Below are 144,179 nucleotides of genomic sequence, written 5' to 3' on the forward strand. Positions count from 1 at the left end.
TATTATGTTTTTGTTTTTGTGTGAAAATCATGTTTTGATGATTTTGTTCTTTGAACACACGGTGTTGATGTTGATGCACGGTTCATTTTGTGCACCAGTAAAATATATACCTATGTTTTGAATTTGAAAAAAATCATATTTATTTTTCCAATTAAGAAGGGTTCGGTGAATGCGCATATGAAACTGGTGGGGTTCAGTACCTCCAACAAGGTTAAGAACCACTGTACTAGAGAGAATGATTTATTTCAGCTTTTATTTCTTTCATCACATTCCCATTGGGTCAGAAGTTTACATACACTCAATTAGTACTAGGTAGCATTGCCTTCATAATTGTTTAACTTAGGTCAAACGTTTCAGGTAGCCTTCCACAAGCTTCCCACAATAAGTTGGGTGAATGTTGTCCCATTCCTCCTGACGGAGCTGGTGTAACTGAGTCGGGTTTGTAGGCCTCCTTGCTCGCACACGCTTTTTCAGTTCTGCCCACAAATGTTCTATAGGATTGAGGTCAGGGCTTTGTGATGGCCACTCCAATACCTTGACTTTGTTGTCCTTAAGCCATTTTGCAATACCTTTGGAAGTATGCTTGGGGTCATTGTCAAGTTGGAAGACCCATTTGCGACCAAGCTTTAACTTCCTGACTGATGTCTTTAGATGTTGCTTCAATATTTCCACATAATTTTTGTTCCTCATGATGCCATCTATTTTGTGAAGTGCACCAGTCCCTCCTGCAGCAAAGCACACCCACAACATGATGCTGCCACCCCTGTGCTTCACTGTTGGGATGGTGTTCTTCGGCTTGCAAGCATAACCCTTTTTCCTCCAAGCATAACGATGTTCATTATGGCCAAACAGTTATATTTTTGTTTCATCAGACCAGAGGACATTTCTCCAAAAAGTACGATCTTTGTCCCCATGTGCAATTGCAAACTCTAGTCTGTGTTTTTTATGGCTGTTTTGTAGCAGTGGCTTCTTCCTTGCTGAACGGCTTTTCAGGTTATGTCCATATAGGACTCGTTTTACTGTGGATATAGATACTTTTGTACCTGTTTCCTCCAGCATCTTCACAAGGTCCTTTGCTGTTGTTCTGGGATTGAGTTGTACCTTTCGCACCAAAGTACGTTAATTTCTAGGAGACAGAACGCGTCGTCCTCCTGAGCGGTATGATGGCTGCGTGGTCCCATGGTGTTTATACTTGCGTACGCTGGTACCACGATGAACGTGGTACCTTCAGGCATTTGGAAATTGCTCCCAAGGATGAACCAGACTTGTGGAGGTCTACAATTATTTTTCTGAGGTCTTGGCAGATTTCTTTTGATTTTCCCATGATGTCAAGCAAAGAGCCACTGAGTTTGAAGGTAGGCCTTGAAATACATCCACAGGTACACCTCCTATTGACCTAATTATGTCAGTTAGCCAATCAGAAGCTTCTAAAGCCATGACATAATTTTCTGGAATTTTCCAAGCTGTTTAAAGGCACAGTCAACTAAGTGTATGTAAACTTCCGACTTCAACTGTAAGTTATCAGGGCCCTGGACGTTCCGCCATCCTAGGCGAGACCAAAATCTTTCATAAATGCATGGTGGGCCTCGTTTCGTTGGAGCTGTGTAAAATAAGCGTTCTGTCAATGACCCAGCCTTAACGAATTTTATTTATTTAAATATCAAATTTGATTGTCCAATATACATTTCAGCATTTCTTCATTTTGTGGCACGCCTAGAGTGACCTCTTTCCTCTGCTGTTGTGCTGCATTACAGTCATCGATGTTTTCTCTCAGTAGCTGTCCATGGTCCTGAAATCAAATCAAAGATACCCAGCATTTCCACAAACTTCAGAATGTTCCCATTATTTGTCTCGTTCAGCCTGTCAGTGGTCCCACGTAGTGCAATGTTCTGGGTGGCCATTACGCGTATCAGGGCTATGAGCCTCTGCAGCACCTGCTGCCAATGGAGAGTCTCTCCGTCACTAGCCCGTTGGGCTTGGGCATCGATAGTTTGCTTGGACACCAGCCTGATCTCCAGCTCCTTCCACCTCTGGAAACTTTCTAGATGGTCATGCGACTTCTCATGAGAGCTGAGGACGTGGGACAGATTCTTCCAGTTCCTGGTTCCATCCCTGACCAGCGCAGATTTGCACTCATGTGAAAAAAAGTTTGCAGCAAAAACAGAAGGCTGTATCGTTTTGCTTGGAATAAACGAGCCATGGTCTCTCCCTGTTCGCCATCCTCCTATTGTAGTGGGCCACCGAAAATATTTGTTACCCCTCATCTCTTGGGAAATTCCCCTCCTTATCCTGATATGGCCCAGCCTGCACTAAAATATATCGTAAAGATCCATTCATATATTTTGGCCACTCACCGAGATCTTTTATGTTTTTTTTATGTCATCGGGGACAGGGAGCGACGGGTCTGAGGTAGTAGGGTCCAGATAGGTCCAGATAGTAGGGTCTCCGCCGGCATTATTTGGAGGTGTGGTTAGGCCTGGTGCGACCACCTGTTCTTGTCCACCCAGAGAGCTGTCATCATCGGTGGAAGTGGATGGCTCGGACTGCTCCGGTTCGCCCTCTTCGCTGCTAGAACCAGCGAACAGGGGCTCGTCCGTCTCTCCGAATGAACGTCCTTGGAGGCTTGTTCTCCACACTGGCTGATGGACATTGCTGCAGGCTGATAGATTTCAGCAGCGAATCTCTTTGGCTTAGAGATTGTGCCTCTTTTCTCATTAGTTAAAAAAAATATATATATTCGCTTCCTGATAGTTTTTGTCTCTTTGACGTGGTAGCAAATTTGGTTGCAAATCTCTGTAGCTTACTTTTAGCTAAAATGATTTCCACTCACCCCCGGCGGTCTAGTAGCCGATCAGGGGCGCCGGAGGGCGGCACCCAATTTCCAAAATGTCGCCCCAAATTCCGATGTTACAGGTGTCAAGCTTAAGGGCATGTGACAGTAGTGTGTAGGAGGCAGGTTCCTACGTGTGAGAAGTGGTCAGAAGGGCATGAGACAAAGGATTGTGTAGTGTTGGGGGAAGTAGTGGTACGTGTTAATTGGGAAAGGGGGATACCTAGTCAGTTGTCCAACTGAATGTATTCAACTGAAACGTGTCTTCCGCATTTAACCCAACCCCTCTGAATCAGAGATGTGCGGGGGCTGCCTTAATCGACATCCACGTCTCCGGCGCACGGGGAACAGTGTGTTAACTGCCTTGCTCAGAGGCAGAACGACAGATTTTTCCTTGTCAGCTCAGGAATTCAATCCCGCAACCTTCCAGTTACTGGCCCAAAACTCTAACCACTAGGCTACCTGCCATCCCATGGGCGGGGTGCCCATGGGGCTGGGGATCAGAAATATTCCGTGCAAGAGAGGCAGGTTGAGGTTTTCAGGGTTAGACTAGTGCAGAAGTTGTCATGCTGAGCCAGGGAAGAAAGTATAGGAATATGGATCAAGTGGGAGGGATCCTGAGAGGAGTGGTGTGAATAGTTGATCTATACCAGTACAGAGGGATAAACCAACAAGTGATATATGTTTCAGTAAGATTGGATTTTTGGCATTTATAGCAATGGTTATCAACTGTACTGCAGGGAACGTAAGTCACAGAAAATAGAGGTTGTGGTGGGAGCTGCAAAGAGGTATTTGAGTGTGCAAGACTTGACATCATAAGAGTTACAGGGTGTGTTAAGTATTAAGTGTTAAGACACCACGTCTCTTCCTTTCAGGCTGTTGGCCTGAAGTAGGACTAAATATATTTAAGTAGTAGAGTATGGTATATTTTGATATTTTGTCATTTTTTTTGTGAGTGTAGTGTTTGGTAAGGTATTGTTGTTTTTTCAAGCAAAGCATAAGGGAGTTATACTCCAGTCGAGTAGGTGGGCTAATGCAACATTTATTAGACCTCATCGAAGAAGAAGACCTTGTCGTTTCCAACGGGAGCAAATTAATCACAGCGCGCAGAACAAGCAAGGAGGTGGGCAGAGCCAAGCACGAGCTAGTGAGATCCTATTGGCGCGTTCTAGCATTATTTGTATATTTCCGTTAGGGAACGCCTACTCTATGAAGTGCGCGTGTGCAATAACTAAATTCCCACTTGCACTTAAAAAGAAAAAACTTTGGCAAAGGGTAAAGTCTACAACACGCAGTCCAATCTGTTTGTTACAGATTATAGTTTTGGAAATAGAAAACTGTATGGAGATTAAATGTTTAATCGAAGAGAAAATTTGCAGAATTTCGCGCCATCTTCTCCTAATGCCGGCCATTGGGCTTTCTCTCATCACCATATTTGGTAGTGAGTGGAATCGACGCCAACCGGATGCTTCACATTTATACATCCGCTGAAATATCTGGCTCATTGTTTTATGTGTGGCTTGGCAGTGCAAGGCCCGAAGATGGCTGCAGGATCAGGCGCGTCAAGCGGCCAAAGTCGTGGTTTGCCTGTGGCTCTAGAGTCAACTTTGGACCGACGGTTTCAAGGAGTGTCGAACACAATGGAATCAATTCAAGGACTATCAAATTGGTGCATTGAGAACAAGAAATACCACAGCCTTATCGTGCGTTACTGGATTAAATGGTTGAGGAAATGTGAGTTGCTAATGTTAGCTAGCTAACGATAGCTGATTTGCCTGGCTAGCTTAGCGCTCGTTATATTGCTAGGTTAGCTAACTTTAGCTAGGTAACTGTTGGCTGCATACTTTAACGTAAGTAACTAGCTATGTTTAGCGAATGTTAACAGTATCTAGTTAGTGACATTGGTGCACAACACAGGAATGTCATGTGAAATTAAATAATGTAATGTATCTTATAGTTAGCTTCTTGGGTAACGTTAAGTAACGCGGGAGTGCGCATATGTGGAGCTAGTTAGTTAAAAAGTTAGCTAATGTTGACTTGCAGTGTCAGCCAGATAATGCTATCACTACTAACGTTACTAGTTGTGATGTCTTGCAAATGTTTGTTATAACGTGTCTGGTCAGTTGTTGACAAACAATGGCTTTAGTGAGCAAGTATTCTACGCATAGAATTAACGTTAGTGTAAATTTGTTAGCTAACGTTAGCTATTCTCCTGTTAAGACTGTCAAATTTCTTGAAGCCTTTGCCATCCTTGGTTTAACACCCTAAATCAGTTGGACTTAGATGTGTCAAACAGTAACAATCAAAATACATGTTAACTAGCTAGATAAATAGTTAAGTAATTAGCCAACACGTTTATAAAATATACTATGTTATTGAGTTTACTGTAACTTCCTGTTAACTACACAGTAGTTATTGCACAATAAAAATAGGAACGTTTTGAGGAGCAGACTAGCCTACCTCAGGAAATGACCAACCATTTTGGGAGCTTCAGTTGTTGTAGGCCTATAGGGAGTGCTTGTGTACGATAATTGAAGATGCCTGAATGTATTGTTGTTCAGGTCTCCCGGAGACTGGAAACATGCTGTGCTGCTTTTGCCAGATGCTTTCCTCTGCTTTTTTGTTAGTGACAGTGAAGCTTTGGTAGTCCATATTTATGTCATTGTGTGTTGTTTTAGAAACTGTATGTTATTTATTTTTTAAGAGTGTAGTTACTAGTAAAGTATGCCTAACATGCAGACCAGACAGCTCGCAGGCATTTTGATTTTGTCCTCCAACTCCAATCAGGACTAGCAGGTTGAAATATCACAACAAAGTCTGAGCCAACTATATTAATTTGGGGACAGGTTGATAAGTGAACATTTATGGTAATAGCTAGCTTGCTGTTGCTAGATCATTTGTTAATAGGATATGAACATTGGGTTGTTTATCTGAAATGCACAAGGACCTCTACTCTGACAATTAATACACAGATAAAAGGGTAAACCGATTTTAGTTGCTAGTAATTGCTCCTCCTTCGGGCTTCTTCTTTGGACTTTATATGGCGTTTGGCAACCAACCTTAAGGTGCATTACCATCGCTGACTGGCGTGAGGACCTCAGTTCATTTTACCATCACCCACGTGGGTATATGTGCCTAAAAACCAATGAGGAGATGCGAGAGGCGGGACTTAATAACGTAACTGACCTCACCGCTCACGTTGCAAAATAAATGTACACATATATGTTATTCAATCATTGCACCCACACTGCTCACGTGCGTCAACGAGCATCTGCGTAGCCTGGTGCTAAAATAGAACTTGATTCTATTTGCGATGCGCTGCAAGTCCCGTCTCTCCCATCTCCTCATTGGTTTTTAGGAGCGTATACCCATGTGGGTGATTTGAAAGATGAACTGAGGTCCACACTCCAGCCCAGTTGGTAGTGGTAATGCATCTTAAAGTTGGTTGCGAACCGCCATATAAAGTCAGAGGAAGAGAGATTACTAGAAACTAACTCGGTTTCACCCTTTTATGGATTAATTGTCGGAGTAGAGGACCTTGTCCATTTCAGGTAAAATAACAACCCAATGTATTTATCCCATGACAAATTAGTTAGCAACAGCAAGCTAGCTAGCTAAATTGCCATAAATGTTTAATGCTTTTCGACCTGTCCCCAAATGAATATAATTGGTTCAGATTTCGTTGACACTTTTCAACCTGAGTGTCCTGATTGTGGGTGGACAAAATCAACATGCTCACGTGACTGGTCTGGTCAGCATGTAACTCGAAATGACTGTAGTTTTTAAAGCCGCAATAAGCAGTTGAAACAATAACAAGAATTGTCCCGGCCAATGTTTCGGTAAAAATATGATGGATATGGCTGGGTAAATGTAACCACTGTCAAATTCAGAGACAAAGCTATGGATGAAAGTACTGACCATCCATCATAACATTAGTTTTGAAGAGTTATAGTTTGTTTACATTTACAAACATGGGAGCTTATATTTTGGGTTCTAATGGGGTATGACTATTGAACTAAGCCCATTGGGGCATTTTTATAGGTATTCAAGAATCAATGGGTAGGTCTACATATCATATATTTATAAGTCCCCAAATGGATGTAGCAACCTGCACCTTTTTTTAAGGTAATTTTCTTTGAGTTAAAAATAATGTGATTGTGTTGCAAGAGGGGATTGTGAGAGTGAAGAAGGTACTGCTTGTGAAAGCCTGGGGGGGGGGAAACTATTAAACACCTCATATTTAAATATGTTGGTGGTTGTGAAGGATCCAATGGATGGATTGGTTCATTGTGCTTTATATTCGGCCACATTACTGTACCTTGGTCAATGCTGTTGTGCTTTTTATGAATTCACAGCACTACACATGCACTAGATTCAAGCATCACTCAAATTCAACGATTGAATATTCAGTCAGGCGGCAGGCCCTGTGTTTGCAATGCCAGGTGTGAACAGCAGCCCCTCCCTGACGTTCATTGCGGTGTTAAAGCTTAATTAGGCTAGGCTTATTCTGTGTGCATTGTTCTAAGACAAATGCTGATAGAACCTGAATCAACGGTGATGGGCTTTTATTACGCTGAGCGATCATTCATAGGCTACACTGAAGGGCCAAGCCACAGCCGATATGTGCTAAAGGTGTATTGCCGTGCAACTTGGTGAAGGGGTCTTTGTAGGATTCCTTCATGGACCTAGTTTAGGAACAAGTGATAGTTCACTCACTCCAAAATGCATAGCCTGCTAATTACTCCTGTTAGTTTATACCTATTGGCTGAGGAAGAGTACAATGTTATGTTGGTATGCCTGGTCTTGTTACTACAGCAGGGAATTAAGTATTTTCACCCGGGCTTAGATAAGTATCAGGATGTTGCTGTGACTGCCTTGGAGGCGGAGCTCTGAGTTTTTCAGTCACCATGACTGTTTGCTGGTGTTCCTGCCTTTTCAGCAACAGAAGCTGATGTTGGCAATGCTTAAAAATGTTATGATGTAGGCTTAAAGGGCAAGTTTGTTTTGCATTACCTGGTGCCCCGGCTGGTGGAGATTTCACTTAAGGACCTATGTTGGCCTGAAACCTTCTTAGAGGTTCTTCCATTGGCACTTTGAAACCAACCCAGGTTGGGCTGGACTTGGTGGCCTAGCTCAAGATGTTTCCACTGCTTCCAGATAATTAGAAATTATGTCATGTTGCTAGGTAGACAAAATGTGACTAGCTGGCTTCACTAATGTTGCTAGCAAGCAAGATGTTGAAGAATTTAATTCACCCTCACCATACTGTAACTAACATTACCCCATACTCCTGCCAGTAAAAGCCAGACTCAGAGCGATGTATTTAGCTTGCTGAAGTTAGCTAAACGATTAGCGTAACATGCTAGCTAACTTAATTCCTACCTTGCTTGCCATGACATTGGCTATTAGCTAGCTAACCAAGCAAACCAGACAGGTTTGATATGATGTAGCTAGCTAGCTTTCAATACGACTTGGCAAGCTACAATTCCTACTAGCTAGCTTGTTTTAACTCTGATTTGCTAGCTAATGTTTTTGGTCACTAGCATTTGAGTCACTAAGCTTTCTCAAAAGTTTATTGTGTAGTGCAAAAATGTAATGAAGGATCCAGCTATGGTGGTAATTAGTGTCATTTCTGACTACTGCAGTATTTGCTTGTCAATGTGCTAGCTAACAGAAACAAGTCCAGACAAGCTAGCTAAATGTTGTCAGCATCCAGCAGTGATCAGCTTGGTGGTTGCATAGGAACGGCATCACCAGCCCGACTTTTAATCGAGCTGGCACCAGTTGTGAAACTTGGCTGCGCTGTCCCAGGTTTCCCTCGACCTAGCTCGAATTTTAAGTGCTTTAGTGTCTGCTAGGGCTGGGTGATTAGACCTAAAAATAATATATATTTTTCAAAATTATGGTCGATTCACATATAAAACATTTAAAATGTTTTCTCTAAATCAGCGTTGTACAATTTAATGGTCACTGCATTTCAAACAGTCAGAAATAGTCTAATGAATTCACAGCTTGTGAAGTTATACCATGGATAAATATAAGCCTTCCACAACCATAAGACCCACTAATAATTACATTATTTTATCAAATTAGTTTTACCTGCTTTTTTTTGGCGATAATCACATCTGGCTTTCAAGTGTAAGAAAATGCCCTTTTTTGTTACAGATTTAACTAGACGAATAAAAAAACATGAGCTGGCGCTCACCCAGAGAGAGTGATTTTATGTAGAGGTGCTGACTAACTGCGAATAAGCTATAAAAATATGTTGCACACTATATAAACTCCCAGTTATTTAACTAGAACCATGCATAATGCACGTTCACTAATGACTAACTTCTTGTAGCAGGCATAAGGCTATAGAAAATGAACACAGGTCTCATCCACAATCTCCCAAGTGGCACAGCGGTCTAAGGCACTGCATCTCAGTGCTAGAGGCATCACTACAGACCCTTGTTCGATTCCAGGCAGTATCACAACCCGGCCATGATTGGGAGTCCAATAGGGCGGCGCACAATTGACCCAGGGGTAGGCCGTCATTGTAAATAAGAATTTGTTCTTAACTGACTTGCCTAGTTAAATAAAAATCTCAAGCCCACGTGCTACTGATAAGCCAGCTAATCTTTATTTCATGTTCAGCCAACTTGGATCTATTTGCTAACTAACAAGGTTGAACAGTTTAATTGTTATGAACACACCCTTCTGTCTGTTTGCAAAGCATGTTAGCCTGTCCAGCCTGTCCACTTTGTTCAGAATGAAAACGAGTTGCCAATTCTTTATAATTGTGTTTTATGGTCAGTGCACATTTAATGAAAGACTAGACAGCTAGTATAAGTGTTTGGCTAAAATGCTGCTAGCGGTACCCCAATGCAGTGCGCGATAAACTGAGCATACATTTTTTCAATGTTCATTGATACACTCGTTTTAGTAGTCTGCTCTGTGCACAATTTGAGTAGTTGAGACATAAAAAGGGTGTTGTGAAGTTAACTTATCCTCTATTACAGTCAAATAATGTCTCAATGTGTTTTGGTATCCATATGACAGATTCTGTTGGACCAAATTCAAATAGTGAGTTGAAAACGCTTGTCAGAGTAGAATATGTGATCTCAACTTTGTTGGCGTGAGAGGCAGGGGAGAGGCTTGTGTGTGTGTAAACCATAGAGGAAGAGGCGACGCGAGAGGTTTCACTCTCGCTAAAAACGTTCCAAAATAAGTCATGCGTTTATAAGGGCTTATATTGGACCTAAGCTTGTCGCCTGCCTTCCCGACTTTGGGACAACAACTGTCTCCCATTTGTTAGGGCGGAGATGTGCATCTCGTCATTATATACAGATCTCTGGCGTAAATGGGATGGTGCACGAAGGAGAAGAGACCAAAAATACAACAAGCGAGCAAGCGGACATAAACACTCCTAATAACGATTAAATGCAGATACAGGCATTTGGAATATTGCCAAAAAACATAAATTAATTAGATATAGTGTCTGACTTTTATGGTGTGACAGAATAAACCTGTTGACGTAGGGTAATAGTGGCTAACTGCCTCCCTCTTTAGCGTATATGACTTCAGAACACTTGTGTTGATGATCTTATCGTGGCTAAGTGCCTTGCCTGGCAGTATGTGACGTCTGAATCACAGTGTTGATGTCATAGTGGCAAATAGGGCTGGTAATTTCCAGGGACCTCACAATACGATATCATGATACTTAGGTGCAACTCAATATTCATGTTTTGTACACTCGGTGCATGTCTGCTGCAGAGGGACGAGAGAGACCAGCTTTCACACCAGCTTTCAAAGTGTGTTACATTATGGGTATAAAAATGGTCCTTCTTGCGACATGTTGACTGCAGGAGCTTTACAAAAACCTTGTGGTTTAAGGTCATGCAGTTTTTGATGAAGTCACCTTCAAGTCGCTTCAGTTGCTTCTCGCCAATTACACTATGCAGCCATGACCTGCATTGTGGTTGACAAATAGTGCCTCCCAATCATTTGTGTGTTTTTGTTTGACCAATGCGAACGTGGCCAAAGACATGACTGAAACAGGAACCAACTTCCACAATTCTAAACAGTCCCTCCAGGATTTCGTAGGGATATTTTTGTGATATGTGCGGGCAAAAATGCTTGGTTATTGCAGAGTCAATTCTGATATTTTGCATGGCAATGATTTTGTCACATGCGTTGAGGGAATAAGTTTGTTGACGTGTGGCTTGATTGAACCATATTGTGCAGAATAAATGTGCAGTGTTTGGTTAAAACATTTTATACTGCAGAGATGGGTCTTTAAAAAAAAAAAATGTATCAAATAATGCTGGAATATTGCTTTTTTACTTCTTTTTTATGTGGAAATAATGCAGTGATTGGTCAAATGTGCAGGCACTCACATAATATGCAGGGAAGTATTGATTTAGCCCCAAAAAATTGATCGGAATACTGGAGGAACTGTCAATTCCCCTGACTGTTTACAGTGCCTTCAGAAAGTATTCATACCCTTGACCTTTATCAAATTTTGTTACAGCCTGAATTTAAAATTGATTACTTAAGTTGCATGGACTCTGTGTGCAATAATAGTGTTTTAAAGTGGAACTGACAGTTTTAACAACTTTGCAGGTATGAAACAGACAATCATATCAGCCAAAAATAATCCCAGTTTATGCTTCAAAACCAACATAAGAGGTTTTAAAATGTGTTCTATTTGACTCAAAATTCCATGACGTACTGTCAGGCATTGTGGGAAGTATAGATGGATGCAGTTCAATGTATGATTAATATAATTCACCAATACATTTCTTGGTAGTCCAAAAAATATGGCTATCAGATTGTAAAATCACAGCTGGCCTGGTACATTGTTTGCTGCCACAACTCATTCGAGATGCACTGTTTTCAATTTCAATTATTCAATATTTTGAACAAAAGCGGACTGTAACTAAGGCTGGGAATGGTTGGCAAAACATTTTTAATCATGTTTTCAGTTGACATGTTACTACATAGCTACGTATTTATTTGGAGTTAAATACTTTTTGATTAGGGTCCACAGCATGTTATGCACATCTGCAAGCATAGCAGCAAAGGCTGGACATATTATTCATCTTTTATTTTAATATTTTAAAATGCTATAAAGAGCATCATAAGTGGACATTATAAAGTGCCATATTTTTCTGATAAAACAACGTTCAGTTGGGGTCGTAGTTGCATGTGTTTTTGTGAAAACAAATAGGCTATGGCTGGCCTGCAAATTCAGTGTTTTTAAAATATTGTCCGTGCGCAGATTGAATTTGACACCCCTGGGCTAGCGTAGCTATTTATTTAGCAAGCTAAGAACACTGAGCCTAATGCTAGCTACTGGGAGAATGTTATGTCATTGGAGGAGTGGGTGAGTGACCAACTTTTTCCCCTCATCATTTTTTTGTTGGCTACAGCAAGAGATGCTGCAGGTGTCGTTTGGTTAGGTAGCAAGAAATGTACATTGTTTTGCTAGCTAACTAGCGAGCTATGCTGAACTTGAACAACTTATCCACAGTTAGCATATATCTTAGTTGTCAATCAAATGTATTTGGCATCGATCAAATGGGTGGGCAGGCAAGTTCCCATTGTCAACTTTGGTTGGGACAAGCATGCATTGGCGAGCAGGCTGCAGAAGGACTAGCAGGCTACTATTTCCCCCTTTTTTTTTTTTTTTTTTTTTTTAATCAATTTTGACAGCCAACTAGTTGAAAAAGTTTGAGAGGGTGTAACTAATCTTCCCTCGTTTAGATTTTAGCTCATCTCACTCTGGCTAGCATTAGTTGTTGATCGTATTAATGTGCATCGGCAGCTGATGGAGAGAGAGCCTACTTTTTTTTTTATCAATAGGATTGTGACTTTCTCAAATGTAAGGCTCCCGTGGTGTTTACATATTTGCATAAATCCTTTCAGCTGTATTTTGCAGCTTTTGGCAAATCAAATTTGATTTCTCACATGTGCCGAATACAACAGGTATAGTGAAATGCTTACTTACAAGCCCTTAACCAACAATGCAGTTTTAATAAAAATAAGTGTTAAGTAGAAAATGGATGAGTAAAAAATAAAAGTAACAAATAATTAAAGAGCAGCAGTAAAATGACAGTAGGGAGGCTATATACAGGGTGTACTGGTACAGAGTAAATGTGCAGGGGCACCGGTTAAATGAGGTAATATGTACATGTAGGTAGAGGTCAAGTGACTATGCATAGATTAATAAACAGTAGCAGCAGTGTAAGGGGGGGGGGGGGGGGGGGCAATGCAAATATTCTGGGTATACATTTGATTAGCTGTCCAGGAGTCTTATGGGTGGGGGTATATGCTGTTTAGAAGCCTCTTGGACCTAGACTTAGCGCTCCGGTACCACTTGCCAATGCAGTAGCAGAGAGGTCTATGACTAGGGTGGCTGGAGTCTTTGATAATTTTTAGGGCCTTCCTCTGACACCGTCTAGTATAGAGGTCCTGGATGGCAGGAAGCTTGGCCCCAGTGATGTACTGGGCCGTACGTACTACCCTCTGTAGTGCCTTGCGGTCGGAGGCCAAGCAGTTGCCATACCATGCAGTGATGCAACCAGTCAGGATGCTCTCGATGGTGCAGCTGTAGAACCTTTTGAGGATTTGAGGACCCATGCCACATCTTTTCAGTCTCCTGAGGGGGAATAAGCGCTGTCGTGTCCTTTTCACGACTGTCTTGGTGTGCTTGGACCATGTTAGTTGGTTGGTGATGTGGACACCAAGGAACTTGAAATTGAACCTGCTCAACTACAACCCCGTTGATGAGAATGGGGGCATGCTGTGTCTTTTACCTATTTGTCCATAACCTTCTCCTTTGTCTTGATCAAATTGAGGGAGAGGTTGTTGTCCTGGCACTACACTGCCAGGTCTCTGACCGCCCTATAGACTGTCTCATTGTTGTCGGTGATCAGGCCTACCGTTGTAGTCATTGGCAAACTTAATGATGGTGTTGGAGTCGTGCCTGGCCATGCAGTCATGAGTGAACGGAGTACAGGAGGGGACTGAGCATGCACCCCTGAGGCCCCCCGTGTTGAGGATCAGCGTGGCGGATGTGTTGTTGCCTAACCTTACCACCTGGGGGCGGCCGTCCAGGATCCAGTTGCAGAGGGAGGTGTTTAGGCCCAGGGTCCTTTAGCTTAGTGATGAGCTTTGAGGGCACTATGGTGTTGAACGCTGAGCTGTAGTCAATGAATAGCATTCTCACATAGGTGTTCCTTTTGTACAGGTGGGAAAGGGCAGTGTGGAGTGCAATAGAGATCTGTGGATTTGTTAGGGCGGTATGCAAATTGGAGTGGGTCTAGGGTTTCCAGGATGAGGCTGTTGATGTAAGCCATGACCAGCCTTTCGAAACACTTAATCTCTGCCGGTAGTCATTTAGGCAGGTTACCTTCGCTTTCTTGGGCACAGGGACTATGGTGGTCTGCTTGAAACATGTTGTTATTACAGACTCGGTCAGGTTGAAAATGTCAGTTGGTCAGCGCATGCTCGGAGTACACGTCCTGGTTATCCGTCTGGCCCTATGGCCTTGTGAGTAAGATTTTTAAAGGTCAATATTCACATCTACTCCCTTCACAGAACAGCGCAAACTAGCTCTAACCAGAATAGAAGGAGGAGTGGGAGGCCCCGGTGCATAACTGAACAAGAGGACAAGTACATTAGTGTCTAGTTTGAGAAACAGATGCCTCACTAGTCCTCAACTGGCAGCTTCATTAAATAGTACCTGCAAAACACCAGTCTCAACTTCGAGAGTGAAGAGGTGACTCCGGGATGCTGGCCTTCTAGGCAGAGGTCCAGTGTCTGTTTTGTCCAGCTTAATCTTTCATTGGCCAGTCGGAGAGATGGCTTTTTCTTTGCAACTCTGCCTAGCATCCCGGTTTGCGCTGTTCTGTGAAGGGAGTAGTACACAGCGTTGTACGAGATCTTCAGTTTCTTGCCAATTTCTCGCATGGAATAAATAGCCTTAATTTCTCAGAACAAGAACAGACTGACGAGTTTCAGAAGAAAGTCTTTGTTTCTGGGCATTTTGAGCCTGTAATTGAACCCACAAATGCTGATGCTCCAGATACTCAACTAGTCTGAAGAATGATGTGCTAACATAATTAAAAAAGTTTTTTTTTTTTTTCTTTTTCTTTTTTAAAATAATTTTTATCCCATTTTCTCCCCAATTTTCGTGGTATCCAATCGCTAGTAATTACTATCTTGTCTCATCGCTACAACTCCCGTACGGGCTCGGGAGAGACGAAGGTCGAAAGCCATGCGTCCTCCGAAGCACAACCCAACCAAGCCGCACTGCTTCTTAACACAGCGCGCCTCCAACCAGGAAGCCAGCCGCACCAATGTGTCGGAGGAAACACCGTGTACCTGGCCCCCTTGGTTAGCGCGCACTGCGCCCGGCCCGCCACAGGAGTCGCTGGAGCGCGATGAGACAAGGATATCCCTACCGGCCAAACCCTCCCTAACCCGGACGACGCTATGCCAATTGTGCGTCGCCCCACGGACCTCCCGGTCGCGGCCGGCTGCGACAGAGCCTGGGCGCGGACCCAGAGACTCTGGTGGCGCAGTTAGCACTGCGATGCAGTGCCCTAGACCACTGCGCCACCCGGGAGGCCCTAAAAAAGGGTTTTCTAATGATTAATTAGCCTTTTAAAATGATACAATTTGATTAGCTAACACAACGTGCCTTCGGAACACAGGAGTGACGGTTGCTGATAATGGGCCTCTGTACGCCAATGTAGATATTCCATTAAAAATCTGCCGTTTCCAGCTACAGTAGTCATTTACAACATTAACATGTCTACACTGTATTTCTGATCAATTTGATATTTTATTGGACAAAAAATGTGCTTTTCTTTCAAAAACAAGGAAATTTCTAAGTGACCCCAAACGTTTGAACGGTAGTGTATGTACTGTCACTATGGGGATGACGTCATTGATGCACTTATTGATAAAGCCAGTGACTGATGTGGTGTACTCCTCAATGCCATCGGAGAATCCCGTAACATATTCCTGTCTGTGCTAGCAAAATAGTCCTGTAGCTTAGCATTTGCTACATCTGACTACTTTTTTAATTGATGCTTCCTGCTTTAGTTTTTGCTCATAAGCAGGACTCAGGCTAGAATTATGGTGACATTTGCCAAATGGAGGGCAAGGGAGAATGCGTTCTCATGATCAAATGTCGAGCTGTTGCTACTGCCTGTAAACATACAGTCCAGTTCAAAGTGAAAGATGGCACCCCCGTGTGGCAAATGGCTTTTTAGCATATCCCTACTGTTGCTCTGATTGGTGCACCTGTCTGGGTAGAATGCAGTCCTGGACAGTGTGTATTAATTGTCCAAACGCACAGCTGCTTTCCCGCTATATTGCTATAGAACTTTCACAAATGCCTGACTACGTAATTCCCAGACGTTCTATGAATTTATGAAAACGTGAAAATGACCATGTCCAAGTGCGCGCTTGTCAGAAAATGTAAAAAAGGTGTTTGTTCTTTCTGTGGGTTTATGTGAACAGATTTTAAGATTTTGTGTTGATAAAATGCTGTCGGTTCCACTTGAACATGATTTTTGAACGACTACCTCATCTCTGTACCCCACACAAGGTCCCTCAGTTGAGCAGTGAATTTGAAACAGATTCAACCACAAAGACGAGTGAGGTTTTCTAATGCCTTACATAGAAGGGCACCTATTGGTAGAGGTCAAAATAAAATAAAAAGTAGACACTGCATATCCTTTTGAGCATGTTGAAGTTATTACTTACACTTTGGATGGTGTATCAATACACCCAGTCATTACAAAGATACAGGCGTCCTTCCTAACTCAGTTGCCTGAGAGGAAGGAAATCGCTCAGGAATTTCACCATGAGGCCAATGGTGACTTTGAAACAGTCAGAGTTTAATGGCTGTAATAGGAGAAAACTGAGGATGGATCAACAACATTGTAGTTACTCCACAATCCTAACCTAACTGACAGAGTGAAAAGGAAGCCTGTACAGAATAAAAATATTCCAAAACATGCATCCTGTTTACAACAAGGCACTAAAGTAATACTGCAAAGAATGTGGGAAAGCAATTCACTTTTTGTCCTGAAATACATAGTGTTGGTGGATTTGCCCCAAACATATTACGGAGTACCACTCCATATTTTCAATCATAGTAGTGGCTGCATCATGTTATGGGTATGCATGAAAAGAAAAATGGGCAAATGTTGTACAATCCAGGTGTGGAAACCTCTTAGAGACGTACCCAGAAAGACTCAGTTGTAATAGCTGCCAAAGGTACTTCTACAAATACTTATCATTATGGGGTATTGTGTGAAGATAAGTGAGAAAACAAATCAATGTAATTATTTTTAATTCGGGCTGTAACCACAATGTGGAATAACTCAAGGGTCATAAATACTTTCTGAAGGCACTGTAGCTTTAATTTAGGTTATTGTTCATTCTTAGATTGTTATTAAAAAATATATAGGTCCATTATCTTTTTCTACATACATACTTTAGATTTGGTTTCAGTCATTCGAAGTTTAACAGTGCTTTTCCCATCCTGAAAATTAAATATATTTAGGAAAATAAATCTTTGAATGCTAATGAGACCCTTGAACAAATGTAATCTTGGTTCTTGTGTAAAAAAAAAATGTGGCATTGGCATCATAGACCATTTGGTTTGGATTTGTCCTGTATTTGCAATGCTTTGTCTTGGTGTACAACCATAACAGTATCGGTGACAATGATGCCGTCATCACCTGCTAAATGTATTGGGATGTTGGGATTAGTTTTTACGAGGGGAAAGCAGGGAAAATAAGCATTGTTTTGTCGTTTTTATATATTCAGGTCTGTTTTATGCTTTTCTAAATTTTTCATGTTTTGGAGTGGCTCCAATGACCCTTTGAGGTGTCTGCCCAGAGCCTACTTGGCCTTGGGAAAAACTTTGTCACTGCCTTTTAGACTGGGGTTCCACTTTCAATCGCCCTAGGCCAGGGTATCTTGGACCCGGTACAAGGTAAGGCTTCAGGCCTGCATCTGAGTTAAACCTCCCAAAACATGGCGTCAATCCATGCAGGACAGGATGAAGAGTATCCTAGTTTGTACGAAACACAGGAAAGTTACCCTTCGGTTACAAGAAGGCAATGAACAGGTAACTGACAAAATTAAGGAAAGACTTCAGTATATTAAGTAAATTGAGATCAGGTGGGGAGCATTGTCCTGGCAAGGTTTAGGTCCGCTCAGCCCCTTAGAGGGCAAGGTAAACGCCAGTAAATACGCAGCCATTCTGAGTGATCACCTTCAACTTCTGGTGAAGCATTTCTACCCTGATGGGAGTGATCTCTTCCAGGATGACAATGCCCACATCCACAGTGCACGAGGGGTCACTGAATGGTTTGATAAGCATGAAAACAATGTAAACCATATGCCATGGCTGTCTGTCAGCAGATCTCAACCCAATTGAACACTTATGGGAGATTGAGGAGTGGTGCCTGAGACGGCGTTTTCCACCAACATCAATGAAACTCCTATTATGGAATTTCTTATGGAAGAATGGTGTCGCATCCATCCAATAGAGGTCCAGACCATTTTATTTTTTATTTATGTTTTTTGTTCTTGTGCTTTTACCCCTTTTTTCTCCCCAATTTCATAATATCCAATTGGTAGTTAGTCTGGTCCCATCGCTGCAACTCTCCTACGGACTTGGGAGAGGCAACGATCTAGAGCCATGCGTCCTCCGAAACACAACCCTGCCAAGCCGCACTGCTTGAGTTCCAGACACTTGTAGAAATGATGGCGAGGCTCATTGAAGCTGTTCTGGCGGCTCGTGGTGGCCCACTGCCCTATTAAGAGACTTTGTTGGTTTTGTCTTTTTTGGCAGTTACCGGTATAAGCCTAATGCTGTAGTAGTGGCAGTGTCGGGTACTGAAAGGCTAGACATATGAAATTGTATGGTATTTTGTTTGTGTAACACTTGTCATGCTGGCAATTTTTACAGTCCCACCACTGTGGTTTACAATTCAACTATTTTCTCTCTCCCTCCCCCTTTTTCCTGCTATTTTCTCCTGGCAGCTGAGGCTTCTCATCGGCTCAATTTGTTCTACCTCGCCAACGATGTCATTCAGAACTGTAAGAGGAGAAATGCCATCGTCTACCGTACTGCCTTCGCCGACGTGCTCCCTGAGGCCTTCCAGCTGGTCAAGTGAGTAAACCACACACTGTTAGTTGAAGTGGCCCCTAGATGCTGATCATGGGTCGGTTATGCACTAATGGGTAAGGTTAGTATTGAGGGAGAGGGAGCAGATCATAGATCTGTACCAGTGTTTCTTCTAGGGGGAACAAATGTAGCAGTGTGGGGGAAAAGATCTCTTGGGAGTACTGTTTCCAGAAAACTTGCATAAACACAGTGTTATAATGTATGCCTACCTGTAAGGGTAACTTGGGGTACTTCTCACAGAAAGCGCTTCATGTCCCAAAAAATTCCCCCAAAACAATAACTTGCCCGTACTTCTCACAGAAAGCGCTTCATGTCCAAAAAAATTCCCCAAAAACTTTCCCTGTTTGCCACTAGTCTTGCTCTTCTAAAAATGTAATCTGTCTCATTTAAGTCACTCCCCCAAAAATGATTTAGGAGTAGGGTGGTGGTTTACCCCAAGTTACTCTACAATAGGCGTGTTACATTTAGCCCCCCTCTCCCCTATGCACTCGAAATGAATTGCAGAGCGACAATGTGCTTAACCATGCTGTTGCTATAAACTCCAGGTTTACAATAGTGCAGTTCGAGGATATTTAGCGGTTGAGAAAAAAGTAGGAATGAAAAGCTGTTTTCCCTGCGACAGCAAGAATTGTTGTGCATTGACTGCTTGTTAGAATGCCTGTTTCCCTCCCTATGGCAGTCGTAACTTGAATGTGCCTCAAATAATTTTTAATTACTGCAATAAAAACACTGATCCTGTACCTATGGGAAAACTTCAGCCCGGAAGCCACGCGGTCAGAGCTAACGTCTACAATGTTTTTGTTTGTCCACCATACAAGTCAATGACTGTGTCCCAAATGGCTTCATATTCCCTTTTATATAGTGCACTACTAAACCAGGGCCCATTGAGCTCTGATCAAAAGTAGAGCACTATACACGCAGTTTATTAGGTACACCATCCCGTTCACAAAAATGAATCGCTCCTTCAGACCGTGAGTCACGTGGCCGTGGCTTGCTATATAAAGCAGGCAGACAAGTATTGACAGTGTCTAGGGCAGGCCTAAGCAAGTATTTTCCATGGAGAACCACATTAGAATATATTTTTGCCGTTGCGGGCCGGAATCATATTACAGGAATTTACATGTGTATGACTGTTGACAGACATATCTACTGTAAATCACATCCAGATATGCTACTTATTTTACTTTTTTAACATGCACAGAAATAAACCACATCCGTGTTCTCCTTTTTGGTAGCTTTTTCATTATTATACATGCAATGAACTACACGGAGGGAAAAGTACACTGCATTCAGCACCACGGACAGAACTCTTGTTAATGGGTATGCACAAAAACAAAGAGCGCTCAACATTCCATTTAAACTACTCAATCAGTGTGAGGAGTGAAGTCTTTGATGGGCATTGACGAGAGCAGTGAAGTCCGGTATAGTTTCTGACGTCGCTATGCGCAGGATTGCTGAAAGGTGAGAGTCAGTAAGAGATGATCTGTGACTTGTTATATTTCATCACTGAAAATGTCTGTTCACATACATGGGTTGACCCAAATAGTACAAACATCCACTGAGCATGACTTCTAATCTTTGGAAGTTTTGTTCGAGAGATGCATAGAACCTCGTCAGCGACATTGTTTTGAATAGTTCTCCAATCACTGCATCAGACTGAAGATTGATAAGCTCAAGTTGCAGGTCAGTGGGAGTGTTATCCACATTGAAGGTGAAGGGAGAGGAAACCAACAGCATGTCATTTTCCAACACTTTCAAATCCTCAAAACTACGAGAACACTCACCGTTCAAAGCATGCAGCAGCGATGTATACTTCTCCTGCTGGTCATCTGATAGGGAACAGACTAGTAGTGTCGGAAGGTGGGTGAGATCGCTGGCTTCTACTTGGCAGGTCAGGAGGAGTAATTTTCCCTTGTACAGCCTTGTCAAAGCCTTCATCTGATGTGCAAAAAGGCCCTTCCCTTGTAGTTTGGAATTCAGTTCATTCATGAGGGCCATGATGTCCACGGTGAAAGCAAAATCAGCCAACCATTTTTTATCTTGCAGTTGAGGGAGAACCACATTTTCCTTTCATTTGCAAAAACTCAGCAATCTCCGGCTTCAGGTCCCACACCCTTTTAAGCACCTTCGCCAAACTCAGCCATCTCACCTTTTTGTGGTAGGGGAGATCTGCATGACCTGACTGTTGGAAGAGACAGTGAGTCAAACTGCCTGTGGTTGAAAGATTTTGCTCTTATGAAGTTTACCACTTTAGTGACTGTATCCACAACATGGCTCATTTTCAGAACACATTTACAGAGCACCTCCTGATGAATAATGCAATGCAGGAAAATAATTTTGTGATCTGGGTTCAGCTCAGCTACTTGATCTTGTATCCTTTTCAAAAGGCCAACGTTTTTTCCTGTGAAGTTTGGGCACCCATCAGTGGTCACACAGAATAACTTTTCAGAAGTCAGTCCCAGCTTTGCCCCATACTTATCCTCCAATAAATCTTTCCCTGTGGTTGTGCTCTTCATTGACTGCACTGAAGCGAGCTCCTCCGTAATTTCAAAGTCTGGGGTTATGCCTCGTAAGAATATCAACAACTGTGCCGTGTCACGTACATCACTGCTCTCATCCAAGGCCAAAGAGAAACAGGTGAAATCCTTTACCTCTATCTTTCAACTGTTGTTCCATATTCTCTGCAATGTCCTCAACACGCGTGTCACTGTTCGTCTTGACAGAGAAACATTTTCAACCAGCTCTTTCTTGTCGGGGCAAAGTATTGCTGCAGAGTCAAACATTATTTAATTAATTCGCCCTCAGTGACTGGCTTGCTATGTTTAGCAGTTTTGTGGGGCAGTAAATAGCTAGCTTTCGCAATTCCGTCGTTTGCTGGATGCAGTTTTGTGAAAAGTCCTTGCTGCTTTTGCAACTGAGAAAGCAACTCTTTCGATGCACTTGCCCTCTGCTCAGAAGACATAATCCTATATTTCTCTGCATGATTTGTCTGGAGGTGTCTAGACAAGTTTTAGTCTTTCAAGACAGCGACGCTCTCTTCATACACTTAGCACACAGCTTTCCCTGATACCTCAAATAAATATTTCGATGTTCACTCTTGCTGGAACACCCTACATTCATTGTCTACTTCCCTTTTATTTGAAATCTTTGAAAAACTAATTTTTGCGCTATTTCTAGATGGTTACTATTTGTAACTGTTACGTGTGTATCAGCCTGTCAGTCACTGTCTGTCCTCGTGCAGTTATATATACGTGTCTTTTAAAATAAATGTCCCACAAGTGGTGGGAGTTAAATCATTACACAAAGGCGAGTATTCATTGGGCTTTTGAATAACACATACGTCGCAGCATATCTCAACATTGTTGCTGACCAATCCCAATAAAGCATCTTTGGTATGAGAATAGAACGGGCTGTTTGCAGCATGGATGTACCACCGTCAAATCTGCCACAACTGTGTAATGCTATTCCTCCCTACACCTTGTAGAGTTAATGCCCCGAAGAATTTGGGCTGTTCTGGAGGCCAAGGTGGTTCCGACACAGTACTAGATGGGTGTACCTACTACCTAATAAACTGAACACGGAGTGTATAAGAAAAAGGGTTTGATCTGCTGGCCAGGGCTACTCTGTCACTTTACACATCAGTGCAATGTCAGTGATGACCTTCTCTGTCTCCTCCTGTCCTGCAGTAATGTCGGAGACTCTAAGGTGATGAATTCGGTGGACAGGATATTAACCATCTGGGAGGAGAGGAGTGTGTACACAGAGCAGCTTATAGCTGAGCTGAGGTCCAGTCTTGTCAAAGAAGAGTCACCTGCTGCTGTAGAGACGCCTAAAGGTGAGTAAATCTGTGCCGAACATGTACCACCAGCGGAGTTCACTGTGGTATACTGCTTCTTTTGAATATCATGAAGTATCTTTCGAAATTGCACAAATTTATTGTTGTGCAGTTCAATGCTTGTGTGTTGTGTTAACTTAGTAATTTCTTATGTAATTTCAGCTCCAGTCAACCCTAAGGCTGCTCTTCAATCTAAGATTGTAGCCGAATTTGTCGTAAGTGTCTACGACCCACTGTTCAGGATAGATTATATTTTCTGTTCTGTTGAGGTTTTCTTTTTTTTTTTATCCATCTCAATTGTGTATTCAGAAAATTTCAACTGCATATCCTCTTGATACCAAAACATACCAAATGAACTAACTACTGTACTATGAGAACTGTAAATACTTAAAGTAAATGTTTGTACTCCAAAGCTACTATGTTGAGTTGAAATTGACCCTGACTATTGTGGTGTAACTCTCTGACTGTCCTGTCATGCAGCCCCAGGCTTTCATCGATCACCTCTCTAAGTACCACAGCTCTGTGGAGGAGGTGGCACTGAAGGAGAAACAGCTGGCAGCCATGAGGGTGGATGTTTGCAGCACCGAGGCCCTCAAGAGACTGAAAGGTAGCCAAAGGTTTTAAGGTTAACACACAACCTGCTGCAAAGTTATCCATGAGCATTGATGCTGTTTGTCCCAAATTGCACCCTAATCCCTATTTAATGCACAACTTTTGACCAGGGCCCACATCCTCCTGAAATGTTGTCAATGAGCATTGGCCCAGTAACTGGAAAAGGCACGAGGCATCTCTTTCAGATCTGAAAGAAAAAGACCTTGATCCCTGTCTGGCCACTCTAGTCTAGGAGGAGATAACAGTAGTTTTTAGACTGACCAAGGTTGTATGTTTGTTTTCTTTAATTTCTCTCTCTAAATCAACTACCCATTCAGATAAGGCAGGAGGAAAGAGGCACTCCAAGGACTTTGAGGATGGCAGTGCGAAGTTAAAGGAGTTTGTTTCCTTCCTTGACCGGCAGATCAAAGGAGGGCCCCCTCTGTTGGATGTTCTTGGCAACGCAGATATTTTCTACGAGATGCAGTATAAGGAGGTCAAGATAGTTGCCAATGTGAGTAGCTCAATCAAATCAATCAAAAGTATTTATAAAGCCCTTTTTACATCATTAGAAGTCAAAGTGCTTATAGAAACCCATCCTAAAACTCCAAACGGCAACAATGCAGATGTAGAAGCACGGTGGCTAGGAAAAACTCCCTAGAAAGGCAGGAACCTAGTAAAAGAAAGGAACCAGGCTCTGACCGGTTGCCAGTCCTCTTCTGGCTGTGCCAGGTGGAGATTCTAAGAGTACATGGCCATTAAGGCCAGATAGTTCTTACCCATGTTCATAGATGACTAGCAGGGTCAAATAATAATCAGTTGTTGTCGAGTGGGAACAGTTCAGCACCTCCAGAGTAAATTTCAGTTGGCTTTTCATAGCATTCAGAGTTAGAGACAGCAGGTGCGGTGGAGCGAGCTCGGGATAGAAAGGGAGGTTGAGAGAGCAGGAGAGAGCTTAAGCTCACACAGGACACCAGATAAGCACTGTGGCCCTGTCCGACTATACCCCCGGACAGGGCCAACCAGGCAGGATATAACCCCACCCACTTTGCCAAAGCACCCCCCCCCCACACCACTAGAGGGATATCAACAGACCACCAACTTACTACCCTGAGTCAAGGCTTAGTATAGCCCACGAAGATCTCCTCCACTGCACGAGCCCAAGGGAGCACAAAACCGGACAGGCAGATTGCGTCAGTGACTCAACCCACTCAAGTAGATTATAGCAAAAAAGCCTGGGACGGCATGGAAGAGTACTAGTAAGCCAGTGACTCAGCCCCCATAATAGGGTCAGAGGCAGAGAAACCCGGTGAAGAGGGGAGCCGGCCAGGCAGAGACGTCAAGGGCGGTTCGTCACTCCAGTGCCTTGTCGTTCACCTTCGTACCCCGGGGCCAGACTACACTCAATCATAGGACCTACTGAAGAGATGAGTCGTCAATAAAGACTTAAAGGTCGAGACCGAGTCTGCGTCTCTCACATGGATAGGCAGACCGTTCCATAAAAATGTAGCTCTATAGGCGAAAGCACTGCCTCCAGCTGTTTGCTTAGAAATTCTACGGACTGCGTCTTTTGACCGTAGCATACGTGTAGGTATTTACGGCAGGACCAAATCGGAGAGATGGGTAGGAACAAGTCAAGAATCTAGCAGCCGTATTTAGCACTAAATACACTTCAGTTAGTGCTACCTGGGTAGCTGGAGAGTAGAGCGTTTCAGTAGTCTAATATAGAAGTGACAAAAGTGTGGATGAGCTTTTCTGCATACTTTTTTGACGACAAGTTTCTGATTTTTGCAGTGTTACGATGATGGGGGAAAAAAGTTGCCCTTGATATGTTTGTCAAAAGAGAGATCAGGGTCCAGAGTAACGCCAAGGTCCTTCACCGTTTTATTTGAGATGACTGTACTTAAGATTAATTGTCAGATCAAATATCACATCTTAGTTTCTTGGGACCTAGAACTAATTTCTTGTTTGTCTGAGTTTAAAAGTAAAACATTTTCCGCCATCCACTTCCATATGTCTTAAACACGGGCTTCTAGGTAGGAAATTTTGGGGCCTCACCATGAAGTGTACTAGATGGTGTCCTTAATGCCTTCGTATCTGTTGTTGTGAAAGGTTGAAAGATATTTTCTTTGGTTTTAGTGGAGGGCTTTGGTAGTAAGACTTGAGTTGCATAGATTTGTGTTCGAGTTGTCTTTTTTTTTTTTTTTTTTTACTTCTCAAGGCCTACAAGACGTTTGCCAACCGGGTGTCCCACCTCAAGCGTAAGCTGGACAGCCACAAGGCCACCTTACCAGACCTGGATGAGTCGCCCATCCCCTCGCCCTCGATGGACGCCCCCTCTCCCAATGGCTCAGAGTCCCCGTTCCATGACCTGGCTGACCCAGACTCCGACCTGGATGGCCTGGCCATGGATGATGAGGCGGACATCACTTTAGGGGAAGCACCCAGCCCCCTGTCCTCCCCTGGTGGCTCCCCCAAGCAGGGCTTCACCGTAGGGGAGTCAGACAACCGCGACGTGGAGGACATGGAGCTCTCGGATGAGGAGGCAGAGAACGTCAGTATCATAGGTGAGGGTAATGACATGCGATGCAGAGCATAGATGGGGGGGCAGGTGGTTAAGGGACAGGATCTATACTGAACAAAAATATAAACGCATCATGCAACAATTTGAAAGATTGTACTGAGTTACAGTTCATAGAAGGAAATCAGTCAATTTAAATAAGTACTTTAGGCCCTAATCTATGGATTCCAAATGACTGGGAAGGGATGCAGCCCTGGATGGGCCTGGGAGGGCATAGTCCCACCCACTGGGGAGCCAGGCCCAGCCAATCAGAATACGTTTTTTCCCCCACAAAAGGGCTTTATTACTGACTGAAATACTCCTTGGGCTGGCGTGGTTACACGTGGTCTGCAGTTCTGATGCCGGTTGGACGTACTGCCAAATTCTCTAAAATGATGTTTTGGGCGGCGTATAGTAGAGAAATTAACATTAAATTCTCTGGCAACAGCTCTGATTGACATTCCTGCAGTCAGCATGCCAATTGCATGCTCCCCCGAAACTTGAGACATCTGTGGCCTTGTGTTGTGACAAAACTGCACATTTTAGAGTGGCCTTATATTGTCCCCCAGCATCTTGATATGCCACACCTGTCAGGTGGATGGATTATCTTGGCAAAGGAGAAATGCGCACTAACAGGGATGTGAACACATTTGTGCACAACATTTGAGAGAAATAAGCTTTTTGTGCGTATATAACATTTCTGGGATCTTTTCAGCTCATGAAACCAACACTTGTTGGGGATATGTTTTTGTTCAGTGTAGTACTTTTATGTGCCTCATTTATACCTGTAAGGCTCTATTGTGTTGCAACTTAGCTGTTTGGATTGAACATTTCCTCTGTTTTCAGTTGAGCAGCGAGTTGAAAGTCCCATCCCATCTCCAGTCCCCATTCCTGTGCCTGTTGTCACACAGCCGCCACTGGCCACAGAGGCAAAGTCTGTTCCACAGGCCACACCCTCCCCAGCTCTCGTAACCCCTATGACCCATGCAACCAACATATCAGTCAACCTCGCCAATGTGGACCTGGGTAAAATTAGCTCTATTCTCAGCAGCATCACATCTGTCATGAAGAAACCAGGTGAGAAACTTCAGCTATTGTAACATCATAAAGGCACTACATGCAGGCAGCCACTGTTGCGTTATCAACACTGCTATTCTGATGGGCCATCATAAAGGCACCATGACATCATCAGCGCTGTTATTCTGATGTTGCGTCATAAAGGAAGCAGTCTGGAGTTGGGGTCAATTCAGAATTTAATTCAATGCAACACTTGATTTAAATTTCCAATATGAATAACTGGATAACCCCACTGGAAGCAGAATTTAAATTTGAAGTAGAATTGAATTAAACTTTTCACACGTGGGTTACAAATATCTCGTAACGGTCGCCCCAGCGTGAGTTGTTTTATGCACGTGATGTCAGAATGCACCCACTGTTCCAAGATGTGATTTGTTACTCAAAAGGACAGTTAACACATGCTGCCTGCTAATTATCTATAGGCTCCGTTTTTAATTTGTCAATTTCAAATGATTTTCTAACATTGTATTTTCGATCAACAGTTTGAATTGAAGTGTGTTCCACCTCATAACAGAAGCCATGCCAATGAGGCCTATTTGTTATATGTACAGTAGTGGTGCGTGGTTCAGCTGTTTATTGACCCGCACCTGCCCGCAATTGCTAATAACCCATCCGCAACAGGCCGACTACATGAAAATCTGAGGCCAGCACCCAATCCTAACACGGAAAATATAGAAATGTGATTTAGACTGCAGAACCATTTTTGGGACAGGGTGCAGGATTTTGTTTTGCCTGATATGTTAGATATGGTTCTGCTTATAAGTTCTGACATTTTGGAAGGCCTTTTGTTAGTAAAGTTGTCTAATTTAGATAATGTAGCTTCTCTTTTATCATATGTTGCCCTAGAAGACTAAATTAACCATTGCTCAACAGAATGTAATAGATCGATAGAAATGAATACAATAAAGAAAAAACATAGGGATTAGTTATTCTTTGAAAAATGTCTAAATGATAGCATCATGTAGGCCAAACTGTTTGTAAGCTACAGACGATTTTGTGAGGGGACTGCTTTTCAGGATGTCTCATGGTCTGATTAACACCCCTCTAGCTCTTTCATAGTTTCACTGCAGATGCGGAAGTGCGACATAGGCGGATGCAGTGGATTGAGACGGATCCGATGCCAAAAAACATATCTCTAGCATGAATTGCTAGATTTTTATGTGGATGTTTTCAATGCTTATTAATATTAGTGGGGTGCAGATATCGATCTCATGGGGGTTTTATCCTGTGTTCTCCTTTCTAATCTACACCAATTTGAAGTGGATTTAACAACTGACATCAATAAGGCTTCATGGCTTTCACCTGGTCAGTCTGTCATGGAATGAGCTTACACTCCGTGTATATGGAGCAAAATGTTAGAATCGCAATAACAGTATGCAATACATATAGAATTGTGAGAATCGCAATGCATATCGTATCGGCACTTAAGTATCGCGATACTATCGTGAGGTCCCTGGCAATTCCCAGCCCTATTAGCCGCTGACATCATGAACACTGTTATTCTCATAGAGATCCTATAGGTTATCAATAAAAAGCCTCAAGGTGCAGAGCGTTCAATTTGCCTGCTAGGGGCAAGGAGACCCCCAGCTCTGCTAAAACCATTGACGACTGCGTGCTGTTTTCAAGTGATTGTTAAATGTGTTTATGATTATTCCATGCAAAACAATTGCGCACATTTAGCTCTATCAGAGTTATACAGCAAGTAATTGCCCGCTTTTCATCATCAGTAAACCTCAATTGATCACGTCATTTCAGATACTTGAGGGTTAGACCTATTTACTATTACATTGTTAAATAACATTTGATGTCACAACACCTTGTGAAGTCCGTTTAAATGAGAAGCCATTATTCTGAGCAGTGGTCACCAACCTTTTCTGAGTCGAGATCACTTTCGCAGTCAAAAAGCAAGCTGAGATCTAAGACTCAGATTTATTTTATTTTAAATATGACTTCAAATGTAACATTAACCAAATAAAAACCGTTCTGTAGGAATGCATACATTATCACAGTATTTTGGCTATATGCCTGGCCTGCCAATAATGTTCTTCTCAGACCATATTATATTTCAGAACTCGAGCTTTGATAAGAAAATAGATCAGTTGGTGTAGCACTTGCAAGGCACATCTGAGCATAAATTGAAATGTTCAAGTATTTGCTTTTTTATTTTACTGGACTGATGGTACCTGTATCTGATGGTCATGGTCCTTTCAAGACAACTGAACTCGGGGAAACAACGAGGTCAAATCACGACGTCAGTCATCTTCATGTCAGAAAGTCGCAGCTCTAGAAAGGTGCCCGAGTTTCAGACTTGGAATTTCAAGTTGGATGCCTGTTCAAAAATATTTTTCCCAGTTGGATCTCGTTTTTCCCCGAGTTCCCAGTTGCCTTGAAAGCACTGAAATCGGAAGTCGGAGATTTCAAAGTTCCCAGTTTTGAACACGGCATTATTCTCAGCAGAGGGAGGGAGAGAGTAGGAGAGGGTCCGCCTCTCTCGGTCCCTGCTCCCTCCTTCCTTTCTTCTGATGAGAGGGAACAGTCTTCCACCTGATGGCAAAACTTGAGTCTCACAGCATCTGCACAAATTCATGTTCATATGACCAGAGAAAGTGAAATATTGCTAATAATAAAAATGCAGGGTGTTCGATACACTTGGCTACTCATTCATTGCAGCTGCAGCTCAAGTGGAAGTAGAGAGAAGCACGTTTTATGTTTTGTAATGGTGTTGAATAAAACTTAGACATGAACTCATAAAACCAGCAGTTTTTTACTGTATTCTTTGACAGTCTCTCTGGTCATGGTTTTAATGAATTTAAATCTATTTTCCTCTTTCCCCTAGGAGTGAGTCCAGGTGGTTCTTTGGTCTCCCCCTCTCCAGCCAAGACCATCCCTCCTGCCCCAGTAACCCCCCAGGTAGCCAGCCCTCTGGCCAGCATCCTGTCCAAAGTGGACATGACTCCTGAGGAGCTCTTCAGTGCACTGTCCGAATCCCAGGGGCAGGCCAGCGGGCTACAGGGTGAGAAACCGTGTGTTAGAGCAAATTTTAAAGAGTAACTGAGCTCATCGTTTAGCTCATTAAGAAAAACTAGATATCAGTCCTGGTGGTGTGGTTCGATGTGTGTTATCGTACCCTGTCAGTTACTGGTGTTAGTCGCTCTTGAAACACTGTAGCAACAACAGCTATTAGCCTACCACTTCCTCCAAATAGTCATACGAAATAAATGTTATTAATTTAGACTTTTTTGCAGAGGATGTTTTAGTCGCACAATTTTGCATCTAGCTAAGTTGTTTGAGGATTTTGGTATTTCTCAAGAAAAAAATGTGCATGAAAACTAGTGGAGTGCACTTCAGACTATCAAGTCTACTGCTACTATCTATGACCAGTGTATGTGTCTATCTGGTGCTGTTTCATAGCGAATCATGTTACAAAACAGGGCACGGCGGGACACAAGATGCTTGCGAATGGGTTTAGAATTTTTGGAATAAGAAATGGCAGTTGGGATACAAGTAAGTGTGCATCGTCTCAATTCTCATTCTGCCCAAAACAGACTCCTCAGTGCTTGACTTGGGCAGGTCATAGAACTAAGTACCGGCACCTCACATTTTCTACTGCTTGAGGTCCTGCACCTCTAAGTGGCCACTCCAAAAAGGGCTTAGGGGCCAAATGTTCTTTAAACATACACTGAACAAAAATATAAACGCAACATGCAACAATTTCAAAGAATTTACTGAGTTAGTTCATATGAGGAAATATGTCAATTTAAATTAATTAGGTCATCTATGGATTTCACTTGACTGGAATACAGATATGCATATGTTGGTCACAAATACTTTTTAAAAAATGGCGGAAACTGGAACACGCTTTTATACACCTTTTTGATCCAGAGCATCCCAAACAAGCTCAATGGTGACATGTCTGAGTATGCAGGCCATGGAAGAACTGGGACTTTTTTAGCTTCCATGAATTGTGTACAGATCCTTACGACATGGGGCCGTGCATTATCATGCTGGTGATGGCGGCGGATGAATGGCACGATAATGGGCCTGAGGACCTCGTCATGGTATCTTTGTGCATTCAAATTGCCATCGAAGGTGAACATTTGCCCACTCTAGTCGGTTAGGACGCTGAACTGCAGTCAGGTCAAGACCCTGGTGAGGATGACGAGCACACAGACGAGCTTCCCTGAGACGATTTGTGCAGAAATTCTTCGGTTTTGCAAATCTGCGGCTGGTCTAAAAAGATCCCGCAGGTGAAGAAGCCAGAGGTGGAGGTCCTGGGCTGCTGTGGTTAAACGTCTGCGGTTGTGAGGCCAGTTGGACATACTGCCAAATTCTCTAAAATGACGTCGGAGGCGTCTTATGTTAGAGAAATTAACATTCAATTCTCTGGCAACCGCTCTGGTGAATATTCCTGAAGTCAGCATGACAATTGCACACTCACTCAAGTTGAGACATCTGGCATTGTGTTGTGATAAAACTGCTCATTTTAGAGTGGCTTTTTATTGTCCCCAGCAGAAGGTGGACCTGTGTAATGATCATTGTTTAATAAGCTACTTGATATGCCACACTTGTCAGGTGGCTGGATTATCTTGGCAAAGGAGAAATGCTCACTAACAGGGATATCAAGAAATTTGTGCACAACATTCGAGAGAAATAACCTTTCTGTGCATATGGAACATTTCTGGCATCTTTTATTTCAGCTCATGAAACACTTTACATGTTGCGTTTTATATTTTTGTTAAGTGTAACTTTGGCGACGTGTTGTCTTATGTACACTAGTCTGAGGCACTGTGTAATGTGGGCAAGTATGTATCTTTTATGGGGAGGATACAGTACAATCCGCATAACTGTTTGTCCATGCATGACAATTTTCCTTAGCCGTAACAATCCCGTGTATCAAAACCCAAGTACAACCCCATGTAATTTGTCCCTAACTCAGTTACACAAATCTCACAACTCAGTTTTGGAATATACTGACTTCTTACACTTTTTTTGTCAATTTTGGCACTGGAATAAATGTTTCTGACTAATATTGAGGCCACACACCGCTGCGCCACTCGGGAGCACTAAGGCACTGTATCTCAGTGCTAGAGGCATCACTACATACCCTGGCTCGATTCCAGGCTGTATCACAACCGGCCGTGATTGGGAGTCCCATAGGACGGTGCACAATTGGCCCAGTGTCGTTAGGTTTCGGCCGAGGTAGGCCCTCATTGTAAACAATAATTTGTTCTTTACTGACTTGCATAGTTAAATAAAATAAACAGGCTATTTTCAACCAGAAAAGTTGGCTGTTGTATTGAGTTGCCCTTTAACCCTTGTGGGAATTGGCCTATATGAATAGGACTACATTCAAATGTTTCTTCCCGAAGAAATATGAAATGCATAACCATGGTAGCAATTGTCTCCAAACTGTTCTCTTTCAATGGGAAAATTATTAGACCAAAGGTGAGTACACAACAGTTCACCTGACACAAGACTGAAGCCAAACATTACACTGTTGATTTTGCTGTGCTTTTTGTCGCATTTGTTGATAACAAGATCTGAAAATACCCTGGATTCATTCAGTAGCATAAGACTATTCCTGCAAAATGTTAGGTTGGTGCAACATAAGGCAACAAAATTACAAGGATTTGAGTGAGAGGACTAACTGGTGTCTCCAAGTAGCCACAGAGTTCCTATGCAATTTCAATGAACTTTAATGACTCCGTCTTCAGCTATAAGTAGTTATTATTATTATTTTTAGCTCTTCTAGCTTTGCCGTCGAGGAACTAGAGCAAGCACACTTCTAGTTGTTTTGTTTGGGGGACAACCCTGCATCACCGCCATCACACAATTACGGTTGTTATTTACGCAATCCAAAAAACGGTCCATTATAAATCGCAATCTGGGTCAGGTGGGCATTTTTGAAAGCTTGTTCTATTGCCAACATGGCTAGCTAAGTGATAAAATGCGGTCTTAATGTTAAGCTTTCACAAGGCAAATCAGAGAAACGGGGTTTGTAATTGGTGTGCAAAGAAAGGAGTCGTGAGTGCATTCTGTTGCTTGTGCTTCTTCAACCTTCTTCACAAACAGGCTTATTCTGCTCAGAACAACCCAGGGTATGGCGCCATATCGTCTTGTAACGAACTGTACATCAAACCTAGTGATCATAAACGTTGACACTGTCACACATTTTATGATTTGGAAATGTGATGTGCACATTTGGATATCGTTGTTCTTGTTGACTGCTATTTGAGTAGCAATGGTGGTGACAGACGGGGAGTGTAAATCTTTATTCTGCTATCACTTATTTTATTGTACTGGGTGAGAATCATTCAGATTCGTACAATGGAGTTCGCTATTCATAGTTGTCATGTATTTTAACACACACATTTTAACACGCGTCTTCTCCTTAGGCCTCTCCACTCGTCTGAACAGTCCAGCGGGAAACCTCTCCTCAAACTCCCCCAGTACAGGCAAGCTCTCTCCCTCTGCCTCCACCCCTACAGTACCCTCTCGAGGCCTTCCTCTCACCACCTCTACGCTCGAACCAACCCCATCAGCCCCTGCAGTGGGGAACACCACCGCCGTCCCTCAGGCAGCGTCCCTTCCCCAGTCCACACTGCCTCTAGCCATCGGCCCTCATAGAGGGCTGGTCCTGGAGCAGGAGAAGGAAGAAAAACCTTCCGCTTCCAGCCTGGAGTCCAAGATCCACAGCTTCCTGCAGGGTAATCCTGGCTTTAATGCCTTTAACCTGGGCTTGGCTAGCGTGGCCGTCCAAGCGGGAGGCAGCAACCTCAGCCCCTTAGCGTGTACAGAGACCATGGGGGGCACTCCGGTACGGGACGAGGCCGGAGGAGGCACCCCCACCCTGGATGAGATCATGGATACTCCGGTAGGAGCAGAGCCCTTCCTGGCCAAACAAGGTCAGGTCTCTGGGGTTCCTAAACCAGAAGATGGCAGCCTGTCTCTGTCTCCAACTGCCTGCCATAACCAAGCCTGGCAGGATCCCAACAACACTCATGGCCATTTAGGACTACGTCCAGGAGTGCCTAATGGTCAAGGGTACCACCAGTTGCCTTATGAAGGGAAGGAAGAGATGCATGGAATAGCGCCTTCTCTCAGAGAGTCTGGATTGGCCCATTACCAGCCCATCACGACACAGGTGTCAGCCCCAACCCTTGGGGAGGGGTTACTCAGTAACACACCAGGAGGGCCTCCGGCAGGGCCAAATGCCGACGTGAGTGAAGGAGGATGGTATGGTAATCCCTACCCAGAGGGACAGGCCCTGCATCCCAGCAACCACAACATGGCTGCCTCAGGTGCAGGAGATGGCAAAACCCCCATGTCAGGACTGTATGCATACCAGGGGGAGGGGCAGACGCAGCCCTACCAAACAAGGGATCCTCATGCTCTGCCTTTCCAACAGGGGGCCAACCCCTCAAGCTTCCTCAACAGCCCTCTGCCCCCCATTCCCCAGCTGCCCCCACCGCCCTTCCCTGGGATACCAGCCCCACCGCAGGACTACCAGGGCCCGCCCGCGTCTGTGATGGTGCCTGTGGAGGGAACTTCACCAAACCCTGAGATTGAGGATGACAGGGCGGGCGTCCGTACATTGGGTGGTCCGGTGATTATCAGTGACCCCTATCACCCTGATGACTTTCGCCGTCACCCAGATGACCTCCACGGCCACTCCGATCTACTCCGTCAGCCTGACAACCTGCATCACCTTGACGACTTCCATCGCCATCCCGGGGACCTCCGCCGGCACCCTCACGATCTCTGTCACCCAGACGATCGCTATTATCACCCAGACGATTTCCACCATCTACCTGTAGACGATCCTCATTATCCTTATAGAGTCAGAGAGCGCCTCACTCCCCCCCTCTCTCCCTCAGAAGACCCTTACTACTATAACTACCCTCTACGCAGCCCTTCCCCTCCATATGGTCACAGACACCCCCTTCCCCCTCACATGAACCTGCACCACCCTGACCACATGCCCCTGCCTCCCCATCCTCTCCACCTAGCTCGCCATCCACACCTGAGAGGCCTCCCGCGGGGACCCCCACGCCCACCTCTCCGTAGCCCCATGTTCAGGGGGAAACGGCCTGGGCCTCCTTTCGGTGGACACCCCAGAGGTGGGGGACCAGGTGGTCCGTTCTTTCCCCCCAAAAGACCACACCTACCTCCACGGTTCTGACTTGTCAGCTGACTTGGTTCACATCAAATTAGTGCTTAGTCTACCGGAATGTCATTGAGGCAGGCGACGTGACACATGGAGGGTGGATAAGAAATTAGTTGGGGAAAGAAGCTGAAGACTTCAGGTGTACTTTTAAACCAACAAGGGGAGCGGAGAAGAGGCCTGAGTAGGAAGGGGAATAGATGAGTACATTTGAAGGAGAAGTGGAGGTGTAAATTGGGAGGATCTTAAGGAATCGAAGAGAGGATGAGTGAAGACGTAGATACATGGATCTGGAGAAAGAGCGAATGGAGAGGTCGGCCTGAACAACGGAGACGCAGCGGAATAAAAGAAGATAAGAGGTGGATATATAATTCAGTTTGATTATTGTTCTCATATTTGTTTGAGTATAAAACGTTGCATTAAATCTTTAGTTAATTTCCCCCTCTGAATTAGCTCTAAGCTTGCATATATGCTTGTGTGCATGCGTTAGCGTGAGTTACATCTAAGACTACTGTTCATTATTTAAACTGCATTTTAAGACGTTGTTCTTCTGCAAAGTAGGCTTAAGTGTCAGAGAAAGGTAGTTACTGCTATGTTTCTCTTCTTGTCGTTTTTCAATTAAAAGTTGAGGTCTACTTTCCCTTTGCAAAGACCTAACCGAGATCCCAACACCCGAGATGATTGCTCCTACGTTGTCTCTTTTTGTTTACACTACATTTTATGTAAGTAGACACAAAGAGAATGTAAACGTAATATTATGTTCTTCTACAATATCCGTTTGTGTAGCTGGGGGACAATGATAAATTCCATAAATGTTATGACTTTGAATATTATTTATAATTGTTAACCCTTTACTGGCTGTGTCATCACTTCTCTCATTTCTCAGAGAAGGATGACACCAGCACAGGGGTAATAGAATAAAACAGGGCTTTGAGGGGGGGTGATATTTTTGTTGCCCCTAAACGACAAAGAAGAAAAGTTCATTTTGGAGCTGGATCAAGAAACTCCACTTTCCGTCTTCAACTATCTTTTACTTGTACTGGCTTTAATAAAAACCTGAGTTTGAAAACCGCATCGGGAGGTTACTTTCTTTCTCAGTCTTGGGAAATGCCTCTCGCCTGAGTCATGTTTGCCTTTAATTCTTCCACCATGATTCCTTCCCATCACCACTTCCACAATAACATTGATGCCCCTCGGGGTTGTGGTCAATTCAAGTTGTAAACTGATGTTCCAATTCAATAAAAAATGCATTATTGAGAAGCTATTTTCAATTACTTCTCTATATTGAAAGGGAGGTGGTATATGTTTGAAAAAAATGTTTGGATTTAAATTCAAATCATTTCCTGGGTTTGTTGACTTCTGTTTCTGTTCTAACTGACCCCAACCATGATGCCCATGCACTAAACAAAAATCTAACAGAGAAATGTAAGTGCGTAGTCATCTGGTGTACTGTAGGAAGCGAATAGCCAAAGTGATTCACATCTGTTGCCATGCAACGTGCTGCGTAATTCATTTACTTTAGAATGGGAGGTTTAGAAATTAGATTTGAGCTCGTGGCCATGTAGGAGTAGCCCACTGGTGCCTGATACAAAATGGTTGAGACACACCGGGAGACTTATTCTGTGACCACAGTGCAAACATTCACTGACCTGTCACAAAGATATATAGTGCCCTCTGTAATTATTGGGACAGTGAACAATTTGTTCTACGTTTGGCTCTGTTCTCCAGCACTTTTGTATTTGAAAGTATACAACGACTATGAGGTTAAAGTGTAGATTGTCAGCTTTAATTTGAGGTTATTTTTATCCATATCAGATGAACCATTTAGAAATTAACGCACTTTTTGTACATAGTCCACTCCCATTATAGGGGGCCAAAAGTATTGGGACAAATTCACGTGTTAAAGTAGTCAATTTTAGTATTTGGTCGCATATTCCAAGCACACAATGATTACATCAAATGTGTGACCCTACAAACGTGTTGGATGAATTAGATTATTGTTATGGTTGTTTCAGATTTATTTTCTGCCCAATAGTAATTAATGGTAAATAAGAATAGAATATGTTTGTAAACACTAATACATTGTGGATGCTACCATGATTATGGATAGTTAGACGCACAAATATCATCCAACAATTTGAGTACAGCTTGGTGTAATCATTGCTTGCTAGGAATATGGGGCCAAATACTGAACTTTTGACTACTTTTAATACGCATAGGTGAATTTGTCCAAATACTATTGGTACCCTATTGGGGGACTATGTACAAAAAGTGCTGTAATTTCTAAACGGTTCACCCGATAGGGATGAAACCTCAAACTAAAGCTGACCGTATGCACTTTAACCTCATAGTCATTGTTTGATTTCCAATCCAAACTTTTGGAGTATAGAGCCGAAAGAAGGAAAAAATGCTGATTACAGAGGGCAATGTAAAACAAGTGATACAGAATGTTAATACATGGTTGGTTAGATTGACCTGTTGATTGGCATTTAGATCAGGGGCTTTATTCATAAAGCATCTCAGAGTAGGAGTGTGGATTTAGGATAGGTTTTGCCATTTTTGATCACAATAAGAAAGATTTTATGGACAGTTGACCTGATCCTAGATCAGTACTCCTACTCTGAGACACTTGATACACATGGACCCAGATTGAATTGTCAGTCAATTTAGAAATTAAAAGTACATCCAAAAACAGCTGGATCTGCTGTTCCTAGATGTTTGTGAACAGTAACTTATGTTAAATAATGAATGGTTAGTGAAGGACCTTAATTAAGGTTACCTAAACAGGACTAGACAATGCCCTGCCTTCGGTTTAAGTTTTCGCTGCCTGTGCTTACTATTAGAGAACGGCCATCACCCATGGCCTGCATCACTATGCTTCCTTGAAAATAATACTTATAGGCCTGGGGTCATATGTAGGAGTGCTTAGAATCAGTTTAGATCACAAGAATGGACCTGGGGAAACTGATCCTAGATTAGCACCACTACTCTGACACGCTTTATGAGTCTTGCAGATCCTCAGTAATGTTGCAGTGCTCTTATGCTTTACTAGAAAGATGAGCTTTGATCAGTTTTGTCATTTAAATTACTTGCAGCCAGTTCTGCAGTGCTAGTTTTAAATTCTGGCCTTGACCATGACTTCAATAGAATACATTATCTATGACATGATTCTTTACAATACCAAAATAAACCAAACACTGAAATTGTGTCGGAGCTAATATGTCTGAGTAGGCTTTGAATAAATATTGCGGGAATCATCTGTGGTGTAAAAAGTACTCAATTTTCATACTTCAGTAAAAGTAAAGACATTTTTTTTAATAGAAAATGACTCAAGGTAAAGTGAGCCACCCAGTAAAATTCTACTTGAGTAAAAGTCAAAAGTATTTGGTTTTAAATATACTTGTGTCAAAAGTAGCTAATTGCTAAAACATATTTAATCAAAAAGTGAAAGTGTAAATCATTTCAAATGTCTTATATTAAGCAAACCAGACCATCATTCTTGTTTTTTAAATTTTATTTACGGATAGCCAATCACTCAAATAATTTACAAATTAAGCATGTGTGTCTAGTGAGTCCGCCAGATCAGAGGCAGTAGGGATGACCTCTTGATAAATGTGATGAATTTGACAATTTTCTTGTCCTGCTAAGTATTCAAAATGTAACGAGTACTTTTGGGTGTCGGGGAAATGTAGGGAATAAAAAGTACATTATTTTCTTTAGGAATGTAGTAAAAGTACAAGTTGTCAAAAATATAAGTAGTAAAGTACAGATGCCCCCAAATACTACTTAAGTACTTTACACCACTGAATAATATGTAATGAAGACATTTATTGAAATGTAATTGAAGTATTTTTTTAAAAGTTAATTGAAAATAGACAAGATCATTGTATAATTTTGAGGATTTTTTCAGTAAGGGGATCTACACATAAAAAAACAACCAAACTATGTGATCCTTTTACATATTGCAAAATGCATCCCAGTGTGTCGTCCCTGACCACTATGTGAAAACGTTTTTTTCCGTTTTGCTATAAGTAATAATCGGGATCACGTAGGCCTATATAAAATGGTAATCAAAATTTTAGTTTAGGGTAATATTAGACATACTGTAGATGTGTATGTTGTATACATACAAACGTGGGCAATGTTCAGTACTCGGGCGCTAGATGTCAGTAAAGGTTCTCATAGGCATTTGTCTCGCAGTAAGAACATAGTCTAATCGGAAGAACGGTCGGATAACATCTGAGCAATTTGAGACACGCAGCATAGTGTTTTAAATGTAAAAGTGAAGTGATATAAAAAGCACACCGCGTTTGTTACGGTATTGGTTTACGTGTACCTTACCGTTTGTTGCCTATTCATAAGTGCCTCCTTATCTGACGAGAGCATGGGACGTTTCCCCGCTCATCGTTAGAGCCCCGCATTGTAATTTTAAGGTATTGACGAATGTTTTAAGTTGTATACAATCAGTGCGCAGAACCTTGCAACAAAAAAATGCTTTTCATGTGCGCGTTTTCGAACTGTGCAGGTCAGGGGCGTGTTCAGCAGGACGCAACGTTTTGTAACGTTCAGATAGCAAATTTCTATGTTGGACAGACATGGCTACACTCCGACATGTAGATTTAAGGAATCAAGTCGGCCCTATTCATTGAATTTCTATGTGCAACGTTCAAGAACGTTTTGCAACTGAACGTGGCCCAGGTGCTGGCACATTCAGGAAAGGGATTGACGCACGAAGATGAAAGATATAGGACAAATATAGGTACAGGATAATACCCGACAAAATAGTGACGTTGTTACTAATGTTGAATGGAAAACGATAGAGTAAAGAAATTGATATTTGAATGTTATAGCCACACTAAGTGTGCATACCATCAAAGAACAAAAATGTTTAAAAAAAAAAACATTTTGTATATTTTATTTAACATTTTATTTAACTAAATTAAATGCATCCCTCTGACATTTTCATCTGTAGGTAGCCCTACAGATTGCTAAAAGGTGTAAAACTTGTGGGATTTTGTTTTCATAAAAGAACTGTGAAGTGATGTCCAGCTCTGATCTGTGCATTTGCCCTTACTATGATAATGGTTATCTTAATTTCTCGGGAATTGTTCTATTTTTAGGTGCTTTATTGATTTTTCCCTCACCTTACTCTGTTCTAATACCTATTTTCTTTCCATCTTTCCTGTTCACAGTAACCTGGATGACTGATATGGGAACCTGTGTAAGGAGTGGGAAACTGCTGGCATGAGTGACAAGACAACAAGGACTGATATTATCTCAACGTCCACTAAACCAGGGTAATAAAACCTTTAACACCGCCAAAGAAGTACTAAATACAGGGAAGTTTCTCTGACACAGATTCATCCTAATGGTCTAAAATTCTAGCTCAAGTGAGAATCTCTATTGAAAATGCTTGTGAGTCCAGGATTAGGCATAATCTGTGTCTGGGAAATCTCCCATGTATGACTGGCCTTGTGTTGGCCATAATTTAGTTGAGGAAAGTAATTTTATTTCCTCAGGTTTGTGAAACAATTTAAGTCAAAATACTGTACGTTGTTATTCAAGCACCCTCTAGTGGTGCAATGTCTTATTTGAGAAGAACCACAATGTTATTGTCAAGGTGGTGGTATGATTGACTAAGGCTGCTTCCCAAATGGCACCCTGGTCAAAAGTAGTGCACTATATAGGTAATCTCGTTCCCAGACACTTCTGCCCAAATGCATGGAAGGTCTAGTGGACCAATACGTCAAACTAGGCCTTCGTTAGCCAATAAGAAAGACGTGAAACTCCCGGCGTGATAGGCATTGGCTTAATCTACCAACCAATCATCTCCCACTACAGCTTCCCCCATGTGTCTTTTGCACCTCTGTCGTATCAGAGAGGAAGAGGCGAAGCGAAAGGTTTTAATCCTCCCAAAATCTGTCCATGAAAAATAAGCCCACAAGTTGAGTAATTTTTGTATGGAGGTAAATGAGTGTCGAATTTGGTCAACAATAACAATTTGTATTGCTAATTTGCTACATGAGGCTTATTTGATCTAATATAAGTCTAGTAATGGTTAGGTTGTTACGAATGGCATTTCGGCAACTTTGGGGGGAAAAATGTTTTAACATGGACACTGCCCTCACCGTTTTAACATGGACACAGCCATTGAAGGCTTCCACAATTCCACCATGGGTGGGGAATCCTCTGAGCCAATAAAGATCGCCTCAATGGCGCTATAATAACACAGCTACAAAGATGAGTCCTCTATCTAGCTCTATGGCCTCTTCACACACTTATCTCCTTTTTCATTGGCTAGAATGATCCCACCTGATCAGGCTTCCTCCCCCCCTGCCTTCCATGTATTTCCATTGCTGGAGTGGTATATCTACTATCTTGTCAATATAATAGACAATCTTTGGTTGTATCGGTCTGATGTCTTGGCAATAAAGAGATTGTAACTCTTATTGGGATAGTCCCACCCACGCGACACACATCGACCACAGATTTTAATGGTGTAGGCTTTCTTCTCTGTGAAGCCATTGGCTGGCTAGCTAGCTATGTTCTTTGCTAATTAGCGAGCTGGAAGTTCTGTCTTTGCTAGCACACTGGCACAAGTTCCTGCCCGGGTCATGCCTCCATTTGGAGCAACGCCTCGCGGTCGTGTGATTCGCTAAAGTTAAATGATGACAAATACTTTACTCAATAAGTCACTCCCATAGAATTGTATGATCATTCACACTAGGCCCACTTTGCATCGTTGATATCCCAGGTTCATATGCGATGTGCGCAATAGCCTTGGAATGAGGTTACTATAAATGGAATAGGGTCCCATTGGGGGGACAGCCTAATGTATACCTACTAAGCTCAACTGGCCAACTGGCTGTATTGTTATGACTGATTTGCTGTGTGTAACCTTGTCCCATCTCTTTGAATGTCTCTTGAGGAGAGAGGTGAGGGCTGTGAGCGTGAGGAGGAGAACCAGAGGGGAGCAGAGTGGTTGAGAGACGGCTAAAGGACATGCCACTTAGCCAGGGACAGTAAGTACAGCCAGAATGAGTGAGCGTGGTGCCGCAAACACGAGGCCAGACAGGTTAAGCTCTCTGTTTCGCACACACGCGCGCACACACACACACAGTATTCTACTTTGGAAGATTCTGTACATTTAAACCATGTTTTTTAACTTCTCTAGGGTAGGTGAGACGCTAACGTGCCACCAGGCCAACATCCGGTGAAACTGCAGAGAGCTAACATTTTAAATACACCATTCGTTGTATTAAACATTCTTGTAAATACATGTATCTTACATCATTTAAAAGATGAACGTCTTATTAATCCAGCCGCTGTGTCAGATTTCAAAAAGGTTTACTGCAAAAGCAAACATGCGATTTTTTTGGAGGACGGCGCCCCACACACACACACAAGTATTACTAGCATTTTCCAACCAAGCATTAGCGTCACGAAAGTCAGAAATAACAATAAAATAAATCGCTTACCATTGAAGATCTTCCTCTGGTGGCAATGCCAAGTGTCCTAACTACACAGTGAATGTTCGTTTTGTTTGATAAAATACATTTTTATAGCCTAACATGAAACATTTGTAAACCGGTTGCGTCGTGATTTCCGTCACATTCAACTTTGGACGAAGCGTTCGTGGTAATTACACACACTAAACAAACGTTTATCCAGTCATGGTTGGTTTCATTGCAATTCTCTGGTTGTTACTAACACAACCATACATGATGGTTCTTTTCCCGGGACGTATTGACCGAAACAAACCGATTTGAAGACACCAATCAATGACCTCATTGCGCACCAATGGTAGGACCGGTCTATCGTTGATTGACTGTATTTTGGCCCAATGACCACTGATCATCTTGAAATCTAGCTTGGAAGATAGCCAATGAGCTGAGGTAAACGGCAATATGTAATGGTTATACGTTCGAAGACCAGCCTTTGTCGTAAACTCTGGCGTAAAAGAGGTTCATTCGCCATTGCAAATCCTACTTGACGGAGCCACGAGTGTTACGCATAGCAGTACATATTCAATAGCATTTTCAACAAGTTTATATATTTAAACTATGGCGAATAAATCAGGAAAAGCTAAAACAAAGTCTAGGTATACAGATTTAACCCAAATTATAAAGGAAATTGATAGAGACAGCCCCCCATCTCACAGCTAGCCTTCAGGGAGCTGCTCATCCAGGAACTTGCTAGCTACAGCAAGTCCACTGCAACACCTTCTGCTCCAACCAGTGGTGTTCACCTGCCCAGATTCATCTCTGCAGGCATGAATGTGCCTCAGGACAAAAATGGCACAGTAGGGAGACGTCGTTGTGCCCTTTGTCACAGGAAATGCCCCATCACCTGCACCACCTGTTCAGTAAGCCTCTGCTTTACAGCAGAAAGAGACTGCTATGGGCCATGGCACCAGCAGCACAATATTGTGTAGAGGACTGAGGGTCTTCACAATATTGTAAATAGAAAATGTGTAAATAGTTACCCTTGTTATTTGTTTGTTTATTATTTGTTTATATATTTTTTCATATATATTTATTTATTTTTTGGGGGTGTGTTAGAATAGCATTTATGTATTTTGTATATAGTTATTTCCTTCAAAATGTATCACTGTACCAATTCGGCCACTTGGGTACATTTGGGTACATTTGTGTGGGACACCTGGGTGACTTCATGCTCAATGTCATATAGCTCGCTCATTTTTGAAGTTATCTGTCTAAAACTTTGCTCAGCTATTGTTGCCATCTTATGTTCTTCATTCAAATCATCCACAGCATCCTGTCTGTATGTTTGGCTGTTCTTGGTCATTTGAAAGATGATGCAGCAACAATAAAAAACAGAAAACGTATGTTTATTTCCTTGTATTTTCTTCTACCAGATCTATTGTGTTATATTCTCCTTCATTCAATTCACATTTCCACAAAATTCAGAGTGTTTCCTTTCAAATGATACCAAGAATATGCATATCCTTGCTTCTGGGCCTGAGCTACAGGCAGTTAGATTAGGGTATGTCTTTAGGCGGAAATTGAGAAGGGGGGGGTACCCCAAAGAAGTTAATTAACAGATTTGATTACAATAAAAGCAATAATAACATGTATGCTTCTCTTTACACAATACAATATTTATTATAACTCTTTTTATTGCTCAGTTACTTGTATCTTTTGCATAAACTTTAAACTGACATGTCCATTGTTGATGCATTATGAGGCACAGTGAGTGACAGTCTAGGTATTCGTTGGATAGATCACACTTTTACAGAAAGTGTTCTATCTTGAAAATGTCATCGCTGACATGCACTATTTTTTGGAGCGTATTAACAGCAGACAAATTAGCAAAATACGTTTTCCCGGAGTAAAATATCCCTTTTTAATGTGATTGTAATATAATGAAAAACTACAATCCGTAGTGCTCTCAGGTTTCTCTTTCATCAACAGTGAAATAATACAATTGACAAAGAGATAATAATTATGTACATAACATGCCATCGTAGTGGCTTTCTGGAAATGGTTGCCAAATGTCGTTGGTCAGCTAGTCTAACCAGTGCTTGACTTGGACTGAAATAGGTTCCGGTACTCATTTTGGATGCTGGTACTGTTTATATGTAGGTGCAAGAGCACCACAATACTTTTGAGCTTATATTTTATAAGAGGAACAGGAGCTCAAGCAGTAGAAAATGTGAGGTGCAGGTACTCAGCTCAAGTGAGCCCCTGCTCAAGTCAAGCACTAAGCCTAACTTGTCTATTGACATGCACCATCTGAAATAATCACCTGCCAATTTCAACTATTTTCTAAATGTCAACCATTGTATTGTATCATCAAGATGAGGAAGATCAACTCAAGTTTAGTCTAAAGATCTTAGTCCATGCATGTGCGTTATCCATGCATGTGCGTTGGGATGGAAGTGGGGATATGATTTAAGGAGGGATGATAGATGGCAAATTTAAGAAATGGTTTGGGTTGGGTACAATATTTTTTGAGGAAAAAAAAGATTAAAACACCACTGGCTATTTAGAACTGGGATAAACCCAATGTGGTTTTCGGCAAGAGCTCATACAAGTATCTGTTTTTCATTGTGAGAAAATCTTGTACTGTACGTGTTTATTTAAAGTGCCATGATTGGGTATGTGCGCATAAGTGAATGCTGTCATGTGGGCCTATTGTTTACATGTTCGCTCATTGAGGGTAAAGTGGGTGTGTGCAGCAGAACCATTCAAATGACATTTATTATGAAATATGTCAAATTTAAAGAGATTTTGTTTTCATTTTCTTTTTGCCAATCGAAGTTTCAGTCAGCGACCGCATCTACAACCATTTCAGCACCGCGGTCAGCTCTCACTACTAGAACAAAAGACAGATTTGCTTGTATCCCTTGATGTCAGGCACCGTCAAAAAGTGCATGGCTAAAATGAAGGACGAAAACATGTCAAAACAAAAAATCCCTCTCACAATCTATCATTTACGTCCAATAAATGTTAAGTATTATACGATTAAGTAATCGATTTTGTATCATTATGTTGTCTTATTCTGCACAGTCAAGAAAAATTGAGAATGGAGGAAATGTGTCTTAAGACCAGTCCTGGTAGAATTCTTAGACGCTTCCTTACGGCAGACATCACGGCTTGTTACAACCTAAGGGAGCAAGCATATAGATCGACAGGGAGGGAGACACCGGTTTACGACGTCAAAGGCAACGGAGTACACAGACAGAGCCAGCCAACGCGGGAGCGAGCGGCAGCAATAGTCTACCATTTCCTGTGTTGGATCATAGGGAGCCGTTTATTATAACCACAAACCGCTTGAAAAATCCAGAAGAGGTTGTCATTTTTTTCGAAAATCCAAATTTGTGTGTATTTAGAGTGGGAAACCGGGTTTGTATACAAATAACACAAACAAAACTACGAGATCAAGCATCACACGCTCATGTTTATGGATAAAGGACGTCGCCGCTTGGATTTGTTAGGTGCGCTCTTTTGGGGGTAACTTGTCAAGGCACGGATTCAAAGGGGTCCTACATTAGAGAAATTAATTGAACAGGAGAATAGACAGAAACCGAAAATAAACCCGATTTGACAAGGGACAGAGGAGAACGGGTGATTCTGCTCTCAACTAACCGCGAGACGAAGGAGAGAGGATCACGGAGGAATAGTAGGTGATGATTTTGTTCTCTTAACGTATGTTCAATTCATTGTTATCGTCACCCCATCTTGACAAAGGGACCAAACAGGCTATACGTTGACACAACGTGACAGTATAGCCTATGGGTTTAAACAAGCAATTTAGACCCATAGAGGTTTGAACAAAGGAGTACTTCGATGTCTGTTTTATTTACATTCATGTACCCATGTAAACAACGGTGTTAGTCAGAACCTAATAATAGGTTATCAGCTCATCAATTTCCCGATATATATATTTTTTTTTTTTGGTGCGGGGACAGATTACAAACAATTACAGGGAAAACCATTGCAAATCATTATAATTGCAACATTCCAAGATGTTTTGCATGGCTATACCAACTGATGACCGTGATAGCTCCTGCTATTCAAAACATTGAAAGAAAATGAAAGTAGTTATACATTTGAAGAATAAATGAATAGACTAGACCTCTTCTTCTCATCTGTTCCTCTGTCGTTGTGTTCTAAACACCTTCCCTCGCTCTCCTCGTCTCCAGGACCGAGTTGAAACCTTTGCCCGTCATCTCCACATCGTCCGAAGATCTATAGGTCCTCCCCGCTCCTTCTGACCGTAATTCCAGTGTCCATCCTCGGTGCGCACATCCCCGCATCCACACCGTCTCAATGAAGGAGGCCGACGCAATCAAGCTCTTCATTGGGCAGATACCCCGGAATCTTGAGGAGAAGGACTTGAAACCGATCTTCGAACAGTTCGGGAAAATCTATGAGTTGACAGTGATAAAGGACAAATACACGGGGATGCACAAAGGTAAGGGGAGAGGAGACTACACTGTATAGGCTAGGCTGTAGAGCGCACGGAAATACTTAGTTACAATACATATTCCTGCTGTCAGGCATTAGACATTGTTTAGGCTGTATGACTGAGCATATTTAGGCTACGAGACCAATGTAACAGGTGCATGGCCACTGGCAGTTAAGTCTTTTCTGGCCAGCAATAAATGTAGTTCATCAGTGCACCTTCCAGCTTGCCTTTGTGGTTGTACCAGCTGAAGCAATGGTTAGCATCTCAAATGGCACCCTATTCTGTATGTAGTGCACTACTTTTGACAAGGGCCCATAGGGATCTGGTTAAAGGAGTGCTCTATATAGGGAATGGGTATCATTGTAGAAAATGTCACTTCTCCCCTCCATAGGCTCAGTAGCCTATATACATGTATTTTCTACAACAGAATATTAAAAGTCACAGTGCAACCTGCTGCATTTTCTCTCTGCCCATTGTTGCGTCACGGAATACTAATACATTCCACATATAGACCTAGTGTTATGCACCCATCTTTGTTTAATGGTATAATGAACCCTCAATCCTCCCACCAGGCTGTGCCTTCCTGACATACTGCGAACGAGAGTCTGCCCTCAAGGCCCAGAATGCACTGCACGAGCAGAAGACGCTACCAGGGGTGAGTGCTCTCTCTGACATTCAACAGCACACACTGGCTGAGTCCCAAATGGCATCCTATTCCCTATGTAGTGCACTATTGGCTAGAGCCTTATGGGCCCTGGTCAAAATTAGTGCACTAGTACTACGTAGGAAAATCGGGTCCCATTTGGGACGCAACCACTTCCATGAGCACAAGGCGGAACAAGTGGCAGTCTACCTCACTGCACTACACACACACAGACACAACAGTGTGCCACAGAAAAAATAACTCACTCTGACATGTGAGCTCCACTTCCCTTTGAGTTGATTTGCCCAAGAGGAAGGTCAGAGGCGGCTTTCCTATATTTCCCTATACATGACGCATCCAGTCAGTGTCTTAGTCATCATCCTACGTCTTGGTGGGTTGGGAGTGACAGCTTAGGGGCATGCCGGAGTTACTTTGCCCTCTCTCGCGTCCCGCACATTCGAATCAAAGTTAGAGCAGCTTGTTTAGCATAACCAGGCAGCAGGTGTGCTGCCAAGTGACATTTATGGAGCAGAATGTGACATGACAGGCGTTCTCTCTCGGCAGTCTCTATAGAAACAGACTAGTATTGCATTCCGAATGCTATTGCCTACGGTGCCTTCAGAAAGTATTCATACCCCTTGACATATTCCACATTTTGTTGTTACCCATCTACACACAATATCCCATAATGACAAAGTGAAAACATGTTTAAAAAAAAAATTTCAACAAATTTATTGAAAATGAAATCTCATTTATACAGTACCAGTCAAAAGTTGACACTCCTACTCATTCAAGTGTTTTTCTTTATTTTGACTATTTTCTATATTGTAGAATAATAGTGAAGACATAAAAACAATGAAATAACACATGTAGTAACCAAAAAAGTGTTAAACAAATCAAAATATATTTGAGATTTGAGATACTTCAAAGTAGCCACCCTTTGCCTTGATGACAGCTTTGCACACTCTTGGCATTCTCTCAACCAGCTTCATGAGGTAGTCTCCTGGAATGCATTTCAATTAACAGGTGGGCCTTGTTAAACGTTAATTTCTGGAATTTCTTTCCTTAATGCGTTTGAGTCAATCAGTTGCGTTGTGACAAGGTAGAGGTGGTATACAGAAGATAGCCCTATTTGGTAAAATACCAAGTCCATATTATGGCAAGAACAGCTCAAATAAGCAAGGAGAAACAACAGTCCATCATTACTTTAAGACATGAAGGTCAGTCAATTTGGAAAATAAATGCTTCAGAGTTCAAGTAACAGACACATCTCAACATCAACTGATCAGAGGAGACTGCGTGAATCAGGCCTTCATGGTCGAATTGCTGCAAAGAAACCACTACTGCAGGACACCAATATGAAGAGACTTGCTTGGTCCAAGAAGCATGAGCAATAGACAATAGACTGGTGGAAATCTGTCCTTTGGTCTGATGAGTCCAGATTTGACATTCTTTGTTCCAAATGCTGTGTCTTGTGAGACGCAGAGTAGGTGAACGGATGATATCCGCATGTGTGGTTCCCACCGTGAAGCATGGAGGAGATGGTGTGGGGGTGCTTTGCTGGTGACACTGTCTGTTATTTATTTAGAATTCAAGGCACACTTAATCCGCATGGCAACCACAGCATTCTGCAATGATACGTCATCCCTTATTGTTTGGGTTTAGTGGGACTACCATTTGTTTTTCAACAGGGCAATGACCCAAAACACACCTCCAGGCTGTATAAGGGCTATTTGACCAAGAAGGAGAGTGATGGTGCTGCATCAGATGACCTGGCCTCCACAATCACCCGACCTCAACCCAATTGAGATGGTTTGGGATGAGTCGGACCGCAGAGTGAAGGAGAAGCAGCCAACAAATGCTCAGCATATATGGGAACAAGAATGTTGGAAAAGCATTCCCCCTGAAGCTGGTTGAGAGAATGCCAAGAGTGTGCAAAGCTGTCATCAAGGCAAAGGGTGGCTACTTTGAAGAATCTCAAATATAAAATATATTTTACAGGTAACACTTTTTGGGGTTTCTACATGATTCTATATGTGTTATTCAATAGTTTTGTTGTCTTCACTATTATTCTACAATGTAAAAAATAAAAAACCCTTGAATGAGTAGGTGTGTCCAAACTTTTGACTGGTTCTGTAAGTGTTCAGACCCCTGAGTCAATACTTTGTAGAAGTACCTTTTGGCGGTGATTACAGCTTTGAGTCGTCCTGGGTGTGTCTGTATCAGCTTTGCACATCTGGATTTGGGGATTTTCTCCCGTTCTTTCTTGCAGATTTTCTCAATCTCTGTTAAGTTTAGATGAGGAGCGGCTGTGAAAAGCAATCTTCAAGCCTTTCCACAGATTTTCAATGGGATTGTCTGAGCCACTCAAGGACTTTAATATTCTTGTTCTGAAGCCATTCCAGTGTTGCGTTGGCTGTATGCTTGGGGTCATTGTCCTGTTAGAACGTAAATCTTCCCCCTAGTCTAAGGTCGTTTGCTCTCTGAAGCGGGTTCTTATCAAGGATTTGCCTGTATTTGGCTCCATTCATTGTTCCTTCTATCCTTAGTCTCCCAGTCCCTGCCGCTGAAAAGCATCCCCATAGCATGATGCTGCCACCACCATACTTTACGGTAGGGATGGTGTTAGATGGGTGATGAGCTCTGCATGGTTTTCGCCATACATAACGCTTTGCATTCAGACCAGAGAGTTAAATGTTTGTCTCATCAGACCACAGAATCCTTTGCCTTATGTCTTTATGTGCCTTTTGGTAAACTCCAGGTGTGCTGACATGTCATTTGGCCCATCTACCATAAGCCCAGGTTGGTAAAGTGCTGTAGAGACTGTCCTTCTGGCAGGTTCTCCCATCTCAGCCAATGAACTCTGTAGTTCTGTCAGAGTGGTTATTGGGTTCTTGGTCACCTCCCAGACCAAGGTCCTTCTTGCTCGGTTGCTCAGTTTGATTGGACGGCCAGCTCTAGGCAGTCTGGGTAGTTCCATATTTTTTTTCATTTCCCAATGATTGACACCGCTGTGCTCTTAGAAACGTTCAACACTGTATAAATAGTTTTATACCCTTCCACAGATATATTCCTTATCACAATATACCTCGGAGCTCTATGGACAGTTCCTTGGACTCTATATGGTATAGTTTCTACTCTGACATGCACTGTCAACTGTGGAACCTTATATAGACAGGTGTTTCTTTCTAAATCATGTCCAAACAATTGAATTGGCCACACGTGGACTCCAAGTTGTAGTGACATCTCAAGGACGTTCAAAGGAGATTGTATGCGCCTAAGCTCAATTTGGAGTGTCATAGCAAAGGGGTATGAATACTTATTTAAATGAGAGATTTCTGTATTTAATTTTAAATAAATTAGCAAACATTTCTAAAAACATGTTTTTAATCCATTTTGAATTCAGGCTGTAACACAACAATGTGTCAAGGGTTATTATGAATACTTTCTGTAGGTACAGTATTTACTGCACTACTTTTGACCAGGGCCCATTGGTTTCTGGTCAAAAGTAGTGCACTATGCAGGGAATAGGGGCCACCATTTGGGACTCTAAATAGGCTATATGCAACACGGCTAGGAATTATTATTGGACAAACCTGCTTTCCTCCTCCACTCACTCTGCCTCCTCTCAATATCTCCCTCTTCTTTTTATTGAGGTTTACTGAGTTGTATTCTTTATTGGGTTTTATTACCAGTATTTCCATTTTAAGATGGTAGTGGGCCAAATCAAAGTGTATTTGTCATTCGCCCAGGACACAGCGTAGTGTACTCAGTACAATGAAATGCTTACTCGCAAGCTGAGACAGTGAGGAGCATTTGGGAGCCAGAGAGGTAGAGTTAGCACTAGCAGCAATATACTGTAAATCCTATTATTAGCATGACAGTAGTCTGGCCTTCCTGACCTCTCAGAGGGGATCAGCAGGCAGGTTCCCCGTCGCTAAACCCTGTCTCCCTCGTCTATCTCCCCAGTGACTCGCTTCCCAGACCTTCTCACCTAAGCCATGTACAACCGTCCAAGAACAACCTCCCCCTCGTGTCCCCCATCCCAACCCCCGCAATGATGAAAACCACCTTATTAGCTAGACACTGACTACCCCCCCCCCACCCCCGGACAAGTAGTATCCCTACCCCCACTACCAGCTGTGGTGTAATCGTTATCTAATAGCACCTGCACTGCCAGAGAATAATTAACTTCACCATCCCCTTGTCAGGGACGCTATAAAGAAAAAACATGAAAGTAATTGTAAGACACGAATACGCCAATGTGCTTCTGAATACAGAAAGCTGAAGCATGTCATTATCTCTCTCCTCTCTCTGCATTTATATTCAACATCCCTCTGTCTGTAGTGAGCTATACGCTGCCTGCCATGGTGGAAAATGTCGGTGCTTTTAATTGTCCTCACAATACTCAACTACGGCCGAAAAGTAGATATAAAAGGAGTAAGGAGAGGGGGGGGAGAATGAAGGGACGGCGGGATGAACATATGGTCTGATCTGAGTGGCACCTGGCCTTGTGTTTAATTTCAGGTGAGAGACACTCCGTCTCACTGACATTGAGGCAGAGGATAGTGTCGAAAGGAGAATCTGCTGGTCTCTCTCTCTCCTCCCGTCTTGTACTCATGTCCTCCTGTCTCCTCTGTTTCTCCATCTCCCCGCTGCGATCTCTTGCTGTCTGAATTCTGTTTTGTTGCCATCCCAGTGTTTCTGGTCAACTTCACTACTACAGCTGCTGGAGACGGAGAAACTCTGGGCAGATAAACATGACCAACTCACAAATTGAATATAACCTATATTTATATCCCTTTTCCTCTATCCCCCTTTATCTACGTTTTGGATCTAGATTGTATGTGCTTTCACAATGGTCATCCCCACTGGTAAGGGTCAAATGCTTGTTTCGCTGATTTATTATGATAATGTTTCACTGAAATCAGAACCGGACATTGCCCTTCATTAGCAAGAAATAACCAGGTGACGATGGATTTAGTAAAGTCGGCCTGTGAATGAAATTCCAATATTTTAGGACTCATTTTGAATAATTAAATGTACATACATTTATTTTGCGTGCAGATTGCTGGGGCATGTCTCCAGAGATGGAATGAGACGACATAAGACTGTGTGTGTGTTGTGGGGGAGGGGGAGGGCAGGTGTTCAGACTGACATGGTTTGCTGAAGGGGGGATGGAGCATGTATGCTCGGGAAGAAAACATCCAGAGATGTGGATTGGAGATGTTGACGTCTTCATAAAGGAAATAAGAACGTACACACCGCTCTTGTCAGCATCAATAGTTTATTTAGCTTCGTCAGAGCTTCTTTTTTTTTTTTTAAGATCTTCATAAAAGAATAGACGCTCTCCTTAAAAAATAAAAATAAAAATGAACATCTGACTAAGCTTGGCATTTACTCAGCCATGAGTCAGACACATTATTTTGTGAATAGTCTGAAAATGAATGAATTTATGACTAACAATTGAGCATACACACTGTGTGTGTGTGTGTGTGTGTGTGTGTGTGTGTGTGTGTGTGTGTGTGTGTGTGTGTGTGTGTGTGTGTGTGTGTGTGTGTGTGTGTGTGTGTGTGTGTGTGTGTGTGTGTGTGTGTGTGTGTGTGTATACATACATACAGTTGAAGTCGAAAGTTTACATACAGCTTAGCCAAATACATTTAAACTCAGTTTTTCACAATTCCTGACATTTAATCCTGGTAAGAAATCCCTGTTTTAGGTCAATTAGGATCAACACTTTATTTTAGAAATTTGAAATGTCAGAATAATAGTAGAGAGAATGATTTCTTTCTTCATCACATTCCCAGTGGGTCAGAAGTTTACATACACTCAATTAGTATTTGGTAGCGTTGCCTTTAAGTTGTTTAACTTGGGTCAAATGTTTCGGGTAGCCTTCCACAAGCTTCCCACAATAAGTTGGGTGAATTTTGGCCCATTCCTCCTGACAGAGCTGGTGTAACTGAGTCAGGTTTGTAGGTCTCCTTGCTCGCACACGCTTTTTCAGTTCTGCCCACAAATTTTCTATGGGATTGAGGTCAGGGCTTTGTGATGGCCACTCCAATACCTTGACTTTGTTGTCCTTAAGCCATTTTGACACAACTTTGGAAGTATGCTTGCTGTCATTTCTCCAAAAAGTAAGATCTTTGTCCCCATGTGCAGTTGCAAACCATAGTCTGGCTTTTTATTGGCGGTTTTGGAGCAGTGGCTTCTTCCTTGCTGAGCGGCCTTTCAGGTTTTGTCGATATAGGACTCGTTTTACTGTGGATATAGATACTTTTGTACCTTTTTCCTCCAGCATCTTCACAAGGTCCTTTGCTGTCGTTCTGGGATTGATTTGCACTTTTCGCACCAATGTACGTTCATCTCTAGGAGACAGAATCCGTCTCCTTCCTGAGCGGTATGATGGCTGCGTGGTCCCATGGTGTTTATACTTGCGTATTATTGTTTGTACAGATGAACGTGGTACCTTCAGGCGTTTGGAAATTGCTCCCAAGGATGAACCTTGGAGGTCTACAATTTTTTTTCTGAGGTCTTGGCTGATTTCTTTTGATTTTCCCATGATGTCAAGCAAAGAGACACTGAGCTTGAAGGTAGGCCTTGAAATACATCCACAGGTACACCTCCAATTGACTCAAATGATGTCAATTAGCCTATCAGAAGCTTCTAAAGCCATGATATCATTTTCCTGAATTTTCCAAGCTGTTTAAAGGCACAGTCAACTTAGTGTATGTAAACTTCTGACCCACTGGAATTGTGATACGGTGAAATAATCTGTCTGTAAACAATTTTTGGAAAAATTACTTGTCCTAACCGACTTGCCAAAACTATAATTTGTTAACAAGAAATTTGTGGAGTGGTTGAAAAACGAGTTTTAATGACTACAACCTAAGTGTATGTAAACTTCTGACTTCAACTGTGTGTGAGTGTGTATGTATATATACACATATGTATATATACACAGTATGCCTGTGGGGTAGCCTATTTGTTCTATGTGCTGTGTGTAAGCATTAAAAGCAGTGAGTAGTCTGACCAGGGATGATTTATTATAACGAGTGCATATCTGAGCACACGTATCTGATTGATCTATTAAAGTGTGTGTGTGTGTATACATTTGCATATGTATGCATATAATTACGGGCTGATATCAATGTGTGCAAGCCAAGGGATAGTACAGATGTCATGCACACTCACCTCACTGTGGAAAGACTCAACAGCTGTCACTTGGAGAGACTGTAGGGCTGAATGTAGAATAGATTCAATTTACGAGGAGGGTAAATGGGTGTGAATTGAAGAGAAATTGGATGAATGGCGGGGGGTGGGGAGGAGGGTGGGAAAGGGGGTAAGAAATTAATGAAAGTTTGACATGAGCAGCGGGTGGGGGTGGGTCAGTGGGGGTTGTGGGACGAGGGTGCTTGGAGGCAGTACGTTTATCAGCTTAAATACAGACATCTGTTACAGAGAACGATGGTGTTTTGTCGGGGGGGTGGGGGTACGAGTGTGTGTGCGTGTATGTGGAGTGTAAAGGGGCTCTTATGATGAAACTCATCAGATTCTGTGAACTCGGGCACACAGAGCAGGGCCAGCGTTTAATCTGATGGACATGCATCTATATATATCGCACTTAGGTGGAATTAAACTGACTGAAACTAAAAAAAAAAAAAAAACTAGGACGCAGCTCTATGAAAACAAGTCCAGCTCCCACAATTTTTGTTTTTTTACCCCTGTGCAATATGGACAAACATAACATATGGTTAACACATACTTCCAACATTATGCACAGAGAAAATGGTCAACGATTCAGAATCCACTCACCTCTGACTGGTCTATACTGTACCTACTTCCGTATATCTCTACTTTTAGAGATATACTCTGCATCTTCGGACGAAGAAAAGCAGCGAGGTTGTATTTCAACGTATGACCCCACCCTAGAGAGCGTTGAATGTGTAAACAGGCCGAGCATGACTAGCAGTGACATACTGAAGACAGGCTTGCTCATTGATTACAGATTGTTAACGTGTGTGTGTGTGTGTGTGCGTGCGTGCGCAGGGAGATTTCCCATCTGTGTTTGCGATTGTACCTCTTTTTCTGTGCCTGCCTTTGTTGCTTTGTTTATCTCTTTGTGTGCCTGAGTGTTTTTCTATGTCTGTGATTTATCTCTTTGTTTGCATCTGCGAATAGAGATATAGCCTATGTCTCCACCTGTGTGTTTTCTGTGCTCTGTAATTATCTCTGTACATGTTCAGATGTGTGCTCTGGTGTGTGTGTGTGTGATGTGGAGGGAGATATGGGGGGGGGGGTGATTATAGTCGCAGGTCTCGTTGCCAGGAGACGGCGGGGACGAGGGATGCCAGGTTGCTAGGTAACCGGCGCGATGCAATGACCAGCGCTGTGTGATGGAGCGGAGGGAGGCGAAAGGGAAAATTGTCTTTGTGCCCCCCCCCCTTCCCTCACTCCCACCCTCCCTGTAAACACTCTTGAAAGAGACAGAGATGGTCTCCGCTGATATATTTACCTTTCAGTCACTGCTTTTCTGGCAGACAGGCAGAATGGACTTGAATTAGAGAGAAATGTGTCACCCTCTTTACTGCAGCCTGTTTGGGGCTTATTGATACAGTGAGTGAGTGGAGGGGACAGAGATTATGAGCTGTCCTCTGGTTTGGAAGAGGGCAAGAGAGGAGAGAAATGTGATGAAGAATGTGATTAACAGGGATATACACTCCCTGTCTCTGCTATCATCTCCCATCCCACATTCAGGCTCCTCTATAAATATGAGCGTGTGTGTGTGTGCACACAAGCATCTGTAAGTGTGACGTGTGTGTGCATTGAGGGGATGTGGTCAGGTGTGGGGGAGGGGTCTTGCTGTGATTTGGTTGGATGATCTATGGATTTAATATCTCATACTCTAATCCTAGCGAAATCCCTTTTGGCATCACAGGGGGAAAAATTAACTGTGTGTGTGTGTGCTCACATCAATGTGAGCAAGAGTGTTTATACATATGAGGCTGCCATGAACAGACGGCGCATGTGTCTACAGACTGCCTGTGTGGACATGTGTGTTTGTGCCACTGTGTTTGTAGAGTTTGAGAAATAATCATAATGTCAGTGTAGATTTTGGATTTAAAAAACGTCAACATGAACATTGAGAGATAAAATGGGTCACAGATACGGCCGGTTTGGCCTTTGGCTGTATTTTATCTGTGCTGTGTTTTTTAAAATGAGCCTGTTGATTTGCAGAGAAAATATAGAAGAGAAAAATATGAAGTGGCTCGGCTCGCACAGTGGAATAGATGGAGACATTTTCTTGGTCCCCACAGTATCTGCCCTTGTGGCAGCAGTTAAATGCAACAGGCACCATCCCCATGTCCCTTTGTCCCTAAAATCCCAGTTCTCCCCCAAGCATCCTTTCTCCCTCACGACATGCACATCCTCATAATCCCAATGTCTCTCAACCTAGTACCACCCTTTTAGTCATTCGTTTTTTTTCTCTCCTTCATCCCTCTTTTTTTTTTTCTCTCCTACGCACGTTGTTCGGGGCAACCTTGTTTACCTGCTGTGGATCTCATCACAAGGGTGTCATGGTGACCGCAATGTGAGGTGGAGACTTTGTTAGAGGAGCAGGGCTGGTTGCCGTGCCGATGTCGAGTGCCACTGCCTTGATGGCCTCCCCCTTCTCCAAGCCTTGCTCTTGTATACTCTAATTCCAGTCTCTTGTGCCATCTGCTCTGCTTCTACTCCTTATCGTACCCGTGGAAGCACTCAAGTCATAGATTGACTAACCGAGCGTTTATATGAAATATACTCTGTTTTATTCAGGGCGTTTTATATCCTGAAATTCGATTTGAGACAGGTTTATACGAGCAATCTATTGTTGCGTCATGATGAGGTTGTCATTAAAGTCCAAGTGTTGGCTAAGACGGGATATTTTGGTTTTGCGTGTTTTAATACAGTAATCTTTAACCCGATGCAAATTTAAATGAACTCATTTAGCAGGTGACTTTATCCAAGGTGACTTTGTCGAACATTTTGAGGCGTGGAGAAAAACATCACCTCTGAGAAGAAAATGTAATTCTATTTACTGACTTCCGGAAACATTCACCACGTTCACATGCGTTTGAATTACTGCTTTCATTCCTTCCCGGTAAACAGATGCTTCTCAATCCACATGGTCATCGAATTCATTGTCGTAATCAATGGCTCGTTCTCCATCAGAAAACACCAGGCCTGCTGGTGATGGTGTTTGTGCATGCAGGTGGCAAGGGCCCGGCCAGCACTGATCAATACTGTCTCCCAGTGACCGATCACAGCTGATCAATCAGAGACGGGGATCAGTAACTAGCTCAAATGTCACCAGCTCCATAATTAAGACCTTCATTAAGCCAGCGGTAACACACTGTCACTCTGCCCTGCTCCTTTTTGCTCGCCAATCCCTTTCCTCTCTGCACCCTCCACCCGCTCTCCTTCTCACTGCACCGCCAAACATTTGAGAGAGAGCTTTGAAGTGCCTAGCTATGCCTAGATCATTATAAGGATTGTGTTAGTGGTCCACAACTGTTGTGAAGTCATTTTTTGTGGATTGGGTTTTGATGACGCGTGAAAGGTTGTCTGTTTCTTACTTAGTTTTGGTTGCGCTCTCCTCATTCTGGTCTGATTCTGATTCGATCCACTCCTCTTACAGCTCCTTCCCCCTCTCTCTCTGCTCAGAATCTTTCGCCATTCTAATCCAGCATGCTTTGGTAATCCAGATTAGCCGGCGAGCATTCTTAATCTTATCACTTGCCCAATCCCGCGTGGGTGTGTGCTTTTCCTGTTTTTTTTTGTTGTAATGCCTGATAGGGAGAGAAGAAACGATAGAGGACAGGATTAGATAAGGGCGTTTGAGAGGGAGGGGGGACAAGAAAAGTGAATGAGATCTTGAACAGTATCACTGACAGACTCTGGGAGGGAATATACTTGATAGGGAATGAGAGGAAAAGGAGAGCAGTAAACCAGGAGGGTGATGGGTTGAGGCAGGGTAGGGCTTCATCAGAAGCCCAGGGAGTGGCCAGCTCACATTCCAGCTCTTTTCTTGTGTTCTACTTACATATGCACAATATGCATGCATGTATGTACAGTACATATGCAACTAAACAAGCATCTGCTTAATTATGGATGTGCCTTGGGATAAGAGCAACTTACTTACTGACCATGTAATGTGGGCTTTCTATTTCAGATGAACCGGCCCATTCAAGTGAAGCCAGCAGACAGCGAGGGCAGAGGGGGTAAGAGGCATCCGTCCATAGCAACACCTGTTCAAACAACACCTCTCAAACACCTGTCTAACATATTACCTTTTTGAAACAACACTCTATTTCAAACTAACGACAACGTTTCAAGACAAAACCCTGAAACGGCTCCAGCCCAGCTTCAACAAAAATACCCACTCGTCACTGCTTCTAAGCAACTCCTGCTTCTAAACAATACCTCTAGAAATATTAGTAACTCAAATATTAAAGTAGTAGCATTCTTAAGTGCCTGACTAGAGAAAGTAATTAAAATAAGGATTTCAACCAACTGCGTATTTCATTATGTCACCTAGCGTACAGAACAGTGGATGACGAAGGAGCATTCCAGTCACAGCCAGATCATGCTCTTTATGCAGCAGATTTCCTTGATACTGCCCTCTGGTGGCCTTTTCTGTATATGGCAGGGTTCTAGCACAATAGTCACAGACGTCAACATACTGCATGTTGTAACATCCCACATGAATGCCTAACAATTTAGCTGATCGATGAACACATATTGGGTTTATAAAGCAATGTAAACAATGAAATCATTCAATTATAATCTATGCCTCTGCCTATTCTTGCCCTCAACCAACCACTCTCTCTGCTCTTCTCCCCCCCCCCCCCCCCCCCCCCCCCCCCATCACTCTCTGTCCATTCCTTTCTTTGCGTTCCTATCTTGCCCCCTCACCTCATCTTCCCCTTAGAAGACAGGAAGCTGTTTGTGGGCATGCTGGGGAAGCAGCAGTCTGATGCGGACGTGAGGAAGATGTTTGAGGCGTTTGGGAACATTGAAGAGTGCACTGTGCTCCGCGGCCCTGACGGCACTAGCAAAGGTAGCTAACACCATTACTGCAACACTGACCCCTACAGCATTTAGCCTTCCATCGACGCCACCACATCAACAGCACTAATATTACCCTTAAGGTCAGGAATCGGTCACATCTAAACTCGTGGCTTTACATAGATGCTTGATTACCTGTGTTTGTTGTATGAGGCATGACCGATGATGCAATATGTTTTATAGATCATCGGTCATGATGCGCAACGCAGTTTATGGGTTATGATTGATTGACGCAATGAATGTTTTGTGGACCACGGTTAATGACGTGGCTACAACTGATGAAGTGGCGATTTGTGAGATGCGTTTTTTAGGCCGTAGCCTGCGATATGTCGTGTCACGTGCGGGGAGGCCAGGGTTTGACGATGTGTCATGTTTTATAGGCTGTGCCTTTGTGAAGTACCAGAACAACGCAGAGGCTGCGGCAGCCATCAGCACTCTGCATGGGAGCCGCACTCTACCGGTCAGTCACTCACACACACACACACACACACACACACACACACACACACACACACACACACACACACACACACTCACACACACACTCACACTCACACACACACACTCTCTCTCTCTCTCTCTCTCTCTCTCTCTCTCTCTCTCTCTCTCTCTCTCTCTCTCTCTCTCTCTCTCTCTCTCTCTCTCTCTCCAAAGCAGTCATTTAGACATAGAGACTCATCCAACAGTTAAACGCTCCTTCTGTCAGACCTCCTATACAAACAGCCTACTGTAGTTTATAGGAGTGGAGAAAATGTATGCTTCTCAGTCCTTCCTTTTCACTGTGTAATATCCCCCTTTCTCCCTGCAGGGTGCCTCTTCCAGCCTGGTGGTGAAGTTCGCCGACTCTGAGAAGGAGCGAGGGATAAGGCGCATGCAGCAGGTGGCGTCCCAGCTGGGGGTCATCAGTCCCATGACCTTGCACCTCGGGGCTTACAATGCCTACACACAGGCAGTGAGTACTAGTAGTACAGAACCCCAAGCATTATGCAGAGATTGTAATACTCGAGCCAACACACTGGTAGTGAATGGCTACTTCCCAAATGGCACCCTATTTCTTATACGGGTCATAAGTAGTGCACTACTATAGGGAATAGGGTGCCATTTGGGATGTGATCCTGACAGTGAATGAGACGCCCTCGCTTTTTCGTCTTTGTAGCTGGTGCAGCAGCAGGCTCTGGTGGCCCAGTCGGCGTACTTGTCACCTGTGTCCACCATCACCATGCAGCAGTTGGCTGCCCTCAACCCGAGCAGCCTCATTGCCACGCCCATCACATCACTCACTACATCCTCAGGTACTTAATAACAAGCTGCCGTCCTCTGCCACTTCATCCCCTCCCACAGGATTCTCTGCTCGGCTCAGTTTCTCTTTATATATATTTTGTTTTTCTAAAGTCTTGGCCCCATTTTTTTGTCTGCTTTTGATTCCATTTTATTGCATTTGTTACTGCGTTTTGTTTAACCATGTCTGCCTGTCCCCTGAATGGTCGTCCTGTGCAGGTACCAACACTCCGCCCACCATGGCAGCCACACCGGTGCCTGCTCTGCCTCCACCACTCAGCTACCCTCCAGTCCCAGCTCCACCCAATGGACAGTCAGCGTCTGAAACCCTGTACACCAATGGAGTTCATTCTTACCAAGGTATCTGACTTACTCTGACTTTGCTTCCATCAGAGTATCATTATGAAAATGTAAGCAAATTAACCTTATCTAGCATGTTGGTTTGTTTACTAAGAATGTAAGCTGTTGCACGGCACCAAATGCCATTTAGAGCAAGTAAGCATCCGCCAAAAAGCATGTTTGTATAGCAGTTGATAAATCGGGCTGTTATTTTTCTTTGATTCTCTCTCTCTCAGCTCAAACTCCAGTTTTGGATCCTCTTCAGCAAGCGTACGCAGGGATGCAGCACTACACAGGTGGGACAGTAGTGAGTCCATTTGAGTCCTTAAAATTTCCTGGAGGGAATTTTAGGTTTGAAATGCCCTCGCAACAGTCCTTAATGTTTACTTATGCGAACACACCCACAGCAACTTACCCTTCTGCCTATGGAATGGTGGGGCAGCCATTCCCACACCAACACACAATGGTTGCGCAGCAACATCAGCAGCCTCAGCAACTGCAGCAACGAGAAGGTGATTCCTACCTACTTGTCCTCCCTTCCATGCGTTTTCTCTCTTGACTATTTTCAATGTTGGTGTCCCACAGAGTTTAGACTGCCTCAATCACTACCTCCATCCTGATCATCTCAAGTCACGTTAGAACCCCTCAGGGAGCCTTGATGGTCTAACCTTCCCCTGTATTCTTCTTCTTCTTCTCCTCAGGGCCCGAGGGGTGTAACATCTTCATCTATCACCTGCCTCAGGAGTTCTCTGACTCTGAGATGCTGCAAATGTTCGTCCCCTTCGGCAACGTCATCTCAGCGAAGGTCTTTGTTGACCGCGCCACCAATCAGAGCAAGTGCTTTGGTGAGTGACGGTGATGACAACGGCTGCGTCCCAAATGGCACCCCATACCGTAGGCAGTGCACTACTTTTGACCAGGGCCCATAGGGAATAGTGTGCCACGTTGAGAACATGGTCAATGATGAGGAGGAGGAAGCGCTGGGAAGGGTTATACTCCCTTCTCGTAGTTTAATACTTTCACAGAGTTGGCCATAAGGTTTTGCTTCTGTTTGCTTCGCCTCAGGTTTTGTGAGTTTTGACAACCCGTCCAGTGCTCAGACGGCAATTCAGGCCATGAATGGTTTCCAGATTGGCATGAAGAGGCTCAAGGTGCAGCTCAAGAGGCCCAAGGATGCCAACCGACCCTACTAAATGAGCAAGGGAGATGAGAAGGTGAGCAAGGAGGGATGAGAATGAGGTGTGAGATGGCGGGTCAGGGGGACTGACAGGCAGTGAGAAACTGTGAAAGGTAGGTTATGGGATAATTAGTTCAAATTTTGTGGAAGCTCAGTATTAAAATAATTACTTATCAACTGGGATAAAATAAGTGAACCAGATCCACACATGAGTAAGGTGACAGTCTACTAAAAGCAGTAATTGTTTAAAACATTACATTTAGACAAAATCATAGGACTACTTGATTTGTTGAGATAAGGCCATACCACTGCCGTGACAAATGGATTGACAACATGTTTCATTATTCAAAAGCAGATTTTATATAATCCAGACAAATGTTTCATTAACAAGTGTTGTATGATTAGGTTGAAGACAATAACTATTATACGTCATTAATTTATTTTTTACTTTTTATTTATTGTTTTTGTGCTGTGTCATATGTCATTTTCCTGAAAAAAAAACCCATCATACCACACTCAAGACTGTCCTGTCCATACATATATCGTGGAGACTACGTCGCTATGGTTGCCTAGCAACCGCTAAAAAACCCTTCCTCTCACAGCGTTGTAAGTTAATTGGCCTGTGTTGGTTGCTGTGGCGATATTGCCTGTGATGGTTGCCATTAGCTATTTTATTTTTGGCCGTTGCCTTTATTCACCATGCTCAACTGCATGGCGAGTTGCTGTGGCGACCATGAATTGTGTTTGGTGCGTTGTGAGTTTCCTCTATTATTTTGTACTGTTTCTATCCTTGCAAACACTGATACATTTCTGTCACTGTACCTTAGATTTTGTAAGCAATTGATTATCATGACAGGCTATTATATTTTTTTGTAATATCTCTTAAATTGCACAGAGCAATATTAAGCATTAACCGTAAATCAAACATGTATCTAAATATTTTCTTTGGATTTTATTTCTGATTAGTTTCCTTTTTGTTGTTTGTCATGATTATCATTCTTACATATCCCCAATGTTTAGTTGGTCGTTGTTTTGGTGAGTGCAGGGCTTTTGTGAGGTCGTAATTGAATCCAAGTGACTTAGTGCCTGAACTTTGTTTGTTTTTGGTATGACTGATTGTGAAAATAACTATGTGTTGCCCACCTACAGTACAAGTTAGTGACATAACGATGCTGTGTGCGTGTACGTGTACGGATCCACATGAAGTACTTGTGTGTATTAATTAATAAATAAAGTAGTGTGTGTGGTTTTGTGTGTACCAAGTGAGATACCGTTCATGTGAGGGTTTTGGGTCAAACTGTATGGTTGTCATTGTGACACGTCACACGTGCTGCTGACTGAGGAACAGCATTCCTCTGTAGGAATTCTGGGTTAATTTTATTCTCCAATCAAACTTAAAGCCATAGGCTACGGTCTCATGTGGAACCTTCGATATAACAGCTTAAAAAAAAAAAACGTTCTCTTATCTCAAATGATTTAAGAAGAATTTTGAATCTCCTTTGACTCAATTGTTTGGTCAATGCGATGTAACATTAGACTAGAGTATTAAGAAGAGATACGAAAACAATACCGCCCAGAATTCCTATTGTGCATGTTTGAAATTTATTTGCCTGCCAAAACGATACAAAAAAATATTTAATAAATGCACACCGATGCAGCAGTATGGTTGTCACTGTATGAGTTGCATGGACACTAGGCGTGCTTGTGTAGTTATAAATGAGGACATCCATGTGTGTAACCAACGTGTTTGCAGATGTTTTTCCCATACTTCCAAAGAGTGTCAACATACTCCATATATATGCTCATCTAAAAGATTTTAATATTTGTTTTCTTTGTATTCATCCTCTCTTTCTGTTTCTCTCTTTCCCAGGGAAGATATAAGAGTTCTATCAAGAAACTGCTTGGGACGTTCCAGCCTTTTGGTTGTTTCGCCAACCGTATAGCACAGGAGCAACAACACTTCTCAGAAAATATGATAAATATATGTATCTGCAACAATAACAAAAAATCTGTAACAACAAAATAACAAACGTGTGGTGGGTGGTTGAGTACACATACCATTCCACAGCTGGATTCAGTCATATTATGTACATACTGTATTGTCAGCTACAAGGTCTACATGAAAAAGCATATCACTTATTCTAATGAACAGGGTTTTACTGTATAGTGTGGTTTGTGGTCCATAACGTAAGGGGGAAGGGCAATGTATGGGGTTGAAGAAGTGGGATGGTAACCTTATCGGGGGGAAAAAATAAAATTCTTTATGATTACCATTGGTCGAATTGGTATGTAGATTTAGTTTATTATTTAAAAGTAAATGAAAGAAGGGGTTTCTATCCTTGCAACAGGAAGAAAATCAACTTCTTCTCACTGTACATATCTTTGTTTTAAATGGAGTCAAATAATGAAAATGTGTTATTATAACCACTACTACTGGTATTGGCATAATGGTTGGAGGGAGGGTAATTGGGTGGAATTTTTGTATCTACATTTTTTACATTTAATTTATTTGTTAATGGCGATTTGTTTTATTTTATTTTAGAAAATAGAAGATTCCTGTGGTCTACAAGACTATGGGTAAACTTATTGTAGAATGTTTAATTACATAAATGTAATTATCAAAAAATCATTGTTTAATTATTTATTCCCTACAATTGCTGTTTTAAAACATGTCTTTAAGAAAAATAAAGTAAAATTTAGAAAAGGATGTGTGCGTATGTGGATGTGCAACAGAGAGCAGTGTTTTTTTTTTATACATACCCCCAAATATTTTTTTTCTGGCTTTCACTCTACTGTAGGAAACTACACTGTTAGTAAATATTTGAAGCCTGCTTGTCATATGAAAGCATAAACAATCAACCCCACATTTATTCTTTTTTTTTACCTGTTCAGAGAAAGTCATTAAAGTTGTTAGGTTTATGTCCCATCCTTCATCCTGATGTTACCAGGTTCTGACCACTAGATAGTGCTGTTCCTGCTATAATATAATTTATTTAAAGCTCAATGTTATAGGGATAGTTCACTCAAATTACAAAATGACACTGGTTTCCTTACCCTGCAAACAGTCTGAACAAGTTAAGACAGCTACCCATGCTTTGGTTTCAGATGTTTACTTTTTAGTCAATGGTACCTATATTAGCATTTTATATCCAAATCATCTATAAGTAACATTAAGTATCACAATCCATTTTTACAGTGCCTTCGGAAAGTATTCAGACCCCTTGGCTTTTTCCACATTTTGTTATGTTACAGCCTTATTCTAAAATTGATTAAATTGAATTTGGGGGGGAACAACCTACACACGATATCACAATGACAAAGCAAAAACAGGTTAAGAAATGTTTGATAATTTCTTTTTTTTTTATTAAAAAAATTATAGCCCATTTACATAAGTATTCAGACCCTTTACTCAGTACTTTGTTGATGCACCTTTGGCAGCGATTACAGCATCAAGTCTTCTTGGGTATGACACTACAAGCTTGGCACATCTGTATTTGGGGAAATTCTCCCATTCTTCTCTGCAGATCCTCTCACGCTCTGTCAGGTTGTCAGGTGCAGCAACGCGCCCAGCTATTTTCAGGTATCTCCAGAGATGTTCGATCGGGTTCAAGTCCGGGCTCTGGCTGAGCCACTCAAAGACATTCAGAGACATGTTCCCGAAGCCACTCCTGCGTTTTCTTGGCTGTGTGCTTAGGGTTGTTGTCCTGTTGGAAAGTGAACCTTCGCCCCAGTCTGAGGTCCTGAGCGATCTGGAGCAGGCTTTCATCAAGGATCTGTCTTTGTACTTTGCTCTTTTCATCTTTGCCTCAATTCCTGATTTGTCTCCCAGTCCCTACCACTGAAAAACATCCCCATAGCATGATGCTGCCACCACCATGCTTTACCATAGGGATGGTGCCAGGTTTCTTCCATATGTGACTCTTAGCATTCAGGCCAAAGAGTTCAATTTTGATTTCATCAAACCAAAGAATCTTGTTTCTCATGGTCTGAGAGTCTTGAGGTGCCTTTTGGCAAACTTCAAGCGGGCTGTCATGTGCCTTTTACTGAGGAGTGGCTTCTGTTTGGCCACTCTACCATAAAGGCCTGATTGGTGGAGTGCTGCAGAGATGGTTGTCCTTCTGGAAGGTTCTCCCATCTCCACAGAGGAACTCTGGAGCTCTGTCAGAGTGACCATCGGGTTCTTGGTCACCTCCCTGACCAAGGCCCTTCTCCCCCGATTGCTCAGTTTGGCTGGGCGGCCAGCTCTAGGAAGAGTCTTGGTGGTTACAAACTTCTTCCATTTAAGAATGATGGAGGCCACTGTTCTTGGGGACCTTCAATGCTGCAGAAATGTTTTGGTAGCCTTCCCCAGATCTGTGCCTCGACACAATCCTGTCTCGGTGCTCTACGGACAATTCCTTTGACCTCATGGCTTGGTGTTTGCTCTGACATGCACTGTCAACTGTGGGACCAAAAGACAGGGGCGTGTGCCTTTCCAATCAATATAATTTACCACAGGTGGACTCCAAGTTGTAGAAATATCTCAAGGATGATCATTGCAAACAAGATGCACCTGAGCTCAATTTCGAGTCTCATAGCAAAGGGTCTGAATACTTACGTAAATATATGTTTTTATTTTTATTTTTTATAAATGTGCAAAATTTTCACTTTTTTTTTGCTTTGTCATGATGGGGTATTGTGTGTAGATTGCTGAGGATGATTTTTTTTTTAAATACTTTTTTGCATTAGGCTGTATCATAACAAAATGTGGAAAAAGTCAAGGGGTCTGAATACTTTCCCGAAGACACTCTAGATACTTTTAGGATGTTTTGAACATGAAGCGGGAAAGAGCTAATATACAGTGCCTTCAGAAATTCACACCTCTTGAGTTTTCCACATTTGATTCCAGCCTGAATTTAAAAATTATTAAAGTGCTAATTATTATTTATAATTGTTTTGTTCACTGGCCTACACATAATAAATACCCCATAATGTCAAAGTGGAATAATGTTTTTTGAAATTTTTACAAATTAAAAATTAAGCTGAAATGTTTTGAGTCAATAAGTATTTAAGCCCTTTATTATGGCAAGCCTAAATAAGTTCAGGAGTAAAAATGTGCTTAACAAGTCACATAATAAGCTGCATAGACTCAGTCTTTGTGTAATAATAGAGTTTAACATGATTTTTTAAATTACTACCTCATCTCTGTATCCCACACATACATTTAGTTGTAAGGGCCCTCCATTGAGCAGTCAATTTCAAGTACAGATTCAACCTCAAAAAATGAGATTTTCCAATGCCTCACAAAGAAGGGTACCCACTGTATTGGTAGATGGTAAAAAGAAAACATTGAAAATCCCTTTGGTGAAGTTATTAATTATTAATTATACTTTGGATAGTGTATCAACACACCCAGTCACTACAAAGATACAGGCGTCCTTCCTAACTTCGTTGCCGGAGAGGAAGGAAATCGCTCAGGAATTTCACCATGAGGCCAATGGTGACTTTGAAACAGTCAGAGTTTAATGGCTGTAATAGGAGAAAACTGAGGATGGATCAACAACATTGTAGTTACTCCACAATACTAACCTAATTGACACAGTGAAAAGGAAGCCTGTACAGAATAAAACATCTTCCAAAACATGCATCCTGTTTACAAGGCACTAAAGTAATTCTGCAAAAAATGTGGCAAAGCAATTAACTTTTTGTCCTAAGTGTTATGTTTGGGGCAAATCCAATACAACACATTCCTGAGTACCACTCTCCATATTTTCAAGCATAGTGGTGGCTGCATCATATTATGGGAATGCTTATAATCTCCTATCAGGACTGTGGAGGTTTTCAGGATAAAAAAGAAACGGAATGGAAAACCTGGTTACGTCTGCTTTCCACCAGACACTGGGAGATGAATTCACCTTTCAGTAAGACAATAACCTAAAACACAAGGCCAAATCGACAACGAAGTTGCACACCAATGTCATGACGTTGCCCTCTTTGGACACAGCTCTGCACCATCCCCCTACCTCTGCACAATCCCCCTACCTCTGTCTCCCACACCCAGGCTGCTGTGGTCAGAGGTCATAAATTCCTAGGGAAGATCCATAGCCAGACAGTATAGAGAGAGAGTGAGTTTCATAGAGAGAACAAAGGAATTTCTTCCACCTCACAGAACTGGAGAACCGAACAACATTTATTTTCTGGAGAAGGTATAAAAGATCGGTGAAGAATCCAGCTACGAACTGGTCCGTTTGGTACAATTTTGTGAAACTCATGGGAGACAATACGGCCACTTTACCATAACGCTGTTTATACAATAGCCTCAGATATGAATGAGGATGATACTGTTTGTGAAATTGTGTAATGTGATTTTGGACTGTTTAATGAAGGAAACTCCAATTCCCTTTGGAGTTTAACTAAATGAGAGGACTGCCCATGAGCACAGTTATGGTCTGGCGTCCTGGGACAGGCCCTCTTCTGCTCTTCCGAATAAAACCCCCACCTGGGTTTTCTATCACCAGACCAGCGTACCTCGATAACAAGAGGGCCAAGGTTTGAGAGGAGACCGAGCTTACCTCAATTTCGAGGGGGCTAAGGGTTGAGACGAGACCAGTACCTCTATCATAGAGGGAAATAAGGTTTAAGTAGATTGCTGAATCTTTTAACCATCCCACGTGGTTAAACTCTTAGACTATCGATACCGACAGAATAAGAACAAGTCTTTGATATTAATTACTAGTCTGCAGCTAGGAATTCAGTATCATTGAACGCGAAGACCGACAACCGCCGACACATCTATCCTATAACGACATGAATGAATGTCACTCTGAACTATCCATCTAACCACGACAGAGAGAGTGAGCGGACAAACTCTCCAACAGAAACAAACTTTTCAACAGAGATCCCGACGACACACTGAGCGTAAATATATATATTGATTGCAATTATTCCCGAATGAGTGAGCGTTCATGTGCAAAGGATTAGCATTTCAATTGTTGTAATTATCACTCTGTCTAACAAGCCGCCATACCGGTTTAGCCCACTAGGGCACATCCCCCTATCATTTCTTTGTAAGTAGTTTAATCACGTAAATAATAATTACAGAGAATTGTTGATAAAGATTAATCTTCAGTTTAAAGATGCCAAAGACACGACAATGTGGAATAAGTTAAGTATGAATACTTTCGGAAGGCACTGTAGACACCATTGACTTGCATTAGATTTGTGCCACAAATTATAGTTTGTGGCAAAGTTAGCATTTGAAGCCGTGGCCAACAAAACCAATGCATAGGTTGCTGTCATACCTTGTCAATAGACCGCTTACTAAAGAAACCAATTGAATTTTGTAATTTGTGTGAACTATCCCTTTAACATCGAGGGGAGGGGGGATTCGTCAAATGTTTGTTTTTTTACCTAATAGCAGGAACAGCACCTGGTAACATTGGGATGTAGGATGGGACATAAACTTCAATGACTAATTTCTCTGAACAGGAAAAAAGAAAACATCACCCAATTCTTTGGGAATACACTACACAGGATGAAGAAACAATCCTTTAGAACTGAAGCTCCATATTACTTGTCAGACACAGAAAACTGATACTATATACTTGTTGTTGACCTGGGATTGGAGTGGGGGGTTCCTTTGGGGGCTTTTGACCATTCCTATGGATTCCTCATGTCTTTCTTATTGTTAGAAAAAACGTTTGGTCCAAATCGGATGTTAGATACTATATTTATTGAATATTCTATGAATCATATAAATTAAAATGGCCAATTTGGATGCAATCAATTACCTTCGTTTTTCAGAGATCAAATTATATTTCAATAAAATAGCGTTAAAAAAAAAACGATTCCAGAATAATCTGAGATGGTGGGTGTCGAAATCCTATTTTTTGTGCTTTTTGGAGGTGGAACGACGCAAGACACAATTTAAGGATTATTGTAATGAGGGGGGGGGTATACAACACTGAGATTCCCATTGCCCCTAGACCTAGCCTATCCATATTGAACCTCCAGCGGTATAGCTAAACTATACTGAACAAAAATATAAACGCAACATGCAACAATTTCAATTATCATACTGAGTTACAGTTCATATGAGGAAATCAGTCATTTTATATAAATTCATTAGGCACTAATCTATGGATTTCACATGACTGGGAATACAGATATGCATCTCTTGGTCACAGATACCTTTAAAAAATGGGCCTCACAATGGGATCTTGTCACAGTATTTTTGTTCATTCAAATTGCCATCAATAAAATGCAATTGTGTTCTTTGTCTGTAGCTTATGTCTGTCCATACCATAACCCCACCGCCACCATGGGGCACTCTGCTCACAACGCTGACATCAGCAAACCGCTCCCCAACACAACGCCATACACACGGTCTGCGGTTGTGAGGCCGGTTGGACGTACTGCCAAATTCTCTAAAATTACGTTGGAGGAGGCTTATGGTAGAGAAATGAACATTCAATTAACTGGCAACAGCTCTGGTGGACATTCCTGCAGTCAGCATGCCAATTGCACACTCCCTCAAAACTTGAAACATCTGTGACATTGTGTTGTGTGACAAAACTGCACATTTTAGAGTGGCCTTTTATTGTCCCCAGTACAAGGTGCACCTGTGTAATGATCATGCTGCCAGGTGGATGGATTATATTGGAAAAGGAGAAATGCTCACTAACGGGTGGAAACAAATTTGTGCACAACATTTTAGAGAATTATGTTTTTTGTGCATTTGGAAACATTTTGGATATCTTTTATTTCAACTCATGGAACATGGTACCAACACTTTACATGTTGCGTTTATATTTTTGTTCAGTGTAGTTGTATTAGAGGTCGATCTGCTGGTCCAATGAAAGCATGGTAAACTTATTTTCAACCAACCATTACCTGGCAATACTTCATTCTTGATTTGGAAGGCACCGGTGTCTTATAAACATTTGTTTCTAGTTCCAGGTGGAACTCCAAAAAAACAATATTAAATAAAATATTAAATCAACTTTTTGCACTGTGTGAGGAGGTTCCTCACCATCTTAGCTCCTAGACATCTTGCATTTCCCAACATCTTTGCTGGAACTAGTTGTTTCTAAGCAACACGGTTACGTGTAGGAGAAGATGACAGCTAGTCACACAGTGTGACCCAAACAACACAAACAAGATCTACACACATGCAGGAGGCATTTCTCAGTCAGTACAAAAAGTGGATTTAGTATATTTCCTTATTATCGGAGTTCCACCTGCAACTGGAAAAAGACGTTTATAAGATACCGGTGCCTTCCAAGTTGAGGAATAAGGAAGTATCGTCAAGTAAAGTTGAACATTTTCCCCCTATCCATAACCCATCCTAAGCTAAAACCCTGTACATAGCAGGCCTACGGGGATCAAACTAACTTTTTCACTCCTAATGCAGCCTCGATAATAGGCTACAATTTTGTTTGAAAATGTGATTCATTTTAGCTCTAACCCCAACAATTTGTTCTATAGTGATTTCTTTCAGGTCAGCCCCATAGACTCTCAGCAGATCTGCAGATAACGTTAACACAGTTCAGTGAACTGGGACTATTTCAACCACCATCACCCACTGAGCTAGTGCTTGGCAGATGCATCCCAACCAATAATTTATATAAACACCAGATGACTGATAGGGGGCACTGTGTTGAAGCCGTTGTGCCTCCATCTTGGTGTGTCTCCGTCGTGGCACTCCCCCAATATTCTAAAACATATTTTGGAAGCTACAGAAATGAATGTATTAATGTCTACATTCGTTTTGCCACATTTATTATATTACAGACACCTTAATGCATACTTTGAAATTATATTATGTGAAAATACGAAAAATGTTTCCTTAGTCTTTAAAAAAATTATTACTAATGTGATATATTCTGATGTATTATTGTCTCTACCTTTTTACCCTTCGTGCTGTTGTCTGTGCCTAACAATGTTTGTACCATGTTGATGCTTCTACCATGTTGTGTTGCTGCCATGTTGTGTTGTCTTTAGGTCTCTCTTTATGTAGTGGTGCGGTGTGTCTCTTGTCATGATGTGTCTTTTGTCCTACATTTTTATTTTGAATCCACATTCCCTGTCCCCGCAGGAGGCCTTTTGCCTCTAGGTAGGGTGTCATTTCTAAATAAGAATTTGTTCTTAATTGACTTGCTTAGTTAAATAAAGGTTCAATAAAAAATGTACTGTCCCCACTACAACGCAAATACTTAAATACATGTAATTATGACCTTGAAACATTTAATTGAAATACTGTAGAATTCCATTCATTCCTGTGAATGACTGATCCAATATGGCCAACCGGTGGCTTCAAAGCTCTCAATGGCCAATAGCATCAGCATCCAGGGTTGGGATGTATATAACCCTAAAACGCTATGTATTGGCCGTTGATAGTATTTCAATTTAATGTTTCAGTGGGGACAGTAACATCATGTGTGGTCAGACCTTGCATCCATAGCTCTGTCTATGAATTTCAGAATGATTAGATTTCTCCAGCCGCATCCCTCAGCTTTTTACTTAAACAGTGGCAGGGAGGCAATTTGTTCTTGTTTCAACTGCTGATTGGCCCTTTAAGGATTTTTTATTTTTTATCTTCATTTAAAAAAAAATGTTTAGCTCACATAATATCATGTAAAAGTATGCATTAAGGTGTCTGTAATAAAATGAACGTGTGAAAAACGAATGTAGACATTAATAAATGCCTTTCTATAATAGCTTCCAAAATATTTTTTTTTACAATGGAGGAGTACCAAGATGGCTGCGGTTAGCTTCAAAACGGCCATCCAGGGTTTATACACATTGGTTCCAACACGTTCAAGTCTTTTCACACGGCGTAAAACGTCACTTAACAGTTTGATCCCCTCCCACTCTACCATCTTCTACTTCCATTCGGTTTGGCCAACCAAGAAACCAGAATAACCGACGCCTATTCCCGGCAAACATCTGTCATATTGCTCTGAGCAAACGGAAAAGTAAAATTACTGGTTGTGTTGTATGCGGGCCCTCATCCCAACGAAAAGTAAGTCTTTCAGACGGGAGTAAGTGCTACAAGGGGAAGTATTACATTTCCCTCGAAAATGCAGAGAATTGGTGGAGATCGAGAGGCCGGATAATAATATTCAAAGCACACTGCAGCCCATTTTCATCAACATATTGGATTCTCTCCGGTGGCGTCTTCGGTATAGAGCACAAGTGATTATTCTACAGGGGACATACAGAACTCTTCAATATTCCAGTGACGGTAGGAGTTTCCACCTTTTCACACCGCGGTGAACAGGCCTACCTGTGTGAAAGATCAGAAGGTAAATTGCCCACCGTTATATTTAACTAGATGTGATACAGGTTTTGTTTCAGTTTTGCAATTGACATTTCAAAACAGGCTATGTTTTCACTTCGCCTTGTTAGTATTTAAAGATTCACTCAACCTTGGATAGCTAGTGGTCACGGAAGATGCGCGCGCCTATATTCACCCATCCTCAAGCGGAGTAAAGCGGATGTAGGCTAAATTAATAAGTGAAATCAGAGATGTGGTCCAACTGGCGCGGCTTGTGAAGCATATATATTTGAATGTTTTCACAAACTATTCAGGATGACGACAGAAACTCCTATCAACTCGAGTTTGTCCGAATAGGTGTAGGTTCCTCTTGTCTGATCTCGCGGCGATGACGTTTGTTTAGGAATACGGCAATACATGAAGGTCATGGTTTGAAAAACAACCATGAACAATCGCACAATAACACCGGTTGAAAACAAGAAGTCGTCCAAACGAATGTTTTGGATGTCCTTCGTTTGAGCTTACATGGTTTCGGAGTAAATAGCCTACTGATGATGAAACGCAAAAAGTTCCACACCCCCAGAGAAAGTTTACGGAAATCTTGTTGAGATGGATGTGATTGTGGGGCGTTCCACCCAAACCACTAATTCATATGATTTACCGTGTTAAATACCAATAATATGTGAAAACAATATTTTTTTGTGACGTGTCATTTTGTCTTTATAACAAGCAGTAGCAGTGCGTGGGTAAAATCACTGTCATACAGTACACGCTTTTATTTTTTGTTGTCCTAGGCTACCTGGTTAAAGTGCTTGCTCGCTAGCCTAACTTCAAATCCTACTCAAATTTTATTTGACACATGCGCCGAATACAACAGTAAGAAGACCAGCATCCCGGAGTCACTTCTTCACTGTTGAAGTTGAGACTGGTGTTTTGCGGGTATTATTTAATGAAGCTGCCTGTTGAGAACTTGTGAGGCGTCTGTTTCTCAAACTAGACACTAATGTACTTGTCCTCTTTCTCAGTTGTGCACAAGGGCCTCCCACTCCTCCTTCTATTCTGGTTAGAGCCAGTTTGTGCTGTTCTGCGAAGGGAGTAGTACACAGCATTGTACGAGATCTTCAGTTTGTTGGCAATTTCTCGCATGGAATAGCCTTAATTTCTCAGAACAAGAATAAACTGACGAGTTTCAGAAGAAAGTGCTTTGTTTCTGGCCATTTTGAGCCTGTAATTGAACCCACAAATGCTGATGCTCCAGATACTCAACTAGTCTGAAGAAGGCCAGTTTTATTGCTTCTTTAATCAGAACAACAGTTTTCAGCTGTGCTAACATAATTGCAAAAGGGGTTTCTAATGATCAATTATCCTTTTAAAATTATAAACTTGGGTTAGCTAACGTAACGTGTCATTCGAACACAGAAGTAATGGTTGCTGATAATGGGCCTCTGTACACCTATGTAGATTTTTCATTAAAATATCTGCTGTTTCCAGCTACAATAGTAATTTACAACATGTCTACACTGTATTTCTGATCAATTCGATGGACAAAAAATGTGCTTTTGTTTCAAAAACAAGGACATTTCTAAGTGACCCCCACACTTTTGAACAGTAGTGTATGTCCCCATTACAAAACCAATTTCTTTCACTTGCTGTGCTGGTTCATTGTTCATTTGTTCAGTCATTTCATTCTCAACCAGGATTTCATCAGTGAAGTTTCAGCCCTGTCCGTCCGTGACCTCTTTTTTGTCGTGGGTCCTCTTCTTCGGTGCGCACTGTCACAGTGTCTGTTTATCTTGTCCAGCTGAGTAACATTTCACGTAAACCATGTTTCTTGTCTGCATCAAAGTAGCGGTCCTTGTACCTAGAGCATGGTGGCGACACAGTAAAGAGTACTTTTGCAAGTTTTAACCGCACGGTTTGTCTGCAGTTTTGTTGAGCAGGCATTTCAGTGCCATGACGGAGGATATCACATCTGCTGCAGACGCAGTTGATGAGCTTATTTCTCGAGTCAGTTGTTCGAATGGAGCTAGGAGTGTGTTCATGTTTTAAAGCACTCATTTTTGTTCCAGCAGGCTCTCCATCATGTAAAAAGTGCTGTTCCATCTGGTGGAAACATCTTGCTTAAGCCTTTTCGTCTTCACTCCAAGCTGCTCCTGTATTGCTTGCAGGCGGCTGTATGCTAGCTGTTAGTGTTTAAAGTGACCCTCTATCCTCCTACCTGTTGCCACTGTGTCAGATGTGCTGCGTTGGGCCAAACACCTTCGTTCACAGCCAGTTGCAGCGTGTGTGCCATGCATGGCAAACTGGAGACTCTGCATTCTTCCAAAGCCTTTGTCATGTTACGTGCATTATCACGTAGCACAGCGTGTACTTTGTTCTTGGGGATTTTCCAAGTTTCAAACATTTTCTCAAATGCCATTGAAATGGCAGCAGCGGTATTAGAACCAGCACATTCTTGAGCATGCAATATGACTTTCCTCAGTACAAAATCCTCGTCGACCAACTGTGCTGTCAGACTCAGCATGCTCATGGGGCTGACATCGCTAGTCCAAATGTCAGTCGTGAAGCTAATAGCAGCGACGTCCATATCAAGTAGCTCGTGGATATGCGAAACACTAATACTGTGTAACTCCGGTAGGGCAACATCTGAAAAATAGCACCTACTTGGTAGTGTGTAGCGGGGCTCGACCAGTCAGCGAAAGCCAACATCATCCACAACAGAGAATGGTTGATTGTCAAGGGCAATGAATTCCATTATCTTGGCGTTAATGGATTTCACCTTTGAGTTGTCTCGCTTAAATTTTCTTACTCTTTCAAAGGACTGCTCGACTTGAACTTGTTTAGTTGTTGGAAGTGTGTGCTTAGTTTTATTTCTGCTTTTGTTCTAAGTAGTCGCTGAATGTCTGGGGGTGATGCACTTTCAAATGAGTATTTAGGTTTATGGTATTGAAAGATATCACTTTCTCCCCTCGGGAAATAATAGCAGCACATGTTGCATAAGGACTTTTTGTTATCTTCCTTTGAAACATCAAAATAGATCCACACCGCAGACCTTGTGGGCTAGGTTAGGAATGCTGTGTTGCACGTGTGGCGTCATTACGTCATCTACCTGCGTTATATAGGTATGCACGTCAGCTTTGACATCTGTTTTGCACATCGACGTTAAACTAGACATCGGACCGATGCCTGATGTCATTTTTCGCTAATATCGGCCGATTCTGATATTCTCACCGATATATCGTGCATCCCTAGGTATGTATGCAAGGTCACTGTGGGGACGACATCATCGATACACAGCCAGTGACTGATGTGGTGTACTCCCAAATAGAGGTTGACCAATAAATCGGCATGGCCGATTTTTAATTAGGGCCGATTTCAAGGTTTCATAACAATCGGTAATCGGCATTTTTGGAGGCCGATTACATTGCAATCCACGAGGAGACTGCGTGGCAGGCTGACCAGCTGTTACGCGAATGCAACAAGAAGCCAAGGTAAGTTGCTAGCTAGCATTAAACTTATAAAAAAATAATCAATCTTCACATAATCACTAGTTAACTACACATGGTTGATGATATTACTCGTTTAACAAGCTTGTCCTGCGTTGCATATAAATTAACAGGCACTGCATTGATTATCATCGAATCACAGCCTACTTCGCCAAACGGGTGATGATTTAACAAAAGCGCATTTGTGAAAAATTGCACAATCGTTGCAAATGTACCTAACCATAAACATCAATGCCTGCCTTAAAATCAATACACAAGTAAATATTTTTTAAACCTGCTTATTTAGTTAATATTGCCTGCTAGCATGCATTTATTTTAACTCGGAAATTGTGCCACTTCCGAGATTAGGCTGGCAATACTATAGTGCCTATAAGAATATCCAATAGTCAAAGGTATATGAAATACAAATGGTATAGAGATAAATAGTCCTATAATAACTACAACCTAATACTTCTTAACTGGGAATATTGAAGACTCGTGTTAAAAGGAACCACCAGCTTTCATATGTTCTGAGAGAGGAACTTAAACGTTAGCTTTCTTACACGGCGCACATTTCACTTTCTTCTCCAACACTGTTTTTGCATTATTTAAACCAAATTTAACATGATTCATTATTTATTTGAGACTAAATTGATTTTATTTATGTATTAACTTAAAATAAGTGTTCATTCAGTATTGTTGTAATTGTCATTGTCATTGTTACAAATATATATATATATATTGAGCATGTCACTGGTTTATTTTTATTTGAACTTTTAACTAGGCAAGTCAGTTAAGAACATATTCTTTAAGAGCAAATTCTTATTTACGATGACAGCCTACCAAAAGGCAAATGACCTGTGGGGACGGGGGCTGGGATTAAAAATATAGGACAAAACACACATCACGACAAGAGAGACAACACTACATAGAGACCTAAGACGACAACAGCAGCATGTTAGCAGCACAACATGGCAGCAGCACAAAACATGGTACAAACATTATTGGGCACAGACAACAGCACAGAGGGCAAGAAGGTAGAGACAACAATACATCATGCAAAGCTGCCACAACTGTCAGTAAGAGTGTCCATGATTGAGTCTTTGAATGAAGAGATTGAGATAAAACTGTCCAGTTTGAGTGTTTGTTGCAGCTCGTTCCAGTCGCTAGCTGCAGCGAACTGAAAAGATGAGCGAACCAGGGATGTGTGCGCTTTGGGGACCTTTAACAGAATGTGACTGGCAGAACGGGTGTTGTATGTGGAGAATGAGGGCTGCAGTAGATATCTCAGATAGGGGGGAGTGAGTCCTAAGAGGGTTTTATAAATGAGCATCAACCAGTGGGTCTTGCTACGGGTATACAGAGATTACCAGTTTACAGAGGAGTATAGAGTGCAGTGATGCGTCCTATAAGGAGCAGTGGTGGCAAATCTGATGGCCGAATGGCAAAGAACATCTAGCCGCTCGAGAGCACCCTTACCTGCCGATCTATAAATTGTGTCTCCGTAATCTAGCATGGGTAGGATGGTCATCTGAATCAGGGTTAGTTTGGCAGCTGGGGTGAAAGAGGAGTGATTTATTTTAGAGGAAACCAAGTCTAGATTTAACTTTAGCCTGCAGCTTTGATATGTGCTGAGAGAAGAACAGTGTACCGTCTAGCCATACTCCCAAGTAATTGTATGAAGTGACTACCTCAAGCTCTAAACCCTCAAAGGTAGTAATAATACCTGTGGGAGGAGGGGAATTCTTCTTACCAAACTACCTTTTGTTTTGGAGGTGTTCAGAACAAGGTTAAGGGCAGAGAAAGCTTGTTGGACACTGAAAGCTTTGTTGTAGAGAATTTAACACAAAATCCGGGGAGGGGCCAGCTGAGTATTAGACTGTATCATCTGCATATAAATGGATGAGAGAGCTTCCTACTGCCTGAGCTATGTTGACGTAAATTGAGAAGTGCGTGGGGCCTAGGTTTGAGCCTTGGGGTACACCCTTGGTGACAGGCAGTGGCTGAGACAGCAGATGTTCTGGCTTTATACACTGCACTCTTTGAGAGAGGTAGTTAGCAAACCAGGCCAAAGACTCCTCAGAGACACCAATACTCCTTAGCCGGCCCACAAGAATGGAATGGTCTACCGTATCAAAAGCTTTGGCCAAGTCAATAAAAATAGCAGCACAATATTGCATAGAATCAAGGGCAATGCTGGCATCATTGAGGACCTTTTAAGGTTGCAGTGACGCATCCATAACCCGAGCGGAAACCAGATTGCCTACCAGAGAGAATACTATAGACATCAAGAAAGCCAGTCAGTTGATTATTGACATGTTCTTCCAACACTTTTGATAACCAGGCCAAAATAGAAATAGGCCTGTAACAGTTAGGATCAGCTTGATCTCCCCCTTTTAAATAAAGGACAAACCGTGGTTTCCTTCCAAGCAATGGGAACCTCCCCAGAGAGGAGAGACAGGCTTGGTGATTTTATAGGGGCAGCAACCTTTTAAAGAAGAAAGGGTCTAAACCATCTGACCCAGATGTTTTTTGGGGGGTCAAGTTTAAGGAGCTCATTTAGCACCTCAGACTCAGTGACCGCCTGCAGGGAGAAACTTTGTAGCGGGGAAGGGGGGAAAGTGGGAGGAGCTTCGGGGCTAGTCGCATTAGGAAGGGTGGGAGATAAGATGTTGGACGGGCAAGGAGGCATGGCTGAGTCAAATAGGAATCCTGACTTAATGAAGTGGTGATTTTTAAAAAGCTCAGCCGTGTGCTTCTTGTCAATAACAACCACATCAACTTTAAGGGACATGGGCAGCTGTGAGGAGAAGGGTTTTTTCTCCAGGTCTTTAACTGTTATCCAGAACTTCTTGGGGTTAGACCCACAGAGAGAGAACTGCTCCTTAAAGTAACTAACTTTGGCCTTCTGGATAGCCTGAGTGCACTTCTTTCTCATTTGCCTGAATGAGAGCCAGTCAGCCTGAGTATTCGTGTGCCGAGCTTTTCGCCAAATGCAATTCTTGAGGTGGTGTAACTCTGCAAGATCACGGTCGAACTGCTTTAATTTTTGCTTGGAATCAGGAGGATAGAATTATGGTCAGCTTTGCCAAAAAGAGGGTGAGGGAAAGCGTTGTATGCGTCTCTGTGTGTGGAGTAAAGTTGGTCTAGCCATCTCCTCCGGCGCCATCTAATATTCCTTTCGTGGGCAGCGTTAGCTAGTTAACATTAGCCTTTTACATCTAGCTACATATTGAACTTCCATCCTTTCAGGCCAGGTGCACAACAATGTATGAATTAATGGTTGGATCAGAATCGGCGTTATAATCATGGGCCAATACGGAGAATTAAGTAAAACCACAAGTCCAAATCCCTATCTCCATCCATGGCTAATTTAGGAAAGGGACCATTTTAGCTAGCTCCCTAGCTAGCCACCGGAGGACAACAACACAGCGAGATGCAACAATTCAAGTTTTTCTGTCTGATGTATGCTCTCAATGGCATTTGATAGAAGTGACAGCAAATCAAAGCTGGCTTCCCTTGGCACTTTTTTCTGCACCAGGACCATTCACATTTGAGCTCGCTCAGTTTAGCTCAACGTTGATTGGCAAAAAAAATTATACTTTTTTTGTCAAGCTCGGCGGCTTCCCTTGCCTTCAATGCTACAGGTGGCAACAATGTCATACTTGTTTGGACCAGACAGCATCAGATAGATGGTCTACACTTAGAGAGACAGAGGGGCGCTCGATCGGATGCTTTGTCCTGTGAGATACTTTTAGCCTCATGCGAATTGAAGGAAAATTATGAAACACAGAGAGACGAAAGATACATTTTATTTATTATTCATACATTTTTGGGGGAAGCCTGGCTTCCCGTGGCATCCATGAATACACACCACTGATAACAAGGTTGGTAGCAATGTGAAAATCTTGGAAATAAGGACATGCAGGTTGTAATATCAAAACGAACTCTGAACCAACTACTTTAATTTGGGAACAGGTCGAAAAGCATTAAACAGTAACAGCAAGCTAGCTAAATTGCCATGAATATCAAATATTTCCTGGAATATAAACATTGGGTTGTTATTTTACCTCAAGGTCCTCTCCTCCGACAATTAATCCACAGATTAAAGGGTAAACCGAGTTTGTTTCTAGTAATCTCTCCTCCTTCTGGCTTCTTCTGACTTTATATGGCGGTTGGCAACAAACTTTAAGGTGCATTACCACTTCCAACTGGGCTGGAGTGTGGATCTCAGTTAATCTTTCAATCACCCACGTGGGTATATGCTTCTAAAAACCAATGAGGAGATGGGAAATGTGGGACTTGCAGCGCATCAAGTGTCACAAATAGAACCAAGTTCTAGTTTAGCGTCTGGCTACAATGATTGAATAACATGTGTACATTTTATTTTGCAGCGTACGTAACGCGAGTAGTGTGTTCAGCATGTTACGGTGAGGGCAGGTGCTCAGCAGGTGGGGGCGAAGGACACTGCTTGCTAGCTAGTACTCCGGGAATGTTAGAGGTGGCGGTGACACCGGTAGATAGCTAGCAAGGACACCGGTAGGCAGTGTCCTTTGCCCCCGCCTGCCAAGCACTGCTTTACTGCAGTTCTGTTAACGTTACGGCGAGGGTAGTTCTGTGCAGTTCTGTGTCTATCTATTACGTCAGTTCCTCACAGCTTTGATAAAGAGAGGGGTGGGATGGCTGGTATATGTTTGCTATCCAACGCATCAACAGATTACACATACATTTTTTTAGCTAAAACATTGTACATTAATTATACTACAATGATAAATTGTATAGCCTAAATGGAAAAACAACAAATAATACTTCTATTTCCCCTTTAACCCACATTTAATTGCATAAACTGAGGAAATCCAGAATATCGAGTGTCACATAAAATAACTACCCAGTGTTTCCAGATTTCTATGAAATATGACCTATAATTACTAACAATATGACTGAATTGTTATATATATTTTTTAAAGCTGCTTTTCTGTGTTGAAAGGTGTGTGTACCACAACAACAGAATGGTGTGGGTGTATTCCAGTCAATAAATTTTTTCATGTAAATAGACCACTGATCGGCCAGCTGATCCTTCTCAAGGAGATAAGATACAAGTTTTGAGGTTGTTTTTTTACGTGTTTTTTTTCCCCCCTTCCAATTTATGCGTTGGCCACAAACAAATATAGGACAAGTCAACAACATAATTTGGATATGAGTTAACAATATGAACTTTTAAAAGTGAAAGTTTCACTGGGCAGTTACTTTAAACTAGGGATGCACGATATATCGGTAAACATATCAGAATCGTCCGATATTAGCTAAAAATGCCAACATCGGCCTGATGTCTAGTTTAACGTCGATGTGCAAAACCGATGTCAAAGCTGACGTGCATACCTATATAACGTATGTACATAACGTAGTGATGCCACGTAAAATTTTGCGCAACACAGCATTCCTAACCTAGCCCACAATGTCTGCTGTGTGGATCGAACAGTCAACAAGTCCAGCAGTCATTTGAAAGAGTAAGAGAATTTCAGCGAGACAACTCAAAGGCGAAATCCATTAACGCCAAGATAATGGAATTCATTGCCCTTGACAATCAACCGTTCTCTGTCGTGGGTGATGTTGGCTTTCAGCAATTGATCGAGCACCGGTACACACTACCAAGTGCGCTATTTTTCAGATGTTGCCCTACCGAAGTTATACAGTAATGGTGTCACTGCTATTAGCTTCGACTGACATTTGGACCAGCGACGTCAGCCCCATGAGCATGCCGAGTCTGACCGCACAGTGGGTTGTCGAGGATTTAGTTCTGAGGAAAGTCATATTGCATGCTCATGAATGCTGGTTGTCATACCGCTGCTGCCATTTCAATGGCATTCTCTCTTTACTGTGTCGCCACCATGCTTCATGCTATGTACAAGGACCGCTACTTCGATGAAGACAAACGGTTTATGTGAAATGTTACATACACAGCTGGGCAAGATGGAAATGAACACAGTGAAGGAAGAGAGGCCACGGACAGACAGAGCGGAAACTTCACTTCTTGACATGTACAGTATGATGAAATCCTGGTTGAGAATGAAACGACTGAACAAATGAACAACGAAACAGCACAGCAAGTAAGTGAAAGAAATAGGTTTTGATGATGTTTTACTGGTAATCAGGACGTATGTAAATGCCAGCAAAATAACCTTTTTGTGTGTGTGTGTAACCTTTATTTAACTAGCAAAGTCAGTTATGAACAAATTCTTATTTACAATTATGGCCAAACCCGGACGACGCTTGGCCAATTGTGCGCCGCCCTATGGGACTCCCAATCACGGCCAGATGTGATACAGCCTGGATTTGAACCGGGGACTGTAGTGATTCCTCTTGCACTGAGATACAGTGCCTTAGACCACTGCGTCTGTGTGTGCGTGTGTGTGTTTATTCTAGTACTATTTAACTGTACTAGAATGCTTAAGGCTGCTAATATTTTAAATATCGGTTATCGGTATCGTTTTTTTGGCAAGGAAAATATCGGTTTCTGCCAAAAATGTAATATCGGTGCATCACAACACAAGCATGAAGATGCCCACATGCAGGAACCAATGGGACGCTCGAAGGGGGGCTGGAGGAACGCCCCGAATTGCGGGCCGCAAAGAGGGGTGCTGTGACTGGTTTGTTTGGAGTATCTCTAGTGTAGCTGGCACTGAGGCTTCCCTGTGCGAATACTTCCCTGTGCGAATACTTCCCTGTGCGAATACTTCCCTGTGCGAATACTTCCCTGTGCGAATACTTCCCTGTGCGAATACTCTGTAACCCTTTTGTACCAAGAACTATTATCGTAAGTGAAAAATACAAAGGTGCCTCAGTAAATTGAGAATCAGGCCTTCTTGTTCACATGCCGTCTCTAACAAAACTAGCATCCACAGGTGACTAAAGAAAACACATTCAAAACCTGCCAGTAATGAGTAGCAGTGATGTCATAGTGGCTCTGAGAGCCTTTCACAGCAGATCTCATTGCCCGTGTTGTAATTAGGCCTACACCGCATGTTGCCCACTCAACTAGTATCAATGGCTGCATCTATGCCACAAGAGCTGCTCTGCACTGTCAAAGCTTGTATTCAGCTAGCTAATGGATTCAACTGGGGAATGTCAGGAAGTCCTGCAGTAGGTGTTTGAAGCACCTAATATATTGTTCTTTGTGTTCGAAGTTCTTACACACCAGGCCATCGCATTGTTGGATATGTTGATGCTCATGTTTTCATGGCTATGTAAATATGGATGGACGCACCTGCACACCAAGATCAACATGACATAATAATCACATCACATACAAATTATGGATGCAAATAGTAGTCCTCTTTGACCTATTGTCTAATGATATTTAACTTCCGCAATTTAAAGTAGCAATATGTCATTTTTTTCGCCAACCCGGCCAAGTTCACATAGAGATGTGAAATCATTCTACTTGAAAGCAAGTCTAAGAAGCTGTAGATCTGTTCTATGTGAGCTACTTCTATAGTTCCAGTTCTTAAGTTTTGTTTTTGTGTCTTTTACTTTCGGTTTTGTACACCAGCTTCAAACACAATATTTTTGGTTATGGAAAATCTATTTCACAGTGGTTTAGATGGTACAATAATTCTCTACACTCTACTACCTTGTCACAAACTGAAATGAGGTGAAGTATTAGAATTTTAGCAACCAGTAAATGGCAGAGCGATTTCTGCATAGTGCAACTTCAAATTCACAAACGCAACAATACATTCCCTACAAATATTTGCGGCAGCGTTTCTTTCATTGAATAATTTTTGACATCCTTTTAATTTTGGTATGGGATCTAATAAAGAAATGTCCTGTCAGACTGTACAAGGCTTTGACCTTCTCCCCTTTGTCTGAATGTCTCTTACATGTTTATCTCTCTTTTTTCCTTTTCTTTTTTCTCAGAATGTTGACCTGGCTCAGGGAGCTCAGTGACTGGGTCTGGCAGGACCGGCTGTGGTTCCCTCCGGGCCTGGGTTGGGCCGACCTCAAGGACCGGGATGGCCTAGTCTTCGCTAAAGGAAGTGATCTCTGGGTCATCTTCCCTATTGCAATATGCTTCCTGATTATCCGACAGATATTTGAGAGGTCAGTACTCCAGGCATATGTGCGTCCCGAAATGTCACCCTATTCCCTACATAGTGCACTACTTTTGACCACAATCCTATTGGCCCTGTTCAGAAGTAGAGCACTATATAGCGAATAGGGTGACAGTGAGGACAAAACCAATACCTCTCCCTCTTCACATTGCAGTGGTCTCGGTATGTTTCATTAGCTTGCTGTTGTTTTTTTTACCTGTATTGCTCAAATCTCATTTGCTTGTTCATCTAGCCTTGTTGACTTGTGTTCACTGCAACAACAACTACCAGAACTGTTTTACAGTCCCTAACCACAATTTCCTCTCCTCCTTTGCCTCCTCTATGACTATCCAGGACCGTGTCCGTTAAACTCGCCTCTTTACTTAGAGTGAGGGAGAAACCTCGTGTCAGAGCTGCTTCCAACACCACACTGGAATTGTATTTCTGCAATGCATCGAAGTTCCCCTCACAGGTAAATTGCACAGCATAGCTATAATGCTACATAACGGTGTTTAACGTCAACTCCTTCCTAATCCTCCATGTTGGAAACTACCTTACAATTCCATTGACCAAATCCAAGTGACCACTCAGTTCAATAGTTCCCACAACTCCTAAGTCAAATCCCTGCGCAATTGCTACATTAAATCAACCATTATTTAAAATCGCAACACGTTTTACAGTAAAACAATACAATTAAAGATACATTAGCACTAAATTGCCCTATAACCCCTGTCTCTCTCTGTCAGAGTTCAGTGGAGGAGTTAACTAAACAGTCAGGTTGCTCGGTGCGGCAGGTCCAGAGGTGGTTCCGGCGGCGGAGGAACCAGGAACTGCCCAGCCAGATCAAGAAGTTCCGGGAAGCAAGGTACCCACAGCAGCCAAGTGGAAACCAACAATACTTATTTTTGAACTTTTATAATCCGAGATGTAGGCTACACTCATTTCTGTATTGAATATTGTTGAAATAAATTGTTTTAGCAAAGAAAGTACAGTACTGCGAACTGCAATGAACAGTAGCAGAGCAGTTAGCAACAGCAAATAGGAACAGATGAACATGGTTGAATGGAACTTGCACTTGCCTACATGTAATTAATGAGTGTCGAAACAACCCTTTATTTCCGACGTGGGCATATTTCTACTGTGTAACATGTTAGGTGTCGTGTGCCTTCTGTAAAAGATTCTTTTATCTGCCTGTTATTTTCTTATTCACCTGATCAAAATACAACCACCTATAGTTTACAGGTGGTTGTAGCTTATGCTTTACTTTGTGATGGAGCCCTCGTTTTTATTGTGTCTCCGTTGTGTGTGTGTATATGTGACAATGTTGTAAGCTGTGTGAAATTGTGTTCTGTTCATATGGGGTTTCTGAGGTTGCTGTTCGTTCTCTTACAGTTGGAGATTTACCTTTTACCTTCTTGCTTTCATTGCTGGCCTGGGTGCCCTAATTGATGTGAGTACCATGATTTACTGTTGGTATATATTTTCTCTGGCAATGCTTTGCCTCTTTTTTTTGATCTGGCGTGTACCATTTTGTGCTTGTTTGGTTTGAGACTGAAATCCCTATGTGAATCTCTCCCCAGAAACCATGGTTCTATGACATGGAGGAGATGTGGAATGGCTTCCCCACGCTGGTATGTACACTGTAAGACTGTTGTTCTCTAAATCATAGTTGGTTTTAAATGTTTAGCTGGTCTAAAATCTTTACGAAGTCAGTGTCTGACACATTTTGGGACAATCCCCCAACATAAAGGGTTTTTCAAAGGTTTCCAGTACATGATTACAGCTTGGCATTTTTAGACACCTTTTTTTATAAATGTAACAAATGTATGCATGCACTGCTCTAAGTTGCTTTGGATAGAAGTATTTGCTAAATAGAATATATATATTTTTTTAAATCAAATGTTTGTTTTTCCCTCTTACAGCCACTGCTGCCTTCTCAGTACTGGTACTACATGATTGAGCTGGGATTCTACATATCGCTGCTCTTCAGTGTGGCAACGGATGTCAAGCGTAAAGTAAGTGGAGACAAATTCAGAAACAATGACATTTTTACATACGTACCATTAGAATGGCAACAGGATAGACCTTATCTTTGCGAGGAGGCCAGAGAGAGAGATAAGCGACAGAGCTAACCACATCTCGGCAGATGTCAGTTTGGGTATCACAACCAAGTTATATGACTTGGTTCACCACAAAAATGATTGTAGTTTCAGTTGCAAGCGATTTCTCCTCTTCCCTGTTGTGTGCATGTCTCAGGCAGGGAGGGGTGTTAATGTGTCTAGGACAGGGTTTCCCAAACTCTGTGCACGTTTAGTTTTTTTGCCCTAGCACTACACAGCTGATTCAAATAATCAACTAGTCATTAAGCTTTGAATCATCTATGTAGTGTTAGGGCAAAAACCAAAACCTATTTGGGTCCCGAGGACCGAGTTTTTGAAACGCTGGTCTGTGGGTTAATGTGTGACCGGCACATTGTGGAAAGGTTTCACAGTGGAGACTGATTGATCATGTTCTCCAGACTTATTTATTTTCCAGCTGGTGAGCCCAAATGGAAAGTGGCAACTCTTCAAACAGTCAGCAGACAAGACTGAAATCCAGTCCTGTTTTGTCGGTTGATTTGACAGACCCAAGGGATGAATAGGGCTGATCCAAAACAATGGTTTTAGAGACTTGGTTGGCAGAACTTTTGTGTCGTTACGTTAGCTGTAATTGCTGTGAACTCTAAATTGGGCTTGTTAGTTTTTTGCTCGCCTCAAGCTTATGGCTAGGGTGACGCTTTAGTTCAGTTGTAAGTGGGAGTGTACACATGGATACATGCACGCATTAGCTATGTTTCCATTAAGTTGTCCAGGGATTTTTGTTGTTGTCGACATTTAAAAAGGTTTCATAGAAAATACGTTCTACAATTGCCTGCTACGGTGCGTTTCCATTGAACCGTCTCTTGTGTCAATAAAAACAGCTGGATGTAATGTCGTCAATTTGTTGAATCAAAATTAAGTGGTTGAAGTGTTTCCATTATCAATTTAGGCAAATTGCACATTAATAAATTGGCGACAGCCTGTATGCCTTCCCACCTGTCTGTTTCATGTCTCAGGTAGCCCGCAAAAAGCCAGCATTGCTAGAATGCAATTTTGCTATATTCAAATAATTCTCATGTGCCAACGTACCAACACGGTCCGTGCCAAGATGAAACTCGCACTCCTTTTAGATCTGAAATGATTGGCTGGTGAAACTTGCTTCCAGCCAACTAGAAAAGCAAGGCGAAGCAATACAGGCAGTTTTGGAAGTCACGACAATCCTTGTCCTGACTGAGTTTTGTAGTTGGAATTTATTCATTTATTTTTGATAAAAATTGGCATTTAGAATTAAATGTGGAGTGGAGCTTTATAGATATGTGATGTCACTTGCCCTGCGTAGGCCTACCTTAAGGTATTCGGCAATGTTCAGTGCACAAAGTAAACACGACATTTGCATAACTGACAAACTCTCTCTTCCAGGATTTTAAGGAGCAGATTGTTCACCATGTGGCCACTATTCTGCTGATCAGTTTCTCGTGGTTGGTCAACTACATCCGTGCCGGGACTTTGATCATGCTGGTGCACGATGCCTCAGACTACCTACTGGAGGTACAGCCCCCCCCATACCCCATCGTATTACTCCTACAATACAATGTCACCATTACAAACCTAAAGAAACGATATCCATTCCATAATAAGTATAGAGGAATCTTATTACTATATGGACAGTCAAGGCCATTACATTTGTATTCTAGTCAGAAATGGTGCTTACATCATTTCTACTCCCACAGAACTGGTCATAGTGTTGAGCCTGCCATCCAGAGGAGAAATATAGGAAACGGCAACCGAATACTTAATTTTCTTTCTCCCTTTCTGTTGTTCCTTTTAGTCAGCAAAGATGTTCAACTATGCAGGATGGAGAAAGACCTGCAACTACATCTTCATTCTGTTTGCAGCTGTGTTCATCCTTACACGCCTCGTCATACTCCCTTTCTGGTAAGATGCTCGGGATCTTGGATGACACTTCTCTGCATCCCAGGGGAGGGTTTCCCGGACACACATTAAGCCTTAATCCTGGACTAAAAAGCATTTTCAACTGAGCTTTTCCATTGAGCTTGCTTTTTAGTCCAGTAGTAGGCTGAATCTGTGTCTGGGGGAACTGCCTCCATATGTCTGAAGCGCCCATAACTTAGTGTAAAGTGTTATTTTCTGGCATTTTTCAATGATCAATTGTACAGGATGCAATGCATTCTAGGGATTTACTTAAGTCTTTGCCAAAATGCTTTTGACTGCCCATGCAGAGCTGTATTGACTGGATCTGTCTGTTTCTTCCCCCAGGATCATACATACTACGTGGGTGTACCCATTGACCATCTATCCCCCTTTCTTTGGGTTCTACTTCTTCAACGGGTTGTTGTTTGTGCTGCAGTGTCTGCACATCTTCTGGGCTGTCCTCATCCTGCGCATGGCCATCAAGTTCCTGCCTGGAAACGTATGTATTCACAAACCTAAACACTCACGAAACCCTAAACCTCAACTAAATCTTGTAATAAATAATGTGGAAATTGAGCAAGTTGAGATGACTAAACTGCTTGGAGTAACCCTAGATTGTAAACTGTCCTGGTCAAAACATATTGATGCAGTAGTAGCTAAGATGGGGAGAAGTCTGTCTATAATAAAGCAATGCTCTACCTTTTTAACAACACTATCAACAAGGCAGGTCCTACAGGCCCTGGTTTTGTCACACCTTGACTACTGTTCAGTCGTGTGGTCAGGTGCCACAAAAAAGGACTTTTTGAAAATTGCAATTGGCTCAGAACAGCGCAGCACGGCTGGCCCTTGGATGTACACAGAGACCTAATATTAATAATATGCATGTCAATCTCTCCTGGCTCAAAGTGGAGGAGAGATTGACTTCATCACTACTTTTATTTATGAGAGGTATTGACATGTTGAATGCACTGAGCTGTCTGTCTAAACTACTGGCACTCAGCTCAGACACCCATGCATACCCCGCAAGACATGCCACAAGAGGTCTCTTCACAGTCGCCAAGTCCTATGGGAGGCACACAGTACTACATAGAGCCATGACTACATGGAACTCTATTCCAATTCAAGTAACTGAGGCAAGCAGTAAAATTAGATTTAAAAAACACCTTATGGAACAGCGGGGACTGTGAAGCAACACAAACATTGGCACAGACACACACACACACACACACACACACACACACACGATACCATACACACTATACATACACATGGATTTAGTACTGTAGATATATGGTAGTGGTGGAGTAGGGCCCTGAGGGTACACAGTGTGTTGTGAAATTATTGTAATGTTTTTAAAATTGTATAAACTGCCTTAATTTTGCTGGATCCCAGGAATGGGGATCCATAATAAATACAAATAGGGGGGTTTCCTGGACACAGATTGAGCCTAGTCCAGAGCCCTATACTATGTATGTGGTTTGAGGAGTTAGCTTGGTAACTTTGGTAAATTCAGAGTTTGACTCGGGATAACTGGTACCAGATACATTTCTATGGAAACAAATCCTTCAGAACGAACCTACTCCCGGGCAGGCTAACTCTCAGAAAGATTGCGTCATCATCCCCTATATTTGAGGACGAATGATTAAATATTTTATTAGATGGTTAAAATACTATTCACATTACACATTTATGAATGACAGAATCCATTTGAAACTTCACTCAGTTAAACTTGTGTAAGACTTAAAGCTGCAATATGTAGCTTTTTGGGTGACCCGACCAAATTCACATAGTAATATGTGTTATAGATCTGTCATTCTCATTGAAAGCAAGTCTAAGAAGCGGTAGATCTGTTCTATGTTCGCTATTTCGATGCTTTATTTTGTTTTGCGTCTTTTACTTTTACTTACTTTTTACTAGCAGGCATGTCGCACGTGTCTAGTCGAATGCCAAACTCTTCATTGAGACAATGCTGACACACCAATCCGAGTCAGTGCAACATTTGTCTTTGTGCTGAAATCAAAATGAAATGTATCCTGCAAATTCAGCAGGCTATATGGTGTGAAATAGGCTTGTTGAAGTGCCGTCTTTATTTTACTACTTATCGTTAATGCCGTCTTTGGTGTGCGAGCACCTTTTTGTTCCACTCCTATCCAGGGCCGCCCGAAAACAAGTTGCCAGGCGGCATTTGCCACGGAACTTTACAATCAGATGTGGCAGCGCCACATCACTTGATTTCGTTTAAAATATCAATGCAAAGTTATTTTTTTTGTCAACTCGTGCACAATTTCTCTGTCCTACACATCGGCGTGCTGCTGCAGGCTCTTTGCGTGTCTTGACCAATCAGATTCACGGAAATCGCAAGTTGCGTGGACCAGGCACAATGCTCAGGGCGCGTTCTACACTTTCCTCCGGTATTTATTTAGCAAGCGTGATAACGCATCACTCCCAACAAACACAAGCAAAAACTCTTACGTAAATGTCTTGCGAGTGTCTCTGAAGTGTGACCAAATATTTTGCTGTGCGACCACAAGTTTTATTTTGGAACCACTGTGCGACTAGGAAAAAAATCTCCCAGATAATAATTATTGTGATAAGGCTTCGCTTAGTACCGTTGTTTCTGAGAGCCCTAGAGAAACAAGAGTGTGCAGATTCAATAGTCATGGATGCACCATTACTACAGCGAAAACAGATTGTTTCTAGGCTAGCTAGGGCAAAAAATCTGACCCATATTACCAGCGCAACATTGACTACTGAGGGTTCTGATGAGTGCCCACTTGCTGGTCTTCTGTATGCTGCGTGTTCGGCTACAAACTGGATATTTCTAGAACGACTGCATCACGCAATTCTATGAGGTGGTGTTGACTAGGAGGGCCTTTACCACACAAGTGGTGAATTGCCTTTTGTTCTTAAGAAAGGACAACACCTTTGCTAATGCACTTCACAACAAAAATGACTCTACTAGATGTATCTGCTTGGCTAGGGAATTGGCCTACTAGTTTGTCAGCCAGGTATTTTTTAATACAACTTTTCACAACACACATTACCTGTCGTTCTTGATGAAGCCGTCTGTGTCATCAGGGCAGTAACTCGGGTCACTATCAGAGGCCTCATGATGGCGTGTCCTTTTCATAAGAGTCAAGGGAGACTGTCAACAACAGAGGAGGTGTCACAAGGGTACTTTGTCGCATTACACTTTTATTCTGAGATCTTGCCTGCCAAGCTGTGAAAATAACAAGTGAATGGAATGATTTTTCGAGGTTGTGAAACCAGTGCAATCACATTGCTGGACATGTTATGATACCCACCATTGCGCCTTTCTGGTAGGTCCTGGCATCCGTTCATGACCAAGGGGATCAGTCTAGCACCCAACTGTGCACTTTACTGAACAGAAAATCAGGGTCAACGATTGTCATCATCCCTCAACTATAAACATAGCTTGAGAAATAGCGTAATCTTGTTTGGAATATTCAGGCCGGTGACGCCGACTATGCAACTAACTGTGACATGTTTTGCTATGGTCCTAGGTTGGTTTGAGTTTGTTGCTGATAGTTAGTGCACTGTTGTAGTCAGAAATGTTAGCTAGTAACATCATAGCTGCATCCAACATTTATTTATGCCCTAGACATGGGTTGCACCTCACCTCGGAGGCTAATGTGAATGTTTTGTCTAAATTACAAATTTTATAGTGGCATGGAAATATGATGACATTGCTAAAGTATGCAAATAATTTGTAGGAAACATCTTTGCCTTATGATGTCATCAATTTTACTTTAGCGATGCCATTGTTGCCGTTACTGTTACTAGTTAATGTTAGCGAAAGAGTTACTGCGTCTAAAGTCAACCTGGCGACATCACAATCATGACAAAAGGTTGTTCTACTCATTATTTGCCACCTTTTGAAATGTTATCGTGTTTCCAAGCCAAATCCAAGTTGTATTGAGGTAGGCTAGCTAGTTGGTAGCTAGCTAGCTAAAGTCAGCTATGCTAGCGATCGAGATAATGATTATAAAAATATGCATAACCAGCAGTCTATGGTCTAGCTACTGGTATACTCACCACCATTGGGGACCAACAAACTCTAACCACCTATTCCGCATGATCGGGTCCTTCGGCAGGGCATGCAAACCATAGTTGTTGGCTGTGCAACCTGCTGGAAGTATACATTGCATGGTCAATCTGTAAAGGTCTTTTCAATTTCATGGCCTTGATCCTTTGAATGCGTTGGGGGGCGTTGAAACCACGGAGTCCCATTCAATGAACGGAAGCAAAGTGGGCTTTGGGGGTGATTTGCACGTAGAGCTTGGCATAAGGGGGCATGATTTGTTGACATAATTGTAATCCAAACCCAACCTTAATTTACTCGTTGTGGTTCCACTTTATGACCAAAATTATCGTATTTACACTTTGTTGTAGTACATTTTGACACCAGATTAAATGTTTGACTCATATCGAAGCCATGGGCCGTTTTCAAAGGGATTAGTTGTTGTTTTTAGCGGCAGTCGCTCTTTAAAAAAAACTTTTTCTGGTGCTTCCAACTTTTTCATGTTGGGAGAACCAGTGTTACCAATGAAAATGTATAATTTAGAGCCCTGGTAGCAGCCTACACACCTAAACATCAGCAATCTGACATGCTGTATTGCATGGAAACAACAAGAAAATGATTCTGTCTGATCAACTGTAGGCTACTAACAACAGCATCTGCATAGTCTAGCCTACTATGCGCCCTATCCCTCTGGGCAGGTTAAACGAAGCATTAACGTTGTGTATTTATAGGCCATTTGTTTGTGTGAATGGGATGAAATTTGGTTTATGTATTTATATAGGCCACCTCCACTTTTTCAATACAAAATGATTAACTGGAATTATTCAATAAACACAATAGCTGACAGACTGAGTACATATTTAATTAGGACTACACTATGCACATCTGCATAAAGCAAGCTCAGCCCTGTGAGTTTTTTTTTTTAATTTTCCAATTATGTTGCATTCTCTGTCTGTGTATAGGACCCCTCCCTAATCCTTTCTTTAAAATACAATATAATTTATATGGAGTAAGCACACGGTTGTGTATTTATTTAGGATCCCCAAGGCAGCAGTTACTCTTCCTGGGGTCCAAGCACATTAAGACACTTATATCACACACAAAACAAAAGATAAAACAGTACATCATATAACGTTTATTACTACAATGTATAATACCACGATGCAACAATATTACAATGTACGTGTGTGTCTGTACCTGTGTCTCTCTTCACAGTCCCCGCTGTGCCACAAGATGTATTTTTTAAATGTTTTTTAAATCTGATTCTACTGCTTACATCAGTTACCTGATGTGGAATAGAATTCCATGTAGTACTGTGTGCTTCCTATAGTCTGTTCTGGAATTGGAGGGTTGTGAAGAGATCTCTGGTGGCATGTCTTGTGGGGTATGCATGGGTGTCCGAGCTGTGTGCTAGTAGTTTAAACAAACATCTCGGGTACATTCAGCTTGTCAACACTTCTTACAAAAACAAGTAGTGATGAACTTTGAACCATGAGAGATTGACATGCATATTATTAATGTTAGCTCTCCGTGTACATTTAAGTACCAGCCGTGCTGCCCTGTTCTGAGCCAATTGCGATTTTCCACTTTGTGGTACCTGAACACATGACTGAACAGTAGTCCAGGTGCGACAGAACTAGGGCCGTAGGACCTGCCTTGTTGATAGTGTTAAGAAGGCAGAACTTTTATTATGGACAGTTGTATCAACATGTTTTGACCATGACAGTTTACAATCCAGAGTTAGTCCAAGCAGTTTAGTCACCTCAACTTGCTCAATTTCCACATTATTCATTACAATATTTAGTTGAGGTTTAGGGTTTAGTGAATGACTTGTCCCAAATACAGTGCTTTTTGTTTTTTAAATATTTAGGACTAACATATTCCTTGCCATTCAATTTCATTTGTCACATGCGCCAAATACAACAGGTGTAGACCTTACCATGAAATGCTTATTTACAAGCCCTTAACCAACAATGCAGTTCAAGAAATAGAGTTAAGAAAATATTTACTAAATAAACTAAAGTATTTTTTTTTCTAAAGTATACAATCAAAAGGTAACACAAGAAAATGGCAACAATAACGATGCTATACACAGAGGGTACAGAGTAAATGTGGGGGGGTACAGGTTAGTCGAGGTCATTTGTAAAGTGACTATGCATAGATAATAAACAGCGAGTAGCACCAGTGTCAAAAACAAAGGGGGTCAATGTAAATTGTCCGGGTGGCCATTTTGATGAATTGTTCAGCAGTCTTATGGCTTGGGGGGAAGAAGCTGTTAAGGAGCCTTTTGGTCCTAGACTTGGCACTCTGGTACCACTTGCTGTGCGGTAGCAGAGAGAACAGGCTATGGCTTTGGTGACTGGAGTCTTTGACAATTTTTTGGGGGGCCTTCCTCTGGCAGGAAGCTTGGCCCCAGTGATGTACTGGGCCGTACGTACTACCCTCTGTAGCGCATTACGGTCAGATGCCGAGCACTTGCCATACCAGGCGGTGATGCAACCGGTCAGGATGCTCTCGATGGTGCAGCTGTAGAACTTTTTGAGGATCTGGGGACCCATGCCAAATCTTTTCAGTCTCCTGAGGGGGGGAAAAGTGTTGTCGTGCACTCTTCACAACTGTCTTGGTGTGTTTGGACCGTGATAGTTTATTGGTGATGTGAACACCAAGGAACTTGAACCTCTCGACCCGCTCCACTTCAGCCCTGTCAATGTTAATGGGGGCCTGTTCGGCCCTCCTTTTCCTATAGTCCACGATCAGCTCCTTTGTTTTGCTCACATTGAGGGAGAGGTTGTTGTCCTGGCACCACACTGCCAGATCTCTGACCTCCTCAATGGCTGTCTCATCTTTGTTGGTGATCTGGCCTACCACTGGTGTTGGAGTCGTGCTTGGCCACGCAGTCGTGGGTGAACAGGGAGTACAGGAGGGGACTAAGCACGCACCCCTGAGGGTCCCCAGTGTTGAGGATCAGCGTGGCAGACGTGTTGTTACCTTCCTTTACCACCTGGGGCGGCCCGTCAGGAAGTCCAGGATCTAGTTGCAGAGGGCGGTGTTTAGTCCCGGGGTCCTTAGCTTAGTGATGAGCTTTGTGGGCACTATGGTGTTGAACGCTGAGCTGTAGTCAATGAACAGCATTCACCTTTATTTAACCAGGTAGGCTAGTTGAGAACAAGTTCTCATTTACAACTGCGACCTGGGCAAGATAAAGCATAGCAGTGCAACACAAACAACAACACACATGGAATAAACAAACATACAGTCAATAATACAATATAAAAAGTATATATACAATGTGTGCAAATGAGGTAGGATAAGGGAGGTAAGGCAATAAATAGGCCATAGTGGCAAAATAATTACAATATACCAATTAAACACTGGAGTGAATGATGTGCAGAAGATGAGGGTGCAAGTAGAGATACTGGGGTGCAAAGGAGCAAAATAAATAAAATAAATAACAGTATGGGGATGAGGTAGTTGGATGGGCTATGCACATGTGCAGTGATCTGTGAGCTGCTCTGACAGCTGGTGCTTAAAGCTAGTGAGGGAGATATGAGTCTCCAGCTTCAGTGATTTTTGCAGTTCGTTCCAGTCATTGGCAGCAGAGAACTGGAAGGAAAGGCGGCCAAAGGAAGTGTTGGCTTTGGGGAGGACCAGTGCAATATACCTGCGGGAGCGCGTGCTACGGGTGGGTGTTGCTATGGTGACCAGTGAGCTGAGATAAGGTGGGGCTTTACCTAGCAAAGACTTTTATAGATGACCTGGAGCCGGTGGGTTTGGCGACGGATATGTAGTGAGGGCCAGCCAACGACAACATACAGGTCGCAGTGGAGGGTAGTATATGGGGCTTTGGTGATAAAATGGATGGCACTGTGATAGACTACATCCAGTTTGCTGAGTAGAGTGTTGGGGGCTATTTTGTAAATGACATTGCTGAAGTCAAGGATCGGTAGGATAGTCAGTTTTACGAGGGTATGTTTGGTGGCATGAGTGAAGAAGGCTTTGTTGCGAAATAGGAAGCCAATTCTAGATTTAATTTTGGATTGGAGATGCTTACTGTGAGTCTGGAAGAAGAGTTTACTGTCTAACCAGACACCTAGGTATTTGTAGTTGTCCACATATTCTAGGTCAGAACCGTCCAGAGTAGTGATGCTAGTCGGGCGGGAGGGTGCGGGCAGCAATCGGTTGAAGAGCATGCACTTCGTTTTACTAGCATTTATAAGCAGTTGCAGGCCACGGAAGGAGTGTTGTATGGCGTTGAAGCTCGTTTGGAGGTTTGTTAGCACAGTGTCCACAGAAGGGCCAGATGTATACAGAATGGTGTCGTCTGCGTAGAGGTGGATCAGAGAATCACCAGCAGCAAGAGTGACATCATTGATATATACACAGAAAAGAGTCCGGACAACAGACCCTCCGATTTGACCCAAACGAATAGAGCGGAGTGTGCGCGAAGTAAAGAATCCCACACATGCGCAGAACCCCCGGGACCCCCATGTCCGGGAAGCGGGGTCCAGAAAAGTCTGATCCTCGACCTCAACTTAAATTCACTGATTTGCTCTGGATGAGAGCGTCTGCTAAATGATACATTTAAATGTACTCTCTCCCATCAGGATATCGTTGAAGATGAGAGGAGCGACAGGGAAGAGACTGATTCAGACGAGGCGGAAGAAGACCATGAGAAAACGAAAAATGGCTTTGTACAGAATGGCAATGGCCACACAGTGCTTAACAACAACCACCACCACAGCAAAACGAATTGATTTGTTAGAGACACCAAGGAGGATGTGTCTGCAATGGTGGCCTAGTCCAAGAAGCCACAGTAAGGCAGAATTGCTGGTAGAAAGGCCACAAACACACACATACACCGCTGAATAATATATACACAAATAATGCTAAAGATCACACGGACACACTCCTTACATGGGCCGGATGGGTTTCACTGCTCTGTAGATCACACTAGTTGGAGGGAGAGGATGGGGAGTACTGGAAAGACGGCAATAGAGCCAAACGCTTGGTAAAACTGTGCCTTAGCAACAAACTGTTATTCCCCATTTTTATTTCTATCCATCCCTCTAGTCCTTATATTGCTAATCATTCAAATAAGGTGCCTAGCCCTACTCGCGGCTTCCCATCCTGCTATATGGATAGCGCAATTACTAATTGTTGTTCACGGGGCATTCCTTTCCTGCATGCTTTGGTTAACGCTCGGAGTATTGCTAGACTGTTCAAACGTTGCCGTCTCATTACGCTGACTCCCGTCCCAAATAATAAGCGCGCCACCACTTAACACTGCCAAGAGAGATGAGGTTCTCTTAATGACCACAGCTTGGTGCAGGTCTGTGTAAGTGTTCAAATCACCATGTCAGACCACTAATGCATACAGTAGTGATAACGGAAAATGTATCGGTTTTTTTTGCACCTGCCATTTTGTTATTGGAGTGGAGCAGTCGCTACAATTATTGCCATGGGATTCCTATTCAACCTGGAATGTGCTAGTGTTGTTAATGTCCTTGGTTTAAATGTTGGGGGGGGGGGGGAATATGGTGGTTAATTAAGTTTTAACTGTCTAAAGAAAAGCTGGAGAGTTCGGTTTGCATTGTGTGAATATTTTGTTTTCGTTTATGCCGGTCTCCAAATGCAATGGATTTGGGGGAGCAGAAATCACATGGCTTTAATTAATACTTTTTAAAAATGTTTTCAAAATTACTTTTTAGTTATCGGATTTTATTTTGTTACATTTTTTAAAGTCCAGACACTAATCCAGACAGGCAGAAACCTACCCAAACCAGTCCAACCCTTAATTCAACCGGACTGGAGGAGAATTCATTCATTCAAATCAGTATTTTTCTGCCCATTCGTCCAAAGATGCACTTTATGGGTCAGCATAGACCCAATATAAAGAAAGATGAACGTCCAGGTCATACTGTGTTTATTTGAGTGAATTGGGTTATGATTGGGGTTTACAATTACACTACAGTTAATTTCCTATTTATTTCATTATGTCCACAAGCGCAAAGGAGTCCTTTTCAATTTCTTTGTAACGCTTCTAATTCAATTCATTTAAGTTTATTGAAGCTTTAATAAAATGGGACACCAAAGTATGTTTTGCATGTTTTAGTTTCGCAAGTGCCTTAGTTATCTGTTACATGAAAAAAATATAAAAAAAATAATCACCATGTCTTTTTCATTTTCTGTCTACCATCTTGCACTTTTTAAAATTTCTTCACCTCTCTTTTGTCAAACTCTCCAACTACTTGATCCTGGTCTAAGGTGGTGCACTATATAGGAAATGGTGTGCCATTTGGCATGCAACTTGACCTACCTACAGTGCTGTAACATGGCCTTTGTTCCCCTTCACTTCTCCATGTCTCAACATAAAGACCACCACTCCCTATAATGATCTTGTGTGTTGCATATGGTCCCCCTTCCCCAAAACCTGCTTTTCTCCTACTGTAGTGTTTTTATTTTGTCATGTTGCAAAGATATAAGATAAAGGTTATTAATTTAAATGGTTGTCTCCTGTGATTATTTCTTGATGAATATGCTTTGTGTGCTGCCTGGTTCAAAGTACAAACCATGAAAAGTATTTTTTAAATGGCAGATGACTGAATGCGCCCATCCGTGTTCCATTCCTAATGCTAATTATACCGTGGCAGTCTCAATGGGAGAATCTCAATAGCATACTACTCGGGTCCTCTCCTCGCCTCCCCAAAACCCATTGGAGGAAAGATCAGAGGAGCGGGACCTCTGGCTTTCTCATCCAATGGGTTTTGAGAAAGAGAGGGTATGTGAAGAGTATGCAATTGATATCCCCCAGAGTCTGTTGGCAGTAAAAGACACAATGATCTTTAAGAGCTAATTTATGCTTCATGCAAAAATGTTGTCTGAGGCGCCGTATGGATGGTGTGACGCAATTGTGGCGCCTCAGGAGGCACGCATTGCTGTGTGCCTCTCAAATGTTGTAACAATGTGGAGGGCGCCATATAGCTCCGCATTGACATGATTTGTTGACAGTAGGTGAGGGCGGGAGGTCCTGTATAAACACACACTGCCTTGACCATTTCCTTCACAACAGCTTTGCGCTGCTCGGCGAAGCGCAGGAAGAATTTACAGTGGTAGGGCATTCATACTTCTTGCGCTTCGTGGAGCAGAGCTGTTGTGAAAGGAAGTTGTCAAGGAAGTGAGTTTGTGTTTATACAGGACCTTCTGCCCTCACCGTCAACCAATCATGTTAATGCGGACCTAACGTCGTCCTCCAAGCGGTGCTGTACGGAGCTCAATTTGGCCTTTGCGCGCTTCTGGAGGCGCCGCACTTGCATCACACCATCCATACGGCACTAACGACCACATTTTCGGATCAAGCATAAATTGGCTCTTAGTGAACGATTACTGCTGCATCTAGCATCCCCATCTTCTTTTACTCATCCTCCATACAGCTTTGTGGATGAAAGGATCTTTTTCACTAATTTCGTCCTCCAGCCAGCGCTCTTTTTCTGTCGAACTTGCGTGCGGTAGCAATTGAGCCTGGGGATGAGGTCACTTATTCGTCAACATTGCTGCCACTTTTGGGGCTTGTCCCTTTCCTACCTACTATATTTGTACTTTTGATATTTCAGGCATTTTAATGAAAATGAATGAATATGCCTTTGGCCATGTTATTCATGGTTTGTTTACATGACCAAATGTTACTTCTCCTTTAAGGAGGATAAGAGTAATGGGTCTCTGGTGGTGGTGGCTCCAGCAGTCTTTGGTTTAATAACCTCTTGGAAATAGGGGGCGCTGTTTTCACTTTGGGGAAAAATCGTGCCCAAATTAAACGGCCTCGTACTCTGTTCTAGATCATACAATATGCATATTATTATTACTATTGGATAGAAAACACTCTGAAGTTTCTAAAACTGTTTGAATTAAATCTGTGAGTAAAACAGAACTCATTTGGCAGCAAACTTCCAAACAGGAAGTGAAAATTCTGAAAATGGGGCTCTGTGTCAGGGCTTGCCTATTCAATTGCCTTATATTTATGGATCTGTATGCACTTCATACGCCTTCCACTAGATGTCAACAGGCAGTAGAATGTTGAATGGGGTGTCTAGCTTGATGTGAGACCGAATGAGAGCTTTTGGAGTGACAGGTCCGCCCTATTGGCAGTATTCAGCTGCGCTGAACACGACATTGTCTTCTGAAATGCGTTAGGTATACACGACGAAATGCTCCGTCTCGGACTTTATTGGATACATATGAGAAAAACATCATAAAGATGGATTTTCAACCGAGTTTGACCAGTTTATTCAACGTTTATTGTAACTTTTGGAATTTTTCGTTCCATGTGCCAAGAGTTGATGGACACGTGTGCGCCACAATGCTAGCCAAAGTTGCTAATTCGACAGAAGAAATGGACATTCTAAAACAAAACAACGATTTATTGTGGAAATAGGACTCCTTGCACTACATTCTGATGGAAGATCATCAAAGGTAAGAGAATATTTATGATATTTCGTATTTTTGTGGTATATGTTGGCTCCAACATGGCGGAGAATTGCTGGGTGCTGTCTCAGAATATTGCATGCTGTACTTTGTACTAAAGTTATTTTTTTAAATCTAACATAGCGGTTGCATTAAGAACCAGTGTATCTTTCATTTGCTGTACAACATGTATTTTTTAGTAAAGTTTATGATGAGTTTTTTGGTTAGATTACGTGACTGTCCAAAATTTCTCCGGACAATTTGGTGCATTATGGCGCCGTATTCACAATGTAAAACCAGGATTTGTAGCTATAAATATGCACATTTTCGAACAAAACATAAATGTATTGTATAACATGATGTTATAAGACTGTCATCTGATGAAGTTGTTCAAAGGTTAGTGATTAATTTTATCTCTATTTGTGGGTTTTGTGAAAGCTACCTTTGCGGTGGAAAAATGGCGTTGTGTTTTTGGATATTGTGGTGAGCTAACATAAATATATGTTGTGTTTTCGCTGTAAAACACTTTAAAAAAATTGGAAATATTGTCTGGATTCACAAGATGTTTATCTTTCATTTGCTGTACAACATGTATTTTTCATAAATGTTTTATGATGAGTATTTATGTATTTCACGTTGCTCTCTGTAATTATTCTGGCTGTTTTGGTGCTATTTGTGACGGTGGCTGCAATGTAAAACTACGATTTATACCTATAAATATGCACATTTTCGAACAAAACATAAATGTATTGTATAACATGATGTTATAAGACTGTCATCTGATGAAGTTGTTCAAAGGTTAGTGATGAATTTTATCTCTATTTCTGGGTTTTGTGAAAGCTACCTTTGCGGTGGAAACATGGCATTGTGTGTTTGGCTATTGTGGTGAGCTAACATAAATATATATTGTGTTTTCACTGTAAAACATTTTAAAAATCGGAAATGTTGGCTGGATTCACAAGATGTTTATCTTTCATTTGCTGTATTGGACTTGTGATTTCATGAAATTATATGATATCCCTGTGGCGCTAGGCTAGGCTATGCTAGTCAGCTTTTTTGATGAGGATGATCCCGGATCCGGGATGGGGGGTCCGTAGAGGTTTTTAAGTATGTTGGGCAGATAAGATACGTTTTGGATCCTTAGGCTTGCCTAACAATGATACAGTCAAGTTTGAAAAGCTTGTCAGCATTTGAGTGGCAGATTGAGTAGATGCCGATCCCACCAAGAGATAGTGGTTGAACTAATGAAGAATATCGTTTTTCAATTATTTTCTTATCCATGCGTCAATGAAACTATACTGAACAAAAAAAAAACGCAATATGCAATAACTTCATTGATTTGACTGAGTAGCAGTTCATATCCAGAAATCTGTCAATTTAAATAAATTCATTAGGCCCTAATCTATGGACTCATGACTGAGAATACGTACAGTACCAGTCAAAAGACACACAAACTCATTTTAGGGTTTCTTTATTTGTACTATTTTCTACATTGTATAATAATAGTGAAGACATCACAACTAAGAAATAACACATATGGAATCATGTAGAAACCAAAAAAAGTGTTAAACAAATCAAAATGTATTATATTTCAGATTCTTCAAAGTAGTGTAAGAATATTTTAAGATAATACACAACGCAGAGGACTAGAGGTCAATAGGGAATTGACGATCAATGGAAATAGTTGTTTTTCAGTTCAACATCTGTTTAGAATCTGTGTAGGAGTTTCAGTCCTGGACTCATAGCTACATGTGGCAAGTTTTCATTGGTTCGAATGGTCTACATTGGGCCTGAAACAGTATACTTGTTATTTGGCCTTTTGCCCAATTTTACTGCAAGGAATTCTAATTAGTCAACCACAGGCTAGAGTTGGGGGTTATAAATTAAATCCTGTCCCTTTGGGGAAAAACTCATCAACTGTGTGTTGATCCAGGGGAAAGAGAGAGGGCTGAGCGCAACCCACCACCGGGAGTCAACTCTTAATCTCATGATTGATGGCATATCATATTCCTGGGCGAGTCTAGACCTATGTCATTTAAAAGAACCAAATCAAGTTAAAATTAGTGCATGCAATGAGTGATACGTATAGTTGAAGTCGGAAGTTTACATACACTTAGGTTGAAGTCATTAAAACTCTCTTTTTCAACCACTCCACAAATTTATTGTTAACAAACTATAGTTTTGTCGGTTAGGACATCTACTTTGTGCATGACACAAGTCATTTTCCCAACAATTGATTACAGATTATTTCGCTTATCATTCACTATATCACAATTCCATTGGGTCAGAAGTTTACATACACTAAGCTGACTGTGCCTTTAAACAGCTTGGAAAATTCCAGAAAATTATGTCATGGCTTTAGAAGCTTCTGATAGGCTAATTGACATAATTTGAGTCAATTGGAGGTGTACCTGTGGATGTATTTCATGGCCTACCTTCAAACTCAGCGCCTCTTTGCTTGACATCATGGGAAAATCAAAAGAAATCAGCCAAGACCTCAGAAAAAGAATTGTAGACTGGTTCATCCTTGGGAGCAATTTCCAAATGCCTGAAGGTACCACATTCATCTGTACAAACAATAGTACGCAAGTATAAACACCATGGGACCACGCAACCGTCATACCGCTCAGGAAGGAGACGCGTTCTGTCTCCTAGAGATGAACGTACTTTGGTGCGAAAAGTGCAAATCAATCCCAGAACAACAGCAAAGGAACTTGTGAAGATGCTGGAGGAAACAGGTACAAAAGTATCTATATCCACAGGAAAATGATTCCTATATCGACATAACCTGAAAGGCTGCTCAGCAAGGAAGAAGCCACTGCTCCAAAACCGCCATAAAAAAGCCAGACTACGGTTTTCAACTGCACATGGGGACAAAGATCGTACATTTTTTGGAGAAATGTCTTCTGGTCTGATGAAACAAAAATAGAACTGTTTGGCCATAATGACCATTGTTATGTTTGGAGGAAAAAGGGGGAGGCTTGCAAGCCAAAGAACGCCATCCCAATCGTGAAGCACGGGGGTGGCAGCATCATGTTGTGGGGGTGCTTTGCGTCAGGAGGGACAGGTGCACTTCACAAAATAGATGGCATCATGGGGCGGAAAATTATGTGGATATATTGAAGCAATATCTCAAGACATCCGTCAGGAAGTTAAAGCTTGGTTGCAAATGAGTCTTCCAAATGGACAATGACCCCAAGCATACTTCCAAAGTTGTGGCAAAATGGCTTAAGGACAACAAAGTCAAGATATTGGAGTGGCCATCACAAAGCCCTGACCTCAATCCTATAGAAAATTTGTGGGCAGAACTGAAAAAGTGTGTGCGAGCAAGGAAGCCTACAAACCTGACTCAGTAACACCAGCTCTGTCAGGAGGAATGGGCCAAAATTCACCCAACTTATTGTGGGAAGCTTGTGGAAGGCTACCCGAAACGTTTGACCCAAGTTAAACAATTTAAGGCAATCCTACTAAATATTAATTGAGTGTATGTAAACTTCTGACCCACTGGGAATGTGATGATAGAAATAAAAGCTGAAGTAAATCATTCTCTCTACTATTATTCTGACATTTCACATTCTTAAAATAAAGTGGTGATCCTAACTGACCTAAGACAGAGAATTTGTACTAGGATTAAATGTCAGGAATTGTGAAAAACTGAGTTTAAATGTATTTGGCTAAGATGTATGTAAACTTCCGACTTCAACTGTATCTGTGATGTATAGGGGTTTGAGTCCTCTATTAAAGGTTTGAGTCCTCTATTAAAGGTTTGAGTCCTTTTTGTTAAAGCCATATCAGTTCAATAAGCTATAATTGATTAAGGGTGTGAAACCTTACTGTTGCATAGAAGTGAGTTGCTAGTTGAGTAGTGATTTTTACATGTGTGGGAAATGTAAGCCTTGTGAGCATTGTACAAGCTTTTGAAGTGAACACAAGTTTTATGGGTAACCAGGCCTTACAGAAACAATTTGTGTTCTAGAAGAAGAGGTTAGAGACCTCAAGGGGTTATACATATATATGTATAACCCCTTGTATAAGACATTTGAATTTTCTTCTGCTGCTCGATCTGCTTCTCTTTCTTCTCATAATACTCCATACATATATATATATATATATATATATATATTGGGGTTAAATAAACATATAGATATATACTGTATTATACAACTTTTGAAGTTGTATATTTGAATTTTCTTCTGCTGCTCGATCTGCTTCTCTTTCTTCTCATAATACTCCATACATATATACATATATATATATTGGGGTTAAATAAACATATAGATATATACTGTATTATACAACTTGAAGTTAATGTAATGCCATTTTTAAGTGAGAAAACCAAACTGGAAAAGGGCGGAACGGCTGCTCCGTATGTGAACATAAAAAATATTTTAAATTCACTGTCTAGTGATGTGAAGAACCATTACAAAGTAGAGGAGTGTAGGCAAGAGATAATAAAGAAATATTCTGTCATTGTTGACAAATTTGGAATCTGTCTGATATACAAAAAGCTTGGGGAAAAATACAAAGAATGTCAAACTCATTGACATTGCAGAGAGATAAAGCGAGCTCGAGAGCTCTTAGTGAACAGATAAAATCCTTAAAATGAGAAATTCAACTATTGCAGGAGACACAGGTGAAAAAGTCAGACTTGACCCCCACCTGTTGGCTCTCTGTTCCTTCCATCTATCCTCACACTGAATTGTGCAAGGCAGATCAGGTTTCAAGCATCTGGTCAGCACTGCCTGGCTTTGAGTCAACAGATTCTGACAGCGGTGACAAACGATGTCTTAGGCCAACCAGAACACAGGTTGTTAAAGGAAGTAAAGACAAACCTCCAGTGACAGTAATCACACACAAATCAGCATCTCCAAAACAGTTGGATGAACGGTCAAAGACTTTGAAGTATCCACGAGACGTGGGTGTAAAGACGCGGGACCATTTGAAGCGATATAAGAAACTCTACAATCTACATCCTTATGATGGGTTACAGGTATTAGCCTTTGTTTTGAACATACGTGAACATGGCGTACTTGAAGAAAACGTTTATAGAGCTGTGGGGTGGTGAAGAGCAAGATGTGGCCGATGGATGGAGAGCCATACCTGTTTTCCTTAAGGGTCTGACCAATGCAACCACCAATTGGGGAGAGATAACCAAATGTGTCCAATAACCAAAATAACTGTTTGTTGAATTTGAAGAAAGATTTAGAGCAGACGTGGTTAGACACAGTGGGTTACCCGACATGGAAGATGAAGATGCACTCAATTCCTCCCAAAATGGGGCAATCACCCATCAGTTGATACAATCCATACACGACGATTTGTTTCCACAACTACTGATTGGGAGAGACACAACTACGGTGACATCATCGACAGGTTGTCAGGACTGGACAGAGACATCAATCAACATAATAAACAGGCTGTCATCAGAGTTGTGCAGGTTCCAAGTGAAACCAACAACATGATTCGTTCAGCAGAAGAGAAACCTGGTGTATGTCATTATTGCAGGATTTCTGGTCAATTTCTGGTAATTTCTTTACTATCAAATGAAGAGAGACAAACTTATCACACAAGTCAGAGTTATACTCAAACTAAATCTTTATTCACTTAATAATAAGGGAGCAGGTCAAGACAACGCACACATATAAAGGGAATCGATTGAGTGCTCTACGATAACGATGGCTGGTCGACGAATCACCCACAGATGATTCGTTGAGAGCCCCGAGACAAAAGTACATAGGTCTTTTATCGCCAAGATACACCCCTTTCAACCTACATGACGAACAACGGATGTATAGAATGGGTCACAAGGTTAAGATTTGTATGAAAAATAGGTTAAGATTTGTATGAAATGACAGTATGTGCTGTAAAAACAGTACTCTTTGTGTAGAGACCAAGGACCTGGGGTCATCTCTCCCTGGTACCATATAGAACAGAAACATTAAATCATGCTCTGGAATGCGGTCTCTTTAGGTTTTATCACCCAAAAGAAATCGTAAATCTCCTGTCGGTGTTATCTCCCAGAGGCAGTAGAACACACACAGATGAGCGTTCTAACAACCCCTTATTCTGTTGCATAAAACAACCATTTGATGCAATAATAGTATTTTAACATAATCTTGTAATTTCCACCATAACCTGCAGGAACATCAGCACAGGTGGAGGAATTGGTGGCTTTGACAGAAGCATGCAAACAGGATGAAGGAAAAACAGCTAATATCTACACAGACTCAAGGTATGCTTTCGGTGTTACCCATGATGGTAACAAAAATATGTAACAGACACGTTAGGGCCAAAATGGGAAGGTCCTTATCAATTTTGCTCATAACGAGGTCAGCAGTAAAAGTCTAGGGAAAATCACAATGGATAAATGTTACTCATTGCAAGGTTGCCCATGTTGATGACAAAGCCGGAGCCTGGAGAATAAAGAACTTATTGATTAGCAATCTGGGGCCTATCTCGGGTGAAGAAGCATAGTAAGATGATCAAAACCCGATAAGCTTCTATGCTGTACACCTCAGTCATCATATTAGGGATATCTAGGTGAAATGTCAAACTTTTTCCTGAAAATCGGGACATGCTTACTTAGAATACAACCTTACAGTGAAATGCTTACTTACGAGCCCCTAACCAACAGTGCAGTTTCCCCAAAAATATGAATAAGCGATAAAAGTAACAAGTAATTAAAGAGCAGCAGTAAAAAATAGCAATATATACAGGGGGGTGCCGGTACAGAGTCAGACCCACTACTCTGCGTCTCACAAAGACACAGCGGTTGGAACCAAAAATCTCAAATTTGGACTCATCAGACCAAAGGACAGACTTCCACTGGTCTAATGTCCATTGCTCTTGTTTATTGGCCCAAGCAAGTCTCTTCTTATTATTGGTGTCCTTTTGTAGTGGTTTCGTTGCAGCAATTCGAACATTAAGGCCTGATTCACACTGTCTCCTCTCAACAGTTTTGATGTTGAGATGTGTGTTACTTGAACTCTCTGAAACATTTATTTGGGCTGAAATCTGAGGTGCAGTTAACTCTAATGAACTTCTCCTCTGCAGCAGAGTTAACTCTGGGTCTTCCTTTACTGTGGTGGTCCTCATGAGAGCCAGTTTCATCATAGCGCTTGATGTTTTTTGCGACTGCTCTTGAAGAAACTTTCAAAGTTCTTGAAATGTTCCGGATTGCCTGACTATTTCATAGTTTTGATGTCTTCACTATTATTCTACAATGTTGAAAATAGTCAAAATGAAGAAACTCTGGAATGAACAGGTGTGTCCAAATTTTTAACTGGTACTGTATATGCAGCTGTTGGTCAAAGATGGGCCTCAGGATCTCGTCACGGTATTTTTGTGCATTCAAATTGCCATCGATAAAATGCAATTGCGTTTGTTGTCCGTAGCTTATACCTACCCATACCATAGCCCCACCGCCACCATGTGTAACGCTCGTCGTCGTAAGGAATAGTGGACCAAAGCGCAGCGTGGTAAGTGGAGGGAAAAAGGACTGCCTAAGTATGATTCCCAATCAGAGACAACGATAGACAGCTGCCTCTGATTGGGAACCACACTCGGCCAAAAACAAAGAAATAGAAAACATAGAAATAAAGAAACTAGAATGCCCACCCTAGTCACACCCTGGCCTAACCAAAATAGAGAATAAAAACCTCTCTATGGCCAGGGCGTGACAGTACCCCCCCCAAAGGTGCGGACTCCGGCCGCAAAACCTGACTCTAAAGGGGAGGGTCCGGGTGGGCATCCCTTACGGCGACGGCTCCGGTGCGGGACGTAGACCACCCTCCGCCCGCAAATCCCTCCTCTTTGGTGGCGGCCCTGGTGCATGGACCTTCACTGGAGGAAGATCATGGGCCGCAGATCATCGCCGGAGGAACCAGACCACCGATCATTGCCGGAGGCTCCGGACTGGGGACCGTCGCCGCAGGCCCCGGACTGGGGACCGTCGCCGGAGGCTCCGGACTGGGAAATGTCACCGGAAGCTCCGGACTGGGAACTGTCGCCGGAAGCTCCGGACTGGGAACTGTCGCCGGAAGCTCCGGACTGGGAACTGTCGCCAGAAGCTCTGGACTGGGAACTGTCGCCGGAAGCTCTGGACTGGGAACTGTCCCCGGAAGCTCTGGACTGTGGAGGCGCACTGGAGGCTTGATGCGTGGGACCGGTACCGGTGGCACCGGGCTGATGACACACACCTCAGGGCGAGTGCGGGGAAGAGGCACAGGACGTACTGGACTGTGGATGCGCACTGGAGGCCTGATGCGTGGGACCGGTACAGGTGGCACCGGGCTGATGACATGCACTTCAGGGCGAGTGCGGAGAGGAGGCACAGGACGTACTGGACTGTGGAGGCGTACTGGAGGTCTAGAGCGCAGAGCTGGCACCACTCGTCCTGGCTGGATACCCCCCTTAGCCCGGGGAGCTGGAACAGGCCGGACTGGGCTTTGCTGGCGAACCGGGTACACCGTGCGTAGAGCTGGCGCAGGATAACCTGGGCCGAAGAGACGCACCAGAGACCAGGAACGCTGAGCCGTTACAATCCGTCCTGGCTGAATGCCCACTCTAGCACGGCCACTGCGGGGAGCTTGCACAGAGCGCACCGGGCTGTGGATGCGCACTGAAGGCATGGTGCGCAGAACTGGATAGCCTGGTGCTTGACCGGTCACTCGCTCCCCACGGTAAGCACGAGGAGTTGGCTCAGGTCTGAACCCTGACTCTGCCACTCTCCTCGTGTGCCCTCCCCCCAAAATATTTTTGGAGCTGCCTCTCGGGTTTCGTATCGTCGCCGTTCCTCTTTCGCTGTCTCCACCTGTTTCCATGGCAGGGTCTTGCCATTACCTCCTCCCAGGTCCAGGATGTCCTCCACTCTTTTTTCTCCCGGGCCCAGGATCCCTGCTCCTCCTGAACACGCTGCTTGGTCCTTTTTTGGTGGGTAGTTCTGTAACGCTCATCGTCGTAAGGAATAGTGGACCAAAGCGCAGCGTGGTAAGTGTTCATGATTTTATTTCATATCGAAAACACTCGAACAAAGTAACAAAAACGAAAGTGAACAGTTCTGTCAGGTAAACAGATACTAAACAGAAAATAACTACCCACAAATGAAAGAGGGAAAAAGGACTGCCTAAGTATGATTCCCAATCAGAGACAACGATAGACAGCTGCCTCTGATTGGGAACCACAAGAAACTAGAATGCTCACCCTAGTCACACCCTGGCCTAACCAAAATAGAGAATAAAAACCTCTCTATGGCCAGGGCGTGACACCATGGGGCACTCTGTTAACAACATTGACATCAGCAAACCGCTTGCCCACACGACGCCATACACGTGATCTGCGGTTGTGAGTCAGGTTGGACATACTGACAATTCTCTAAAATTACGTTGAAAGGCTGCTTATGGTAGAGAAATTAAAATTCAATTCTCTGGCAACAGATCTGGTGAACATCCTGCAGTCAGCATGCCAATTGCACGCTCCCCCAAAACTTGAGACATCTGTGGCATTGTGTTGTGTGACAAAACGGCACATTTTAGAGTGGCCTTTTATTGTCCCCAGCACAAGCTGCACCTGTGTAATATTCATGCTGTTTAATCAGCTTCTTGATATGCCACACCTGACATAATCCATCCGGATTATCATGGAAAAGGAGAAATGCTGACCAACAGGGATATAAACACATTTGTGCCAAAAATTTGAGAGAAATAAGCTTTTTGTGCATATGGAAACATTCTGGGATCTTTTATTTCAGCTCATGGATTTTTTTTTAAACATGTTTTATTTATTGAACTTTTATTGAACTAGGCAATTCAGTTAAGAACAAATTCTTATTTACAATGACAGCCTACTGGGGAACAGTGGGTTAACTGCCTTGTTCAGGGGCAGAAGGACTGATTTTTACCTTGTCACCTGGAGGATTCGATCCAGCAACCTTTCGGTTACTGGCCCAATGCTCTAACTATTAGGCTGCCAGCCACCCCAAAACATGGGACCAACCCTTTACAAGTTGCGTTTATATCTTTGTTCAATGTAGATACCATACTCTGTCTCTTTCCTCTCTCTCCCTCTGTTTGGCTGCAGCCTAAAGGCCTCCTCAGTTAATTGCATATGATCGGGATCACTTTACACCTGCACCCTCAGCCTCTACTTTATATCGTTCCTCTTGACTGGCAGCCTAACTGAAACAATCTCCATTGCTTCCCCTGAAGCAATCTCAATTTCATCCTGGTCATGCCCCCGGCTACAGAATTTAATTGCTCATGTGTATCGTCTTTCTCTCTAGCGCATTCCCAACGTCAGGCCTCTGTCTCTTGCTCCTCCTCAACCTTTGCCTTCATCCAAGTCAAGCTTTCCCTGCCTCATTAGTAACCCTTCAGTCTTCCACGATGAAGGCACATGCATTGACTCTTGATGTGGCTGGAGTTATTGAGGTGTCGAGTCTAGCAGGTAACCAGGCTTAAGGTCTTTCTGACGGGTGAACAAAGGACGGGGGTGTTTGATTCACATGTGAACTGCAGCGACTGTTATTCAACTCCTCTTAAACTATTTATGAAGACTTTAGCGCCAAGGGGAGGTCGCATGTGCCCACGGATGTGTGTGTGTCTGCATGTGTATGTGTAGAGAAGTATTTTGTGGGGTGCTCATTTTTCCTCTGATCGTGACAGGATGGGAGGATGAAGAGATCTGTAATAGAGGACTTAGGACTGCGTTATGTAAGAAAAAGCAATAAGAGAACTTAAGAGGGGAGCGATACATGAGGGCTCTTGACGGTGGGGGTGGTTCGTGTTAAAAGGGGTGCAGGCAGGTAGGGAAAAGTTCTGTGAAACAACAGAGAGATCAATAAAACTGTAATTTCTTCCTACATGTGAAAGACAAGCAAGGACGGTGAGTTTTAAATCATTAGCTGTTTGAAATACTCATACAGTAGTGAACAATATGTACGTAATAATCAATGTTTTATGTTATTCAGATTCATAGGGAGTTATGCTCTTTCATTTTCATTTAATTGGGAGATTGTATTTATTGTTTTGCCAAAAGTATGTGGACACATTCCAAAATCATGGGCATTAATATGGAGTTGGTCCCCACTTTGCTGCTACAACAGCCTCCACTCTTCTGGGAAGGCTTTCCACTAGATGAACACTGCTGCGGGGACTTGCTTTCATTCAGCCACAAGAGCACTAGTGAGGTCGGGCACTGATACGAGCGATTAGGCCTGGGTCGCAGTCGGCATTCCAATTCACTCGCTTTGTGCACGGGGGCATTGTCATGCTGAAACAGGAAAGTGCCTTCCCTAAACTATTGCCACAAAGTTGGAAGGACAGAATCGTCTAGAATGTCATTGTATGCTGTAGCGTTAAGATTTCCATTAACGCTAATCAACTGGAACTAAGGGGTTTAGCCTGAACCATGAAAAACAGCCCCAGACCATTACTCCTCCTCCACCAAACTTTACAGTTGGCACTATGCATTGGGGCAGGTAGCGTTCTCCTGGCATCCGCCAAACACAGATTCGTCCGATGGTGAAGCATGATTCATAATTCCAGAGAATGTGTTTCCACTGCTCCAGAGTCCAATGGCGGCAAGTTTACACCACTCCAGCTGACGCTTGGCATTGCACATGGTGATCTTGGGCTTGTGTGCGGCTGCTCGGGGATGGAAACCCATTTCATGAAGCTCCCGACAAACAGTTATTGCAGTTCTGGTGCTGACGTTGCTTCCAGAGGCAGTTTGGAACTCGATAGTGAGTGTTGCAACCGAGGACAGACGATTTTTACTTGCTAAGCGCTTCAATACTTGGCGGTTCCGTTCTGTGAGCTTGTGTGGCCTACCATTTCGCGGCTGAGCCGTTGTTGCTCCTAGACGTTTCTACTTCACAATAATAGCACTTAAGGTTGACCGGCCAGTTCAAGCAGGGCTGAAATTTGACGAACTGACGAACTGTTGGAAAGGTGGCATCCTATGACGGTGCCACATGGAAAGTCACTGAGCTCTTCAGTGAGGCCATTCTACTGCCAATGTTTGTCTATAGAGATTGCATGACTGTACTCGATTTTATAAACCTCTCAGCAACGGGTGTGGCTGAAATAGCCGCATCCACTCATTTGTAGGGGTGTCCACATACTTTTGTATATATGGTGTATGTGCGAAGCTTAGTTTGTTGTTTAATTGAGGCCATTCGAGTGCTCTTTTGCCACAGTTATAGCTTTTCATATGTGTGCATTTTTGTTCTAAGACTACTGCTAAGTACTTTTACTGTTTTGTGTAAATCAGTGCTTGACATGGGTTAAAGCTCACTGGAGCTGAGTACCGTCACCTCAAATGTTCTACTACTCGAGCTCCTCTTCCTCTTATAGAACAGTAGTTCCCAAACTGTGGGGTGCACCCCCCCCCCCCCCCCCCCCCCCCCCCCCCCCCACCATTTATTTTATTTTGTATAAAAAAAATGAAGGAACTTAGTCCGGCTTTAAACCTACTCCTGAATGTTGTAATAGTAGAATGCACAAGGTGCAATTTCGGGATTGGGTAGTGTGCAACATCAGTTCCTCTTGTCATGATAGTCATTGCATACCTCAGAGAGTTATTTATAACTTGTCAGAAATGTCCAGATCATATAGCCCATGTCAGTTAACGTTTATTTATTTAGGTTTTTTAGCCCGTAGATAGTTGTAATTTTTTTGTCACTCAAATATCACATGAATACATTAGACATTAAAAAATGTATAGAATTGCAAGAAAATGTGCTTTAAAACTGCAAAATACAGGATGTTCCCCAATGCTGGAAGGGAGGTCCCAAGTGAAAAAGTTTGGGAACCCCTGTTAAAGAATATTAGCTCAAAAGTATTGTGGAGCTCCTGCACCTAAATATAAACAGTACCGGCACCTATTTCAGTCCATGTCAAGCACTGGTGAAAACACAAACTAAACATATTAACAGCTATGAACTTTCATATGAACTGTATTCAAATTGTGTGATGTATAACCCACAAATATTTATTTTTATTTGATTATTTAACCTTTATTTAACTAGGCAAGTCAGTTAAGAACAAATTCTTATATACAATGACAGCCTAGGAACAGTGGGTTAACTGCCTTGCTCAGGGGCAGAACGACAGATTTGTACCTTGTCAGCTCGGGGATTCGATCTAGCAAACTTCCGGTTACTGGGCCAACGCTCTAACCACTAACCTGCAGCCCCAATATGCTAAAATAAACAATACTTTTCTGACACGTGTATGCAAAATATTGAAAAGAGAAACACATTTAAGCATTATTGGGATTTTGGAAATACCAAGGGGTGCTCCGAAATACAATACATTGCCCAGTTTTATTTTTTGGTCTATTTCTTCTCTGTCATAGCAACATTTTTGTATGAGTGTATGTATGTCTTCTTTGTTTTTTCTCTGAGCAATACATTAACAAGGGTACATGTACACCTCAGAGCCAATGAGTGTGTTTGATTAAGTTTAGGCTGATGATGATATTTCCTCTCTCACAGGAGGACACACGCTGAGCTGGGGCCCCCAATGTGGCGTTCACTTATGCTGCAAGTGACCCACCGTACAAGACTTAACTTGGATCTTTAATGAGATATCGTATAATCATATGATTTACATTGCAATTTCATGACAAGACTATACCTACCTGAGAAGACTTTAACTTACCTGGCAACCGGTCTCATACATTGGAAGACAAGCCATAGGAAAAGCAGCTAAGTCTCTGTTGTCTTCATTTATCCTGTTCATCCAGGATCTGCAACACAAGCTTAAGCGTTCTCTCAAGATACTACTGACCCTTACCTTGATCAGCCACATGGACCAGCACCAGCCAGCTCCTTCTCTGTCCAAGCTGGAGGTGGACGTAGACCTGGGCTTTGCTCTCTTTTTTCTTGCCCTCCTCTGCTTCTTCCTGCTGCTGACGGTGGTGCGCTGCGCTCAGACAGTGGTGGACCCTTATGGTGCCATCTCAACCTCCACCTATCAAGAGGAACAGATCACCAATTAAGACGAGAGTACCACACCAAAAAAGAGGCACTTACAAATCATGTGCTGGAGAGAGTTGACATTCTGCTACTCACCATGCTGAAGATATACAGCAGGCATCCCTAAGCTTTCAGAAAAGATAGCCTAAATGAGGGATGTCATTTGACTTAGCAACAACCTTTGGTTTATTTGGGAGATGCAGCAGAAATAGCTAATACTGTAGGCTAAGCCTACGCAGGCCAGTGTATAATCCAAGATTATCACTGGGGATAATTTCCACAATGGCAGCTGAGTTGCACTGTTCCTTTCTATTATTTTGTAAATAAAGTTTTTGCATGACTTGTACTGTATCTATTTCTCTCGTCTGCACATTCCTTGATAAGTGATGAATGTTTAATGCATTGACTGTATAGGGTTTAATGCCAGACAACCTTATCAGATCAATGTTTACTGTATTTAGAGTGGGTTGATACTCTTATTTTGGTTTACCAAACATTTGGGAATCAGAACATGTGGAATTGTCACAATGTAGGCAGAGACCCCTTTACACTGTCCTATATACATTGAGTGTACAAAACATTTCCATGACATAGACTGACCAGGTGAATTTAGGTGAAAGCTATGATCCCTTATTCATGTCACTTGTTAAATCCACTTCAAATCAGTGTAAATGAAGGGGAGGAGACAGGTTCAAGAAGGATTTCTGAAGCCTTTAGACATGGATTGGGTATACGTGCCATTCAGAGGGCGAACGGGCAAGACAAAAGATTGAAGTGCCTTTGGACAGGGTGTGGTAGTAGGTGCCAGGCGTACCGGTTTGAGTGTGTCGAGAACTGCAACGCTGCTGGGTTTTTCACACAACAGTTTCCCGTGTGTATCAAGAATGGTCCACCACCCAAAGGACATCCAGCCAACTTGACACAACTGTGGGAAGCATCAGAGTCAACAGCCCTGTGGAATGCTTTCTGACACCTTGTAGAGTCAATACCCTGACGAATTGAGGAGGTTCTGCGGGTTAAATGGGGTGCAACTCAATATTAGGAAGGTGTCCCTAATGTTTTGTACACTCAGCGTAGAAACGTATTGAAAGGGTCATGTCAGATAACTGTCAACATAGCTATCAATTAACCCTGAAACACGTAACAAAAAGTGTGTGCTGACTCAAGAATAAAGCCATTAGCTTTGCAACTTCAATTTACATAGGCAGAACCTCGATTGCGTTCTCCTTGCATTCTCTCTCATCGCCTCCTTCTCAAAACCAATTAGAGAGGGTTATAGGGGCGGGGTTTTTCCATCCAATGGGGTTTGAGGAAACTATGAGAGAGGATGCAAGAGTTATTCAATTGATATGTTGCCTTAACGTTACTGCCCACTGCCCTGGTTGGAAGAGTCCCAGCGCTGGGGGTATCAATAGTAAACTAGCCTGCACGCCTTTACGTTGACTAAAGATTATGCATGGGAAATTGGACAAACCGATAAGTTACCTGCGTTTAAAACGAACCGCAGTATGTTGAAAAAAGAGCCAAAACAGAAGTCAACGACATACCCTCCCCTTTGCCTTGGGTGCTAACGTTAGCTTAGCTAGCTGACTGAGTTAACGTCGTTAGTGGAAGTGGACAGTAAATGCTTTTGGGTGAAGCTTCAGGCGAGAATCTTTTTTTTTTGCAAATACATTTGGTTAACCGAAGAAACGTAGTATTCAGCCTAGAAAAAACTAACTAGCTAGTTAGACATGTACCTAGCTAACTATACTAGTTTACATAGCTACCTAATACATTTGGATTGGCTAACAACTTGTTTACTAAATACACTGAACAAAAACATAAACGCAACATGTAAACATCGTGGCAAGAACCATCAGGCACTATGATGAAACGGGCTCTCATGAGGACCGCCACAGGAAAGGAAGAGTTACCTCTGCTGCAGAGGATACGTTCATTAGAGTTAACTGCACCTTAGATTGTAGCCCAAATAAATGCTTCACAGAGTTCAAGTAACAGACACATCTCAACATCAACTGATCAGAGGAGAAAGCGTGAATCAGGCATTCATGGTCGAATTTCTGCAAAGAAACCACTACTAAAGGACACCAATAAGAAGAGACTTGCTTAGGCAAAGAAACACAAGCAATGGATATTAGACCGGTGGAAATCTGTCCTTTGGTCTGATGAGTGCAAATGTGAGATTTTTGGTTCCAACCGCCGTGTCTGTGAGACGCAGAGTAGGTGGACGGATGATCTCTGCATGTGTGGTTATCACTGTGAAGCATAGAGGAGGAGTTGTGGGGGTGCTTTGCTGGTGACAGTGTCTGTGATTTATTTTTAATTTAAGACAAACTTAACCAGCATGCCTACCACAGCATTTATGCAGCGATACGCCACCCCATCTGGTTTGCGCACACCTCCAGGCTGTGTAAGGGCTATTTGACCAAGAAGGAGAGGGATGGAGTGATCCATCAGATGACCTGACCCCCACAATCACCCGATCTCAACCCAATTGAGATGGTTTGGGATGAGTTTTTATTTTATTTATAAAAATAAAAATAAAATTACCTTTTATTTAACTAGGCAAGTCAGTTAAGAACAAATTCTTATTTTCAATGATGGCCTAGGAACACTGCCTACTGTTCCGGCGCCGACAGAGATGGCCGCCTCGCTTTGCATTCCTAGGAAACTATGCAGTATTTTGTTTTTTTGTGTTATTTCTTACATTGTTACCCCAGGAAATATGAGGTTTTATTACATACAGTCGGGAGGAACTATTGGATATAAGAGCAACGTCAACTCACCAACATTACGACCAGGAATACGACTTTCCCGAAGCGGATCCTCTGTTTGGTCCACCACCCAGGACAATGGATCGGATCCCAGCCGACGACCCAAAACAACGGCGCCGCAGAAGGGGCAGACGGAGCGGTCTTCTGGTCAGGCTCCGTAGACGGGCACATCACGCACCGCTCCCGAGTATACTACTCGCCAATGTCCAGTCTCTTGACAACAAGGTAGACGAAATCCGGGCAAGGGTTGCCTTCCAGAGAGACATCAGAGATTGTAACGTTCTTTGTTTCACGGAAACATGGTTCACTCGGGAAACGTCATCAGAGTCGGTACAGCCACCCGGCTTCTTCACGCATCGCGCCAACAGAAACAAACATCTCTCTGGTAAGAAGAAGGGCGGGTGTCACGCTCATCGTTAGGTGGAAGAGAGGAGGACCAAGGCGCAGCGTGGTAAATGTTCATGATGATGAATTTTAATGATGATCCAACAAACAGAACACTGACAAAATACAAAACAATAAACGACGTGAACAAACGAACGAAAACAGTACCGTGTGGCGAACAAACACAGACACGGCAACAATCACCCACAAACAAACAGTGAAAATAGGCAACCTTAATATGGTTCCCAATCAGAGACAATGACAAACACCTGCCTCTGATTGAGAACCATATTACACGTCCTGACCAACTAAACAAACACTGAACAAAGGAAATAAGGTCAGGAACGTTACAACGTCCCCCCCCCCCCCCCAAGGTGCGGACTCCGGCCGCAAAACCTGAACCTATAGGGGAGGGTCTGGGTGGGCATCTGTCCACGGTGGCGGCTCTGGACGTGGCCCCCACCCCACCATAGTTAATCCCCGCTTCCGTGGCCTCCTCTTAATGGCGACCCTCCATATTAACCCCCCTGGACTAAGGGGCAGCACCAGACTGAGGGGCAGCACCGGACTGAGGGGCAGCTCCGGACTGAGGTGCAGCTCCGGACTGAGGGGCAGCTCCGGACTGAGGGGCAGCTCCGGACTGAGGAGCAGCTCCGGACTGACTGACGGCTCTGGCAGGTCATGGCTGACTGACGGCTCCGGCAGGTCATGGCTGACTGACGGCTCCGGCAGGTCATGGCTGACTGACGGCTCCGGCAGGTCATGGCTGACTGACGGCTCTGGCAGCTCCCGACTGACGGACGGCTCTAGCGGCTCCAGACTGACGGACGGCTCTAGCGGCTCCTGACTGATGGACGGCTCTGAAGGCTCAGGACAGACGGGTGGCTTTGAAGGCTCAGGACAGACGGGCGGCTTTGAAGGCTCAGGACAGACGGGCAGCTCAGATGGCGCTGGGCAGACGGGCAGCTCAGACGGCGCTGGGCATACGGGCAGTTCAGACGGCGCTGGGCAGACGGGCAGCGCAGGCGGTGCTGGGCAGACGGGCACACCTGTAGGGAGGAGACGGAGAGACAGCCTGGTGCGTGGGGCTGCCACAGGACCCACCAGGCTGGGGAGACCTACAGGAGGCTTGGTGTTAGGAGGAGGCACCTGAAGGACCGGGCTGTGGGGGAGCACTGGAGCTCTGGTGCGCAGCCTTGGCACCACTCCCCCAGGCTGGAATACTACTCTAGCCCGGACCCTCCAGAGTGCAGGCACAGGTTGAACCGGGCTGTGGGTGAACACTGGAGATCTAGTGCCTACTACATGCACCTCTCCCTTAGACTCCACTCCCACATTTGCCCGGCACGAGGGGAGCGCAGGCATAGGACGCACTGCACCCTCCCAGCGCCCCGGAGACCCAGCACGCAGAGCCGGCGCAGGATACCCTGGACCGAAACGGCGTACTGGAGACCAAACACGCTGAGCAGGCACACTACGCCCTGGCTGGATGCCCACACTCACATGACACTTTCGGGGGGCTGCCCTATAGCGCACCGGGCTATGGGCACGCACTGGCGACACCGTGCGCTTAACCACATAACACGGTGCCTGACCAGTAACGCGCTGCTTATAATAAGCACGAGGAGTGAGCTCAGGTCTGCTACCTGGCTTAGCCACACTCCCCGTGTGCCACCCCCCAAAAAAATTCTGAGGCTGCCTCTCGTACCTGTCGCGCTGCCGTGCTGCCTCCTCATATCGCCGCCGCTCAGCTTTCGCTCCCTCCAGCTCAGCTTTGGGGCGACGATATTCCCCAGCCTGTGCCCAGGGTCCCTCTCCGTTTAAAATCTCCTCCCATGTCCAGGAGTCCTGAGATTTTGGCCGCTGCTGCTGCCCGTTACCACGCTGCTTGGTCCTTTTGTGGTGGGTGATTCTGTCACGCTCGTCGTTAGGTGGAAGAGAGGAGGACCAAGGCGCAGCGTGGTAAATGTTCATGATGATGAATTTTAATGATGATCCAACAAACAGAACACTGACAAAATACAAAACAATAAACGACGTGAACAAACGAACGAAAACAGTACCGTGTGGCGAACAAACACAGACACGGCAACAATCACCCACAAACAAACAGTGAAAACAGGCAACCTTAATATGGTTCCCAATCAGAGACAATGACAAACACCTGCCTCTGATTGAGAACTATATTAGGCCAAACAATAAACCCAACATAGAAAGACATAACATAGAATGCCCACCCAGCTCACGTCCTGACCAACTAAACAAAGACTGAACAAAGGAAATAAGGTCAGGAACGTGACAGCGTTAGACTCCAGCGTATGCCTTATGATTAACGAGTCGTGGTGTGATCATAACAACATACAGGAACTCAAGTCCTTTTGTTCACCTGACCTAGAATTCCTTACAATCAAATGCCGACCGCATTATCTACCAAGAGAATTCTCTTCGATCATAATCACAGTCGTGTATATCCCGCCCCAATCAGACACATTGACGGCCCTGAAAGAACTTCATTTGACTCTATGTAAACTGGAAACCACATATCCTGAGGCTGCATTTATTGTAGCTGGCAGGGACACACAATAGTTATCTTGTCTGTTCGCAGCGCGCCTCTCCAGGGTGCTGTTGGAGAAACGCATCGCTACAGTGCTCCACCAACATTCTGTGAAAAAACATATTGTGTATTTGTTTATAGCATGTGATATATAGCATGTGATAGAGTATTTGACCTTTTTCTGTAGCCCACAGGCTGGAGATCAAATGTACGACAATGTAATGACACGGAAACCTTTTACATCATGCATGTTTCTCCGATCAAATAGCCGAACCTAAATGACACCAAAGCGAATAAAACGTGCTGACATGTTAACAAACGTATCCTTAAAAACAGGACAGGTGAAAGTAAAATGGACAATAAGGTTACTCACAACTGCTGTCCAGGAGTTTCATCCCATGTGCTAAATTGTCATGTTCAGTGGGTTCAAGTTTGTAGCCATAAAAAAAATTTATGAGCTGGTCATAGCGAAAAATTAAATACTTTTTGCATTTCCCGCTGTGTAAACACATTGCAAATAGGCTCAGGATAACTCCTGACAAAGTTGGGTAGCTGATATTCAGAGCTAAAATAGCCAAATGGATTCATCACAGGATTCAGGACTAATAAAGCCAATACAACGGCCTGCTTTTGTCAAACGGTGGGCCCAGGGTCATTGCCAGGATTTTGCGGCTGTTTGGCAAGGCTGTTCAACCTGTTATGGCACATGGTAGATCTTAGATCTACAATGTAGATCTTGGCCAGGTCGCAGTTGTAAATGAGAACTTGTTCTCAACTAGCCTACCTGGTTAAATAAAGGTAAAATAAAAAAAGATCTTAGATAGTTCTTTAAGTTTCAGCTTACTGAAGGCACGTTCACCTCCAGCAACTGTTACAGGCATTGTACAGAAGATTCGCAGTGCAATGCACACCTCTCCAAAAATGCTCTGTAGCTGCATCTTGTGGATGGCATTTAGGAGCTCTACAGGAGAAAGACCATCTGAACAAGTGGCAGCATATATCGTCTTTAGATCTCGCACTTCATTTTCAAATCCATCTGAGATCTTTGGAGTACTTGTTTCTCAATTTGTGGCAAGCTACACATTTGGTTTTCAGTCATTTTCCTAAATGTAAGTATTGGTGAAAACTCCTCGCATAATGCTGTAATCGTGTGGAACCTCTTGTCCAAATGACTGATTATACTATCCAGAGCCATATAAAACACTGTGTTGCGAAATCCATTGTCTGACTTCTGTTCCTTTGGTATGTCATCTTCGGTCTCATCAGGGAAACAGTTTTCTTTTTTTTCCTGGCAGCTCCTCTGTTCACTGTGAAACTATTTACATCCATTTCATTTGACACCGTGGAGGCTTCTGCCAGAAGAGCGTTCCATTGATTACGCAGAGCCTGAATTTCTTCCTGTAGTGCCCTGATGTGAGCTGCTTCAGTGTCCAGATAAATATTTCCTGACTGAAGAATTAGGCTTTTATTGTCAATACACTGCAAAACTTTTACCCAGAAAGTGAGCAGGAAGATTGCCTTGAAAGACACGAAGTAGCTTTTCAGACCTTTTGCCTCTGATTTGGCTTCGTTTGTCAGTCTGCAGGCTGCAGGTAGCAGGAAGCATGTCTAGGGCCTTAATGATAGACCGGTAAATGAGTTGCAGCTGGACCGCAGCGCTCTCCATCACGTGTCTGAAAGGGGGTTAAGACAGCAGCCAGTCTTTTCCTTGAATGGCCCATCGCTCTGGGCTGACACTGAACAGATTTTAAAGACGTTTCACACAGCCAAAAAAGGTTGATACTTCTGGGCACGACTGAGCTGCATGTACACCCACAAGATTAGGAGTATGGTAAACACAAGGTATGTGGCCAGTGGATTATTTAGTATGTGTGCTTGCACTCAATCATTTTAGAAATGTCACTGCCTGTCTTTCTAGCAAAGTCTTTAAATTCAAGAAAACGTTCAATTATTTCCCATTCATCTGTTCCCTGAACTTTATCTTTGTGTACATATCTCACCAATAATACATTTAGCTCAGTACGGGAAATGTCTGGAGTTGCGTCACATATAAGCGAGTAATAGATTGCATCTTCTCTTTCATAAAGTATTGTTTTCAAAACCCTTTGACCACATATTCCTATAAACTCGTTTTGGCTCTCAGTACTGAGGTTATGAGTCAGTCGTGCTCCTTTCTTTTTGTCCCTGACTTTCTGTAAGTGCTCGCGTAATAGCTGGTAATAATTTGACAACAGTTCACGTAAACCTAGGTAATGTCCATTATGCGCATCATCAAGATTGAGTGATTTCCCCCAGAATGGCAGATTCCTAGATGCTTAGTACAGTGTCCCATCCAAAATCCTTTCAAGAAGTGCTCTGTTTTTATACATTTCTGTCTGGATTTGTTTCTGCAGCTGACTGTCTATACCTGTAGCTGTTACGGTACGCTGCAGATTTTTCCATTTCCAGTAACAGTTCTTGTGAGACACAGCATCCTCATGCTCTGGTAGTTTCTCATACAGTCTCCGCCATTTCACTGATGATATCTTATAGCAATCCTTACTATTCAGAGAACTGGGTGATGGTTTACTTTGCTCGTGAGAAAAAATAACACATGGAATGCAATATAATTCCTTTACACTCTTACTATAAATAAGCTAGTCTCTCTGCATCTTCTCTCTTCCGTTTGCTGACTTACTGTACTGTAAATAGTTGGGGAATGGCTTGCCTTCTGAGTCTAGGGGCAGGATTTTATATAGTTCTGTCTTCTCACCATACCTGTTGGCTAGTCTGCGAACAATAGCTTCTCTTTCATGGTCCCGTACTTTCTCTGGCCACAGTGCTGGATCATCTAAAACCTCATCTTCCTCACTTCAAATTTGTCCATACTCTTCATTTCCCTTATTACTTGCTTGTTCAATCTCTTCTGTCAGTCCTTCACTGGCACTGCTGCTACTCTTTAACTCTTCCTCCTCCCTGCTCTCCTGTGCATCAGAGTCTGTCTGACAGCTTTCTGCTGAGATTCTGCCAACCTGGGGCTCTCTAGGCACTAGAAAGTGAGTAAACATAGGGAATGTTAGGTTTAATGTTCGCTCCTACAAAGGTTACAATACAAAAAATGTACTACTGAAAGAAAAAATGTTTTAATAATAGTATACATATCAAATTGAATACGTATTTAAGTGCGTCTAAGTCATCATGTGCCTAACTTTACAATAAAAAAAATTGTTTAGTTATGCTGCTGCTGCTACAAAACAACTTCCTCACCTCCGAGGTCCGTTATACGTTATATATGGTTATACGTTTTAATTTATCCCCAAATTTTTTTTGATTTAAAATAATTTAATTTAAAATAATTTTCTAAAGATTTAGGGGCCCCTACCAGGCTAGGATAGGGGCCCCTGACACTGTAGGATATACCTCAGTAAGGATGGACCGACGCTGACGCCCTTTGGGTGTCTTTTTTTGATGTTCACCGACAATGAATTTTGTCCGGTCTGGAACAGCCTTGATTTGGACCATACATAGACGTCTCTAAATTACGTCTTTTCAACTTTCATTCAGAACCGAAAATGATTTCAAAGTCTGGAAAAATAAGTATTTTAGTTGTCTTTTTAACGTACATTTTTTTAGTCTTGCCTAGGCCGGCAGAACGGCAAGGACCGGCCCTATGTTTGTGTGTGTGATAGCTATTGTGGGTGTGGTTGGATGATTATATATGGAAACATAATGCTAAATATGATTCATCAATGCCTTAGTAAAGCTCTGTTGCGCTTCCCCTTGTGTTTCAGGTTCCTGATCTTTTTTTGATGGCGGCACACCTTCCTATGTAGGCTTGCCGGATCTTCACATTGTTTGCAGACCACGTAAGAACAGCCTCGGACAATTATTTTCTATCTTTAACATTTACTCAATACTTCTTGGCTCAATTCTGTTTGATCCTCCTACCAAATGAAAGATGTCTAATTCAGATCCACCTGTGTGACAATACATGTATATATTCCATTGTAATACTCTTTTGAGCTATACATTTTTCAATTGATTGGCTTGTATGGAGCAACAAAAATCATACTGTGGCTGTTGTCATACAACAAGTTTAATCTGCAAATGTAGGTGTTGGTGAGATGCAGGGAAACACACATACATACCCACACAAACTAAGCCTACTGTCTCGCTCTATCGTCTTAAGTGCCGGAGGTGTGGGAGGACATACAGGATGAGGCCAACAGGGAGTTCATCAAGGTGTACCCCCAACCCTCCCATGGTCCAGTACAGACCAGGCCAGCCCATCAACGTGGAGTAGAGCAGATCGACTGCAGCTTGTTGTGTGTCGTCTACAAGGTGAGAATCTACAACTGCTTACGATGTAACCATTTATTGAAGTGATAGTGATTGACTTGCAGTATATTGTGCTTGGTGCGCTGGTTATGCTTACCTAACTAAAGTCTAGTTCTTCACTGACGCACATAATACCAATCCTTTTTTCCTGTTGTGTGTGTGTGTGTTCTCAGGATGACGAACATAAGGGATGGTTGTATCGAGGCTCTTTGCGCCTGGAGCATATGGCCAACATGAAGAAACGTGTTGAGGAGTCAAAGGATAAACCAACAGTGACACGGCCCAACGCTGGTAAATGTCTGTCTCTGTGTTACTGTGTCCTGTAGATAAATATGAACACATCTACTGCCTTGTCTGTCTGACTGAATGAGCATCGAAGTCAGCCGTCTGTTTCCTTACATGGTGTGCACAGTACTTTGAATCATTCCTGTATTTGGATTCATATAGTGGACAACGTGTTTATTTCGCGAGCGCACTCTCTCATTGTCCACCACCCAGTGGAACCAGTTTAGACTGCTAATACTATCCACAAGACCAGCACGGCCGCTGCCAGCAAACCTCACGTCACCGCCTCAGCACCCTTAGGGTGAGTAGAATTTATGTCTCTGTGTTTATACTGTGTTGCTGTACTATTTTCAAAAGTCTTGCACAAATTTCATGAATATGTATTTCCTGCATGCATTTATAATTTGATTTTATTTGGGCTGGCAGGTAGCCTAGCGATTAGAGCATTGGGCCAGTAACCGAAAGGTTGCTAGTTCGAATCTAGGGATTCTAGGGAGTTTTTCCTATCCACCGTGCTTCTACACCTGCATTGCTTGCTGTTTTGGGGTTTTAGGCTGTGTTTCTGTACAGCACTTTGTGACATCAGCTGATGTAAGAAGGGCTTTATGAATACATTTTCATTGAAAGCACTTAACCATAATTGCTCCAGGGTCACCGTCCATAAAGGCTGATCCCGCTCACGAGGGGGGAGTGGGATATGCAGAAAACAAATTTCCGTTTCACACCACACGCTTGTATAGGTTACACACTTGTACATGTGTGAAACAGGACAAATATAAGCACCCCCTATTTGACCTTTACTCCTTTGGATCCTTGTTTCAGAATGGCAACATTTCCTAGTTCGTTCATTCTCCCTCAAACCCATGTCATCTTCTCCCTGATCACGTCAGGAGGCCCTATGGCCAGAACCGTTCAACCGGCGAGTCATCTGTTATCACAGCTAAAGGTTCGATCACCTTCACCCTCCACCGTTGCTGCCCCCGCCTGCCTGAACTGCATCCGGTCAAAGGTCGAGGGGGGGGGGGGGCTGATCCAAGATCTGTGCCTAGGGGGAAACTTCTCCCCAGGTCAATTAGGTGAGCACCTACATGACTGGTCTGTCTGGAACGTCATACTTCATGATACAGAACTCTGCCATTACCTATAGTGATGACTCCGCTCTTGGGGTTGCTGCATCGTGCCGGACACTGCTATTTTTAACTGGAGAGTTGGGAGCAGAGCAAATGACACATTTCCAATGTAACAGATGGAGAATTATGTATTATTCTGTTGTCATCCTATAGTCATACTCCTTGTAGTTATTAAAAACTCTGGTGTTGTTATGCTCTCTTTGTGTTTTCTCACCTTCCTCCGGGCCCTCCGTCTTTCTCAGACGTATTTCCACATCTTCTACCAGTCGCCGTGTGGCCTCAGCCTGAGCAACATGACTGCGGTGCAGGACTACCTTCAACAGACCCGCTGTGACTTCCTCTTCCTGGACATGTTCTGTCTTGACCTGTGTCTGTGACTACAACCCACCAACCCCGGGCCATACAAGATCAACATCCTAGACCTGACGCTTGGCAGGGAGAACCAGCCGATGTCCTGCATCAATGAACTCAGCAACATCCGGCCAATCTCAGGGATCTACAACAAGCAGCGTGTGGCAGCCAGCGCGGTCTCCCTCAACACCAGCTCAGACTTTCTGGTGGGCTGCAACTGAACCGACGGCTGCAGGAACAGGTGTGCGCGTGTGTGTGTCACAGGGGTTAAAGTTCTGTTACTGCAATGTATTTCCTTAAATGTATTTAAAGGAGGTACAGTTTAATACATTTAGCAAAGGATCCTCTTTCCCTAAAAGCATAAACGGTCATTACTTTTTTTACATGGTATGTGGAGGTTGTATTGACGTGTATTTATGGACATGTGTATTGTGTTGCTGTAGGTCGTCATGCTCCTGTCACCAGCTGACCATCCAGGCCCCAACCCTGTCACCGGGCGGCCCCGAGGACGTCAACGTTGGCTACGAACACAAGAGGCTGGAGAAACGGCTCTCCGCAGGGTGAGGCTGTCAATGTGCCTTCATGAACATCTTTCAATTATCCATCAGTCGCAACATCGCTTTGACTGTTGGTCTTTGGTATTTTTTTCTGGTCAGTCTTTGGCTTTTACTGGTCATCGTTCTCCTCTAGCTCTCAGCTCTTTCTATGCATTTGTGTCATCTGTGACATGCTTTGAGAGCAATGTCTGAAAAGCTCTTATAGATATTATTATTATTATCATTATATCAACCCTCTCCACCTCCCTCTGTCTGCAGTATATATGAGTGTAACGCACTGTGCCGCTGTGACCCACGGGTGTGCTCTAACCGGGTGGTTCAGCATGGCCTTCAGCTGCGGCTACAGCTCTTCATGACCGCGGGGAAGAGCTGGGGAATCCGCTGCCTGGATGACGTTGCCAAGGGCACCTTCATCTGCACTTAAACTGGTGAGACTGAGCTAGGAACCCAATCTAACCTCACCCGACAGACAGACTGCTGTTAAGTATGACTTCTGTTGATTACATACACTACTAGTCTTTATCTTTTGGGCATCCTTTTAGTGCTCAATCCCCAAGACCTCTCCTAGTGTTACTCTCTTCCATTCTCTCCTTCTACTGTTGCAATGTCTTTCTTCCGGTTGTACTGCACACAATGCTCACAACTTTTCCCTCTCCCCTTAGGGATAATCATGAACAAGAAGAGTTTGGGGACAGAGGACAACATGTACGTGGTCAACCTGAACCACATAAGAGGGTGCTGAGAGCAAGGAGGTTTATGAGAGTGAGACACGCTGCTCTGACAATGAATCCGGTACAGACACGCAGTGAGCCTGGACTCACCGGCAACTATAGGATAGATTTGATGTTATCTGTGTATTATCTTTATTCGAATGCAAAAAAAAGATGGACACACAGGGAGTGCGAAGAGAAGCAACAGAACTGACCATCTCTAATGTTGCGGCCTCTGTTCCCCATCAGGTTCAGAAGAAGAGCCCATAGAAGACGTCAACAGTGAGCATGATGACTGTGATGGAGGTGATGACGAGGGCAAGGATGAGGAAGAGGGAAACCACGAGAGAGAGCAGCGACGTATGATGAAGAAGAACTCGGATGACGAAGATGAAGAACAACCCGATGATGACGAAAATTATGAGGACAAGGACTACGATGTCAGTGAAGATGATGGCGACTCTGACTTCAGGCACAATGTCTCCTCTATGGAGAGGAGCTACGTCACACGCAGGCATGCCAAAATACTACAGGAGGGTAAGAGGAAACTATATACAGAAAAGTATACTGAGTGAAAAACAAACATTGAGGGAAATGAAAAGGTTACTGCGGTTTAGTAGAGTATTCATTCTTTTTTGGTTTGATAAATGTTGGTTTCTCAAAATACTGGAAGGTAGGTAAAGGTAAAGGAAGGTAAAGGGGAAAAAAAGCACAGACACAAATATAGACGGATACGAGTTCATGAACTCTCCACTTTTATTTCTGGATTTTTAAAAGAAGTTATAGGACTTTGGTTCCGAGACTCATCAAATGACTCACAAAATGACTCTCTCATAGACCCAGCGAAGAAATCGGGCTCTGTCGCCAAGTCTTCTGACCAGCAGGACGGTACAGCAGAGGGAAATGACAAGCAGGCCTCAAACGCCACAAGGCGTTTACTTTGACGGCGAGGAGTCATGCTACATCATCGATGCAAAGCTGGAGGGGAATGTGGGTCGCTACCTCAATGTGAGTCATGAGGAGGAATAATCAGAGGGTATCATGTGTCGGATAGTATGCCGGCTGTATGATTTGACCTATATCCATACTTCTCAGAGATCCGTCAACTCAGCATCTTACCCAGGCTACAATAAAGGGCAGGAGTAAACAACGAATGTCATCCTCCTACTCGTCATGAATGGGGATAGAAATTGTCATAAAGCTCACATCCGCTGTGTCTCTCTCCCTACAGCATAGCTGCCACCCAAACCTGTTTGCGCAGAATGTTTTTGTGGACACACATGACCTTCGATTCCCCTGGGTGGCTTTCTTCACCAGCAAGTTAGTGACCTTCTGTTATGACTCATGGGATATTATTTATTGCTTGTGCTAATGGTTGGTCTTTTGAGAGGCGAAGCCAGGATTAATACGGGTTCTGCTCATGTCTTTGGCTCTATAGCAAATGCCCAGGGGGACTAAAGCATGTGCATTCTAATATGCACTTCTGTATATTGATCATAATATTGTCTCTGTGTTTTTCAGGCGCATCAGAGCTGGTACAGAACTGGCGTGGGATTATAAATGTGAGCTCGGTGTGAAAAGGTCGTCAAGAATTCGAAATTGTCGCTGTGATCCAGAGTGTAGGGAAAAGTTATGAATGTCCTTACGTCTTCTTCTAGCTTCACCCCTGAAGTACATTTATGAATATACTGTAGTAGGTGGTCTAGTTTTTGTATTTTAAACCATGCAGTGCCTGAGGTTTTTGTTCATATTACGATTCTTAAATTGTGCTCGAATAAGTTCATTCGGAAGTATTGTCTGCTAGTTAAATAAAAAATATTGAAATGTCCTTTTCAGCATTCCAAATTTGTTCTGCAAAGTTATTCGGCCCCAAATAATATTTCGTTAAACTATATTCTCACATTTTCCTTAAATGTTTCCAAAGAAAATGTTTTGTAAATGTATTAAACCATCAAGCAGTTGTGCAGAAGGGTCTGGCCAAAGACAGTTGTGAGAGAGAAATTACATATTTACCTGATTTTGTTTGATATTAATAGTTAATGATTTATATACTTAACAAATAGTAAGACATTTCTGTTCTGTTAATGCTGTGTTTCTGTAAAGGGATGGTTTCCACTCTAGCTTCCTCCAGTTAGTCTGGGCGTATTGTCAAGAAATGGGTTTTGCGAGAGATCGCTTGAGCTGACAGTGACTTGGTGATAAAAACCTACAGCTGGCATTCCATAGACAAGATGTGGTGTGTGTGACCCGAGATGGAGATAGGCTGGAAGTGTTAGAACCATCCCTCATTGTCTCATCTTCATCCTTGCATCTGGGAAACTAAGCTGGGTTGGGAGTTAAACAACATCCTGTGCAGATAACCAGGAGATGAACCCAAGGTGGCTTGTGGTGCCCCCCACCCGATCAGCATGGGAGGGATGGAACCAGCCATGACTAAGCAATTTTAGTGTCAGCTATATAAGAACTCTGCATTGTCTGTAAAGGTTAAGCTCTCGGCAACACACCTTAGAGTGTGCGGTCGACTGCTTCATTATTGCAATAATTAATAGATATTAAATAAAGATGATTGTTTGAAGAAATGACAATGTGTCTCTGTATACATTAATTTCCACGACACAGTACAGTAAGTCTTTGGTCTGGCTGCGGCTGGAAGAGTGGGGTTGTTTCAGTAGCTATGTTTCCATTAACTTGTCCAGTTATTTTGTCGTCGACATTTAGAAAGTTTGCATAGAAAATAGATGTGACAACTGCCTGGTAGGATGTGTTTCCAACACGGTAGAGGTAAAAAGTACTGCAGTCCTGATGGATCATAAAGTAATAGGGCTGACTGTAAAAATGTGCAGTGATGAGAAGTTCCCATTGATGGTTATTAGAAATTGAATAATTGTTATTGCATGATTTAAAATGTTTTAAGAATATAATTTCTGTTAATTGGAATTTAGATACCTCTAATGCAGAATATGGGAAATATTGGGAACTGACATTTTAGATCTGTATTACTTATGGGGAGCAGCTTCCTTTAAGAAGATGTGAGGTAACTGAGCTCTCTGATATCACGGAGATTGAGCATCTTGATCTCAATGAGAAGGCTAAATTGAATGATATACAGCAGTGGTTCCCAAACTTTATAGTCCTGTACCTCTTCAAACATTCAACCTCCAGCTACATACCCCATGTAGCACCAGGATCAGCACACTCTCAAATGTTGTTTTTTGACATTATTGTAAGCCTGCCACACACACTATACAATACATTTATTAAACATAAGTGTGAGCTTTTGTCACAACCTGGCTCATGGGAAGTGACAAAGAGCTCTTATAGGACCAGGGCACAGATGATTATAATCAATCATTTTTCTCTTTATTTAATCATCTTACATATAAAACCGTATTTGTTCATCAAAAATTGTGAATAACTCACCACAGGTTAATGAGAAGGGTGTGCTTGCAAGGATGCACATAACTCTGCAATGTTGGGTTGTATTGGAGAGAGTCTGTCTTAAATCATTTTCCACACACAGGCTGCCTGTATTTAGTTGTCATGCTAGTGAGGGCTGAGAATCCACTCTCACATAGGTACGTGGTTGCAAAGGGCATCAGTGTCTTAACAGCGCGATTTGCCAAGGCAAGAAACTCTGGGCACAGCCCTATCCAGAAATCTGGCAGTGGCTTCTGATTAAGTGGACTGGAGGCAGGGCATGAAAGGGATAACGAATCCAGTTGTTTGTGTCGTCTGTTTTGGGAAAGAACCTGCGTAATTGTGCACCCAGCTCACTCAGGTGCTTCGCTATATAACATTTGACTTTGTCCGTAAGCTTGAGTTCATTTGCACACAACAAATCATACAATGATGGAAAGACATGTGTGCTGTCCTTGTTAATGCAGACAGAAAAGAGCTCCAACTTCTTAATCATAGCCTAATTTTTGTCCTGCACATCGAATATAGTTGCGGAGAGTCCCTGCAATCCTAGATTCAGATCATTCAGGCGAGAAAAAACATCACCCAGATAGGTCAGTCGTGTGAGAAACTCGTCATCATGCAAGCGGTCAGACAAGTGAGAATTATGGCCAGTAAAGAGAACTTTAAGCTCGTCTCTCAATTCCCCAAAATTTGTCAATACTTGCCCTTTGATAACCAGCGCACTTCTGTATGTTGTAAAAGTGTTACATGGTCGCTGCCCATACCATTGCATAATGCAGAAAATACACGAGAGTTCAGGGGCCTTGCTTTAACAAAGTTAACCATTTTCACTGTAGTGTCCAAAACGTCTTTCAAGCTGTCAGGCATTCCCTTGGCAGCAAGAGCCTCTCGTGGATGCAGCAGTGTACCCAAGTGGCGTCGGGAGCAACTGCTTGCACGTGAGTTACCACTCCACTATGTCTCCCTGTCATAGCTTTGCGCCATCAGTACAGATACCAACACATCTTGACCACCAAAGTCTGTTTGATGTCACAAAGCTGTCCAGTACTTTAAAACTATCCTCTCATGTTGTCCTGGTTTCCAGTGGTTTGCAGAAGAGGATGTCTTCCTTAATTGACCCCCCATAAACGTAACGGACATACAGTTGAAGTCGGAAGTTTACATACACTTAGGTTGGAGTCATTAAAACTAGTTTTTCAACCACTCCACAAATTTCTTGTTAACAAACTATAGTTTTGGCAAGTCGGTTAGGACATCTACTTGTGCATGACACAAGTAATTTTTCCAACAATTGTTTACAGACAGATTATTTTACTTATAATTCACTGTATCACAATTCCAGTGGGTCAGAAGTTTACATACACTAAGTTGACTGTGCCTTTAAACAGCTTGGGAAATTTCAGAAAATGATGTCATGGCTTTAGAAGCTTCTGATAGGCTAAATTACATTATTTGAGTCAACTGGAGGTCTCTACTATTATTCTGACATTTCACATTCTTAAAATAAAGTGGTGATCCGAACTGACGTAAAACAGGGAATTTTTACTAGGATTAAATGTCAGGAATTGTGAAAAACTGAGTTTAAATGTATTTGGCTAAGGTGTATGTAAACTTCCGACTTCAACTGTATACCAGTAGCTGTGCCAGGCCCGCCACGTCTGTTGACTCATCCAGCTGTAACGCATAGAATTCACTGGCTTGTATGCGAAGCAGGAATTGTTTCAAAACTTTTCCTGCCATGTCACTGATGCGTCGTGACACAGTGTTGTTTGATTAAAAAATAACATGTCTCCAGCATGTGATGGATTAACCTGATTTAGTTTTGGGGGGCCTTTCCCCCCAGCATTGTCCCAGCCATATCCACGGCAGCAGGAGTAAGTCATCCACAATAGTATGGGGCTTGCCTGTCCTAGCCACTCGGTAGCTCACCATATAAGACGCTTCTAGCCCCTTCTTATTAATGGTATCTGTTGCTTTTATACATGTCTTACTACTCGACATTTTTATTTATTCTTACTCAAAAAAGTCCTGTGGCTTATTTTTCAAATTGTCATGTTTGGTTTCTAAATGTCTGCGCAAGAGTGAAGGTTTCCTGCGAGAGAGTAACGGTTAATGTGATTGGATGTTAATTATTTGACTAGACTACCTGTATTTGACATCGTGTTGTTATTTCGCTGAACACTAGATGGTTTCATTTTATTTTTGGTAGTGAAACGAGGCTACTCAGGCGAGACAAAAACCTCACCCAATTGTATAGCCCCGTTGGAAAATATAAATGTACTGTTTGAAAATGTGAAAAAAAAATAGAAAAAAAAATATTTGTTTTTAAAAATGTGAATCACATTTGTATTTGGCGTACCCCCGACGACATTGAGACTCCAGTTTGGGAATACCTGATTTACAGAACCAACTAGATAATTTGAGGAAAAGGTTAGAGGAGCCTTCATAAGGTCCAGAAAACAATGACTTGAAAAAGGCGAAAAGAACAGTAAATACATTTTTTATTTGGAAAAGAGAAGAGAGAAACTCGACACACACATCGGAAATGTAAGATTAGGATAGAGAGTTATCAGACTTTACCACTACGTTTTATGATAATCTTTATTCCTTAGATAAGTTTGAGTGACTCTAAGGAACTCCTTGATTCTATAGAGAACGTTAATAACTCGGTTAGTGAAAAATTCAATCGGACTTGTTGTCAAGATTTGTCTATTATGAATATCCAATATGGGATTGCTCAATTAAAATATAACATGTCTCCAGCATGTGATGGATTAACCTCCTGATTTTTACGAAAACTTCTCTGAAGAAATAGCACAATTTTTACTTGTAACCTTTGATGCTCTAGAAAAGGAAGAATTACCTGCCTCTGAAGCATGGGGTTATTACTCTCATACCTAAGTCATACCTGCCTCTGAAGCAAGGGGTTATTACTCTCATACCTAAATAACACAAGGATTTCTTAATTATTGTTAATTGGCGTCCAAGCGCACTACAAAAGTATAGCCTCAATCTTTGTGAAAAGGTTAAAGTCAGGCTTGAATGATATGATTGATGAATGTCAGTCAGGGGTTATGAAAGAGTGTCATATATACAGTGCATTCAGAAATTATTCAGACCCCTTCACTTTACATTACAGCCTTATTCTAAAATGGATTTAAAAAAATCCACATTAATCTACACACAATAACCCATAAGGACAAAGCGAAAACAGGTAAAACATTTTTTGCAAATGTATTAAAAATGAAAAACACTATTCAGACCCTTTGCTATGAGACTCGAAATTGAGCTCAAGTGCATCCTGTTTCCATTGATCATCCTTGAGATGTTTCTACAACTTGGAGTACACCTGTGGTAAATTCAATTGATTGGACATGATTTGGAAAGGCAAACACCTGTCTATATAAAGGTCCCACAGTTGATGGTGCATACCAGACAGAAGCCACTCCTCAGAAAAAGGCACATGACAGCCCACTTGGAGTTTGCCTAAAGGCACCTGAAGGACTCTCAGAACATGAGAAACAAGATTCTTTGGTCTGAACTTTTTGGTCTGAATGCCAAGCATCACGTCTGGATGAAACCTGGCACCATCCCTACGTAAAGCATGGTGGTGGCAGCATCATGCTGTGGGGATGTTTTTCAGCAGCAGGGACTGAGAGACTAGTCAGGATTGAGGGAAAGATGAACGGAGCAAAGTACAGAGAGATCCTTGATGTAAACCTGCTCCGGATCGCTCACAACCTCAGACTGGGTGAAGGTTCACCTTCCAACAGGACAACGACCCTAAGCACATGTAACAGTATAACTTTAAACCGTCCCCTCGCCCCGACACGGGCGCGAACCAGGGACCCTCTGCACACATCAACAACTGACACCCACGAAGCGTCGTTACCCATCGCTCCACAAAAGCCGCGGCCCTTGCAGAGCAAGGGGCAACACTATATCTACGTTTCAGAGCAAGTGACGTAACTGATTGAAACGCTACTAGCGCGTACCCGCTAACTAGCTAGCCATTTCACATCCGTTACACACACAGTCAAGACAACGCAGGAGTGGCTTCAGGGCAAGTCTCTGAATGTCCTTGAATGGCCCAGCCAGAGCCCGGACTTGAACCCGATCGAACATCTCTGGAGAGACCTGAAAATAGCTGTGCAGCAACGCTCCGCATCCAACCTGACAGAACTTGAGAGGATCTACATAGAAGAATGATAGAAACTCCCCAAATACAGGTGTGCCAAGCTTGTAGCGTCATACCCCAGAAGACTCGAGGCTGTAATCGCTGCCAAAGGTGCTTCAACAAAGTACTGAGTAAGGGGTCTGAATACTTATGTAAATGTTTTTTTATTTGTAATAAATGTGCAAGAATGTTAGAACTTGTTTTTGCTTTATCATTATGGGGTATTGTGTGTAGATGATGGGGAAAAAATATTTAATACATATTAGAATAATGCTGTAATGTAACAAAATGTGGAATAAGTGAAGGGGTCTGATTACTTTCCGAATGCACTGTATAATAATTTGAGGCTGGTGTTAGATTTGGTTGAGTATTGGATGACTACCCTGTTATCTTATTTGGGGATTTTCAGAAAGCTTTCGATACTGTAAATCACAATTTAATATGTTATTGTCCTCAGGATTTTGAGCTAAATGTCTGTATTTGATTTTATATAATGTGGATATGTTTTTATTTAATTTTCCTCTTTGTAATGTCTATGTAAGCCGCCTGGCTGTTCTGTCTTTTGTGTTTTGTATGTTACTGTTTAATTAAAAAAATATATGTTTCCCTTACCCATTTAGAGGCAAATTTCGCAATTTGCGGTCCTGTAGATCTGATCTGAAACAATTCTTGTCCTGTAAAGAAACATAATTTTTACATGTACATGTTTTTAAAAGTTGCAAGCACAGAAGATGAGCGCTAGTAGCGTTTTACTAACCATCATGATCTCGCGAGCTTACGTTCTGTCGCAAAACAGACGTAAGCTCGCGAGACCGTGATGGTTGGAATGAGGCTACATCGCTAGGAACAGATATAGATAGGATTCCAACAGTGAAAAGAAAAGCGAAAACGAGCAATTGCCAACACGGATTTCCTGTGGGATAAACACACAGGCCTGGCTGCTAAAACGGTAAACAATAAAGTGGAAATACACGTAATTGTATTCGGGTTTCAATGACAAGGTAATCCATGCGAGTCAAAGTACAGTCAGTTAGAATCAAAGCTAACAAGTAGCTAGCTAACGCTAGGTAAGATGGCGGTCAAAATTAGCTAGCATTAGGGAGCTAGGTAGCCGATCTAAATAGCTATTTGCTAACGTTAGCGACATATTTTCAGAAATAGCCAAACAGTTATTTATTTAGAAAAAATGACAATTTATGCCATTCTTAACGAAAGCAGTTCGTGTGACATTGGTGCATCTCTGCGAAATATCAGGTCATCGTTTAGTAGCGAATTTAGCATAGCGTTCGTTATGCAGCCAACTCGACTGAATTCTGACGTCGTAGTTAGCTAACTAGTCTGAGTCAACAAATTGCCATTTGTTGTCATGATGGCTAGCGAACTGCCTTAGTTGTCTAACTGCACATTTTGGTCGTCCCATGTCTTTTTTAGTTATCACATTTAGTTAAACTGTCACAGTGATTAACCCACGTCATTAAGTTACTTAACTAACATTTGCATTAAGCCAGGTAACATCAACTAGGTACGTCAGCTAACGTTTTTCTTAGCTACTGTTGTTATTATAAGGCCATCCCAACCTAGCTAAGTTTTTGTTATTGAGTGCAGTAGGCTAACGTTACTGTACTCGTGACATTTGACTGGCTTAACACTTATGATCGTGAATACTGCCAAACCACCAGTATTTATTTTTTTATTTAACCTTTGTTTAACTAGGTAAGCCAGCAGTTAAAAACAAATTCTTATTTACAATGACGGTCTAGGAACAGTGGGTTAACTGCCTTGTTCAGGGGCAGAATGACAGATTTATACCTTGTCAGCTCGGGGATTTGATCTAGAAACCTTTCGGTTACTGGCCAAACGCTACCCGCCGCCACAATATAGAGTTTGTGTTTCAAAGGCTTCAAATGTAAGTCATGTTTAATTGTATACCTCCCCGCCAGGTTTGCTTTGGCTACTTTTCTTCCTATTCCCCCACAATGCAGCTGTTATGTATCCCACCCTCCCATACTGAGTGCAATCCAACCCCTCACCAACTGCAATGAGAATACCAAGTAACAACTCTTGTCTTGTCACAGATGCCACACTCAAGACGGTACCCGTCCTCAGAACTGGCCAGCCGGAGCAGCTATCAAGACAGAGACAGAGGACGCAAGCAGAGGCAACGCAGATCGCCCTCTTTTTCCTCTAGCAGTGACCGGGAAAGGGACAAAGACCGAAGGGGACGGGGAAACAGACAGGAGGGAAGCTATGCTCGCTCTAGGAGGTGTGTTTGTATGGTTGTATTATATTTGTTCACTTGCGTACTGAATGAATTGGTATGGTAGCTTTTGTACTGTGTGACTGTTTATCTGGTAGAAATGTTTTCATAGTCTTGAAATCTCAATAGATGTATGTACCTGTATCAGTGCCCGATGGCATTCATTTAATAATGTGTAACCTGAGTTTAAGCAATGTGTCTTCTTAAATGGTCAGACAGTATTGCTCTAACCCATTGTGTTGCCCTCTTTTGCAGCTACAATAATCGCTCGGCAGACCGCAGGCCGTACGACAGACGCTACTGTGAGGGCTATCGGCGCCTGGACCAGAGCCGCGAACGAGACAGAGATCGCGGAAACAGGGATAGGGAACATGGAGGAGCAGCAGCCGATGGTTACTACGCACCTGACTTATCACCGAGCATGTGCGACTACCGGCGGGGTCGTGAGAGGGAACGGGAGGAGTCATACCGAAGGAAGGGCAGCAGGCGTAAGCACAAACGAAGGCGGCGTAGAACCAGGTCCTATAGCCCATCCTCGTCGGTGAGTACAGCCCAGCCCGAGCTTGTCCTCTAACCCTCCCACTCCTTTCTATCTTTCTCTTCTCTCTCTCTCCCTCATGTCTTTCTCTCTCTCCCTCATGTCTTTCTACTTCTCTTTAACCTTCTCTTGTCCACAGCTCCTGGACTTGGTAAGTAGTACAATCTTTTTTGTTTTGTTTTTGTCAGCAGGATTTTAGTTTTTTTTGTTGGTCTTAGTAATTAAATCCAAATGTACTTTATACAGTCTTTTCATAAAATGAGTTGTGTAGTGAGACATTGATTGTTTTTTGACACATTGTGGATAAAGCTTCAGCCACATTTTATCCTTCTGCATTAAGTAGACATGAATGAGAGGTAACCATAGGTTGGGATGTATCACTGATTTTAATCTCAAACTATTTCTGCTTCATTTCCTTATCATTCTCAGTTTATTTGTTTTCTGGGAAGTACTCTGCTTAATTTTAAGTGAGCAATATTATAATTTGTAGATATTTTTGCTCTTTTATGAATTGGCTTTTTATTCATGAATGGATATGCAGGTTGCTTCCTTATTTGTAAGCAGCACAAGTTAAAAGGTAGAGGGGGAGAGAAGCAGAGGACGAAATGTGATCTTTGACTTGTTCCCTTGCACTATATCCCTATCGTTATATATTTCCTCACGTGGTGTCATACGAATCGCCCAATGACCACCACAACCACTACGTCAACTACAACACCCTCCTCCTCCCTCCTCTACCTGTGCCGCCTTCCATCGCCGTGGCTACGGCTGCCCCTGAAAACCCCCTGTCCCCCTGTCGGTCGTGTCGTGACCTGCTGATGCCGTGGGGGCTGCAAACAGCGGAGCGACAGCCGGACGCGGGCACTGAGTGTGAGGGACGACGAGGAAGGGCACCTGATCTGTCGGAGTGGGGACGTCCTGCAAGAGAGATGTACTCACTGCCACTACTCTATCGTAACCCTTCTCCATATGAGTATTTAATACCATAGAGCATTCACTGACAGGGGAGTGCCTGATGATGATGCCATGGTAGAATGTTGTTCGCTCTAGCTCAAAAAGCGGGGTGGATTGCACACAATGTTGAGGATAGCGGTTTTAGATAAATATTGCTCGTTGTGTTGAAGATATCTAGCTGTGGTATGTTTTTATATCGGAGATATTCAACCGACATAAAAAATATCTTCCCCTACCACCGCATTTCCTTAACTTCTTAATCGTCTCTTGCGCTTTAGTTTAAACTCAAGTCCAGATATACAAATATATATTTTTTGTAGTGCATTTAATTAGGCAAAGCAATTATGAAAGTTTTTAATATTTTTCCAATCCCTCATATCTAGCGCTTTCCCTCAACTAACATGAGGTGTAGCTAGTAAACATTCATTGGGCCTCTACAACTTAAGTTGTCTGCAGTGTTGCAATTTTTTCCTTTGACAGTGTTGCATCTTTTTAATGCTACACTTCATATTAAATTAAGAGCATGATAAAAACCAGTTATCATGATCTCATAACACCCACACAATTAACATAGTTTTACCACTTTCTAGCTCATATCCCTGGCATAATTTGTATGTTATCTTCAGTAATTCATGTTTGGAACCACTTCCCCCCCCCCCCCCCCTAGGTCTACACATTCACACTTATTTCAGGAAAAGTTTAGCTTGAGTGGGTCTTCTTTAATTACATAGGTTAACCAGTAAAACCAAACGCATTCCTCACACTCCCTTGCCCTAAAATAGGCAGACCACCACATCTGTAGGGAATATACTTTTGTTTTCCTTCCTATAAGCTGCTGGGGGGCACTCAAATTTACTCCCTCATCTTTTTTTTCTGCCCCCTGTTAGTATGTGGACCCCAATAATCATAGGTTATCTAGGACTGTGGAAAAGTAAATATTTTTTTTATAGGCATCCCATTTGTCCACAACCTGAAAAGGGGAATGGGCGCTAGCATTGAAACGCCTAACTTTTTTTGCCTTGGTTTCCCTCCTGTCCACATGTCTAATTCTTCTCTTCCCTTCTTTCCCGCTTTCTCCCTCTCTCTCTGTCTTCCAGATGAGATTGTCAGCACTCTGGGGGAAGGCACCTTTGGGAGGGTGATGCAATGTATTGACCATCGCCAGTATGTATCTGCATTAAAAACAACTGCTCTCCGACCATTAGCTGGTGGCCTTTTTTAAAGCCTCCAGATTCCTATTTGTTTTCTGTGACGTGTTCCCTCTCCCTGCACTAGGTGTTTACTATTTACATGTTTTAGTCCTAGACATACAGACCTCTGTGTAAACTCCGAGTGTGTCCCAAATGGCAGCCTATTAGCTAATATAGTGCACTACTTTTGATCATAGCCCTGTGGGCCCTGGTCAAAAGTAGTGCACTATAAAGGAAATTAGGTGCCATTTGGGACACAGACTCTGCCTATATCACCCTCCCATGTAATTATGGAAGAGTGGCGTGGCTCCGTGAGTTTAGCTGGCTGGGCGATTATACCCCATGCAAATGTGTGCCATGCTAATGTCCCTGCCTGGGCTCCCTGAAGCACGATATGAGTTTGAACTTAAATGTGATAATTAACCAAACGTCATTATGGGAACATAAGATGTTGCATAATCAACATGAAAAGACAATAATTTACTCATCACAATTGTTTTCTTCTATGAAATCAGGTGGACTTTCATAGTTATAGAATTGGACAAATCATGTTTAGAGATTGCTTTTGAAACCTGCTTTTTCAATCTTAGTGTATCCGTCAGTCTTATTTTAGCTACCAAACCTGTGACACCAAGTTTCCAAGCAACAGCACTCTTGGTTAATGTAGATAAACCTCTAACAAGACTCACTTTAGGTAATAAGAGCTTTACGCCATAAGGTATTCCCTAATGTATTGTGTGTTAGGACTGCACCTAAATTGTGACATTGACATGCGCAATACTTTTGATTTATTGCTCAGTTGACGGTGTTCTCTCTCTCCTTTTTGCCGCTTCTCAATCCCCCACACACACATAGTCCCGCCCCCTGTCACTCAAGCAGGCAGTTCCTAGTGCTAGAGATTCACTCTGCATGCATTGACCAAAGAACAGCATGCAGTCAACAGATTTTTCCAAACAAGAACGCAGCTTTCCACTTTGCTTCTTAATATAAGTCCAAGTTTTCGATATTCTATTCGCTTGTGTAACTTGCTCTGTGCAACACGCTAGTTAGTTGGTCTTCGCAAGCTGCCAATGTGCCTAAAACATTTGTTAGGCTAGCCTTTAATACTAATCGCTAGCTAAATCCACTGAGGTAGGGTATATCTTCAGACTTTTGCTCTAATATAGGGTGGTACCAGTGGTGGAGTGTATATCAGAGGAAAAGCCTGAAGAATATTCAAAAATCTTTGTCTGAATATACCCAAGGTTAGTGCTATGAGGGATCCTTGGGACGTCCATACCCCTTAGCCTTACCTTAACCGTTTATCTTTCTCATTCATTCTGTGTTTTACAGGGGAGGAGCCACTGTTGCTCTGAAGATCATAAAAAATGTGGAGAAATACAAGGAAGCAGCTCGTCTGGAGATCAATGTGCTAGAGAGAATCAATGAGAAAGACCCGGAAAACAAACAGTGAGTACACCTACTACTTAGACCACTGGTGTATTGTTCATTACCAGTGAAGGGGGGGGGAGAAAAAAAAAAAATATATATATATATATAAGCAACAATTTAAGATTTTACTGAGATACAGTTCATATAAGGAAATCGGTACATTTAAATTTCATTAGGCCCTAAACTATCGATTTCACATTACTAGGAAAACAGATATGCATCTGGTAGGGGAAAAAAGTAGAAGTGTAGATCAGAAAACCAGTCAGTATCTGGTGTGACCACCATTTGCCTTATGCAGCGCGACACATCTCCTTCACATAGAGTTGATCTGGCTGTTGATTGTGGCCTGTGGAATGTTGTCCCACTCCTCTTCAATGGCTACGCGAACTTGTTGGATATTGGCAGGAACTGGAACACGCTATCGATCCAGAGCATCCCAAACATGCTCAATGGGTGACATGTCTGGTAAGTGCAGGCCATGGAAGAACTGGGACATTATCAGCTTCTGGGAATTGTGTACAGATCCTTGCAACATGGGGCTGTGCATTGTCATTGCCAAACAGGTGATGGCAGCGAATGAATGGCACAACAAGGGGCTTCAAGATCTTGTCACGGTATATCCGTGCGTTCAAGTTGCCGTAGATAAAATGCAACTGTGTTCGTTGTTTGTAGCTTATGCCTGCACTCCGTTCACAACGTTGACATCCGCAAACCGCTCGACCATACATGTGGTCTGCGATTGTGAGGCCGGTTGGACGTACTGCCAAATTCTCTAAAATGGTGTTCGGTGGCTTATGGTAGCGGAATTAACATTCAATTCTCTGGCAACAACTCTGGTGGACAGTCCTGCAGTCAGCATGCCAATGGCATCTCAACTTGAGACATCTGTGGCATTGTGTTGTGACCAAACTGCACATTTTTAGATCGGTTGTTTATTGTCCCGAGCACAAGGTGCACCTGTGTAATGATCGTGCTGTTAACAGCTTGTTAATATGCCTCACCTGTCAGGTGGATGGATTATCTTGGCAAAGGGGAAATGCTTCCTGACAGGGATGTACTCAAATTTTGTGCACTAATTTGTTTAAAGGTTTTTG

At 42.6% G+C, this 144,179-nt stretch overlaps 3 protein-coding genes across 15 annotated transcripts in view; all 3 read left to right on the forward strand.

Annotated features, from left to right (window-relative positions):
• The first annotated feature begins 4,362 nt into the window (after nucleotides 1-4,362).
• LOC120027507 (CUGBP Elav-like family member 3) lies at nucleotides 4,363-65,433 on the forward strand. 11 transcript variants are annotated; one of them, XM_038972468.1, is made up of 15 exons: nucleotides 35,282-35,617; nucleotides 40,451-42,280; nucleotides 46,927-47,198; nucleotides 47,765-47,847; nucleotides 59,045-59,093; nucleotides 59,804-59,932; nucleotides 60,321-60,400; nucleotides 60,749-60,892; nucleotides 61,097-61,232; nucleotides 61,438-61,578; nucleotides 61,794-61,853; nucleotides 61,965-62,069; nucleotides 62,259-62,402; nucleotides 62,623-62,771; nucleotides 64,605-65,433. In XM_038972468.1, exons 3-14 carry the CDS (start codon nucleotides 47,054-47,056, stop codon nucleotides 62,748-62,750), a joined length of 1,344 nt encoding a protein of 447 aa, XP_038828396.1. In that variant the 5' UTR covers nucleotides 35,282-35,617; nucleotides 40,451-42,280; nucleotides 46,927-47,053; the 3' UTR covers nucleotides 62,751-62,771; nucleotides 64,605-65,433. The 11 variants fall into 11 exon arrangements, with proteins under 11 accessions (XP_038828388.1, XP_038828394.1, XP_038828389.1 ...); XM_038972469.1 differs by having other exon boundaries at nucleotides 59,807-59,932; XM_038972460.1 differs by lacking the exons at nucleotides 47,765-47,847; nucleotides 59,045-59,093; nucleotides 59,804-59,932; ... (7 more) ...; nucleotides 62,623-62,771; nucleotides 64,605-65,433 and adding exons at nucleotides 4,363-4,564; nucleotides 18,887-19,016; nucleotides 22,718-22,866; ... (4 more) ...; nucleotides 26,864-27,094; nucleotides 29,931-30,107 and having other exon boundaries at nucleotides 33,490-35,617; nucleotides 46,927-47,056.
• Nucleotides 65,434-73,619: 8,186 nt separating this feature from the next.
• On the forward strand, nucleotides 73,620-100,121 carry cers2a (ceramide synthase 2a). Of its 2 annotated transcripts, none has more exons than XM_038972315.1 (11): nucleotides 73,620-74,019; nucleotides 85,394-85,576; nucleotides 85,921-86,038; nucleotides 86,313-86,431; nucleotides 86,959-87,016; nucleotides 87,147-87,197; nucleotides 87,489-87,581; nucleotides 89,064-89,192; nucleotides 89,473-89,579; nucleotides 89,922-90,075; nucleotides 98,223-100,121. In XM_038972315.1, the coding sequence occupies exons 2-11, from the start codon at nucleotides 85,395-85,397 to the stop codon at nucleotides 98,370-98,372; spliced, it is 1,161 nt and encodes a 386-aa protein (XP_038828243.1). In that variant the 5' UTR covers nucleotides 73,620-74,019; nucleotide 85,394; the 3' UTR covers nucleotides 98,373-100,121. The 2 variants fall into 2 exon arrangements, with proteins under 2 accessions (XP_038828243.1, XP_038828244.1); XM_038972316.1 differs by having other exon boundaries at nucleotides 73,620-73,736.
• A 37,402-nt stretch (nucleotides 100,122-137,523) lies between these two features.
• clk2a (CDC-like kinase 2a) overlaps nucleotides 137,524-144,179 on the forward strand; it is a 16,901-nt gene continuing 10,245 nt past the window's right edge. The window contains exons 1-6 of one of the 2 annotated variants that reach the window (XM_038971816.1): nucleotides 137,524-137,664; nucleotides 138,791-138,978; nucleotides 139,228-139,513; nucleotides 140,351-140,441; nucleotides 141,562-141,628; nucleotides 142,987-143,103. In XM_038971816.1, coding sequence (XP_038827744.1) covers nucleotides 138,791-138,978; nucleotides 139,228-139,513; nucleotides 140,351-140,441; nucleotides 141,562-141,628; nucleotides 142,987-143,103 — 749 coding nt within the window. In that variant the 5' untranslated portion in view covers nucleotides 137,524-137,664. Of the gene's footprint in view, nucleotides 137,665-138,790; nucleotides 138,979-139,227; nucleotides 139,514-140,350; nucleotides 140,442-141,561; nucleotides 141,629-142,986; nucleotides 143,104-144,179 lie in introns of those variants that run through there. The other variant, XM_038971817.1, reaches the window with a different exon arrangement.

Source organism: Salvelinus namaycush, chromosome 32, assembly GCF_016432855.1.
Source record: "Salvelinus namaycush isolate Seneca chromosome 32, SaNama_1.0, whole genome shotgun sequence".
NCBI classification, from domain to species: Eukaryota; Metazoa; Chordata; class Actinopteri; order Salmoniformes; family Salmonidae; genus Salvelinus; species Salvelinus namaycush.

Coding starts and splice junctions, on each gene's coding strand:
- LOC120027507 (XM_038972460.1), top strand. CDS start 4,372: ATGGCTGCAGGATCAGGCGCGTCAAGCGGCCAAAGTCGTGGTTTGCCT. Junction 22,867..23,028: donor TGCTGTAGAGACGCCTAAAG/GTGAGTAAATCT, acceptor ATGTAATTTCAG/CTCCAGTCAACCCTAAGGCT. Junction 23,474..23,795: donor GGCCCTCAAGAGACTGAAAG/GTAGCCAAAGGT, acceptor CTACCCATTCAG/ATAAGGCAGGAGGAAAGAGG.
- cers2a (XM_038972315.1), top strand. CDS start 85,395: ATGTTGACCTGGCTCAGGGAGCTCAGTGACTGGGTCTGGCAGGACCGG. Junction 87,017..87,146: donor GCCTGGGTGCCCTAATTGAT/GTGAGTACCATG, acceptor ATCTCTCCCCAG/AAACCATGGTTCTATGACAT. Junction 89,580..89,921: donor CTCGTCATACTCCCTTTCTG/GTAAGATGCTCG, acceptor TTCTTCCCCCAG/GATCATACATACTACGTGGG.